A 144,179-nucleotide genomic window follows, 5' to 3' on the forward strand; every position below is an offset into this window, starting at 1 on the left:
TATCGCACGGACCATTGATGCGATATTGCTGTGATTTTCTCACGTTGCCATCGTGTCGCCCGTGTGGATGCAGCCAAAAATCTAGAGTTGAGCGAACATACTCTGCCGAGCTTGATGCTCGTTTGAGTATTAGCGTACTCGATGGTGCTCGTTACTCGAACGAGCATCAAGTCGTGTTCGACCCCGCCCCAGTTTTTGGCTCCTCCCTGCTGTGACGTGCCTGTTTTGGCTCCTCCCCGCCGCAGCACGCGTCATTGGCAAATTTTTTGTCGAGAGAGAGAGAGAACGAGAGACAGAGAGAACGAGAGAGAGAACGAACACCAACCAAGAAAAAAAAAATGCTCGGGACGCGGTGACCCACATACAAAAATGCTCGGGTCTCCCATTGTAGTTAATGGGGTTCGTTACTCGAGTAGAGCTCTCGAATTTTAGGAAACGCTCAACTCGAATAACACGGACCCGAGCATTTGGGTGCCCACTCATGTCATTATATGTTCACATCAGAAGTGGGCTAGGTGTTCTTTTAGTTTCATTTTCCGGCATGTATTTCCTTCATGTTTTACCTTTTTAAGCCCGGTTGCTTTCACGGAACAATACAACTTTTTGGAATATTCTTGCTAACAAAATGTATTTGAGTCCAAGTTGAAATAGATTCAGAGGAGTAGCTTACTAATCCGAATACAACTGCTTGAAACAGATAAATAACTCCTTAATATCTTAAGTTGATATGAACCTAGAAGCAGATTTGTCTCATCACTGAGGCAGTCACAGACGTCAACATCAAAAATGTTAATCCCCATCACAGAATAGACATTAGTTAAAATATCCAACTTTTATTAACGCTTTGCAATCCAATTTTGGATTCAGGGTTTCCTAGGGGGCTTTCTCTTTCTGCCACTATACAATGGCGCCATCTGCTGGCTAGAGCCAGTACTGCGGTATGGGGCATGCTGGCGAGGCCCCCGACAACAGAGCAGCCAGTAATATACAGTAAGAATACCCTGCCGGACGTCTTCCGACATCAGAGCTGTACAGCCTTCAATCAGAATGTCTTCAGACGTCAGACAGTGGATTGGAAAGGGTTAATAATCATTAAACATTACCAGGGCTAATACAGACAAACTCACACAAAACACCCATCAAACCAGGATGGAGAACCGGTTCCTGTTGGGAAAGGATGAGCCAGCAGTACTAAAGTGATCAGTTCTCACATCAGGTTTGCAGAGGGAATGATCTTTGGGACTTATTCACTGCCAATGAAAAACGAATGTCGCCAGTGGAGAACCCACAGAGAGGAGCAGCGGCAGTCTCCAGTAATAGATCGTCTCTGAGATGAGTGGGCTCACTTCGCAGTCCAGGACTATTAAAGCTTTCCAGAATTGACTAGTATGCATCAAAGGTCCAACAGATCAAAATAAAATTCCATGGCTCATATGCGGGACTAAGAATGTACAGGTCCGGGGTTAGGTGCCACAGATTAAATTAAAGCTCTAGGGTTCATATCAAAGGTTATTTGTTAATCCGGGTATACAGGCAGGTAGGAACTATTAGGGGTTGATCCAGGGAACAGTCTGACTGCCATTAGGGAGTCGGGAAGGAATTTTCCCCCCAAAAGGGCTAATTGGCTTCTGCTCTTGGGGTTTTTTGCCTTCCTCTGGATCAACAAAACAGGAGGCTAGACAGGCTGGACTAGATGGACATTGTCTTCATTCAGCCTTACGAACTATGTTACTCAGGTTAGTACTGACGGCTCATCCTTTTAGAAGCAGATTCATAGCTCATTAACCCTTTCCAATCCAATTTGTATCCTGGTTTTCCTAGGGGGCTTACTCTTTTTCTGCTGTTATACAACGGCGCTATCTGCTGGCTAAAGCCAGTACTGCATGAGGTGACATGTTGGATAGACTCCAACAGCAGAGAGGCTGGCAATATACAGTAAGAGAACCCCGACGGACGTCTTCCAACATTGGAGCTGTACAGCCTTAAATCATAATGTCTTAAGACGTCCAACAGTGGATTGGAAAGGGTTAACATAGTTGCAAGCACTAATTGTGAACAAGAAATAAAAAAAATAAAATAATAAAAATAAGTCGAATAAGGGACAATCATCAAGTAAAATCTCTTTTTTTTGTTTTTCTATCCCCACTTTAAAAAAAAAATTGTAACTTTTTTTATTTTACTAGTGACCTGAGGAACTTTTTTTGTTGCAGAACAAGTTGTATTTTTCAGCAGTACCATTTAGCATACCATATAATGTATTGAGAAACTTTTTAAAAATTCAAAGTGGGGTGAAATTCAAAAAGAAACATAGTTTGGGCATTTTTCTATGGAGGGTTGGTTTTGCTGTAAGGATGACATCTTGTTTTATTCTGTGGTTCTGTATCACCATGGTGATATTACATTTATATGGGATTTTTTATGTTTTCTCATACTGCCCAGGGGCGTAACTATAGAGGATTCAGGGGATGCGGTTGCACCCCGGCCCTGGACCCTTAGGGGGCCTATAAGGCCCATCTTCTGTATATAGCGAGCCTAGTAGTATGAATAAAGCATTTTGCATTGAGACCCCAAATCTTCAAGTTACGCCTCTGGTATGGGTACAGATGGAGGAAGGAGGGCCCAGCTGAACTTTTGCACCTGGGCCCCTGAGCCTTTAGTTACGCCCCTGATACTGCCCATAGACGTTTATGGAAAGAAAAGGGAGGTAGAAGGGAGTTTCTACAGAGTGAGAGAGAAACAGAAAGACACAGATGTGATGCTGCAGGTAGTAGTGTTTAGTGTCTCACAGCTACCGGATTCACATCTACACTGCTCGGTATTGCTGTATAATATCCAACATGATGCTGTTACTTCTCTGTGTGTTCTACAAAGGGTTAGGGAGCAGAGGCTGCTGTGTTCTTCTTATAGAAGACTTCATTGTGCTGTCGATCTTTCAAGGTTTCTTTGCTAAGAGATGCAGAAAAAAAATGAATTGGAGTCCGTTTCAGGTTTTTTTGTAGACATGGAAAACGGATGACATATAGAAGCAAAAACTACACTTAGATAAAAAAAAAGGTCAGTTTTTGTATGGATGTGACACTAACAAGTTTTATACGCTCATATGAATCTGGCCTCATGGGCATACTTTCTCTGCACATCAGTTGATAAATGCTTGTGCACAGGCCATCACTCTTTCTTAACCTGGGTATTAGTGTGTCTTGACGCCACCAGGAAGTTCTATTAAATAGTACTATTTATCTGAAGCAAGTATATTGGATGTGAGGTCCACGTCCGAACGCAGCTTTGCATCTAACGCCCGGTTACAGCTCTAGTGAGTATACTTATTTCTCCTATTGTGGAAGTGCCGCAACAACCTGCTTTTTACCAGGAAGTTCTGGTGGAGTCAAGATTGACAGGGGGTGACACCCCCTGTAGCTGATTGGCTGCAAAGCTCTGGTCCTGGCAGCCCAGTAACCTAATGCAGCAGCTGAAAGTAGTTTGAATGCATGGCGGCCTGTAGTTATGGGTCTTCGGGGCGGATGCTGCAGGCGAGGATTGCGGCAGCTGAAACCCCTTGTCCCTGGCGGCACCTTGCTCTTTGTTGAAGCACAGAGCGGGGTCGCAGGGGAGGATTGGCCCAGCCAATACCCCTTACCTGGTGTTGGACGACAAGGCGGCACCCCGCTCTGTCTAACAGCGCTTAGCGGAGTAGTCTCTAGTGAGGACACAGAGTGCCGTGAAGCGGGCCCCCCACATAACTGTACAATTGTGGTGCACAGCAGGAAGGACAGAGCGGCGGCCCTCTCCTAACTGAAATACACTGTCCACACACACAGCTGCAGGGAGCCGCCAGCGGCGCGCACGTGTCTCCCCCCGCACACTGCCTGAGAAGAGCGGGGAGCTTACAGCGCCGACTGACTGTTACAGGCTGCGGGCGCATAGACCTGCAGGAGAAGGACACCTTACAGCGCCATGCCAATGTCAGATAAAGAGCTTTGGTGCCGGGGGACAGGTGTTTCGCTGTGGAGGGGTGCTCAGTCACATAGCAGCCCTTTAGCACCTTCCAGGACCTTCTGCTCTTGACCTTATCAGAAGCTAGGGGTGTGAGAGGGGTGTTTTTTCTGTTACACCCCTAGCTTTCGGTGGCGTCAAGATACAATAATACCCTGAACCTGTGCATCAAGTTACTTGAATTAAGAAGTAACTTGAGTTCCAGGACTTTGTGTATACCCATTCTCTTTCACACAGACTGCTCCCCCACTTCCCCACTCTCTTTCACATGCACACTGCTCCTGGATGCAACCCCTCACTCTCCCACACAGACTGCTCTCCCATGCCACCTTTTTCTTTCTCTAAGAATGCTCCTTCTATATCACCTCTCTCTTACTCTCTCTCTTTCTCACACAGACAGTCAGTGCTCCCCTGTGGCACATCTCCCCACTGTATCCTACTTCCCTCCTACGGACTGCTCCCCACTTTATTCACCTTCTATCCTATGGACTACTCCCCACTCTCTCCCATGGACTGCTCTCCGCTGTATCCCACACTCTCTCCCTCCAGCAAACTGCTCCCCGCTTTATCCCTCTCTCTATCCAGCAGACTGCTCCCCGCTGTATCCCCCTCTCTCTCCCGCGGATTGCTCCCTGCTGTATCCCCCACTCTCTCCCGCGGACTGCTCCCCGCTGTATCCCCCACTCTCTCCCGCGGACTGCTCCCCGCTGTATCCCCCACTCTCTCCCGCGGACTGCTCCCCGCTGTATCCCCCACTCTCTCCCGCGGACTGCTCCCTATTGTATCCCTCTCTCTCTCCCGCGGACTGCTCCCCATTGTATCCACCCCCCCTCTCCCACGGACTGCTCCCTGCTGTATCCCCCTCTCTCCCACGGACTGCTCCCCGCCGTATCTCCCGCTCTCTCACGGACTGCTCCCCGCTGTATCCCTCTCTCTCTCTCCCACTGGCTGCTTCCCGCTGTATCCCTCTCTCTCTCCCACTGGCTGCTCCCTGCTGTATCCCCTTCTCTCCCACGGACTGCTCCCCGCTGTATCCCCCTCTCTCCCACGGACTGCTCCCCGCTGTATCCCCCTATCTCCCGCGGACTGCTTCCCGCTGTATCACTCTCTCTCTCTCCCACTGGCTGCTCCCTGCTGTATCCCCCTCTCTCCCATGGACTGCTCCCCGCTGTATCCCCCGCTCTCCCACGGACTGCTCCCCGCTGTATCCTTCTCTCTCCCACTGGCTGCTCCCCGCTGTATCCCCCTCTCTCCCACTGGCTGCTCCCCGCTGTATCCCCCTATCTCCCGCGGACTGCTTCCCGCTGTATCACTCTCTCTCTCCCACTGGCTGCTCCCTGCTGTATCCCCCTCTCTCCCACGAACTGCTCCCCGCTGTATCCCCCGCGGACTGCTCCCCGCTGTATCCCCCTCTCTCCCACGGACTGCTCCCCGCTGTATCCCCCGCTCTCCCACGGACTGCTCCTCGCTGTATCCTTCTCTCTCCCACTGGCTGCTCCCTGCTGTATCCCCCTCTCTCCCGCGGACTGCTCCCTGCTGTATCCCCCTCTCTCCCACGGACTGCTCCCCGCTGTATCCCCCGCGGACTGCTCCCCGCTGTATCCCCCTCTCTCCCACGGACTGCTCCCCGCTGTATCCCCCGCTCTCCCACGGACTGCTCCTCGCTGTATCCTTCTCTCTCCCACTGGCTGCTCCCTGCTGTATCCCCCTCTCTCCCATGAACTGCTCCCCGCTGTATCCCCCTATCTCCCACGGACTGCTCCCCGCTGTATCCCCTTCTCTCCCACTGGCTGCTCCCCGCTGTATCCCCCATCTCCCACGGACTGCTCTCTCTGCTTCGCCTCCGCTCACATCTCTCCCTTCCTTCCCCTATACTGAGCTGTATACGAAGTACGTCCCGCCCCCCCCCCGATCATGTGACCTGCTGCAAACCACTCTGCTCTACCTGTCATAATGGCCAGCGCTGGTATGGAGTATGCCTGAGGCTGCGGCGCTGGAGCTCGGGTCGCCCTCTAGCCCCTATGGATGCTATATGCCCGAGCAGTCCCCGGTGCATCTCTGCGGTGTGCAGAAGCTTCGTCGTGGTGTTGCTGCCCGGTAGGTGGGCGGCCGGCCCCGCAGCATGCTGACTCAGCAGACGTCCCGGCGCACTGAGATCCCCGCCGCAGACTCCACGGGTGAGTGCCGCCGCGGACAGCGCATTGCGCCCCGTGTCCTGTGTCTGTGGGAGGTGACGGGTGGTCGTACATAGGGTGACGTCAGCGGTGCCCGTCCGTGTGCAGGTGAGCGCTGGTGCCATCTGTGATGCCTGGCACTGGTGTACCTGTAATGTGCAGGAGTCCTGTACGTGCCATCACACTCCTCCGTGCAGAGTCCGCAGGGCACCTTGTTGGGGCACTTCAGGGGCTTGCACCACATCTGCACTATATCTATTCTCTTCTGTGAATTTGTGTTAAATCCGTCCACCTAAATGTTGGGTGGGACACCGGCGTCTCCATGTCGTTTTGCTGTTCCGACAACCCATAGAAATATAGAAAAACACTTAGTAAAAAAAAACCAAAAACATTCCGGCCTCGAGAAGAAGTTGTTGTGCTACAAAACTCGTCCCGCAGTTCCATCTCAGACAGATATGTAAATGATGAGAGTTGTAGTGATTAGATGGACGGTCTTGTCACCGGAGGTCCTAGCAGTGGTCCCCCCCTTGGCCTATAAGAGGCTCTCGGAGGCCCCTTGTGTGCAGTGACCTCTTCTTCCGCTTGTAGAGCTTGTTAGCCACTAGATGCCTCTACGACGCAGAGAAGAGATGTCACCTGTTACCAGAGGGGGGCGCATTATTGGGATGGGAGATGCTGGATGGTCGTATTGATGAATTGTCCCCCTCCGGCCTGACACCCACCATTGCTTCTGTTTGAACGATGAACCTGGATGCTACGGCGTGGAACCGGTCATCTTCAGTTACGGATCCAGGTTTAGTTTGGGCGCTGACAACAGCTGTGTGAGCGCCTCAATCCTGCCTTTGCTGTGGAGCGGCACACTGCCCCCTGCTGGTGTGATGGTCTAGGGGGCCATAGCATACAACAGTCAGTCCCCCCTAGTAGTGGTACGAGGGACAATGACAGCTCACGATATGTTCAGGACATCCTGCAGCCACATGTGTTCCTCTGATTCCAAGAGGCAGCAGGATAATGCTCGGCCGCACACACAAGGGGGTCACAGGAGCCCCCACAACATTGTCACACTTCCGTGGCTGACCGGTCGTCAGATTTATCACCAATAGAACATGTATGGGACCATCTGGGACGCCAACTTCACCAGTCTATGTGTACGATCCAGGGCAGTGATAGCGAACCTTTTAGAGACAGAGTGCCCAAACTGCAACCCAAAACCCACTTATTTATCGCAAAGTGCCAACACGTCAGGGGGCGGGGCTTATCACAACAAATGACTTAACCTCCGTCATTATAAAAAGGGTAGGGCTGCTTCAAAATAGACAGCCTGCAGATTTTGACTGCTTTTTCGATGCGGAAATGTCACAGAATTTGCCACGGACATTGCCGCTGAGGACATTCTGCAGCATTTCCACCATGTGTAAATATACCCCAGCGATAGCCGTGACTACCCCCCTCCCCCACTGTGGCCCCAGCGGTAATAGTGACCCCCCCCCCACCACAGCAGTCCTAGTGGTAATATTAACCCCCCCTGCCCCACAGCAGTCCCAGTGGTAATAGTGACCCCCCCCCCTGCCCCACAGCAGTCCCAGTGGTAGAAGTGACACCCTCCCCCCTGCCCCACAGCAGTCCCAGTGGTAATAGTGACCCCCCCCCCCCTGCCCCACAGCAGTCCCAGTGGTAATAGTGACCCCCCCCCCCCCCCGCCCCACAGCAGTCCCAGTGGTAGAAGTGACACCCTCCCCCCTGCCCCACAGCAGTCCCAGTGGTAATAGTGACCCCCCCCCCCCTGCCCCACAGCAGTCCCAGTGGTAATAGTGACCCCCCCCTGCCCCACAGCAGTCCCAGTGGTAATAGTGACCCCCCCCCTGCCCCACAGCAGTCCCAGTGGTAATAGTGACCCCCCCCCCTGCCCCACAGCAGTCCCAGTGGTAATAGTGACCCCCCCCCCTGCCCCACAGCAGTCCCAGTGGTAATAGTGACCCCCCCCCCCTGCCCCACAGCAGTCCCAGTGGTAATAGTGACCCCCCCCCCTGCCCCACAGCAGTCCCAGTGGTAATAGTGACCCCCCCCCCCTGCCCCACAGCAGTCCCAGTGGTAATAGTGACCCCCCCCCCCTACCCCACAGCAGTCCCAGTGGTAATAGTGACCCCCCCCCTACCCCACAGCAGTCCCAGTGGTAATAGTGACCCCCCCCCCTACCCCACAGCAGTCCCAGTGGTAATAGTGACCCCCCCCCCTACCCCACAGCAGTCCCAGTGGTAATAGTGACCCCCCCCCCTACCCCACAGCAGTCCCAGTGGTAATAGTGACCCCCCCCTACCCCACAGCAGTCCCAGTGGTAATAGTGACCCCCCCCCCTACCCCACACCAGTCCCAGTGGTAATAGTGACCCCCCCCTACCCCACACCAGTCCCAGTGGTAATAGTGACCCCCCCCCTACCCCACAGCAGTCCCAGTGGTAATAGTGACCCCCCCCCCACCCCACAGCAGTCCCAGTGGTAATAGTGACCCCCCACCCCACAGCAGTCTCAGTAGTAATAGTGACCCCCCCACCCCACAGCAGTCCCAGTGGTAATAGTGACCCCCCCACCCCCACCCCACAGCAGTCCCAGTGATAATAGTGACCCCCCCACCCCCACCCCACAGCAGTCCCAGTGGTAATAGTGACCCCCCCCCCCACAGCAGTCCCAGTGGTAATAGTGACCCCCCCCCCCCCCCCAGCAGTCCCAGTGGTAATATTGAACCCCTTCCCCCCAAGCTAGAGGTGGTACAACAGGGTGCTAGGGCCTCCATGCACGCCCATATCACATCTTGTATCCAAGCTAGAGGTGGTATAGCAGGGTACTAGAGCCTCCATGCCATCCCGTATCACATCTTGTATCCAAGCTAGAGGTGGTACAACAGGGTACTGGAGCCTCCATGCCCATCCGTATCACATTTTGTATTCAAGCTAGAGGTGGTACAGCAGGGTACTAGAGCCTCCATGCCCATCCGTATCACATGTTGTATTCAAGCTAGAGGCGGTACAATAGGGTACTAGAGCCTCCATGCCTGCCAGTATCCCATCTTGTATCCAAGCTAGAGGTGGTACAACAGGATACTAGAGCCTCCCTGCGATGTTTTCACTCGTGATGTTGCGAGAGAAAAAAATCGCGGCATCTTTTTTGCGATATCACACATTGCTTTCAATGGGGCTGGCAGCAGCGCTGGGCCCATTGAGGGCAATGGGAGAACTCTGTCCCAGCTGGGGAATCCCGTGGGTATGAAGGGATTCCCCGCAGTGATGCGAGGCTGTTTTCACGTGGTGGAATATGTGATATCCGTCAGTGAATTGTGGCCCGATATCACCCTCGCCCGTGTGAGACTAGCCCTAGGGTGCATTCACATGAACGATTTTTAAGGCGCGAGTTCCATTCGATTGCGAAATGGGTAGAACTCGCATGGGGAAAATAATCGCACCGAGATTGAGAAACTACATGTGCTAATTTTGGGTGATTCAGTTGAAGAATTGCGCATTATTCCCTATGGGAGAGAAAGAAGTGCACCGCACTGGTACGTAAAGTATGATTTTTCTATATTTACTGCTAGGTGATATACCCGCACGGCGCTATAAGCACTGGGATTGGTTATTGAAAAGTGGGCTTTCAAAAAGATTTTATGACTATCAGTCCTGGAATAGACAAAGGGGGCCACAAAAATGAGCTGAGCGCACACTCTTATGAAAGCTGTCCACAAGAAAATCTGTGTTGCCCATAGAGCAACCAATCACAGCGCAGCTTTCATTTTACCTCAGCAGGATAAGAAATGGCAACCAATCAACCAATTCAAAAATGCTGCTCGAAATCGCGGCAGAATGCATGTGCAAATCGCTAGAAGCTGCGTGAAAGACGACTGGAATACATCTTGAATTGTTTGAACGAATACCGGTTTATCTTCAGTGTCTTTAGTTAAAAGGCAAAGTTGTCTTAAGCAGATTTAGTCTTGCGAAACTTTGTTTGCAATGGGATCTGTGATTCACTCTCTTTTGAATAACTATATACTTTAACCCCCTCAATGCTACAGGGCATACAGTTGTGTGCTGCAGGTTTGGGATGTGCATAGAGGGGGTCGTGGGTTGATCCCGTTCCATACAATGTGTGGGCCGGCTGTTTCTTTCAGCTGACAACCGGCCGCAACAGCTCTGATGAGCCTCACCGCTCATCGGAGCACTGAACCCCTTTAATTGCCCCAATCGATGTTCAAGGGTTCTGCACTGCCCTCTGCGATAAGATCATGGGTTGCTGTACAGTTGCCATGGCAGTCGGGGGGGCCTTCTGAAAGGCCTCAGGGCTGCCATAACAGATTGCCTATCAAGCCATGCCTGTGGTGTGGATTCATAGATTGCCTGTCATCCTGCAGGAGTGATCAAAGCATCGCAAGTTGTTATCCCCTCTTTTTTTCTAAAAAGTTTAAAAAATTTTTTTTTTACTAATTCTTAAATAAAAGAAAAAGTAATAAAAGTAAAAAAAAACAACCTTTTTGCCATATTTATAATAAAATCTAAATAAGACAAAAACGCATATATGGTATTGCTGCGTCCGTAAAAGTCTGATCTAAGAAAACATTTAAAAAGCGATCAAAAAGTTGTAGGTTCTCCAAACTAGTAGTAACGGAAACTACAGGACATCCCACTCAAAATGAGCCCTCGCACAGCTACGTGTTATGGCTGGCCGGGCAGGTGGATAGGGGGTCCCTACGCCAGCCCTCTCCCGTGTCCCTACCTACTTGCCCCCCTGTCTAGGCCCCAGGGTGACAACGGGGTGACGGTCCTTGTGCTGCACTAGGGACAGGGACCCCAACAAAAGAGGGACAGGGAGCCCGGCAGGTGAGTACCGCGTAGCCGACAAGACATGAACCACTAAGCAACTAGAGAGAAGTCAGGAAACAGGTCAGGTCAAACCAGAAAGGCGCGTGCGCAGTACCGGAGGACAAACCAAAAACAGAGTCAGAGTAGAAGCCAAAGTCAGAACACAAGTTGTCAGGTCAATAATGCGGGTGTAGGCAGACGGAGTCAGAACCAAACAGTGGCAACCAGTGTCTGGCCCAGCCAGGTATATAAGCAGAACTCCCCGCCCAGAGGGGTGGGGAGAAGTCACATGAAACCAGAGTGAATCACAAGGTCGCCTCCCCCGGAGGCATGCACTGGCCAGAGCTCTGTGCGGCTGACCAGCGGACAGGTGTGCCCGCGCACAACACGGGGCGTGACGCCGACCGCCGCGACCAACCACCAGAGCGGGGGAACCCCGCAATGTCCGCCAGGCCGGACCCCGCAACTCCAGGACGAACGTTCCGCTTCACCTGGACACCGGCGCCCCTAGTGGTAACCCCATCTCTACACTATGTCGATGGAAAAATATCAGCAAGTTATGGCAGTCAGATGATGGCGGCAGAGAATAATTAAAAAAAATTACTGTATTTTCCGGCGTATAAGACTACTTTTTAACTTGATAAAGTCTTCTCCAAAGTCTGGGGTCGTCTTTTACGCCGGGAATACGCTGTAGAAAAAAAAAATTATACTCTCCTCCCGCGGCGCTGCTGCAGACGGTCACTCCCTCCTCTACGCCGACAGATCATTGCTTTCTGGAGGTGGGGTTTGAATGCCCCACCTTCAGAAAGCTAATGCCCTGATTGACTGACGCCGCGCTGAGTTACCCAATGAAAGCCGGCTCTGGGTTGACCAATCGCAGCCATTCAATGACCTTGCGCTGCGCCGTGGTTAATGCAGCGCTGGCTTTCATTGGCTGACGCCGCACTGAGTTAGCCAATCAGAGCATTAGCTTTTTGGAGGCGGAGCATTCAAGCCCTGCATCCAGAAAGCAATGCTCTGATTCCGCTTTTCTGATCTGTTCGGGGAGCAGTAAAGGGGAATCTCACCAGCTGAACAGTTCTGTCTCTGGATGGAACCGCACCAGGCGGACGCCATTAAATATAATGGGGTCCACCTAGCTGCCCGGTCTTTGGATGGAAGAGAAAGCCCTGAATGCCTTGCTTTTTCCTTTGGTACTTTCGGCTACATCTGTGATGGAGCCTCCGGCCGGACGTCCCGACACAGATGTTCGGTTTCTTTTTATTTTCATTCTCAGTTACAAAACAAAGTATCAAGAGACGCATTCATAGATACAGCAGGTTTATCAGTAGATGCAAACCACTGGTACGGCCGGGCTCACGCGAGCGCAACTTCACCGCCAGGTAGGCGGGGCAGGGAGTCAGTGAAGGTACACATCACTCTTGCAAATATTCATTGTATGTAATACATGCGCAAAATAGAACAGCAAACAGACGCACCGATTGGCTTAGGGCCCCTTCACATGGACAATTGCGCATGCCTCAACGTAACGTGTTTGCACTATGAACAAGGCTTTTTCTTTGCGGACTTTGGCATATTTTACTGTACTACTTGTGACCGCGGCAGACAAACCTGCTCAGATTAAATAGCCATTTAAATCGCATTTCGCAGTGTTTCGCGCATATCTTTGCATATTGTGCGCATAGTTGTGGATCCCCATTGACGTCTATGGGGATCTTTGGGGGAAGGTAGTACAGCCTGCATGTTTTTGCGCATCCGAAATGCACAGAAAGAATACACTTATGTGAACGATCCTATTGACATCATTGGGTTTTAAGCTCTGCGTATTGTATGCGCAAATTTTGTGTGCACTAAAAAAGTGTAATACTCCTCAATGACTTTGTTGGTCACTGACTTCAGTCTGACGGAGCATGCTCTTTACTTGCTAAAGAGAAAACTAAAATCGAAAAGACCCACAAATGCGCACCAACGAAAGCTTCTCGATGCAAGAAACCCAGCATTTGGTAAGTTTACGCCCTAGCAGGGTGGTAGTTGACGCAATAGGACGTAAACTTGCGTCCTGTGGGTGGTGCGGGCTCACTTCTGAGCAGGAGCCGACTGTGATTGTCAGCTGGCCTCCCTCTGGAACGGTGAGAACAGCGATCCTCACTTTTAACCCCTTACATGTTGCGATCTCATCTCGTCATGTAAAGGGCTCACATAGGAAACTGCAATGCATTATACAGGTCAACACATTTTTACTAAAGTCATGTTACTGAAATAAAATTAGTCGTTTCTTATCCATCTTTTTTTTTTTTTGCAGCCTGCAATAATTGTTTTCATCACAAAATGCATGCCAATAGCAATGGGCATCTGGTTAATACCTGTAACAAGTCAAGCCATAGACTATGTCTTAGATTTCTTTGCCTGTCTCTTGTACAGCTGTTCGGGAGCATCTCTGTGGCGTGTCCACCAGTAGTCGGCCAGCATGGTAGTGGAGTGTCTGGCGGCAGTCAGCCAGCGTGGTAGTGGCGTGTCCGGCGGCAGTCGGCCAGCGTGGTAGTGGCGTGTCCGGCGGTAGTCGGCCAGCGTGGTAGTGGCGTGTCCGGCGGTAGTAGGCCAGCGTGGTAGTGGCGCGTCCGGCGGTAGTCGGCCAGCGTGGTAGTGGCGCTTCCGGCGGTAGTCGGCCAGCGTGGTAGTGGCGCTTCCGGCGGTAGTCGGCCAGCGTGGTAGTGGCGCGTCCGGCGGTAGTCGGCCAGCGTGGTAGTGGCGCGTCCGGCGGTAGTCGGCCAGCGTGGTAGTGGCGCGTCCGGCGGTAGTCGGCCAGCGTGGTAGTGGCGCGTCCGGCGGTAGTCGGCCAGCGTGGTAGTGGCGCGTCCGGCGGTAGTCGGCCAGCGTGGTAGTGGCGCGTCCGGCGGTAGTCGGCCAGCGTGGTAGTGGCGCGTCCGGCGGTAGTCGGCCAGCGTGGTAGTGGCGCGTCTGGCGGTAGTCGGCCAGCGTGGTAGTGGACCATTTTCCCTGGTGTCTTTGTACCATTGTTGCGATATCTTGATGAAAGCGTTCGCCATGTTCATCACTAACCATACCACCGTTGTCTGGAAAGAAATTCAGATGGGAATGAAGGAAGTGGATCTTTAGAGACCTATTGCAGACAGGTCTCTGATACTGCATCAGCATGTCTTGTTCCTTGTAGTTTTCTGCCCTAACATTCTGGAGAAAGTTTGTAGACCATAGGCGAAAAGCATTCCATGCTTGTTTCATATCCCCTTGCAGCAAGTTGTTGAACCGGTCACCTTTGAAGAGCTCTCGAATCTGAGGACACACAAACTCCCTTTTTAATTTTTTCCCCGTTGAGTCGAGGGAATTTTTCATGAAGGTATTGGAAAGCTGGCAACGTCCGGTCCATGGCTTTCATGAAGTTCTTCATCAAACCTAGTTTGATGTGAAGCGGTGGTAGCAGGATTTTGTGAGCCTCGACCAGAGCTGGGTGCTGGATATTCTTCTCACCAACTGCAACACTTTGTCTGTGAGTCCATTCCTTGCACAAGTACTGTGTTTCACCAATGATAAGCCCTACCATTGAATGGCTTTCATTGGTTCATCGTGCGCCAGTTCTGATTGGTTCAAGAATACCGCCTCATCCAGTCACAGCAATCTTTTGCTGGAGGCGGCGTATTCGAACCCAATCTGCAGCAAAAGATGCTCTGTCGGCATTGAGGACTACACAGAAGATTGCTGGAGATCTGAACGGCACCTGCTAGGTAGGTATTAAGCCCCCACCCCCTTCCCGCCTGAAAATAAGACCCTGCCTCATTTTGCGCAAAAATTAATAGAAGACAGTGTCTTAGTTTGGGGGAAATACGGTAGTGCGATTCCCTTGCTCGGCTATTCCACTCACATAAGAAACCCATGTGTTTTGCATATCCCATGGAACTGGTCTCAATGTAGACGGAATGTTGGGATCGAGTATTCTCGACTTCTTTTGCTTTGTTATCCCACCAGAAAGACGAGGAACCAAGCAGAAGTAACAGTCATTTGTGTGGTTGCTTGGCTCTCTCCACAGCATGGGAACCCCAAACACCATTGATGGTCTTTTGCCATTCAACCACTGTGAAAGCTGTGTTGTACGTGTAGCACAGCATGTATGCGGGGCCCAAGGCTTGTCTTGGTCACCAATCTTGAATCCGAAGTAAAGGTGATATGCCTTCTTCACTTGAAAAGTGATTCTTTTTCTTCTGGTTGGCAAATGTCCCTTCCCCGCAAATATGGCAAAAATTGTCAACGGTATTAACGCACTTTCGAGGCATTAGGCCTCCCTCACACAGATGTTTTTGTACAGCGTTTAGTGCTGCCTTTTCAGCGCTGCGCTAAACATTGTACAGCGGTCCCATTCATTTCAATGAGGCTGTTAACACAAGTGTCAAAGCGTAGCTTTGACAGCGATACTTGTTCTATCTTTTGCCGTTTTTAGTGCTGCGTCGCGAATTGAAATGAATAGGCAGCGGTTTCGGAGCTTCTGAAAACTTGGCACAACATGCTATCACGTTTTTGGCAGCGCTAAACGCATGCACTAGCTGCACTAACTAAAAAAAATTAACAAAAATACCCAGCTAGCGCTGTTCTCCGGAGCTCCGGGCAAGCTACCGGGTATTTATCAAGCCAACAAAGCATCTATTGCTAGTGACTGGGATTGAAATGCCCACCTCACAGCGAGAGATTGCTCTGATTGGTTCAGGAGTGCCGACCCCACCAATCGGAGACGGCACTTGATGCACCAATCAAAACCATTCCATGAATGACTGTGATTGGTGCATCCAGCGCTGGCTGTGCTTGGCTGAGCCTGCTGACACTCAGTGGGCTCAGCCAATCGGAGCAATCTCTTCCAACCCCGTCACTAGCAAACGATCCTCTGTCGGCGATGGCAAGTGCCGTTAGCTCCGCAGAACAGCGGCAAGGACTCCGACAACGTCAGCTAGGTGAGTATAGATTTTTTTTTTTCCTGCAGCTGAGCTGAAAACGCAGCCAAAACGTTGTAAAAAAAAATGCATAACAACGCTGCTGAAACTGCAGAAAACGCAGTGTTGAAAAATGCTGCATTTCTGCAAACGCCTGTGTGAGGGAGGCCTTAGTGTTCTGTATTGTAACTAAATGGATAAAATATCAGTTTTATGTAACGGTAGCTTAAACTATATCCCACGAAGTCTGAAATATTTCACATGCTCAACCTTTCTGACTGGGCTTTATAGAGTACATTAGTGATTAGGTGTAGATATGTACACCGGTCCTGTGGGAGTTAACATGGTGAACTGGTTATGTTGGGGTTAGGTGTGAGGTAACGAGCTCAGAAGCAGTGACTGATCACATGATGGTGACATCACAGGTCCTGTAAGCACACGGCTGCTGTCTGGCTCAAACTGTAACGGTGCCTGTACACGGGCGTGATTTCACCGGCGGTAAACTGCCAGCGAATCACGCTCTGAGGCTTTCCATAGGACCGCTATGGAAAGCGCCGGCACACTGTCCACAAACAGAGAATCATTGCGGTCAGACAATCTGTCAGGTAGGGCTGAACGGCAGAGATTTGGCGGCCGTTCCTGCTCCTGGGCGGCAACGCCCGTGGACAGGTGGTCTAAGGATGATTTTTGCAGTCCTACTGAATTAATTTACATGGTGAAACACAGAAGATGAACTATATCAAATATCTTCAAAACGAGAGCTAATAAAAAATTGTCATGGTCATATTTGTGTTCAGCGCACCAAGATACTACAGATTAGGACCTTTTTAAGTCAGTAACAAGTTCGGTGTTGACCAGTGTATAGGCCCAAACGATGCCCTACACTCGTCCCCGCACATACTTGATCTCGTGCACCTGCATGGGAGCTAGTATCGCTGGGTCACAGCGAGGCGGCTGCAGGAGATTTCACTCCTCGCGCTCCCCCACCCCTCTCCATTGACTCAACCTAGCGTCCGTTCAGTACTGAACGTCTGGTATTTACACTGAAGATCAGCAATCAGCTCATTGTCCATGCTGCATAAACGATGGACGATGAGCTGATCGCTTAGTGAAGGCAGCAACCATTCAGTACTGAACGGCCGCTAGATTAAGTCAGTGGAGACCGGCGGGGGAGTGCGAGGAGTGAAATCTCCCTCAGCCTTCCCACCCCCCTGCTGGCCGCTATGTTAGCGAGCCAGCGATACTAGCTCCCGTGCAACAGCATAAGAGCGAGTATGCGGGGGCGAGTGTTTGGTATCGTTTGCCCAACATTTGCCCCGTCTAAATGTGCCTTATCATAGCAATCAGAGCTTTTATGGTTCAAGTCCCCTACAGGAACATAAAAAATGTAAACATTATGTGTTTAAAAAAAATAAAAAATACACAATTTGTAGCATCACTGCGTTTTTATTGTTAAATCAGGCCGCGTCAATAAGAAGTTTAAGAGGTGGCTCCAAAACTCTAACCTATCCTCTCTTCACAGGTTAGGGAATAAGTGTCTGATCAACAATGTGACTGCTGGGACCCCCCCCCCCCCCCACCTGTCATCAAAATGAAGGTCCCTTTTTTTCCCCTGCATGGATGCAGTGGCGTTGCTGCATTCATCTCCGTGGGACTCCTGGAAATAGTAGATTGTACTCCACTATCTCTGGCAATCCCATGGAGATGAATGCAGCAGCAGGGGGACAAGGGACCAGTATTAGTGTATCTTGACGCCACCAGAAGTGTGGGTGGTGACAAGATACACTCAGGTTGACAGCTCGGCCACTCCCCCCTCTCTGGTCCTGTAATTCAGTAAAGTGTGCTTACCAGGCGAGGGAACTTTGGCGGTACAGCACTTTCCCTGCCGGGCTACCTGCACTCGGCTGCGGTGGCGCAAGATAGTTGTCGCCCGCGTCCTGCCTCTACTGCTCTGTGGCTGTGGACTGTGAGCGGTGCGGGAGAGTAACGGAGCAGCGGCACACACCTTTCCCCACCGACCTGGCTGTACTGGCCTGTGGCGATGGACATTGAGGGAGCGGCGGCCGCATAGCACCTTTCTCGCCTCCCTCCCTGCACTCTGCATTGCTGACTGACACTGAGGAAGCGTCGGCGGCACAGCGCGTTCCACGACCACCTCAAAGTAGCTACCAGGGGGAGCCGCAGCTGAAGAGTACTCTGGCCGTGCTGCGGGAGCAGGGCAGAGCAGCTGTGACAACAGTGACAGCGCTCCTGGCTGCTTTGACCGCAGGGGGAGCAGCCGCTGGACTAGACTGTGCTGGATAGGGAGGGGGGCTGTCAGCTCTGAGGCATAGGTAAAGCACCATCCGACAATTTGTGGCAGGGATGGAGGGTTAGGGTGAGGGGTACGTGTAACAGTTAGCCTTATATTATATCTATAAAGCTTACTATTACACTTTGCCCTCATCCTAACCCTCCATCCCTCTCAGAAATCACTGCAGCTGCTGTTGGCGTTTAGTGGGCTGCCAGGACCTGCAGCCCATCAAGCTCTGCAGCCAATCATGTACAGGGGGCGTTACCCCACCCCCTGTCAATCTTGACTCCACCAGTTCTTCCTGGTGGCGTCAAGATACACTAATGCCCAAGGGACGACCTCAATGCACCTAATCTTTGGGGTCCTCTGCCATTTAGACACTTATCCCCATCCTGTGGATAGGGGGTAAGATATATAGATGGATATTTTTTTTTTTTTAAATAATCTTGGTATAAACCATTTAAAAGAAGGGATACCTAAATAGTCTACAAGGGAAAATTTGAGGTGCATTGTTTGCTTATACCCTTACATTTGCTGTGAATGAATATTTAATGTGATCATTGTCCCATGTCTTCTCCGGATCCACTGGCCACATATGGAATATATGTTGAGAACACAAGCCTCTAGTCTCATCTATATGAGAACGCTAACCCCCTTACAAGCTGTGACAAATGTTCATCGTGGAATGTAAAAGGTTCACAGAGGGAGGGCACTCCCTCCTGTGATGTCATCAGCCCTCCGCCATGTAATCGGGGTGGGCTGATATGTTGCCATGATAACTGAACACCAGACAGTGGCATACAGGTCTGCTTTGGCCTGTGATTGCTATGATAAGCGATCATGCATTGCAGTACAGAGGTAATGCAATGTATTGTCAGAACCACCATAGTATCTTTAGGTCCAAAATGAGCCGCATCACTAAGAGGTTAAACACTATGGAAACACGCGCACACACACTATTATTGCATGGTATGTATTAAATGGTTAATTAGGTTTCCATTAAAAACCTTGAACCATTTGACCATCTAGTATGTCGTACAGTATAATAGGAGCTCCACATGCAATTTTTTTCACATTTCATAATTAAATGAGGAAGGAGTTATCGGAGACCTTTCCAAAAATCTTAATGGGCAGGAATGGTATAAAAATGTTTTTTTTTTGTTTTTTTTTTTAGTTTTTTTTTTAATTAAGTCCTGAAAAACTCCTTTTAAATACTTTCATGTCAAATTAATTCGGCCATTTATCAATATATGGTAAGTTTAGACCTCTTTGACAGTCTGATCCTTCGGTGTCTTTATGCTGCGCTCCGTCTTGTAGAGGCTTTCGTCAGTACTGATGATTGTGCTGTCATTCTTGGAGGGAATAGATGATAGGAAACGCATCAGGCATGAAATTGTAGATGAAATGCCCGAGTTCATTCCAGGGGGATTAAGCTGCTCCATATTTATGTAATTATCACACTACAAAGAGACAAATGACATCTCACTTGGATGAAAGGTCAGACGGATACAATGGGCTCCTCTTGGAGTCTCTCTACGATGGGGAATGTCTCAAGAATATTGGAGGATAGGGTGGTGAGAAATATAGATCATCTAGAAAAGCCCATTTTTTTTTCCATTTTCTCACATGCCATTTACATAAAGTATTACTTTTCTACTAATTAGGCAGTTGGCTGCAATCAGACCTTTTCGACATACTATACATTTAGGATACTCTCATATTGCATGAGACAGTCGGTGTGGATTTGGCTTCAAACACTTCCAGCTAACATTGCCAGATGACGCTGCAGCCACTGCAGAGAAACTGTAGTGTTACATGGCCACCGTGGGTCTCAAGGGGTCTTCCTCTATGACATCTATATGCTTTTAATAGGGCATATAAATGGGGGTTGACTTCATGAGACAAGTGGAACTTGCTAGTATATATGAATATCCTACGAGCGAGCCCACTATGTCCCAGAATGGAAAGTAGCTCCGTAAGAGTGGCTCTCGTCTTGGTGGGCCTTCTGCTGTCCTGTAGTACTATATTCTTCCTGCAGCGGGTGCTGTAGGAAAAATGTCAGACTGGCTGCGACACCACCTGGCAGACATAGGGGTTGGGTCATTCCATGTCAGTTCAACCAACGCTCCCGGTCGACCATCTCAGATTTCAATGAAACTTTGCACAAAGATAGAACCTGACCCTAAACTAAGATAGCCAGAATATTAGGCTTCAAAGTGCTTTGGTTCATGAGCTACAGGTCTTAATCTAGGGGGTTGTCATGTGATTACAGCGCGCAACCTGAAAAAAGTGGCGATTTCAATCCATTGCCAAGCCAGTTCCAATGACTCTAGAGCAATGAAACTTCACACACTAGGAGAACTTTTGGTGCTGAATCCAGCTAAGCTCCTCAGACTGCCACTCTTATCATTCTGCCACCATTGCATGTCAAAGTAGCTGAAAAATTCTATCGCGCAAAATAAAACTCATATTTTAAGCAGTAATAACTCCTAATCAATGCAATCCAACTCAGCTCTGAATTTATCAATGTGTACTCCATAGAAATGGTTCTCATTATTCACATTATGGACCCAAAAGGATGCATAGCTCTTAAGATACAATGAGTCAAAAATGGCAAAAAACAGTTTTATGCAAATTTTTACCTTTTTTTTCAAAGGCAAAAATCGGAATGTACTCCATTTTTTTTATTTTTGCTCTATTTGAAAGATAATTTTTTTGCTCTACAAGATTTGATGTTTTTCATTTTGTTCCCAGACCTTCTAGATGGGAAATTTTTGTTTTGCGTTTTGTCATTAAGCTGCTTCATAGGATCTGTTGATCAGCCGGCATGCTACAGCTTGACATGGCATCCAGCAGTTGCGCTTCCTTTCTGCTCATTTTTCACTTCATCTTTGCTGGTGCGCAATCAGTCACTTGTAAACTATAGTTATTTAGTTCCTGGTCCTTATGCTTTGATTCCTCCACCCATCACCCCAACTGTTGAGTTTACATGCTCCCCTTACCACCCACCATGGATGATCTCCGAGGAACATCATAGCAGCCATTGTATCAGTCAGTCGTGATGCGCTACTATGGCAGGAACTTGACTACAGGCTCGATATGTGTCCAGTGACAAAGGGGTTCACATTGAACACCTCTGATGTGGAAAGCCTTTTTGATGTTGTGTAACAAAACTTTTTGAGTTTGCTTCCATTGATGTGAAATTTCTGTATCTGCCATTAAATGGGAGTTACAGGGGTTTTACATCAGGAAGATAATTTGTAACTCTGAATAAGTCTACCTACACACAGGTGAGCATGGTATCTGGCCGTGAAACTCCGGCCAATATTGTGCTCGACAGTGTGGGAGTTACCCACTGATGTGAGGCATTCCGATCCCGTTGCGCGGGTTTCATGTGCAATAGAGGATTGGAAGTGTTTCCCATTGATTTAAATGGAAAACCTCATATACAGATAGTCCCCTACTTGCGAATGTTCGAATGTTCGCATCTTGCGAAGTTCGTAAATCTGTCTTGCACAGTATGATGTAATGCTATAGCATTACATCATACTGTGCAGGCACCGGACAGGCTTCTATCAAGTGGGACACTGTTGGAAGCCTGCCTGGTCAGATCGCGGGACACTGTGTGGTTGCTAGGCAGCTGGGGGCCTTCAGAAAGGCCCTAGGGCTGCCTATAGGAACTCTGCATAGGCAGCCCTGGGGCCTTTCAGAAGGCCCCTGGCTGCCTAGCAACCACACAGCGTCCAATCGTGGGACACTGTATGGGCCCCCCGAAGTCGGGTGCCGGCCGTTCCTTACAGCCAGCACCCGGCGGCAGCAGTTCCAACGAGCCCCGCGCCGCTCGTCGGAACTGTTAATACTTTAAATACCGCTGTCAGCGGTATTTAAAGTGTTAACAGTTCCGACAAGCAGTGCGGCTCTTCGGAACTGCTGCCGCCGGGTGTCCGCTGTAAGAACAGCCAGCACCCGACGTTGTATGGAGCAGGATCCACCCGCGATCCCCTCCATACAACCATTTGTTCGGACATACGAGCAAATGTACTTGCGAACAGGTTCCTGGAATGGAACCTGTTCGCAAGTAGGGGACCATCTGTACGAGACATTAAAGGTTCAATTGAAATCAATGGGCGGTGTGTTCCGAGGAACGTAAAAAGATGGGACAATCTGTCTTTTTTTTTTTTTTTGCAAAAATCGCTTGATGTATATAAATCTATTCCAAACAATGCGGTTCGTATTCGTGTGTTTCTCAATGCACAAGTCTTGCGTGATTTTTCTCGGCGATGTAAAAGCGGTTTAAGGAATGAGGGTTGGCAGTGCTGTCTAGGTGACATCATTTTACATTAGCCTAGTGTGACATAACAAGTAGCGACATTTTGAGTGTAAAGCCCTTATCAGGCTTAGTAGCCATCGTGTCGAAGGATAAGTGGTGTATACATCATTCTATGTATCTGCCATAAGGGGTATCCACCTGGATGTGTGCACAAATATATACAGGAGACATACATTGAGGAGCGCAGCCTGATCCCTTCTTTCCGAAATAGATTTTTTTTTCTCTAGTTATCATATTTCTAAAAAAAAAAAATAATAATCTAAATAATAATTATATATTATATCTCAATTCGATAAACTGCTCATCTGTAGCCCCTGCCTCTGTCTGCCTGGTTCAAAAGGTCCTTTCATTGTGATGGATCATCCATCAGAGAGAAGGGGCGACTTCATAGAAAGAGCGTCGGTGATCAGCGGTCACCAATGTTGCTACTAAGTAACTGATGCACTAATAAGTGGATGTCCTGCTCCTCCGTTGTAGGTACCTCGCTGTTCTATTACCAATCGGTGACACCTTCAGGATTAAGCAGTGGTCATTTTGGATGTAAATATTAATTATATTCCTACCCTGATTTAACCGGCTCATCACATATATGCAAATATAGAGGTTGTTTTTCGGTGTTGTTGTAGCAAACTGAACTCCCCTCCGGGCCGAGGCTTCCCGCACCTGCTGCAACCTAATACATGTTCCAGGCGGCGGCGGGGCCAGGAAGCTCCCAGACAGCTGGAAATATCCGCGCGACATGACTGCACGCATCAACAGCTCAATGATGTTTTCACTTAAGTGGAGCTTTAATTGATCTCGCATTTCTGTGATAATCGTTACCGGATAAAAGATTGTTTTCTGCTTTTAAGGAATGGCTGCAAAATGATGCCGTGTTCAAACATACCCGCCACGCACTTAATTGATTGCTATCTACACTGCGGCCGCTTTCAAATAGCAGCACTTTGAGTATTTTGTATTCGTAAGTCAAGACCGAGAGCCGTAGATCTAGCAGTCACCGGTATGTGTGTCGGGGCCCCGAAGCACCAACGGTCAACTCGGCAGAATTTATGTGGATAAGAAATCTCGTCCACACGGGACGGCTAATCCGCTGCGGTAAATCCGGTTGAAGCTGCGGCCGCCGCAGCCGCGGTTTCAAAAGATGCAGCATGTCGATTTACTTTTTCTTTAAAATTTATTTTTGTCGCGGTCGCGCTCTCCTCTATGGAGCGCCGACCGCAACGGAAAAGCAAGCGGCCGGGCCGCTTCAAAGCCGCCGCAGCTTAAACCGCGGCGGTTCTCCCGGTGGAAATCTCGCGGTTTTTGCTGCGGCCAAACCGCGAGATTTACAACGGGAATCCGCCCTGTGTGAACCCAGCCTAAAACAGATTTCCGAATTATTATTATTTATTATTATTATTATTATATAGTTTTAAAAAATATGCTGTCCATGTAGAAAAACAATAAAACAAGCCGGCCTCTTCCAGCATGTAGACTGACTGCTCTCCTCTCTTCGTGTTGTAGCGGTTAGTCTACATGTTGCGAGTGGGGATAGGCCAGTGCGGTCGCGACTCGGAACTCAGTTCCAAATTCAAATTTCAGCAAATTTTTTTTTCAGCGTTTCAGAAGAACACATACATGGGGGCGATAGGCGTCCCGGTCAGTCCCGAGTTCACGCAGCCTGCGGCTTGATGGACGGGAACCTTATGATAGAGTCCCTCTAAAGGCACCGGCCACTTTAGGGTATCTAAAGAAAGCAACTAATATGTTTTTATTGCAGTTTGTGTCATTCTACTAAATTCTTGAAGCCGTGCCTCCAGGCTTCTTCAGGATTATTGCATGATGATGATGATTAATATGTAATTCTACTGCCAAAAAAATAAAACCAGGCTCAAGTCTTTAGGGGCGTAGAAAACTATTCGCATGAGGAGTATCCTCAAAGTAAATTATCTAGTCATTATGAGTTTGAAAAATTGTGTTTGGAATTTAATTTATTTCTACACAAATTTACACATTGTCCACACACAGTGGATGTCCAACGGGTCTGTGATGTGAGAAGTAAGATATGTATGGTAAGAGATGGCCAACGGGTCTGTGGCGTGAGACATCTCTTACCATACATATGTTACTTCTAACTGGTGTGTGATAGGAGAAGTAACATACATATGGTAAGAGATGTCCTACGGGTCTGTGATGGGAGAAGTAACATACGTATGGTAAGAGATGGCCAACGGGTCTGTGATGGGAGAAGTAACATACGTACGGTAAGAGACGTCCAACGGGTCTGTGGTAGGAGACGTAACATACGTATGGTAAGAGATGGCCAACGGGTCTGTGGTAGGAGAAGTAACATACGTATGGTAAGAGATGGCCAACGGGTCTTTGATGTGAGAAGTAACATACGTATGGTAAGAGATGGCCAACGGGTCTGTGATAGGAGAAGTAACATACGTATGGTAAGAGATGTCCAACAGGTCTGTGATAGGAGAAGTAACATACATATGGTAAGAGAGGTCCAATGGGTCTGTGATAGGAGACGTAACATACGTATGGTAAGAGATGTCCAACGGGTCTGTGATGGGAGAAGTAACATACGTACGGTGAGAGATGTCCAACAGGTCTGTGATGGTAGAAGTAACATACGTATGGTAAGATATGTCCAACGGGGCTGTGATAGGAGAAGTAACGCGTACGGTGAGAGATGTCCAACAGGTCTGTGATAGGAGAAGTAACACGTACGGTGAGAGATGTCCAACGGGTCTGTGATGGTAGAAGTAACATACGTATGGTAAGATATGTCCAATGGGTCTGTGATAGGAGAAGTAACATATGTGTATGGTAAGAGATGCCGCACAAGCCGCTCCATCCTCTCGAATGCATTATTGATAATTTTGAAGCCATTTGTTAGCCATAGGTCATGACTAGAGATGAGCAAGCACGCTCGGATAAGTCAGTTATTCGAGCAAGCCTCGCTCTTCTTGAGTAACTGCATTCTTGTCCGAGTGTGCTCAGGGTGGGGGTGGGTAGCAGGGGAGAGAGAGAGAGATCTCTCTCTCTCTCTCTTTGCCCGCTCACCCCCCGGATCCACCCCCGAGTATGCTCAGACAAGAATGCAGTTACTCGAGAAGAGCGAGGCTCGCTCGAGTAACTGATTTATCCGAGCGCGCTCGCTCATCTCTAGTCATGAAATTTCATGAAGACCTTTTTCGTATCTTTCTTTGCACCACAGTTTTTTTTGTTTTTTTAAATGTTCACCGTTTAATTTTTCACTTCTTCCATTTTTGATCAGTCTTAGTGAGTTTTATAACATCTCACACGACCTGATAGCATCCCGAAGTCCAGAGCTACACTAAAATACTTTTAGTACCTTAAGGTGCCGGCACTATTGCATCACATGATGACGTCATACTTAAGACAGACTCTTGTTGCTGGGTACATTGGTCCTTTTTACAATGAGAAATTGACCACTGTGGTTGTACTTGGTGTCCAGAAATGATTTTCATTTTACAACTTTCATCTGTTTGTAACGCTCACCGGCCTGAGTACGGTTCCGAAACCAAGATGTATTCTTCATCAAATCTATAAGGTCTTATGTCTATGGGGAAATTATATTTAGCAAATCCCCGCATGGAAAAAAAAAACGCAAATCCGCATCCCATAGGAAAGCATTGACCATCCGCAGTTAATTAAATAGCCACAGATGGTATTCTAAGTGATTTGCGTATTTCACGCGTGTGAAAAAAAACCAAAACTTGACATGCTCCATTTTAGTGCGGATCATGCATGCGGGAGCTCATAGAGCTTATATCTCAATTGATCTCCCGCATGAAAAAAAAGACAATTATAGGGCATCCGCAGCAGAAATCCGCGCAGGCCTAATTTTCCCCGGTGCCATGAGGCCTAAGGCTTCATCTCCACAGGGAAATTCGGGCCCGCGTGGATTTTCCGTGCAGAATCCCTCAGCGGGTCTCTCCTTTCCACCTCTGGGACACTCATCTATTAAAGCTTTATAGTGCATCCTGTCAAGCTGCTTTCACATCTGCATCGGGGGGTTCTGTTTTCTGCTCCTTTGGGGGAGCAGGAAAGGGGAATCCCCTAGCGGAACGGTTCTGTCTTATGATGGAGCTGAATAGCACCAAATGGACCCCGTTGACTATAATGGGTTTGGTTTTTGCTAAGCTGCCTGGCATTTCACCGGAAGAAAAAGCGCTATTTCGTATTTTGTGCCGGATTTGCGACGGAACCGTATGCTATCAAAATGGCTACGTATTGTCAGCTATTGGATATTATAGAATGTCAACAAATGCTCTAATCTTGCTGAAGTCAGACAGCTTGCACTTTAGACTGATGGGAAATTAATATTAATCACAGCACATCTAAAGGGTTTGCGTTGCAGAAATATTGTTCTAGCCTAGTAATTAGGTATATGCAGATTATTCTACTGGTGCCAAACGTTATGTGGCTGTGAAAGATAAAATGTATCACTCTTGTTACGTTTGCAGATTTTAGTGAATAATTAATATTTGAAACGTTTTTTCCATGCTTTACTGTAATGTACCAAATAACAAGTGGCAAACTGTAGGGCTACATGGCCCGGTAGTTGTAAAGCTACCCGGGAAGGGGGGTGGGGCGGTAGGGGGAATATCTACGGTGTATAGACGCACCCTTAGATGTAACTTGAAGCTCCCCCCCCAATACAAATTGATAACTGGACCTCCCGCCTACCATGTGCCACTTAGAATTCTTCACTACTTATAGCTACACCCTGAGCTGCATCCATAAAGACAATGGCTTAGAGTTCTGTTAGAAGGTCATAGTACATGGCATTTACAAGCTTCTGTCCACGTGTCCTTTAAAGGGCATGTACACCTTTTGAGTGCCATTATGCAGATATAATCTACATAATAGTTGAGTAACTTTTCTAGTTATTTGCTTTACTTCTTTTGCACTGATTCTATAGATTATACTACATTTCAGTGCTGAATTCACACTTCTGCTGGTTACTATTGGAAACAGTCAGCAAGCAGTCTGAACCACCTAATAGTCCAGTAATTGTCTCATGCCAGTCCTGAACATGTAAGATGATTTAAATTTCCAATATAGTAATATAAATAATACAGCCAATGCAGAACTCAGAGAGGCGTATAACATTACCTAAATAATTAGGGTATAGAGTGCCCTGATAAGCCATATGATGCCCCAATATGCAGGAGCTCTCAAAAGTGTGGAATTGCCGATGTAGAATGAAAACTATTTGGTAGACCGTGATCCAATTTTGCATACAAGCTGTGGGGCAAGGGCAAAACCTGTTAGGCCATGTGACCAACACGACGGCCATTTTGAATAAAACTTTAATTTTTCCATAACTTTTTTTTTTTGTAATTACGCTGATGTTAACTATGATTTTAATGTCATAATTCCCCTATAATAACAGAATGTTTTAAATGCTGCCCACTATTTTCAAGTGTTAACCCTATCCTTTCCAACCATTCATGATGAATTCTCACCAAAACGCAAGGTTGAATGTTGGCACAAGTTTCAACACTTCTGTGTTTTGAGATGAGCAGCTTTCTGTATCTTCTTGGAGTAAACAAGTACCTTAACACGACCCCACAAATCCAAAGGGGTCAAATCAGGAGAACGTGGCGGCCACTTCGACCAATCCACTTTTGGGGAAACTGCACATCAAGATAGTCTCTGACAGCATGTCTGTAATGAGGTGGGGTGCCATCTTGGAAGAATTCTGGAAATGTTCCATCCTCCTGATAGAGGAAGATGTTTCCTTCCTTGCTAACCAAGTTGCATAACCGTCTGCTCTTAATGTTCCCTCAATGTCGAAAGGGCTCACAATTCCCGTACCCCATACGCTACACCATACCATCACTTTAGGTGAAGCAACCATGTCAGATAGATCAGTCTAGTGAGGGTTTGTGTCTGAGCAGTATCGGTGATTCTACTTGTTGACCTCATTATTCACAAAGAAATCTGCTTCATCACTGAACATCACCTGACGGGGATAATAAACCATTGCTATGTTAGGATGCTATGTAACTATCCTGCAAATTCTGTCCGATGGTCTGGGCCGTCCTCCATCAGGTCTTACGGCATCTGCAGTTTTCAAGGATACCATTATTTAGACAAGATTCTATGTGTGGAGGCAGAGCTAACTCCACATTCTTGAAGTAAGAAACCAAGTTACTAAGTTTAAAGGTAAATAAAAAAAAATGTGGGGGGCGAGGGGGGAGGTAATATAGTGGGGTACCTAGGAACTGGAAAGAAGAAGATTGAAGAAGTAGAAAAAAAAATGCAAAACCATTTAAGCTCTATATGGGTGTCTCCACCCTTGAGTGTACAGAGGCGCTCTATGTGATTTATTGCCAAAATAAATACTGCATTAACCCTTTGCAATCCAATTTTGAATTCAGGGTTTCCTAGGGGGTTTTCTCTTTCTGCCATTATACAATGGTGCCATCTGCTGGCTAGAGCCAGTACTGCGGTATGGGACATGCTGGAGAGGCCCCCGACAAGAGCGGCCAGTAATCCACAGTAAGAATACCCTGCCGGGCGTCTTCCGATATCAGAATCTGTACAGCCTTCAATCAGAATGTCTTTAGACGTCAGACAGTGGGTTGGAAAGGGTTAAATGCCAGTGCCAGCTTATAACACATTCACAAAAACCAGACTGTAGTCCCGCGTGGATCTGAACTCCTAAGCATTATTGTTCCTGAGTGGTCAAAATGATGAATGGCCAGTGTAAAGGCAAGAGCCGATCAATGCTATAAGCACGTGTTACATGCAGTAAGTAATAGTTTTATCCATACACTGGTGTTCTAGCATTTACTTATCTCTCCCAGTCCTCTTGTGCTGGAAGCGCTTAGAATCCTCACAAATTACTTTCCAAATCTCTTTGGGCCAGTTGTACAGGAGTGCGATACGGGCATACTGTAATACAGATGAGCGTCCCGGACCGATCGCAGGTCTACTGATCTGAACTCCAAGCACCGTAGATCCCCAGGGCACACTGACTATTGTCTTGCTAGATAAATTGCTCAGTTTTTAGTAATTTACTATTTTATTATATTGCAGGCTCTTTTAATAGAAGAAGACGAAATTCCGTATTTGTTACGGTGACGCTTTTCCTGGTATCCATATTAATTTTAACGGTGGGTCTTGCTGCAACCACCAGAACTGAGAATGTGACTGTGGGAGGCTACTATCCGGGAGTAATAGTAAGTTCGAAATGTCTTACAATGAGGTTTATAGAATTGTAATGGATTGTAAGCTGATGACAAAATGTTGCTGCAATTCTGAAATGTTACATAGTGGAAGCTTCTATTCAATGTGTTCCTCTTTATCAGATCCCCATTCATTATGGGCAATCCCTGGCCTGGTATACGTTACATATAGATTTATTATTATTTTTTAATTTATCCCCCCCACTCTGAAAATTAAGCCCTAGCATAATGTTTTAGGATTTTCGGGGAGGCTTGAAATATAAGGTGTACCCCCAAAATAAGCTCTAGTTAATGAGTGTGTGTGTGTATAATATATGTATAATTTATTTAGACATGCATTAGGTGTGTCCCCACCCAGCAGGTGTAGATCCTTCCTGCTGCTCTCCGGAGCCCCGGTGTGGCTCCCACAATCCTCGGCCAACCACACAGATTCTCTTCCTGGTTACGGAATTCATTAATCCCACCTCCACAAAGTGATGGCTGTGATTGGTTCTTCGAGTGCTGCACTGATTTGGCTGAGCAGTGCTTAAAGAACCAAGCTCAGCCAATCCATAAACCCTGCCTCCACGAAGCGATGGCTGCCATTGGTTCCTCGAACGCTGCTCAGCTAATCACAACCATCGCTTTGTGGAGGCAGGATTTATGAATCCCGTAACTAAGAGGTGATCCTGTGTGGGGGCGGGCTAGGACTGCGGGAACTGTGCCAAGTTCTGGAGAGCAGTGGGAAGGACCTGGAACGAGCCTGCTGGGTAAGTAAAATAAGACATCCCCTGAAGATGAGCCCTAGCACATATTTTGGGGAAAATATTTAATATAGATAACCTGTCTGATTTTGGAGGAAACACTGTATTTGATTAAGACCAAAGGCACATGGCCATGTTTTTTGGGCTGTGTGCTGTCGACTGACTACACATAGCCGCATTATATTCCATCAGGCTATTCTCATGCATGCTTATCGCATGGACGGATTTTCCGCCTGAAACAAAATCGTGGTTTGTCCTATTCTAGTCTATTTTTATAGATATGAATAGGACACGCAATGTGCAGCGTTGGCCTGTACACAGACCGTGTCCATGTGCTGCTCAGTATGAGTTTCCCAGGCATGACTCTCAAATGGCCATGTGCTTTTGGCCTGACTCTCTCTGATTGAACAGTTATTTTGATTGCTTAAAATGGCTAGCTTGTTTTCTTTTTAAGTCTGTCATCAATAAAAAAAATTAAATGGACTACTCCAAAAACCAAATTCAGTCGGCACTCCCTTCAAATGAATTAAATGTGCCGGTGCCCATATTCTATGGCTACAACAATACAGGACGGGCAAAACCCATAGCACCAGCACTTAGTATCTGAAGTAAGTTTGCATAACTTTTATATTTGCTACATTTTGCAGCAGAATCAGACCTGGCGTCCCCTCACCCCTCTGGATCCGCTATGAGCGTGAGCGTCTTGGCCAGCTCGTATGCGCAGTGCAGTGACTCTATTTCCCGCTATACTTCCGTTGTGCTCACATCGCAGAATATCGTGGGACGGACAGCTTCCATTGACTGCAATAGAAGCCGTCCGTGCGATTTTACGCACAAATTAAAACTTGCTGTGATTTTCCCCAGCGAGCGGAAAATCGCAGTTCATTTCCGCTCATGGGCAGGGGAGAATCGTTTAACATGGCATGTCTATGGACTGACATTGCTGTGGAATTTGCGGCGGGTGTCTGACCGCAAATTCCGCAGCTAAAATCTGTCCGTGGGCATTGGGCCATAGACAGGGTAAAGTGTGTTTACATGACACAATAATCCGAAAAACCAAGAAAAGTAATTTCCATATACAGTAGTGTTATAGAGGAATCATCAAGTCCAATTAAGGTTGGGGCCAGGTGGCTAGTGACAGTTCGTTATACCCTTTAAAAGGGAGGTTGGGAAAGAAAAGGGAAAAGACATAGAAGGGGAGAAGGGAGAGGCAGGAGAAGAAAAATGGGGTCCTTCAACTGGACCTTTTTATGGCAGTGGACACCATAGTTCAGAATGGTTTCCTGTGTCTCTTCCCTCTTGCACATTTCCAAGTCTCATCAAGGTACCCCAGGCGACACGCGGAATTCCTGTAAATTTACAAACCAAATAAAATGGTTGGGAAGGTTCTTGACGCACATTTGGCCAAAGTATGTGAGCCTATTTATCACGTTTAGGCTGCCTTCACAAGGGCGTCAAAATTGTGCACGATTTGTGCATTGCAAGGAGAAGAAAAATAGGGTCCTTCAACTGGACCTTTTTATGGCAGTGGACACCATAGTTCAGAATGGTTTCCTGTGTCTCTTCCCTCTTGCACATTTCCAAGTCTCATCAAGGTACCCCAGGCGACACGCGGAATTCCTGTAAATTTACAAACCAAATAAAATGGTTGGGAAGGTTCTTGACGCACATTTGGCCAAAGTATGTGAGCCTATTTATCACGTTTAGGCTGCCTTCACAAGGGCGTCAAAATTGTGCACGATTTGTGCGCTGCAAGATGCACAAATATAAATCCCACTTTTTTGAATGCAGTCATACACCTGAGTGATGTTTTCTCGCATGGCACCGCTATGTGATGCTATGCAGGAAATGGCTTCTACCGTTGCAGCCATGGGGTAAGTGCTTTGTAAGTGCTGACTGAACTTGCTTTTTGTTGCGTTTGCGGAGCAGTAGCAGCCTCCATATCCCCCATCTATCCCAAAGAGTATATAGCTACATTTTTTTTTCATGTGATTGTACAATCAAAATTTTACAATTAGCCAATTGTACGTGTAAAACTGCCTTTTTTTCCCCCTTCAGCTTGGATTTGGATCCATACTTGGAATAATTGGATCCAATTTAATAGAGAATAAAAGGCAGATGGTAAGTATTAATACATTGTGAAATATTATGCAAAGATATTCTTAAAGTAGAATTAGAACTTCAAATTCCTCACTCAAGGTTTAACAATAGAGATGAGTGAGCACCAAAATACTCGGGTGCTCGTTACTCGAGCCGAGCTTTTTGTAATGCTCGAGAGCTCTTTTTGAGTAACGAACCCCATTGAAGTCAATGAGAGACTCGAGCATTTTTCAAGGTGACCCGTGCTCTGCATTGTCTTCAATGGAGCCGCGGCTGCTGCGGCAGGGAATTGAAGAATTGCTTTGCTGCATCTGTCACAGATGTGGCAGGTGCAGCAGGAAACTTTTTACTAGCGGGGATGAAAGAAACATCTGCCGCATGCGGCAGATGTGTTCTTTATTCCTGCGGGGGACATGGCAGCGGTGGACAGGTGAGTTTGTTTGTTTACACTAAAATGATTGTTTTTTAGGGAAGGGCTTATATGTAAAGCCCTTCCATGAAAAACAATTCAGGGGTGCCGGCAACTATTGTTTTCAATGATGGAGCCAGCAGCAGCTGCAGCTCCATTGAAAGCATGTGGGGAGGAGAGGGTGAAATTTTTTCGAGCACTGCGTGGTGCTCTGCTCGGGTAACAAGTACATCGAGCAGGCTAATGCTCGAACGAGCATGCTCGCTCAGCTTTATTTAACAACAAACCTAGGAGGACATCCCTTTTCATATAACTATCTCATAAGAAGATGGGGCTTAGCCTTTCCATCAAGATACTGGAATGTGACGCCACGTTCATCAGTCACATAGCCTGAGAGCAGCTCAGCTCCATTCTAGTGAATGTAATTGAGCTGCTATACCAGGTACATCCACTACGCTATGTTTGGCACTGTGTCTGTTATGCGTTAAAGCGACTGTGGCGCTAGGGTTCCATCAATCTGAAATAAGTTATCAATATCATGGTTTTAGAAAACTCCTATAAAGTGCAAAACAGCTTTTTACCTTGATAAACAAACCTGTTAATAGTGGTGGAAAAACACTTAAAAAATGACATACTCTCCTTAACCGATCCACCAGTGCTCCAGATCTGCTGGTGCCCACAGCTCCACTCTTCTTCACTTCCTGTTGCTTCGAGCCAGCGAACAGGGCTGTAACTTTCTACAGCCAATCGCCTTGCTTTGGACGGTGATTAGCTGCAGTGGTCACATTTCCCATAGTTGGAACGTCATCACTGCTGAAGCAAGAGGTTGACACCAGTGAGGGAATGGGCACTGGGTGATGACGTTCCCCTTGTTTTTGCACTATTCTTACATGGTTTGCAAAATTTGTAGCCCTTTTGGATAAACCCTTCGATGGAACAAATATTAGTGTTAGACAGCTTTAGGGTGTTTAGATTCTCTTTCCTTAGTTTATTTCATATAATTCTTCTGTTTTCCAGGTCTGTAATAGAGAGCCCCTCTGAATATGAAATTGAACGAGGGGCTGCTGATAAGTCTTTGGCTTTGTTTTCTTTTTCTGTTTCTATGGTAACGAATGTTACATCACATGAAAGCCTTACGTGTCTAATATAGGTTTTCAAAATGTTGTGTTTGTAGCTTATGGTAACCGTGATCTCGGGACGCAGGAAAACAAAATGGCGGAGTCTAAGGCGATATTCACAGCAAGTGAGAGCAGAGGAGTGATAAAATTCTTGTTTCTGCAAGGAAGGTCCGCGAAGGATATTCATGGTGATATGTGGCAGACATTGGGGAATCAATGCCCTTCGTATTCTACAGTTAAGAATTAGGTGGCCAAATTTAAAACGGGCCACTTCAGCACCAATGATGAGGAACGTCCTGGACGACCGAGAGAGGTTGTTGCTCCGGAGATCGCCGATGCTGTGCACAACCTCATACTGGAGAATGTGAGAATCTCAGCTAAAGTAATAGCAGACATCATGGGGACTTCTGGTGAACGTGTTTGTGTCATTATCCATGAACATTTGTACATGAAGAAGCTATCTGCAGAGTGGGTCCCCAAATGTTTGACAACAGATCAGAAAAGCATGCGAGTGAAAACTTCCCGGTCCATTTGTCAGCGTTTCCGGACTGATAAGAACTTCCTGGATGGACTGGTCACTATGGATGAGACCTGGATTTATTTGTATGACCCTGAAACCAAGGAGCAGTCAGAAGAGTGGAGGCACAGTGGTTCTCCTCACCCAAAGTAGTTTAGGGTGCAAAAATCAGCCACTAAGGCAATGGCGTCTGTGTTCTGGGATAAGGAGTGGGTGCTGCTAGTGGACTTCCTTCAAAATGGTTCCACCATCAATGCAAGGTATTACACTGAACTTTTGGACCAATTGAAGGCAGCTCTGAAGGCCAAAAGGCGCGGCAAGCTGTCCAAAGGAATCTTGTTCCTGCATGACAACGCCTCCGCTCACACTGCACAAGTGACTATAGCAAAACTGGTGGAGCTAGGCTTCCAGCTGTTTGACCACTCACCTTATTGACCAGATCTAGCTCCCTCCGACTATCATCTGTTTCCAAACCTGAAGAAACACCTCAAGGGTACCAAATTTCACACCATTTCTGATGCCATGGCTGCTGCGGATGACTGGTTTGAGGCACAACCGAAATCCTTCATTTTGCAAGGCTTACAGAACTTGGAATACCGATGTAAGAAGTGTGTTGGCATCAGTGGAGAGGATGTGGAATAAATGGAAAGTTTCATCTTCCTATCATTTCTTTCTGGGTAAAGCCAAAGACTTATCACCACCTCGTATATTCTGTCACCATTTATAGCATGCACTGTTGGTCCAGGACATAAAGAATACAATGTATCTGTTAGTAAATACAACTTATCACAACCTTTTACATCATTTATCTTGGACAATATAATGTTTCAGTGTAGCAGCCGGGGCAAGATATTTTTTTCATAATATAGAAATTACTGACCTTTATTTTTTTTAAGAATTTTGAGGAAATTTTGAAGCTGAGCAGGTGCCGAAGGATAATGGAATTGTCCTAGAATGGAGCTACGTGAGATCTTGTTTTTGCAGGAAGAGTTGTTTTTATTGGTTCCATTTTGAACTAAATGTGACTTTTGGATTGCCTTTTTTGGAAGGCGAGCAAAAGTAAAACAATTCTGGCAATACTTTTTAAAAATTATTTTTATGGTGTTCACCATGTAAGGTATGTTAATAAGATGCTCACCTTCTGGGTTGTTGAGAATGTGGTAATATCTATTAGGTGTTTTCTTTGTTTTTTGTTCTTTTTGAATGGATAAATGTAAAAAAAAGTCTTATGGTTAAATGCATATATATATATTTTTTTTTAAACTGGACTTTTTTTTTTTCTTGTAAAAAAACATGTTACGTTTTCTTTATTGACCTTTTTTTTTTTTTTTTTTTTTTTACACTTAGTTTTTTGGTCCCTCAAGAGGACTTGAAGTCGTGATCATTTGATCACTAGGATAGTAAACTGCATTACTTATTTAATTCATTCTACAATGCCTATGACCTTAAACTCTGCGGGAGGTGGGGTCTAATAGGCTGAGTTGCATGGCAGACGAAGAGGCCTTTGTCTGGCCTCCAGCTGTCATGGAAACCAATTGGTACCTTGCAATCGCGTTGCAGGGTGCCGATGGGTGACAGGAGCAGCCCTGTCCCCTGTCATCTGTTTACATGCTGCAGTTGCTTGTAGTATGTAAGGGTTTGAACTGCCAGGATCTGAGGTTTCTCAGTTCCAGGCAGTTACAGCAGGAGCCTGGCTGTCAGTCAACCAAGTCAGCGCCTTAAAAAGATGTATGTGCACATGTAAAGCCCACTAGTGACTGACGTAAAAAAAAAAGTGTATGGCTGATCGGTGCTTCACAAGTCATTCAGCTGAAAACCACATTGCAACACTGCCGCAGTTCCTGGTAAAAAGCATGCTCTTTTCAGTGCAACTACGGTACTACAGAAAAGCACTAAAAGCATTTTGCACAGGAGCGATCATCACTCAGTGAATGGAGGCAGAGCAGCCCGGAGATCGTTCCGGCCATCAACCTCTATTTAAAGTAAACAGGCAGTTGTTCATAGATAAGCGACTGCCTGTTCACACGGGCCGTTCGTTTGTTTTTCGCACCTGCACAATCCGAACGACAGTCGTTGGTTGTGCAGGCATTCACATTGAATGTTCTTGTTCAGAATCAGGCGAGAAGCTGAACGAATCATCCAGTGTAAAAGGGGCCCTTAGGATGTATGTGATGTGGGGATGCAGTGGCATGAACAGGGTCAGGCTTACAAAGGGGAACATAGAAGTGTTGTAAATGGAGTACAGTTAGAATAGGGAATATGTAGGCCGCCCTAATAAGATGTGTTTTTAGGGCACGCTTAAAATTGTGCGCATTGTGAATTAACCTGCTTGTCTGTGGGTAGTGCAATTTAAAGAAGTAGTGCAGCTTGGAAAAAAAATCTTGCAGACCGGAGTGGGAGGTTCAGGTTAAAGAGGAAATTTAGTCTAGGGTCCTTAGCAGAGCGGAGAACATGGATAGAGTGATCGATAGAGATGAGATATAAGGAGGTGCAGCACTGTGGAGAGCTTTATGGATGAGAGTGAGGAGTTAAAATGTAGTTTTATTATAGTGTTCGTCAAAAAGATTGGAACAACAGATGAAAAGACGTGTGACAAAAACCTCAGTTGGAGAGCAAGGGAAGGGGCAAACTGCAGTCTGAAAAGCATGTATTAAGTAATAACATGTATTATAACCAGGAATATTGAACTCACTTGTAGAAACAACCTTTGACTTGTGCAAAATCCTAGCTAGGTTTTCCACCAACAGGGATTCTTAATTATCAGTAGCGGTCCAAGCCTAGTATTGAAATGGCTAGGACAAGGCAGAGTGGCTTCTTGGCCACAGCTCTGACCCTACCATTCAACCTACCCCTCGTACCGTGGCTACCTTCCTGGCCTTGTGGTCTATGCCTGGAGTTTACTATTCTGACTTTAGCGTGGTTAATATTTTATATTAGAGCTGCGTTGTCTCATGACACATTCTCAATTATTCAAAATGATGTAGCGTTTTAAGAATGTGAATTAGCAGGAGAAATTTACATCTCAAGGAATATAATATATGGTGTATCTATATATTATCAGGATCTGTGTGAAGGGGTGCGGTTGGCATTGGGTGAAAACGTGTGTATCTGAGTAAAGAATTGGCTCAGAGATAGAAAGCAGAGGGTGGTAATAAATGGTTCGTACTCTGATTGGGCCACCGTCGCTAGCGGGGTGCCACAGGGTTCAGTATTAGGCCCCATTCTGTTAAATATATTTATCAATGACCTGATAGAGGGGCTGCACAGCAAAATATCGATATTTGCAGATGACACAAAATTATACAATATAATCAATGCAACGGAGGACAATGTACGGCTACAAACGTATCTAGAAAAGCTGGGGGCTTGGGTAGGAAAATGGCAAATGAAGTTTAATGTTGATTAAATGTAAGGTTATGCACATGGGCAGGAGAAACGGATGTCCCCAATATACACTAAATGGGGTACTGGTAGGGAAAAGTGAGATGGAAAAAGACCTGGGGATGCTAGTGGACTGTAGACTAAACTGGAGTAACCAATGCCAGTCAGCAGCTGCAAAGGCTAATGAAGTCTTACAGTGCATTAAAAGAGGTATAGGGGCGAGGGATGAGAACATTATCCTCCCACTATAGAAGGCACTTGTCAGGCCTCACATGGAATACTGCGTACAATTCTGGTCACCGGTGCTCAGGAAAGATGTTACAGTACTGGAGGGGGTTCAAAGAAGGGCAACTAAACTAATACATGGAATGACGGGACTGGAATACCCAGAGAGGCTATCCAAATTGGGATTATTTACCATGGAAAAAAGACGGTTAAGGGGCGATCAAATAACTATGTATAAATACATGAGGGGACAATACAAGGATCTCTCCCATGATCTGTTTATACCCAGGACTGCAATGGTATTGAGAGGGCATCCGCTACGTCCAGAAGAAAGCAGGTTTCATCGCCAACACAGAAAAGGGTTGTTTACTGTAAGAGCAGTTAGACTGTGGAACTCTCTGCCTGAGGATGTGGTGATGGCAAAATCCATAGAGGAGTTTAAGAGGGGACTTGATGTCTTTCTGGAGGGGAAGGATATTACAGGATATAAATCTTAGGTTAATTGTTAATCCGGGTATATAGGCAGGTAGGAACTATTAGAGGTTGATCCAGGGATTAGTCTGATTGCCATCAGGGAGTCGGGAAGGAATTTTCCCCCAAAAGGGCTAATTGGCTTCTGCCTCTTGGTTTTTTTTGCCTTCTTCTGGATCAACAACATAGGAGGATAAACAGGCTGGACTAGATGGACATTGTCTTCATTCGGCCTTACATACTATGTTACTACGACTCTTCACAGGGTTCACAGATTTAAAAGTCCAAACTAAACAATGGCAGCAAAGTTGTACCGGCACTTTTCAGCATATAATACATGCTACAAAACAGAAAATAAATCCTTGCCCTTCTGGGCTCTAGTTGAAGGAGTTCTCCGGAACATGAAAAAATAGGTGCACAAACTGGTGTTAAATGAAGAAATAAGCTATACTTATCTCCTACTGTGGCTCACTGTCCAGCCGAAGAGCCACGATCCTTGCCGTTCTGGTCTTGGAAGAAGTGCTCATGTGCATTCGTTGTGCTCAGCCAATCGCAGGCTTCAGTGGTTGAATATGGCTTTTATAAAGCTACAGGACTCAAGTCATCCAGCATTGAGTTTGCAACAACCAGCCATTGTACCTATCCGTTTAAGGAACACTGTTATAGGCTGCTTTCACATCTGCGGCAGGGGTTCCTTTTTGCTGCTCCGAAAAAAAGAATCCCCTGGCCAAATGGATCCATCGTATGACAACTGAAATGTGGCAAATGGACATCATTGACTATAATGGGGGCCATTCAATTTTCGCTCAACTGCCCAGCATTTCACCGGTAGAAAAAGCTCTGCATGCAGCACTATATCTTCCGGTATTTGTGCCGGATCTGCGATGGAACCTCCAAACGGATGTTCTGGCACAGATGTGAACCCGGCCTTATTAAATCAAAGCATTCTTTCGGTTTTATTGTGTATATTGTATCTTTGCCTGCTCTTGGCTTTATCTCGTTATGTCTTATTTTCTTGTATTTACAGCTTGTTGCATCGATAGTATTTATCAGTTTTGGCGTGATTGCGGCTTTCTGTTGCGCTATTGTGGATGGTGTGTTTGCTGCAAGACATCTCGTAAGTACAATTTTAAGTGACTTTCCTTTATTATATCAGTTTGGCATTGATGTGTTTCTAGTTGAACTGTAAATAATTAAAAAGGAAGAGAAGAATTATCATTAAGGACCCGCTGGTTTTCAGAGGCCGGCACAGAGTCTGTTCTCTTAGCTTTCATGTATGTAATGCAAAGGTAGACCAGGGGCGTAACGAGAAAAGGCTGGGCTCCGTAGCAAACTTTTGAATAGCATCCCTCTTACTCTCTAGCATGAACATTTCCTGATTGTATATGCGTATAGTACTTATAATTGGATAGTAATTTAAAAAACTTAAAAATATATATATAGTACTGTAGCAGCCATTATCCTGACAGACGCGGTGTGCTACACTATTGACATTGTGCGCCATTCCATTGCAATGCAATTAGAACGACGCGGCCTCTGTCATACCAGATTCTAGGGATGGTGACCCCTCTGTGCGACTGATCGTACCTTCCCTTCTTTGACCTATTGCTCTTTACACAGAGCAGTGCTGGCAAATGGCCGTAGATGTAGGAACCAAAGAACACCACTTGATCTATGGAACAAGCGATCAAAGAAGGACCGGTACAGCCACACATAGTCCTTGACATTATGGACCAACCGCAGTCGCTATGGCTGGTAGTTCTGCCTCCGCGGTAGACTCTGTACGTTGCTGTTTTACTAGAAGAAACTCCAACTTTTAACACAAAGTCCTTTCTAGTTCCAAACTTCAGCATTAATTGACTTCTCACTGTTTGCCTTATCTGATGCAGATCTTCAAATCCCATCTGCAGGGGGAAACTTATCAGCTGTACAGAAGAAAAGTGACATACAAAAGTTGCACATTTTTGGAGCCCGCCTCATTTGCATAAAAATTTGGCAACTTTTGGCTGTTTTGCACTTTTCTAGTCTTTTTTTAAAAGCGACCTGAAAAATGGGTAAGTTTTAGTGGGAGAGGGGGAAGAGACAGAAATTGGTGTAAAGTATAGCGCATAGGCTCATAGCCATAGACTTGTTTTTCTGGTGTGCGGACAGGCAATGGGGGCATCGCTTCATAATAAATATGTTGCGTCTTACAGTGTTGAATTTTGTATTAAGATTGGGTATGAATTGCTGGTGATGGGTGAGATGTTACTCAACTCCCCAATGCGGGCATGTAACGTCACTGAGATAACGGTCTTCATTGCGCAGTGCGGTGTCAGTGCAGGCGCATGGCGTCTCCTGACTAAACTGAAGGCATCTATCTTCCTTACGAGGGGCGTGCTTTCAAATACGGAGGGGAGAGAGAGAACTGCCTGATGTTAGGGAACTGACTGTTAAATGGTTCTGTAGTGATTTGCACACCGACCAGGAAGCCGAGAAAGTCTTGTGTTGTTTTTTTTTGTGATTTTTAAAGCTTGCAGGCATAGATTGCTAAACGGCTACTGTGGCTTTCATCTGTAGCCGACACATTCTATGTTGGGATTAGTTTCGTACCCTAAATATAGGTGACAGACCTCCTGTAATGAAATTCCATGAGCTGGAGGCTGGAATCTCTGACATACCGCTGTGCTATGGAAACCATTGACCCTCTGGCGCTTTCTGGTGTATTTCAGTTTTTCCCCCAGGATCTGATTTCTATAATGCCAAGGTGAATGATTATCCTCACAATCTGTTGTCTTGTGTGTCAGTGGGTGATGGCTTGAAAACATGGTCATTTTGTGATCCGTTTACCAATGTAGTATTGTTTACCAATGTATTTTGTACTTGACCACGCCAAGAACCAGGAAAGAAATATGAATCTGTTACAAAATGGAACACTGAAAAAGGACCCCTTTACAAATGGATGATGAGGGGCGCTAAAAGAGCACGTGGTCCATCTAGTCTACTCTTCAGTTTCCTTACTTCTTGTTTCCTTACTTCTACTTCTACTCGCCCATGGCTGCTGCACTATGCACCACTCTGGTACCCGATGTTACCACATGACATGCGCATGTGATTCAGGAGGGAACCAGAGTAGCGTGGGACACACCAGCCAGGAGGTGAGCATAAACTTTAAAAAAAATTTTTTTTCTTATTTTAATCATATAAGGGGCCATTAGAACTAGGTGGAGGCATATAAGTGGCCCTTCACAAAATAGACGTCAACTTACTAAAATATAATTTTATTATTAATCAATTAAAAGAATTTATAGAGCCAGAACAAAGTGCCTTGCCACTCAGTCACAAAAATTGTGTCTACTGTTAGTTTATTCCTTTCGTTGGGAAGTTGTCTTAAGGGGTCCAGAATTCCCCACATTTGTGGGCTATTTTAGCCCATGACCCAATCTCTTGACTTACTCCCAGACGTTATATGATTTCACCCATTGTTTTGTCTTCATAGACACAATTTTTGGGACCGTATGGCAAGGCACTTTTTGTTTGTTCTGGCCCTATAAATTCTTTTAATTGGTTGATTAATACTTTTAATTATTATAGGCTTTTAATACTCCTAGACTGTTTCTGCCCCTGTGAAGTAAGGCATATAAGTGGGCATTATTACTGAGTGGAGGAATAAGGGGGCATTACAACTGAGTGGGGGCGTTATTACTGAATATGAGAATATACACGACCATTATTACGGAACGTGGGCATAAGATGGCTTTATTACTGAGAAGAAAAAGGTGTTATTAGTACTGAGTGGGGGCATATAAGGGAGCATTATTACTGAGTAGAGGCATAAAGGTGTAGTATTACTGTGTGGGGGGTATATAAGGGTGCATTACTGAGGGGTAGCTTAAAGAAGCAATTATTACTAGGTGGGGACACTGTTTGCAGGGCACTAAAAGTAGCAGTTACTGTGTAGGGCCGAGAGGAGGCACAAAAAAGGGGGAACTGCACTCAAGATAAATTGCGCCGCTGGGAGAAGTTGTCATTGCTGCAAAATTTATGCAAATAAGAAAGCTGGAAAAATACCTCTACAGCGCCATCTATTGGATGGCAGCATTCCTTCAAATCAAAGTGACTTTATAACAAGTCTTATCAATGATTGGTAATAGGAATAGTGATTGACCTCGAAACAGTCTGTCTGTGGATGGTTTTCTGGCTTGGTTTCCTCGGTCTATAAAAAGGCTCTCCAGAGGGTACTTGTGTGTAGTGGACCTTTTTTTTCTTATAGACCACTAGACATGCCCCTATGAAACAATCCAGGAGATTTCGCCCAGTTAACAGACTTTAAGAGGGGTCACATTATTGGAATGCGAGAAGCTGGATGGTCGTAACAAATTGCCCACCACATAGGCCATTTTGACCAGACTATTAAGAGGTGTTGGGACCAATAGATGCATGGAGCATGCACCTAAAGTGACCAGGCTCAGGATGCCCTTAACAGACTACCAGTAGAGTTGATCGTCTGACAAGTTTGAGCAGCGCCACCTATTTGGTTGTCCACCATCTATAGACAGATGGCACCATCCTTATAGGTCCCTGTGTCTCTGAGAACAATTTATAGATGCTTGGCTAAAGGACATCTGGTCTCACGGCGCCCATTACATATACGGCCTTTAACACCCACCCACTGTCTTCTCCGTTTGCATTGATGTCGTGAAAGATGAAACTGGACTGCTACGGAGTGGAAATGGTTTATCTGCAGCAACAAATCCAAGTTTAGTTTTGGCATGAACAATAGTAGTGTTAGTGTCTGGAGACCCAGGGGTGAGTTCCTCAATCCTGCCCTTGCTGTGGAGCAGCACACTGCCCCCTGTTGGTGTGATGGTCTATAGGGGCCATCTCCTACAACTGTCGGTCACCCCTAGAAATGGTACGAGGGACAATAACAACTTAATGATATATTTAGGATATCCTGCAGCCACATGTGTTCCTCTCATGGCGGCTTCCAAGAGGCTTCCAGCAGGATAATGCTGGACCGCGCACACACAAGGGTGTCACAGGAATGCCTCTACCATATTGCCACACTTCTATGGCTGCCCGGCCGCCAGATTTATCGCCAATAGAACATGTATGGGACCGTCTGGAATGCCAGCTTTGACAGCCTATGAGTTTGCACGATCTAGAGGCTCTGTTACAACAAATGGGGACTAATGTGCCACAGGATAGCATATGGAATTGTATGCCTCAGTGTCTGACTGTATCACATTTTACATCTAAGCTAGATGCGGCCCGACAGGGTACTAGAGCTTCCCTTCAAGTGTCAAGTTTTTCGCAAATTTTTTTTCTTTTTTTTTGACAATGAGTATATTATTGTGTGAGGTACTAGGGGTGGCATTACTATTTTCTGGAGCACTATAGATAGGAAGATTTTGTAGAGGTGTGTAAAACAAAGGCAATTGAGAAGCCAAAGTTGTCTGTACGTCATTCTGCAGAGACAAGCTGTAACTGGGAGAAGTTGTCATGTAGTATGGGTCAGATGGAAAAGAAAAAGGAAGGTGAACGACTCCAGTCAGAAAGGACATCATCTGTGATCGCAGGAGGTAACTGTACTGTAATTACTAATATGGTCTGCAGAGCGTCTGCGTACAGCTGGTATCTATCGCTATATGGTCACCTGTATGGGTGTAATATAGGTCTTTTTATACAAGTTTTTTTCAGTAACAGTATAGCTGTATCGTGATCACGATCTGGTTGTCTAATTTGGTGGTTTTGATAATGCCGATCCTTGTAGAGGTCTTTATTCAGTAACATTGTGGCCATATGTGGTGGTAATATGTGATCCTGGTGTGGTGGTATTTTTTGGCCCTTTTTATAGTGTTACTGTTATTGTTAATGTTCGTCTTAGTGTAGTGGGTTTTTTTCAGTGTCATTATGGAAGCAATATATATGATGTTCATCTATGGTATGTGATATTATTTTGAAGTCAGCTCTGGGTTGACAGATCAGTTAGCTTAGCTATTTGTTCCTAAGCCTGTAGGAGTAATGGCACACATTGGCTTACTTTCAAAGCGCAACGTGGCAAGAATATGTGTCCTTGCTTGAACATTTTTACATGGGTTAGGCAAATGTCCATGCTCAGGGTTAAGGGGGTTGCGCCCAGCCTTTTTTAATGGTGTTCTCCATTCAAAATACTATCTATGATCTATCCTCTGGATAAGTCCTCAATAGTTGATTGGTTGGGGTTCACCACTATAGACCTCAGCTGATCGGGCACCTGCTGTCAGCAATTGATTTTAATGATTGCTGCACCTGCAGTTCCAAGTGCCAGCCGCTGCATGAGTCAGAGCAGCAGCTTCCTCTCCAACCCCTGTGTATCCTGGCACTGACAGCGGGCACCAGATCTGCTGATCGGTCAGCGTCTTGAGCGGCAGACCTCAGCCAATCAGCTATTGATCTATCCTGAGTAGGATGGGTCATAAATATTACTTTGCATGGGAAGCCCATTTAAGTTTTATTTATATATATATATATATATATATATATATATATATATATATATATATATATATATATATATATATATACTTTCCGCCTCTGAAGACACCTAACCAAATGTCCAAAAGGGATTATTCTTGATATTTAGCATCAGTTGGGCTTACTTTTTGATGATTATGGTAAGAAGAACCAGCTGCTGAAAAATTGTAAGGGCCCTTTTAAACGGGGCAACTGGTTGGGCGCAGATGCCCCACAGTCCGTCACAGTGATGATCGTTCTTGTAAGTGGGCAGTCGTTGAGCATTGAGTTGAACGATACGAGATTGAATTGTCATTCGTCTTTCAGTCAGGGCATGTATTCAGACTGAATGGCAATTGTTCAGATGCCCGCTGAACGATTTATCGACCCGTGTAAAAGGGCTCTAAGGAACAATGGGTGAAACCAACCTAAGACATTAAAGGGTTTGTCCCGCGCCGAAACGGGTTTTTTTTTTTTCAAACCCCCCCCCCCCCCCCCCGTTCGGCGCGAGACAACCCCGATGCAGGGACCTAAAGAAAGCTTACCGGAGCGCTTACCTGAATCCCCGCGCTCCGGTGACTTCTATACTTACCGGTGAAGATGGCCGCCGGGATCCTCTTCCTCCGTGGACCGCAGCTCTTCTGTGCGGTCCATTGCCGATTCCAGCCTCCTGATTGGCTGGATTCGGCACGTGACGGGGCGGAGCTACACGGAGCCGGCATCCTGCACGAGAGGCTCCATTGAAGAAAGCAGAAGACCCGGACTGCGCAAGCGCGGCTAATTTGGCCGTCAGAGGCCGAAAATTAGTCCGAAACCATGGAGACGAGGACGCCAGCAACGGAGCAGGTAAGTATAAAACTTTTTATAACTTCTGTATGGCTCATAATTAATGCACAATGTACATTACAAAGTGCATTAATATGGCCATACAGAAGTGTATAGACCCACTTGCTGCCGCGGGACAACCCCTTTAATGCTGTCATCAACAATCAAAGCGGTTTTTATGATTAGTTCTGGCTTCCTGATTTTAGTGCTATGAACAAGACTACTTAGGCCGGCTTCACATGGGTGTATTTGCACACACATTACACAGAGAATAGAACACACTGATTTCATTGGGTTCCCGTTCACATTTCCACATTTTGTGTGCACGTCTGTCATGCAAAAGAAAAATAAAATAGATATGTCCTATTTTTCTGTGTATTTTATTAAAGTCAATGTGAGGGCAAAAAGTACAGTAAAATACCCCGATGTGTGTCCAAAAAAAGCCTAGTTTATTCTATAAAAACGCAGCGCTCAGGTGCACGCAAATACGTATATGCCTGTGTGAAGCCAGAGGGAGACCATGTAGCGTGACCGGCCACATGAAGCTAAAACCTTGTACACTTGTGGTAAGGAGTGGCCGCACGCGGGTTGGCATGGCTTCCATCAAGCCACAGCATGTGGTTTTATCCCTATGTCTATGGTCCGCTTATGATTAATTATACCACTTATCTTTAATGAAAGGTCATTAATTAATCAGATGGAGCCCTATGAAAGGGGCTATGGCCCCTTATGATGATGGTGTTACCTGCAAGATAGTGCGGCCACTTGCCACCGTGAACGGGCAATGTTTTGGCTCATGGGGTTACCGCATCCCGTGGGCGTACCATTTAAAAATTTTCTTAACTTCTATATGGCTGTTGACTTTACTAATTTGTGCAACAGAAAGCGGTAGAATGGAGGCAGGATGCCATGGAATTAATTAGTAATTCTACTTTTAAAGGATCTCAGACCAGTCTATGCAGGCAAATGCCGATACTTTACGTCTGCGGGAGATGATCACGCTACTGACACGACAGAGGTAAGATCACATGACTTCCTCTTCATATACTATGTTATATCGCGGTAAGATCACATGACTTCCTCTTCATATACTATGTTATATCGCGGTAAGATCACATGACTTCCTCTTCATATACTATGTTATATCGCGGTAAGATCACATGACTTCCTCTTCATATACTATGTTATATCGCGGTAAGATCACAGGACTTCCTCTTCATATACTATGTTATATCGCGGTAAGATCACAGGACTTCCTCTTCATATACTATGTTATATCGCGGTAAGATCACAGGACTTCCTCTTCATCTACTATGTTATATCGCGGTAAGATCACAGGACTTCCTCTTCATATACTATGTTATATCGCGGTAAGATCACAGGACTTCCTCTTCATATACTATGTTATATCGCGGTAAGATCACAGGACTTCCTCTTCATATACTATGTTATATCGCGGTAAGATCACAGGACTTCCTCTTCATATACTATGTTATATCGCGGTAAGATCACAGGACTTCCTCTTCATATACTATGTTTTATCGAGGTAAGATCACATGACTTCCTCTTCATATACTATGTTATAGCTGAAGAACTTACTGATAGAAGCTGTGTTACCTATCGGTGTCTTCTCCAGGTTACTTGTCAGATCCCGGCTCGCGGCTTCTGTGCTTTGAAGATTAAGAGCAACACGTGTTATTGTTGTGAGCTGTATAACTGTGGAAGGTGAGTGAGAACGCCAAATGGTTGTCATTAAATAATTATAATTACCGTCTTAAACGGAGACCACTTAGCACTAGACCAGGCAGAACTTACCACAGAGGTGCACGTTGTATGATAGATTTGGTAAATCCTACTAGAAATGTTAGACCCTGTCCCCCTCCTTTATGCCTCCTCTTAGTTTGTTACTTTAGACTGATATTCGCTGCCAAAATGTTGGTGCATTTTTAAGCCTGACTTACTTTTTACGCCTCAGTAGAGAAGATCTAAAACGCGTAGTCTGATGCAAGGTATGTACACTGTTTTTTTAATGTAAATTGAGCCAGAATTGAGGTCCATTGAGTTTAGTAAATCTTACCCAATATAAGCAATGGGGGGAATTTATTAAAACTGATGTTTTAAACGTTGGTCTACATAGGAGTGCAGCGGTAAAGAGATCTATACTAGCTGGAGGAGGTTTATAATTTATGCCAGTTTTTGATGCAAATTATCCTTATTGCAACAGGACGTAAACTTATGTCCTGTGCATGGAGTGGGCCCAGAAGGGAGCCTGCACCATCCCGTAGCAGGAGCCAGCTGTGACTGATAGATGGCCTCCTGCTGCAACAGTGGGGATCGATGAGAACATTGATCCCCGCTCTTAATCCCTTACATGCTGTGATCAATATAGATTGCGGCATGTAAAGGGTTGACAGAGAGCGTGCTCCCGCTATTACGTTGAATGCTCTGCAATGTAATCGTGGAGGGCTGGACACCATAAGCTGTTTTAACTGCTTCTGTCTTCTTTCTTGCAGGCTACATAGTGCTCAATGAGCGCTATGTAGTGAAGTGTAACTTCTATTCGACCTGATCATGTGACCACGGTGCCATGGCAGAGCTGCAGGGTCTTAGTCATTAGCAAAGCTGATCAGGGTCTGCTATTGTCACTACTAGGGGATGTTTTTCCCTGTAACTGGGGCTCCTTTAAATGCTCCAGTCAAGGTGTTAAAGATTGTTTATGAAATTAAAATAAATACCGTATATACTTGAGTATTAGCCGACCCGAGTATAAGCCGAGTCAATAAGTTTTACCACAAAAAAATGGTAAAACTTACTAACTCGAGTATAAGCCGAGCTATACTCGAGTATATTCTAGGTTTTTAAAAAAATCCAATACTCCCCTCCCAGCCTGCGTCTGTGTCCCCGGCACGATGGTCTCCCGGCAGTGCGGCAAGCTGCTTGAGAATTTTCAAATTGTCATCTCCCTGCTCGGCTTTGAATTCCCCGTCAGCGCTGTGTAAGTAAGCCCTGTGATTGGATTGAGCACCAGCCAATCACAACTGGCGCTCGATAAACCAAATCACAGTCATTCAGTGATGTCATTTACTGTATGGCTGTGAATAATCGCGCGCCGGCGGTGATTTGGCTGGAATTTAATCTAATCCCAGCGCTTACTTAACCCTTTCCAATCCACTGTCTGACGTCTGAAGACATTATGATTTAAGGCTGCACAGCTCCGGTGTTGGAAAACGTTCATCGGGGTTCTCTTACTGTATGTTGCCAGCCTCTCTGCTATCGGAGCCTATCCAACGTGTCACCTCATGCAGTACTGGCTTTAGCCAGCAGATAGCGCCGTTGTATAACAGCAGAAAAAGAGTAAGTCCCTTGGAAAATCAGGATGCAAATTGGATTGGAAAGGGTTAAACAGCTCTGACAGCGGGGGAATTCAAAGCGGAGGAGGGAGATGACAGCGGAGAGAATTCTCAAGCTGCTTGCCGCACCGCTGGAGAGACCATCGCGCTGGGGACACACCGGCTGGGAGGTGAGTATTGTGTTTTTTGTTTTTTTTAACCTCCCTCGAGTATAAGCCGAGGGGGGCTTTTTCAGCATAAAAAATGTGCTAAAAAACTAGGCTTATACTCTAGTATATATGGTATATTAAATTACATATATTATATCTGACTAACCCCCAGAGGTCTTATATGATGTCATGGGGACATAGAGGTTACAAAAGTAAGTAAGAAAAAAAAAAACAGAATATAAATAAAAATATATATTAAAGAAAACTACCCACTGCCAACGGCAACCAAACCCGTTGCCAAATCCACCATGTAATCTGACAGGATGCAAACTATATAGCAAAACAAAATAAGGAAGCCATTTCTGTATTTTAGCTTAGCATAAATATACTAATTTTAAAAATAAACTATAAATCACTTTTTTATAGCTTTTTGCCTGTAATAAAACTGAAAAACAGAAAAAAAAACAAGGAAAAAGAAGATATTAAATAGCCCTATATGTCACTGGGAAAAAACAAGTGCATCAAAAATAATTTTGGCACCTGGGAACATAAAAACACCACATGGGTAAAATCCCTAAAGCGTCTGGGCCTTTTTGGAACGAAACACCCTGATCCTTAAGGACTTAAAGACCATAACCTGATCCCCCGGGACCCAAGAAGGTAGCCTGAAAATAATGCAATAACCAAATAGTGTGATTTAGTCTCTTTCTATTCGCAGGGCTGGGATTTCAGGTCTGTACTATGAATACACTGACGTTAAGAGCTGCCAAGATGTTATACATCTGTACCACTTACTCTGGTCGGTAACTATACTGAATATTGTGGGTCTGTTCCTGGGGATTATTACTGCTGCAATACTTGGTGGATTCAAAGACATGGTGAGCAGAAGTCATTTCCATTTTTCTTGCATTTGTTTCTTAATACTTGGTAGTCAGTTCAGTATTCTAGTATTGGTCTCCTACAGTAACCCTACCTTGATTTTTTTTTGGGGGGGGGGGGGGAGGCTTGAAATATAAGCCCTACTCTGAAAATAAGTCCTAGCTGCATTACATAAAAAAAGAGAATACATTACGTAGTAGGCTTGGTCCCGCCCCCCACTGCTTTCCAGAGCTCCGGCGCGCTTCTTTCAGCCCACAGAAGATCACTTCCTAGTGAAGGGATTCATAATCCCACCTCCACAATGCAATGGCTCTGATTGGCTGATCAGCGCTCAAGAGCCAATCAATGCAGCGTTTGATAAACCAATGCGATGACTGATTGGTTCGAGCACTGCATTGATTGGCTAAGCAGCAGGCGAAGAACCAATCACAGTCATCTCATTGTGGAGGTGGGATTTATGAATTGGCCAATCAATGCCGCGGCTCAGTGCGTCGGAGTTCCGGAGAGCAGCGGGAGGGACCTGGACTGAGCCTGCTAGGTAAGTATAATAAGACCTAGCGCCTCTTTTGGGGCAATACTTAATAACGACAGGGTCTTATTTTTGGGGAAAGACAGTACATTAGTATAAAGTTTTTCCATGTTTTTTTTACAGAATCCTACTATTCCTGCCATTAGTTGTATTGTGGAGACCCCACGTCCTACTGTACAATACAACACAAGACCTCCAGTGCCGTCCTATAATACCTACTATCACAGCACTCCACATCTGCCACCCTACACTGCCTATGACTTACAGGTATGGAAATATAATATTGATACAATGATATTGAGATTTTCACTTAATGACAGGCAGATTGTAAATGGCATTTTCTGCGACTCATTAATGGCCTGTCAGCAGAGGAGATCATAAATAGTGGATTGACAAGGGTCTGTTGCCAGGGACTTCCACCAATCAGCTTGGTCTGTGTGCTTGTGCACTGAGATGATTTCTGCAGGAAGTTGACAGCTCCGGTCTCACTATAGTGGCCAGGCTTGGAATTGCAAGCATTGAAGTGAATGCGAGCTTGGCCTGCAATACCAAGCCTGGCCACTACTGTGGGAATGGAGTTGTCTACTTGCATAAATGTCTAATGTCCTTTATTTCTTGTGCAACGTGTGTTTTTTGAATTATAGCGGCTTTGCTTCTATAACAGCAAGAATGACATAACCTTAAAACCACTGTCAGGTGCAGTGAATAACCTTTATTATTTTGTTAGTGGTGCCTGTCAGTGCGGTACAGGGTATATATCTGTGCTCTAGGCAGACAAGCGCCCAACAGTTGTCCCAGCGATGATCGCTCCTGTGCTTTTACACAAGAGTAATCATTGCTCAGCGAATGGAGGCGGAGATTGTTCCGACCCGCCCACTTCTGTTCACAGTAAACGGGCAGTCGTTAATAAATGAATGTCTGCCTGTTTCCACAAGCTGATCGTCGTTAGATTTTTATGGCTGCATGATCCGAATGATGAAGAATTATCGTTCGTCATTCAGTTGCTGGCGGCATTTACACTCAACAATAGTTATTCAGAATCCCGCTGTGCAGCAAAAATCAAAATAATAATCGTTCCATGTAAAAGGGCCCGTACCTGCAAATAGAGATTCAAACACCTTTGAAAAGCCACAGATTACCTTGACATTTATTGCGCCTTTAATACTGGCACCCAGACTGAACCCTCAAATTAATACAAGCCCCTAGATGAGACCCCAAGATTAATACACTTGCTTAGACCGGACCCCAAAATGAATGCAGCCCCTTTTTAATACACATCTTGTATTTCCTTTCCTCTAGCCCCCTCTCACTGTGCCACCGCCTGTCATTCTCATTCTGATTTTGCAGGAAATGGACAGCTTCATTCTCGCTACAGTGGCCAGACTTGGTATTGCAGGCTCTGAAGTGAATGAGAACTTGATCTTCAATACCAACCCTGGCCAATGCTGTAGGAATGGAGTTGTCTGCTTCCTGCATAAATCATCTCATTGTATGAACACACAGACCCATCAAACAGCTGATCGTGGGGGTCCCAGGTGGCAGACCCCCATCAATATATTATTGATGGCCTATCCTGCTGATGGGCCAATCAGTAGGTTGCAACTGGACAACCCCTTTAAACCAAGTCTCTTCTGATGTCAGCCATAATGGCTAATGAGCACTTTCCACCTAATGGAAGCACTCACTGGTATAATCACTGAATAATAGGCGCTACAGAAATTAAAGGGGTTGTTACCAGAATTACAAGTTATCTCCTATCTACAATATAGGGGATAACTTGCTGATCAGTGGGGGGTCGAACATGGAAGTGTAATAGCCACGTCAGCTCCCATTGGGAGTGAAGCCCGCTATGGCACTTCCAATTCGGTCCCAGATGATTATGTCTGGCCTTGCTGCGCTGACAGTGGGCCGGAGGATTCGCTGGTCACTGGGTATCCCAAGCAGCAGATCCCTGGCGATTAACTATTGATGCCCTATCCTGAGTATCAATACTTTTTGCCTAGAAAACCCTTTTTAAGTGAATTGTACCAAAAAGTCTCCACTTAAAGGGGTTGTCCCGCGAAACAAAGTGGGTCTATACACTTCTGTATGGCCATATTAATGCACTTTGTAATGTACATTGTGCATTAATTATGAGCCATACAGAAGTTATCAGAAATTTTTCACTTACCTGCTCCGTTGCTAGCGTCCTCGTTTCCATGGAGCCGTCTAATTTTCAGCGTCTAATCGCCAGATTAGACGCGCTTGCGCAGTCCGGGTCTTCTTCTTTTCTGAATGGGGCCGCTCGTGCCGGAGAGCGACTCCTTGTAGCTCCGCCCCGTCACGTGCCGATTCCAGCCAATTAGGAGGCTGGAATCGGCAATGGACCGCACAGAAGCCCTGCGGTCCACCGAGGGAGAAGATCCCGGCGGCCATCTTCAGCAGGTAAGTAAGAAGTCACCGGAGCGCGGGGATTCAGGTAAGCGCTGTCCGGTGTTCTTGTTTAACCCCTGCATCGGGGTTGTCTCGCGCCGAACAGGGGGCTGTTGAAAAAAAAAAAAAAACGTTTCGGCGGGGGACAACCCCTTTAATGCTCTCCAATAAAGTGATATATAAAATAATTTTAAAAAAATTATTTTGTTTACTCTCTTTTCTCTCACAAACTCACTCAGTGAGAAGAGAAAAATAAATGGCACTAATCCTATGTGATACACCTTGGTAAAATTAAATACAGCAGAGATCCATGTGACCAGGAACCAATGACAGTGAGCCCTGGTGGTTGCTATGTGCTAACTGCTGCCAAAGGCAGCTTAGCACATGTGCCCACCTTTTTGCCACAGGCATGCTGATTACCGGAGGGGGTGGTAGGGTTAGTGGGAAGAAGACAATCGGGAGGGGGAGTTAGGGGGAACAACATAGTCCTGGGGGCCCCTGGTACTGTGTTTTATTTCCTCTCACCATTATCAATTGAATAGCTGAAGGCAAGGAGCTTATTACACTCCTCGGCCCTGCAAATTTATTCTGATGCAGCGCCATAAAAAAGATGGCTCATCAGAATATGATTATCAGTAAACGGTTGTTTCGGCGTTCTCATTCCTCATTACTACGCAGTATGGTACTGGTTGGCTGGGTGAGATGCCTTTGACACAACTCTTTGGTTGGGTACTGCTTCTTCTTGAGAAGAGCAAATTATTATAAGTTAAGATGCATAAAGCATAAGCCACTTTTAATTTTACCACCTCACACAAAGTTATGCCTTGCACATCTTTCTTATTGTCCCCTTCAAGTCATGGCCCTTTAAAAGGATATTTCGATTCTGCATATTTATGGCCAAAGACGTCTGTTAGGTTTCGGTCTCGCCTTAGGGACATGCGCCTCTCTCCAAAATGGAACTGTGTTGTTAGGCCGATTTTATGAAATTCCACTCAAAACAGAGAGCCTTCCACCTCTGGAGGCTTCCTTACCAGATGGGATCGGACGGGTGGCTGTGTGTAGTCTCTGCGGTATAAAAGATGTTTGACTGCAAGAGTATATTAACTGGGAAAAGTAATATAAACTGTCAAGTTTTAGGACTAGTGACCAGAAATTGACTGCAGGTCTACCATACCTGTAACACGACAGATGATATCAATCTACTGTTACAGAATTGGCAGAGTATACGAGGCGGTGCTGATAAGTATTGAGCCTTACCCACAAATATTGAGCTGGGAAGCTGAACCTGCCACACTATTCTACATATTCCCAAGGATGTCAATGCACTTGTGACTTCTCTTCTGCAGCTTTTTTAGTCCCTGAAATAGAATTCTTCCGACTGCTGGTCAAACCACTCATCTGCAGCACTAGTTGCATCCAAAGCATTCCCAAACCGTTGTCCCTTAAGGTGTTTTTTGAGATTGACTACCATCTGTTCCTCAGACGGAGCCTGGTGGGGCGACTAGGGTGGATGGGGCATCAGTTGAAAGCCTAAGGAGGTCATTTTTGCAATACTGGTACCTGCAGTGTGTGACGGGGCATTGTCATGCAACAGAATGACACTTTTTTCGCTTTCCTCAACGTTTTTCCTTAATATATTGTCTCAGCTTTGTCAATAATGAATAGTAATATGTTGCATTGATGGTTGAACTCTTTGGGAGCAGAACTCTCTTATCTCAAAAAATGGTTGCCCTTTGCTTCTGCGCTGACTTTTGCACACAGAACTTCTTTGGCCTGGGGGAACCGCTATGCCTCCATTCCTTAGACTGTTCGTTTGTCTCTGGTTACTGGTGATGAGACATGGATCTACAGTTATGATCCAGTTTGTTCAGGAAATCCGACTCATTTCTTGCAAAATGCTCCAAAACAGCCACTGGTGTCCCCATACGCCTCCTCTTCTCCTGTTTGATTGTCAAACGTTTTGGGTTCCACTTGGCTGTAAGCTTTCTCATTCCCAAGTGGTTGTGGATAATGGCACCAACTGTCTCACGTGCTATCCCTAGATATGTAACAATACTTTTGGCTGATATTAGGCGGTCCTCCATGATCCTGTCATGGATGGCTTTCACATTTGAGGGCACGGAGACTGAGACAGGCCTTCTACTGGGTTTCTCACTGTCAACCCCGAAATGGCTAGTTTTAAAACTTCTGGGAAAGGCTCAAAACTTATCAACACCCCCTCGTAGAGGTTTGCAGCACATTTGGCTACAATTTATATTGTAAAGGCTTCCCAAAATGATTGCAAATGGTTGCAAAAATGCATTATGTAATATCTTTTCACTAGTGGTACACTTTAACAATAAAAGACTTGTAATGACCATTCTATATGCATTTGTTCTGCAGCATTCCACTGTCTTCCCGGCTTCTACACCCTCTGGCTTATCAGATGATCCTAACTCCACCTCACAGTCTGGTCCCAGTTTCATGTGGCCATCCAATCCTCCCCCTCGCTACTCTCCACCTTATTTTCCACCGGATGAAAAGCCTCCACCTTACACACCATGATCCTCCTGGCACAGATCTTCGTCTCTTCCTACAAAATATAGGCCAAAAGCCCGCCAAATAATAGGTTTTATATATTTACGGAATACCTGTAAAGATATCCGTGTGGAATGAATGACTGTAAATTATATGTGTACATGTGTGCAAGATGCCCCAGGTGCAACATGGACTTTTTAACTTCTGCCAAATGGAAAATGCACATTGTCCGCTTTATATGGATGTGCTGAAATCGGGGGAAAAAAAATAATTTAACGGTGCATTAATTGTAGGACTAGCCTCTGTGCTTCATTTGTTGTACAAGTGTATACTTTTTTGTTACTGTGTGTAGTGATTCACAGATTTTTTTTTTTCCCCCCCCATGGCCACTGTGTGAAACTGCAATGCCTGGGCAATCTCACCGCTGCAACTTGTCTTTGGCTCATGCTTCCTCCTTTTCAATCAAAGCACCAGCAAAAGCAAGAGACACTGGAGATATGAGATTGTCTATCGAAGCTCTAGTGGCTCAATAGGAGTTTAAAAACGTATCGATGAGAAGGCCTTTGAGTAGTTGACTTGTAAACTACCAGTTAATGTAAACTTGACACAGAAGATACTGTTTACATCCAAATCCAGGGATTCTACCATGTATGGGACTGAGAAATAACTGGGAAGTCTCATTTTATCACGCAACATCGGTGCCTCTTAATTGTATTATAAGTTTGTGAAGATATCACTATGTAACATAAAATAAAGTCTGATGTGCAACAATGCTGTGATTACCGCCAATATCCTTTTTTGGGGGTATTTTTTTTTTACGTCAGTCAACTTTATAAGCACTGTACTTATTGACAAAATCATTGTAAAATCAAGTGTAGGTAGTTTCCTATTCCAGTTGTGTCCAACTCTTGGACACTCTGTAGTTTGGGCCTCATCAAGCTTCTCTAGTCCTTTACTTCAACTCACAAGTGTAATAGGCTACACATTCAACTTTGATTTGGTCATAAATCCATTTAGAAGATTGTTCGAGAGAAAGGGACTGGAGACCGAGCCATTAAAGAGTCAGTCCAACCGATTTGCTGAGAACCCTGCTGTTCCTTCGGAAGGGGTCCATCTACGGATGCTTTCATTGGAGTATACATCAGGGCATAATCGGACTGTGCAGCTAGATCTGGCTCTGTAATATTGGTGCATTGATCCAACCAGTGTTCTTGGCCTTCCTCTTAGACTTGAGAAAGCTGAGCATTAGAGATGAGCGAGCACCCAAATGCTCGGGTCCGCGTTATTCGAGTCGAGCTTTTCGTAAAATTCGAGAGCTCTACTCAAGTAACGAACCCCATTGACTACAATGGGACAATGGGAGACCCGAGCATTTTTGTATGTTGGATGCCGGGTGCCAAGCTTTTTTTTTTTTTTTCTTGGTTCGTGTGTTCTCTCTCCTTCTCTCTCTCCCTCAGCCAAAAAGTTTGCCATTGACGCTCGCGCTAGGGGCCAAAAACTGGGGCGGGGTCGAACATTGCGTGATGCTCATTCGAGTAACGAGCACCATCGCGTACGCTAAGACTTGAACAAGCATCAAGCTCGGCAGAGTACGTCTGCTCAACTCTACTGAGCATAAATTTTGCCTGGACCTACTGCCTGTAGTGTGCAAGTGCAGTATTGTCTCGTCTCGAAATATGGATGGAAAAATTGACTGACGTTGCGTGTAGTGTTTGCCAGTGCAAATTTCCTCCATGTGATTTTGCATAATGGGTAAGGAGAAGGAAGAGGCACATCAAAGGCAATATGGGGCTTGTAGTAAATTGCCTTTCTCTGATTCTTTTCCTGTTCCATGTGGCGCTGGGGTGGAAGAAGGAGCTGGGAGTAAAGGTACATCTGCTAAACTTTATACATCACAAACCGTTTCTGTGACCATTTCTCTATCTCTGGTTTGACAGGACCAATTCCTCATAAAGCCATTTCTCCTAAAACATCCCAATCTATTTGGTTTCTATGAGGAGGTAAGTTCTAGACTGGACCGGGGAGAGTTATTGGATCTCGTATTTCTATTTTTTTTCCAAAGCATTTGATGCTGTGTCGCATAAAAGGTTGGTATATAAAATGAGAATGCTTGCCCTGGGCAAGAATGTGGGTAAGTAACTAGTTAGTGATAAGTGGTTATTAATGGTGCATACTGATTAGGTCATTGTTACTAGCTGAGTACTATAGGGGGCAGTATTGGGCTCTATTAATACATTTAACCTCGTCGAGGGATTGTATAATGATGAAATATCAATTACTTGACATAGTTTTGTATCATCTGCAAATATTAACACTAGAGAAAAGAATGTGGTTAGAAATGGATCTGGAGGAGTTGGGGGCAGAAAAGTGGCAAATGCCGGTTAACACTGATAAATGTAAGGTTCTTCACATGGGCAGAGGAAACGCTTGTCACCATTACACAGTAAGGCCTTAGACGGGCGTTTTTAGCCGCGATTTGCGCATGCGCATGCGTCCGGCGATTTTATAAAACCATTGCTTTGCAATGGTATCGGACACATGAGCGCTTTTTATGCGCTCGTCCGATAAATTATAGAACAAAAAATCGCAGATCGCACCTATCTGCGATCTGCGATTCCTGTTCTCTTCTCTATATGTGCTCAATGGGGCCGGCGGCAGCAGCGCCGACCCCATTGAGAACATATAGAAGACAAATCATTCTTCTCTGCCACAGCTGTAACAGCTGTGGCAGAGAAGAACGATGTTTGCCCATTGAATTCAATGGAGCCGGCAATACAGCTGCTCCATTGAAAGCAATGGGCTGCCGGCGTGCGCGGGGTTAATTGTCGGGAAGGGCTTAAATATATAAGCCCTTCCCTTCAATTCATCCTAAAATGTGTTAAAATAAAAAAAAATTGGATACTCACCTTTCCGCTGCAGCCGGAGTCCAGCCGTGGCCGCTGTCAGTTCTCCTGAACTGCTTCTCGGCACTATTCAGCCGGCGGGGCTTTAAAATCCCCTCCTGCTGAATGATCTGCCTCTGATTGGTCACAGCCCTGACCAATCAGAGGCAGGTTTCACTCACACACCCATTCATGAATTCATGAATGGGTGAGTGACTGCTGCCTCTCAGCGCTGAGCCAATCAGGGGCAGGTCTGACTCACATCCATTCATGAATGGGTGTGAGTGAGACATGCCTCTGATTGGCTCAGCGCTGAGCCAATCAGGGGGCAGGTCTGACTCACACCCCCTTCACACCCACAGCAGGACGGCCGCGCGGAACTCCGGCTGCCGGGAGCAGGTATGTATGTATATGTATGTATGTATGTGTGTGTGTAATATATATATATATATATATATATACTAGCGTACCCGTCGCGCGTTGCTGCGAAGACAGACATACATACATACTTCGTTTTTATATATCTAGATGACGGCAGCAGTGACCACTGAGGTTTTGTAGGCCGCTGCTTCCCCCTTGCAGGCTGAATAAAATAGCCGTTGTGTGAGAATCGCTGGGGGAGGGGGGGAGACATTCTTACTGCTGGGAGAATTGCTGGGGGGGGAGGGGGAGACATTCTTACTGCTGGGAGAATTGCTGGGGGGGGAGGGGGAGACATTCTTACTGCTGGGAGAATTGCTGGGGGGGGAGGGGGAGACATTCTTACTGCTGGGAGAATTGCTGGGGGGGGATGGGAGACATTCTGACTGCTGGGAGAATCGCTGGGGGGGGATCGGAGACATTCTGACTGCTGGGAGAATCACTGGGGGGGGATGGGAGACATTCTGACTGCTGGGAGAATCGCTGGGGGGGGGTGGGAGACATTCTGACTGCTGGGAGAATCGCTGGCGGGGGAGCGGAGGCATGACTGCTGGGAGAATCGTTGGGGGGAGGGGGGGCATGGTGACTGCCAAGAAAATCTCTGTGGGGGAAGAGGGGCATGATGACTGCCAGGAGAACCGCTGGGGGGGAGCCATTATGACTGCTGGGGGAACCACTTGGGGGGAGGGGGGCATTATTATTGCTGGCGGACAGCTGGGGGTGGCATTGTGACTGCTGGTGGACCACTGGGGGGGGGGGTATTATGACTGCTGGGGGAACCGCTGGGGGGGGGGGGCGGGCATTTTTACTGCTGGGGGACCGCTGGGGTATGTCACTCTTATTACTAATGGGGGGAGTGTCACTATTATTACTGCTGTGGGATGTCACTATTATCGCTGGGGTGAAGGTGTCACTATTACCGCTGGGGTATGTGTACATGTGGCAGAAATGGGCAGGGCTCTTTCAGAATAGACCGGGTGCAGATTTTGACTGCTTTTTAGATGCGGAAATGCTGCAGAATTTTCCAAAGAAATCTCCGCTGAGGACATTCTGCAGTATTTCCGCGTCCAAAAAGCAGTCAGAATCTGCACCCGGTCTATTCTGAAACAGCCTTGTCCTTTTTAGAACGACGGGGGTAAAATCATACGTTGTGATAAGCCCCGCCCCCTGACGTGTTGGTGCGATACATAAGTGGGTTTTGGGTTGTAGTTTGGGCACTCGGTCCCTAAAAGGTTCGCCATCACTGGCCTAGTACATGTTTGCCCACTTCCAACTCCAATGGAGACTGACTGTAAATGGCTGGCGTGCTCTAGTATTTATGGTTTCAAGCTGTACGTGTCATTGCATACAGTCTATCTATCTATCAGGGTTATTGCATACAGTCTATCTATCTATCTATCTATCTATCTATCAGGGTTATTGCATACAGTCTATCTATTTATCTATCTATCTATGACATCAGGAAATGAGAGAATTAGATTTTGTAGGCCGCTGCTTCCCCCTTGCGGGCTGAATAAAATAGCCGTTGGGTGGAACATACAATTTATCCGGCTGCTGTGGCTTCTTAGGAAGATATCCTAGTACTTGTTTACCCACTTCCAACTCCAATGGTAATTGGCTGGCGTGCTCTAGTGGTTCCAAGCTGTACGTGTCATAATAGAGCCTTAATGACATCACAGTGCAGCTTTATAGAACATGTTGGGGCATGTTCAAGGGCGTCCGATGTTGATGACATCAGTGATGACATCACAATAGCAGGTGGCTTACTTATTCGATCTACGTGGGGGGGGGCGTAACTTTCGACGACGCTCGCGCGCCATTTATCGTAGGATATTTGTACTATGCCTATAATCTTCCCAGGAGTGTACTTAACAACTTCCCAAAGTTTCATGGCGATCGGATGAATGGTGTAGTAGCGCATAAAGGACAAACAGACACGCAGACACGCAGACACGCACGCAGACAGACATACATTCAATTTTATATATATATATATATATATATATATATATATATATATATATATATATATATATATATATATATAAATTTTATTTTTACACATTTTAGGATGCATTGCAGGGAAGAGCTTATATATTTAAGCCCTTCCCGACAATTCATCCCGGGCTCGCCCGCAGCGCATTGCTTTAAATGGAGCGGGCTCTATTGCCGTCTCCATTGAATGCAATGCGCTGGACAGCTCCAGCCCATTTCTAATGAAACGCGGCTAGGAGCAGATTTTCGGGCGATTTGCGGGCGACTTGCGCGCACCGGTCACGCGATTTGCGGATGCGCATCCGTCATGCGATCCGCAAATCGCGCGAAAAAACGCCCGTCTGACTAAGGCCTAAATGGGAAACACTGACATGGAAAAGGAATTGGGGGGATTTTAATTAACTGTAAGCTTAAAGGGGTTGTCCCGCGGCAGCAAGTGGGTCTATACACTTCTGTATGGCCATAATAATGCACTTTGTAATATACATTGTGCATTAATTATGAGCCATACAGAAGTTATAAAAAGTTTTATACTTACCTGCTCCGTTGCTAGCGTCCTCGTTACCATGGAGCCGACTAATTTTTGCCCTCCGATGGCCAAATTAGCCGCGCTTGCGCAGTCCAGGTCTTCTCCTGTTCTCTATGGGGCTCCGTGTAGCTCCGTGTAGCTCCGCCCCGTCACGTGCCGATTCCAGCCAATCAGGAGGCTGGAATCGGCAATGGACCGCACAGAAGAGCTGCGGTCCACGGAGGAAGAGGATCCCGGCGGCCATCTTCACCGGTAAGTATAGAAGTCACCGGAGCGCGGGGATTAAGGTAAGCGCTCCGGTAAGCTTTCTTTAGGTCCCTGCATCGGGGTTGTCTCGCGCCGAACGGGGGGGGTTGAAAAAAAAAAAAAACGTTTTGGCGCGGGACAACCCCTTTAACTGGAGCAACCAGTGTCAGGCAGCTGCTGCCAAGGAAAATAGGATCATGGGGTGCAACAAAAGAGGTCTAGGGGCACAGGACGAGAACATTGTTTTTCCTCTCTACAAGTCACTGGTCAGACCACACATGGAATATTTGTGGACAGTTTTGGGCATCGGTATTCAAGAAGGACATATCAGAGTTTGAGCGGGCATAAAAGTGGGCAATTAAGTTAATAAATGGAATTGGCGGACTACAATACCCAGAGAGGTTATCAAAATTGGGGTTATTTGGTATAGAAAAAAGACGGCTGATGGGTGACCTAATAACTATGTATAAATATATCGGGGGGATAATACAGAGATCTCTCTTTATTATACTCAGTATTGTAACAAGGGGCGCCCTCTATGTCTAGAGGAAAGAAGGTTTCTATTATAATGTCTTAGTTTTATGCCAATAAGGAAGATTGAAAAATCCCTCTGCCCTCCACCTATTGGATGGCAGCATTCCTTCAAATCAGTCTTATGTCCTCACCATGCGAGAAACGGGTAGAGCTACATGCATATGAAATCTGAGGTATTGTAGGGGGCATACAAAAGCAGAAACAAAAATTGTACAGATGTAAAAGGTAAGTACAGTTTGGGGTTTTTTTGGGGGGGGCGGGGCGTCTAAAGAACTTAGAGCCCTTCATTATGGAGTCAGAAGTTATGGCAATTAAACAAGTAGCCAAAAATAAAAAACACCAGGCATAGATAACATACTGGCAGAGCTATTGCTGCCAGTACCACTGAAAACCATCACAGCGCTGTGCCAGGCAGTATGGGCATCGACACAATGGCCACAGGACTGGAAAAGATCTGTCTTCATCCCTCTACCAAAGAAAGGTTACTCCATGTGAGTCAATTGAGGCAGGATCTCCAAAATTTAAGGGAACCGGTCACTAATATGGAAGACAAGGTCTCTGCGCTGGACGACACTGTGTCTCCAATGTCAGCTACTGTATGAGAATTCACACAAAAAGTGGAATTCTGGAAGCAAAAGGCGGATAATTTGGAAAATAATAACATTTGTGTTGTGGGCCTACCAGAACGCACTGAGGGGCAGAGGCCTGAGAAGTTTATGGAACGTTGGCTGCACAAACTTTTCTCAGATGCTTCCTATCACAAGTCTTTGTGGTTAAATGAGCTCATAGTGCCCATGAAACCACCTATACCGAGTGCTCCTCCTAGACCCCCTGCTTGCAAGATTGCTCAACTCCCACGATAGTGATGTGATCCTACAAGCTGCCAGGAAAGGAGGCTCTCTTCGGTATGACAATGCTGCAATATCCATTTTCCCGGACTTCTCAGCGAATCTTCAAAGACAGAGAGCATCTTTCTTCGGGATTAAAAGGCAAATCGGGGACCTCCAGCTGCCATAATCCATAGTACACCCGGCGCACCTGCAAGTGGTGGATGGCGACCGCACTCGCTTCTCCTTTCCATCTGAAGCTAAGGCATGGCTGCCCACTAAACGTCAACTAGAGAGACTGTAAAGTATACTTAACCATTCTCCTTTATCAGGCACTGGTACTTCTTTGTGATGTGTGGACATGCACCCAAATCGCCCTGACGCACCCCAGACACTCTTAAGCTTAATTACTTATCTTATCTTTGAATCTGTGACAGTCAGATCAGGATATATTTTCATCGTTTACAGATGACTATGTTCTCTTCTCCTGGGGGCTGTTGTTCTCTCTCTTTCTCTTCTCCCTCCCCTGCTGGTGCCGAAAATTGTTACTTACTAGAGATGAGCGAGCCTGCTCGGATAAGGCAGTTACTCGAGCGAGGCTCGCTCGAGTAACTGCCTTATCCGAGCAGGCTCGCTCATCTCTATTACTTAAACATTCTAGGGGGCCCCCTTAGACAATATTTTACAGTTTAGCTTTGCTCTTTATTCTTGTAACATTTAATACATATTACCTCAGGTATAGCTAAATTTAAGCTATACTAAGTAGGTTTTCCCAAATATTGAATTGCCACATACAGCGTCTTTAGAATACCTGTAATTTTTACTGTTCTATAATGGTAAATTAGTTTTCAGCTTGGAACATATTGAGTTAGTGTCACTAAATTGCATATGTCAAATGTTTTATACCTACTTTAAGGATATATAGAGATATTGCTATATTGTAACATTGTAACTATGTCATTGGGAGCTATGATGATCCTACCCTGCCTCTCCTTAAATACACCCCCATATGCCTGAGATAGCTTTTGTGTCCTGGAATGTCGGGGGTATGGGATCAGCCAGGAAAAGGTCTGAGTTATTTATTTTTTTTCTTCCTTCCTCTGATGCACTTATGGAGACCTCAGGTGGTATGTTTGCAGGAGACCCACCTTATTCTGTAAACATTTTATCGAAGAATTGGGTCCAATGGTCCGCTCACTCCTACCACACGTCATACTCTAGGGGTGTCTCCCTGCTAGTAGGAAGGTCTATTAGATAGGAGGTAGAACAGTAAAAACGGATCCAGAGGACAGACTTATTTTTTGTGCATGCTAAAATTAATGACCCTTATGTCGTCCTCTGTTACAATACTCCACCACCTGGATCAACGGCTCTACTGGCTGATGGCATTGCGTTTACTGCATTCTTGCCAAAAGCGTCAATCATCTGCATGAGGGGTATGAACGTGATAATGGACCCTTCGCTAGATAGATTTGGGGGGCAATGGAGGGAGGGAGATATGGGTATGACCTGGCTGGCTTTGATGACTTCGATAACAGGGTGGCTGGAGATGTGGCGCATATTTCACCCACGACAAGAATTTTCCTGCCATGCTGCCCACAATCACTCCCTTAACCATATTGATTATATATATTTGGATCTCCTTCCTGAAGATTAGGGAGAATTTATTGCTAATCCTTCGAGGGAGGGGGGGGGGGGGGAGGAGATTTGGAGACTCCCTTATTAAGTGGGCCTCTATACTATATAGATCTCCAGTGGCCATGGTCATGGTGAATGGCCTGGCCTCTACCTCCTTTCCACCACGCAAGGGCACCTACCAGAAACAGAAGCAGAGGATATGTAAGATTAAAACTGAAAGTGAAAAAATGTGCCTCTACTTGAATTTAAAGAAGACTAAGATTATTACAACTGGAAAAAAAGGCCAAATTCAAACCAAAATTGACAATGAGGTCATAGAACGCGTGTGAGACTATCTTCCTTGGCTCAAAAAGTGACCAGTCTGGAGAATCTATGCCAGAGATCAAACGAAGGATAACATTGGGTTAAAGTGCACTGCTAAACATGGGCAAAATCTGGAAAAGTAGTGTTATTCCCATAGCAACTAAACGCAGGATAGTGCAAACCACCGGTTTCCCCATAGCTAAGTATGGATGTGAAAGCTGGACTGTGAAAAAAGCGGATAGAAGGATTGATGCGTCTGAGCTGTGGGGCTGGTGAAAGCTGCTGCGTATGTCCTGGACGGCGAGAGTAACACACAGAGAAGTCCTGAATCATAAGAAATGATCTATCACTGGAGGTCAAGAAGCCTGGGTCAGGCTCACATTATTTGGCCATGTAATGGAAGCAGAGTTGCTAGAAAAATCTGTAATGCTTGGACAGATCAGTGGCAAAAGAAGACCTGGCCACCAAAGGACATGATGGCTGATACTGGCATGGATATCACACAGCTGAAAGAAGCAGTGTAAAACCGAAAAACATGAAGGGAGCTCGGCTTCAGGGTCGCTGAGGGTCGTGAATGACTAAATGGCTAACAACAAAACCCACGAGGCCGTTCTACACAGAAGCGAAAATAGATAAATCAGTCAGCGTAAAGCCGGCCAGCGATCAGGTGAAGGATAAATAGTTAGCTTTTCATTCATTTTACGTAAGGCATAATAAACATCATTGCCCCGTTCACTAATCATTTGGTTTAAATACGGATTGTTCAGTCATTCTAATTTAGTGAATGTGAATGACTAAAAGCTTTCTCGTACGAGCCTACAGTGTATCTGCCTGTATAATCAGGCTGCACCAGCGAACTCTGTGATATTGTTCCTTTGTTCAAATGATAAACCGCTTGGTGTAAAAGGACCCACCTCGTGAGGAGCCCACAGTTCTTGATCAGGCTCAGCAAGCCTCCTAAGCACTTTACTTTCCGCATGATAGCCTTGCTGTCCCAGAAAGTGATGCTTCTATCGCAGCAGAGATGATCTGTCACAAAGCACTTCATCTATAAAGGCATTCTGCGGAGATCAGCACTGCGGGTTACAAATCTGAAAAAGCCTCTTATTTTCTTATTATGACACAAGTCAAGGTAGGAACTTGGGAAGATTTTGTTACTGGAGGAATGATGGCTATGAGCATCTTTTTTTTTTTTTATGGAGGGCTTAATAACTAAAGTATATTCTGTTACTTTAAAAACACTTGGTGGTGCTTAAAAAAAAAACATTTAATAGTAAATTTGCAACCACCCATTACTTCCTTTAAAAATATTTAATTCTAGGTATACAGTACTGTTAAGAAAATTGTAGATCAATATATCAGTTAATTGTTTTTCTATTTGATTGTAGACTAGAAAGATTTAGCATGATGCTAATATAAGTAGTGAAGGGGTTAAACGAAACCTGTTCTATACCACGGATAAAGACAGAAAATAAGACAGTTTCTCAGACTGCCTCCCTTGCATTCCTTTTTTACTGAATTCATAACGGTTTCATTGTATGTTATAGTTACACCTTCAAAGGTGCATCTTATGTTAAACATTTTAGTTGTACCCTATCATGTATTCTTATTAACCCCTTCCCGCTCCATGACGTACCGGTACATCATAGAGCGGCGGGGTATGTATGAAGAGAGGTTGCGTGGCAACCTCTCTTCATACAGTGCGGGCGTCAGCTGTTTATAACAGCTGACACCCGCGGGCAATAGCCGCGATTGGCCGATCGCGGCTACTAACCATTTAAATGCTGCTGTCAATTCTGACAGCGGCATTTAAATCCCCCGAACGATGTTCGGGGGTCCCACACGCCCCCCCCCCCCCCCGCGGTGAGATCAGGGGAGCCGTGCAGGTGTCATGGCAGCCGGGGGCCTAATGAAAGGCCCGAGGGCTGCCTTACCAGACTGCCTATCAAGCCATCCCCGTGGGGTGGCTTGATAGACTGCCTGTCAAAAAGCAGTATGATGTAATGCTGTAGCATTACGTCATACTGCAGGAGCGATCAAAGCATCGCATGTTAAAGTCCCCCAAGGGGACTTCAAAGTAATGTAAAAAAAAAAAATCAATAAAGTTTTTTTTTTTAATTGTAAAAAAAAAAAAAAGTTGTAAAAGTTTAAATCACCCCCCTTTTGCCATATATATTATTAAAAAATCAAAATCATACAATAAAAATATGTATTTGGTATCGCCGCGTCCGTAAAAGTCTGAACTATCAAAGTAGTGCATTATTTTTCCCACACGGTGAAAAACTTTTTTAGTTACCCTGTCTCCCAGAAAAAACACAATAAAAAGTGAGCAAAAAGTCGTATGTTTTCCAAATTGGTACTATCAGAAACTACAGAACATCCCACAAAAAATGAGCCCTTGCTCAACTACGTCGACGCAAAAATAAAAAAGTTATTGCGCGCATAAAATGACGTCAGAAAATAATTGAAAAAAATTAAATGTCTGCGAAAAAAAAAACGATACAAGTTTGGTATCGTAGTAATCATACCGACCTATAGAATAAAGTTACCATGTCGCTTTTGTTGCCGTTTGTGTGCCGTAGAAACAAGATGCACTAAAAGATGGCGAAATATCGGGTTTTTTTTTTCATTTTACTCCCCTTAGAATTTTTTAAAAGTTTTTTAGTACATTATATGGTACTTTAAATAGCACCATTGAAAAATACAACTCGTCCTGCAAAAAACAAGCCCTCATATAGTGACGTAGATGGATAAATAAAGGAGTTACGATTTTTTTAAAGGGGGAGGAAAAAACGAAAATGGAAAAAGAAAAAGGGGCCGCGTCATTAAGGGGTTAATCTTGGGGGTATGTACTTTTCCTGTGATGTCATTTATGGTATATAAACCACATACACCTCAGAATAAATTAGAAATCATTTGATACCGCAACAAAGCTGGTGTGATTTGTATTTCTTCTGAGCTCAGACTTCTACACGAGATCTAGGATGGTCTTCTCCGTGGTAAACACAAATTCTCCTTACAAGTACGTATATGCTGGAGCAGCTGTGTTCAGAGCAAGTCTACATGGCTGAATGCATTTTGGCCTAGAATACTGTGTGGAAGAAAGAACTAGAGTGTTGTCTGTTTAGTTAAAGACAATCTCCAGTGGAAATACAACTATTGATCATAGCACCCTGATCAGATTGGTAACATAGTTCAGAGTTTGATAACCAATCCCATGATGCCTTAACACATAATTACATGACCAGATACAGAGTTTGTGGGTCCGTATGAGAGGGGCTGCAAAACTTGTAATATGATCCTACAGCAAGTCTCTGTGCCCTCAGCGGTTTGCCGGTATTGCCGTGGAGATGTGGCCTTATCGTTTGTTGTTCAGTTGTTGGCCATGTTTACAATGAACAATTATCGTTCATTTTCGCTTGTTTGAACGATAAAACTGCAACACAATTTTTGTAGCAGATAGTTCGCTTACAGTAACTTCAGTGCGCTAAATTCACATATGATATCTGATTTTTCTGCCACGTGGTTTTTCAGTTATGGGGAATAATGTAATCCAATTACCGGTGTACTTTATTTTTTGGAAATCTGCCTATACAGTTAATCCAGTTGGCTTGCCATTAACCTTGCCTAATAAAAAGAACCAAAGTGATTATGCAATTATTTCGCAATCGCTGTTACACACTGCATGCTGACTGAACACTATAAGGGTAGGTTTATGTAACATATAGGGTATGTTTCCATGTGGTAATTAATGAACTGTGTTTTTACATGTCATTGGTTAAACTGCGACTATTTTTAAAAATTTAATAAGCATATGGCTGAGCGGTGCGGATGTCTGAACAACGCAGACAATCTCTGCAGACAGTTCACAGCAAAGACACAGCGGAGGAAAAGAACATCCTTGGTAAAGTGGGCCTATCACAAGTATTTCAGAATAAAGCTTCTTGACCAAGATAATAAGTGGCACCACACAACATCTGTGTGTCATGTAACACTCACCTCACACGGGCTGAAAGGCAAGAGTAGAACGCCATTCGTCATGCCGATGGTATGGCGAGAACAAAGAGACCACCATACTGACTGTTATTTCTGCATGACAAATACCAAAGGTTTCTCCAGTAAAGAGAAAGATAACATTCTGTATCCAGATATACCTTCTGCAATAAAACCTGTGCCTCATGACGCCAGATTACCTGTTCCTGATGCAATGGCAGGGTTGCGATTGGCCTCTGGCTGAGCAGCATCCCTGGGACTACTATGGTGGTCACTGTTATTACTCTGGCCAATATAGGGGAGACTATGGGAGACAGTACTGCTGCCAATATAGGGAACACTTACTACTAAGGCCACTATTACTATTGTGGCTCATTCCCGTAGATGTAAGCACATTTCTGTCGTGCAAATGCAATATGTATTTGCACGACCAAAAATCGCTTATGCCCGCGTTTTTCACCTGCTCTGGCGTGTTTTTAAGTGCACAAATACACTGCATATTTGCGCATGCAAAAAAGAATGTAGGCAGGATCATTGAAATGGTGCTCAAATAAGCAGGTTTCCTCTGTACTCACTGCGTATTTGTGCCCGCCTATTCACTTCAATGGCTAATTGCAGTGTGTAATACGCCCCAACAAGGTCATGCTGCATATTTTTTCACGCGATTGTACAGCATGCCAATAAAATGCGCTCATGTGAACGAAATGCATTGAAATCAATGGGTTCTATTCACTGCATATTCCGCACACAAGACATGTCAGTCATTGAAGACCGTTACAAAGGGAAGTACAATCCGAATATGAGGGGCGACTTTTGCTGGTTCTTACAGAGGGAAAGTAATGTTTCTTACAGGATGATAAGATCCAAGCTTCATTTCCACCAAAAACAGTGGAATAGTAATATTACGGTACATCCAAACTGCTATCTTAAATAAAGGAAATGGTTCGTAACCTGAAGACAGGAATTAGGTCCTACCTGTTAATTCCCTTTCTTGAAGTCATAGTGACAGCATACACCTGGAGGTTGTCCGCTGGACACCTGTTGGGACAGGAAGCGGAAAAAACACAAAAGGCAACTCCCACCACCGGCTTACCAGTGTGTACCAAATGACTACAGTGACCCGGCTCTTGCTCAACCAATACTTTTTTATACAGAAATCATAATACAGTACGTTACTTCACGTAAACATAACTCAAGGGGAGGGAAAAGCCCCTATGCAGTCAGGATGACTTCAAGAAAGGGAATTAACAGGTAGGACCTAATTCCTGTCTTCCCCTCGTCATCCTGACAGCATACACCTGGAGAAGTGCCAACAATCTGAGGGCTTTTTTTAGGGGGGGGGGACCACCGGTTGTAGAACCTTACGCCCAAAGGCCATATCATGGCTGGCCTCTAAGTCCAGGCGGTAGTGTTTGGTGAATGTGTGGGTATTCGACCATGTGGCGGCCCTGCAGATTTGGTCGGTTGTCGCCTGGGCTCTTTCCGCCCAGGAACAGGCGACCGCCCTGGTGGAATGGGCTTTAACGTTGCCCGGGAGGGAAATCCCTTGGGATTGGTATGCGTCTTCTATAGCCCTTCTGACCCATCGCGCTAAGGAGTCTTTAGTAGCGGCCCCTCCTCTGCGCGGATCCCGAAATTGAACAAAAAGGTTGTTAGACTTTCTGAAGGAATGCGTGACCTCCAAGTATTTCAAGACTGCCCGCCTCACTTCTAAGTTATGGAACCTCTGTTCCGTGGTGTTACGGGGTTCCTGGCAGAAGGAGGGAAGGACTATGCGCTGTTCCCTATGAAAGTCCGTGAGGACTTTAGGCTGAAAAAAAGGGGTCAGGTTTGAACTCTATTTTGTCTGGGAAGACGGTCATATACGGAGTCCTGATGGAGAGGGACTGGATCTCCCCAATCTGTCTAGCGGATGTGATGGCGACTAGGAAGGCTACTTTATAGGAAAGAACCCTGACTGATAGCTCCTCCAGGGGCTCAAAGGGGTGTGCACAAAATGCCTGTAAAACTGGGTTAAGGTCCCAGGGGGGCATGGTTTCCCTCACAAAGGGGTGAAGTCTGACTGCCCCTTTGAGATATTTTCTAATTAGTCTATGGTCACCCAAGGGGGAGTCAAAGAAGGATCCAAGGGTGGCTACCTGGACCATAACGGTACTAGGTCTTAGCCCCATGTCCAACCCATCCTGTAGGAACTCTAATATCTGGTTAATGTTAGGTTGTTGTAGGTCATGGATACTATGACCCAACCACCTAGAAAAGGTATCTCAAACCCTAGCGTAGATCTCTCTAGTGGATTTTTTGAGGCTCTCGCATAAAGTAGTTACTACCCTTCCAGATAGACCCTGGCTCAGGTATTTTACCTGCTCAGTTTCCAGGCCGCCAGCCTGAACTTTCGGACCCCTGGGCATATCAGAGGACCTTGCTGCAGGAGGTCTTCTCTCTGTGGAAGATGTAGAGGGTCCTGGGTCGAGAGAGCGGCCAGGAGCGGAAACCAGGGTCTTTTGGGCCAGAATCAGAATGGAGCCACTAGGATGACAGAGCCTGGGGACCCCTGAATCTTCCTCAGGACCAGTGGGATTAGGGGTATGGGTGGGAAGGCATAAGCGAGATCCCAATCCCAGGACTGGGACAGAGCGTCCGTTCCCAGGGAACCCCCGTCTGCTCCCCTGGAGAAAAACCGGGGACATTTGGCATTCTCCTGTGAGGTGAACAAGTCCACCTGCGGTGTCCCCCACTTTTCTATAATCAGCCGAAATGCATTCGGGTGTAGAGTCCATTCCCCTGGATCTATCTTCCTGCAGCTGAGGAGATCCGCCATAACATTTTCTGGGCCCCTTACGTGGAAGGCTGTGACCGAAAATGTCCGCTGTTCTATCCATCCAAGAATTTTCGCCGCTAGGTCTTGGAGTCGGGGATTCCGCTGGATCCTGGTGACGAATGAGGGACACAGTTGTCACATTATCTGAAAAAATTTTTATGTGTCTACCTCTGACCTCTGCCTCGAAGCCACGAACAGCCTTCCAGACAGCACAAAGTTCTTTATAGTTGGAGGACTGAATAGCCTCCTCCCGATTCCAGCCCCCTTGGATGTAATAACGACCTAAGTGGGCTCCCCAGCCAGTTGCACTCGCATCGGTAAAAATGGATACTGGGGATGCGGGGTACCAAACTGTGGCCCTGGCAAGGTTGGTAGTGGACATCCACCACTCCAAAGATCTCTTGATCTTGGGGGCAAGGAGAACTAGCTGGTCCAGGGAAGCCGGCGACTTATCCCAGTTACTCAGGATGAAGTCCTGGAGGGTTCTGCAGTGAAATTGTGCCCAAGGGACTACCCCAATGCAGGATGTCATGATGCCAAGGACCCTCATGCCTCTCCTAATGGAGACTCTAGTGGAGAGACAGAGTGCCCGACACTCATCCAGGATCGCCTTCTGCCTCTCCAAGGGGAGGGACGAGCACTGGTGGTGAGAGTCCAGGATAACCCCCAGGAATTTTTTCTTTTGTTCGGGAAGGAGACTAGACTTAACCGTGTTGACAATCCAGCCCAACGATTCGAACAAGTGGAGAGTGAGATCGATATAGGACCGGAGCTCTGTAGCTGATCCTGCTATGATCAGGAAATCATCTAGGTACGGGACGATCAACACTTTGTTTGTCCTTAGTGCCGCCACCATCTCCAACACTAACTTGGAAAATACCCAAGGTGCGGAAGAAATCCCCAACGGCAGGCACGTAAACTGGAAGTGTGAGACTGATCCATCAACCACCAGAGCAAACCGCAGAAACTGCTGGAAATCTGGGTGGATGGGGACATGATAGTAGGCGTCCTTTAAGTCCACGGTGGCCATGACACTACCTGGCGAGATTAAGGGGATCGCTGACCGCACCGATTCCATTTTAAATCTTTTGTACGAGATAGACCTGTTCAGAAATTTCTAATTAATAATGGTTCTATAAGACCCGTTGGGCTTTTTAACGAGGAACAGGGGAGAGTAGCAACCCCTGAACTGCTCTTCTGTGGGAACCCGAATGATGGCCCCTAATGATAACAGCTCCTGCACCCCCAGCTAGAGGGCCTGAGCAGACGAGGGCGACTGGCAGGGGGTGACCACAAACCTCCGAGGAGGGGAGGAGGAAAATTTGATTTTGTAGCCCTCCGGAACCAGGCATAGGGCCCAGGGATTGGAGGTCACCTCCTTCCACTTGAGGGCGAACCCCATCAGCCTACCCCCGACCTGTAGGGTTCCTAAGGGCAGTACCTCACCCTTTCCGCCCTTGGGGAAGGACCAGCGTCCGGTCTTCCCTTTTCCCTTGTATGTCCTGGAGGGAATAAAGGATGAAGGGTAGGAGGAGGAAGGCCGCCTGAAGGACTTCTCTGTGGATAGCCCCTGGCTCTTGTCCGATGCTTTTTCCAAAAAGGTATCCAGAGAAGGCCCGAAGATCCTATGTCCTTGGAAAGGCAGGGCGCAGAGCCTGTACTTTGACGTGCTATCGCCCGCCCAGGCCTTAACCCTGACGGCTCTCCTGGCTGTGTTGGAGAGAACCGCTGAACGGGCTCCGAACCTCACAGACTCCATGGATGCATCCGCTAGAAATCCGGTTGCTTGTTGGAGGAGGGGTAGGCAGCTGGAAATGTCTTCCCCGGATCCCCTCTGGGCGACCAGCGACTGGAGCTGGTCCAGCCAAACTGTCATGGACCTTGCCACCGAAGTGGCCGTGATATTAGCTTTAATGGTCAGGGCTGCGATCTCCCAGGCTTTTTTCATTGCCGAATCCACCTTGGCGTCCAGTGGATCCCACAACTGTGAGACGTCAAAGGGGAGGGCCGCTTTTTTCGAAACCCTGGCCACGGCCAGGTCCACCTTGGGGGTGGTTTCCAGGAAGTCAACGTCATCTGATGCCAAGACCATAGGGTCCCTGAATTCCTCTGACAGGAAGAATTTCTGCTCCGCCTGCTTCCATTCGGTCAGAATTAGCTGCTTCAGAATGTCATTAACCGGGAATGTGTGTTTAGGTTGAGGTTGAAGACCCCGAAACAGACTATTCTGGAAAGATGGCTGCTGCGGCACCTCTTTCTCCTCTCTGACCACCTTCGCCGTACAATCAGTACACAGCGGCTTTGCATGGCCCTCCTCTAGCCGCCGTAAGCAGACCGGACATTTACGTATCCGTTTTTTGGCCTCTCTACTCTTTTGCGCATCTCTGTCCTAAGAAACGGAGACAGCAAAAAGACAAACCTCCAGCACCTTAATATCCCCCCCCCCCGGCAAAACCCACATAAGGTCTATATACAGGTAGACCGCTCTCAGTGTCTTTGCCTGGCTGACATCTTGTGTTTAAGGTGCAGACAGGTGACAGGCAGAGGAAATCCAGCCTTTTAAATTTCTGAATTTGGCGCCAACATGCCCCGAGTGAGGCTCTGCCCCCCATGTGACGCGGCAGCGCTGACGTCATGCTGCCACACCAGACCTGGGGGGTACGCCGCACACACTCTGGGACGCACGCCAGGAAGTGGCACATACCGCTCTGTCGTCCCTGCAGCACCGCGCGCCCAGCTGTCCGGACCCTGGGACTGGAGTCCCGGCGCTCCCAAGCCCCTCCTGCTGCCTGGCATTAACCTATCCCCGTCCACCGCGGATGGGACCTCTAGAGGATACGCCGTACCTTCCGCCCTGATGGGCCTGCTGGATCCCGGAGGGAAGCGCCGCACACCTCAGGCTGCCCTCTGCTCTGCCGTTCTCCGGTACTGGGGGTCATTCCACCAGCCACCCTCTGGGCAGCGCACTGGGGGAGGGTTCCTCAGAGGAAGTTATACTGCAGAGTCTCACCCGCGCAGACCCTGTCAGCCCAACAGAGAGGCGTCCCCCCAGGGCGGACAGGCTGCTTGGAGTTTTCTTTTCTTCGTTATCCTCCGGCATACACCTGGAGGCTCCGCTTGGACTGTCCTGTAGGGACAGGAAGACACTGGTGAACCGGTGGTGGGAGTTGCCTTTTGTGTTTTTTCCGCTTCCTGTCCCAACAGGTGTCCAGCAGAAAACCTCCAGGTGTATGCTGTCAGGATGACGAGGGGAAAGTGAGACGTGCTGCTATTTTTCTATTTTACCAGTGGAATCAGGTTCTAATTTCACAGAAACATAAATTACTTTCTGTTATGAACAGTTTTTAAAAATTTGTTGCAGTGTAATCAGTCTGTGTAATAAGGGCCTTCACTCAAAGTGTCACTAGAGCCTGACTCACACACTCCTTATACAACAGCCAGTGTGGTGCCTCTGATCTGCAATTTCTTAAAGGTAGAGTGGGAGTCTGGAGTGTCCCCAACTGAACAGAGTAATGGTGAAACATGTGAACCACCGCTCCATTTTAGTAGCACTACTGGAGCACCAGTACGATACCCTCCTGAGCCACGTCTAGAGGCCTCTCACTAGCCCAGCCAGAAGCCTGCCGCACACTGATGAGGGGCAATCACCCCGAAACAGCTGTCTGTGCATAGTTATTCTGGCTTTGCCTCACAATACCCAGTCATTGCTATAAGGCTTGTTAAAAAAATCCGACATTGACTTGCAGGAATGCTGCCTTCCAATAGGTGGCGCTGCAGATGTAGTGTTCCATCTTCCCATTTGCATATTTTCCTGTAGAGCATGCATGGCCTTATAAGTCTCCTCACTCACCTCCCAGGTGCTCTCCTTAAGGAGAAACGATACCTTTCCCTATCCTCGGCTTTTTCAGGTACTCCCGCTGAAATTAATGGGAACGTTCATCCCCCCATTTATTTGTTGATACTCAAAACCCCCATTCCACGTAGGTTCCAGCAGTCAGAGCCTCAACAGTCAATTAGTTATCCTTTATGCTGTGGATAACTAAATTTCATGGGACAATCCTTTATATGGAACAGATTTTTCTTTAAAGTGTTTCATTTTCAAATATGAGGTACCAAATATCAGACTGTATATCTAGGGCAGAATATGCTCTGAGATACAGCAAGTTTTTTTTACAGTACACAGCCAATTCTGCCACTATGATATCTGGCTGTGTGTCTGTATTATTGGTTTTATGTATATTATAGAGTTTACTTGTTAAATGGCAGAAATTCATTCTATAGAAGGTTTGGATGATATGAATTGAACGAACATTGTTTCATGTCTAATACGCATTTTTTTAATAGAGATTGTATCGTAATTACAAGTCTCCCCCCCCTCCCCCCATAGACAGGATAAGGGATAGATAACCTGCTGGGCAGTGAGGGTCTATCCACCCAGACCTCTACTGATCTCAAGAACTGGACTTGCGTGTCCATCTCTCCTGTCATGGGAGGGGTTTCTCCTCCCTATGCAGTGATGTCACAGTTAATAGAGCACTGGCCAAGAATACGCGATCACTGCACTATTCATTTCAATGGGGCTCACGGAAGTAGCCGAGTACCGCCCACTTGAGTATCTCCGCTGTCTCATTGAAAGTGAATGGAGCGCTAATGGGACCAGTGCTCCATTCAGTCTCCTGCAGGCAGTGCAGTAAGGAAGAGGAGGGACAAGGAACCCCCATTCTGGAGATCGGTGGAGGGTCTTTCCTGACAATAGGGGATAACTTGCAATTGTGGTACAACACCTCTAACTCTAACTTATATTATGTCCACATGCTGAATGATGAGCCGTTTCCAATGAAATCATGTTACGCAAGTCAGATTGAAAAATGTTTATTGGTTTGCCATAGAAAGCTCTAAAGGCTCAAGTATTGGTTAGTGAAAAGTAGCACACGACTTAAAAAAAAAACAAAAAACAAAAAAAACCTTAAGGAAAAGCTGTACAAGTAGAATATATACAACATGACTGGTACCAAATAAAACCATTTTGGAATAAGATAATTGAAGAATATACAACCCAATTTCCTAAAGACAAAAACAGGCATTCCATTACAAGCAGTGACAACAGAATACAGTAATGTTGACACCGTTTTCGTTCTGTACAAACAAGACTGGAATGCTATCTGAAAAGCAATATCGCGAGGGCTCCGAAAATAAAGACTACCTTGAACTTCAAATTGAAAACTATAGCCTCGAAATACAAGAGACACCAAGCGACTATAGGGGGGGGGGGGGAAATAATTTTGTGCCAAGATTAACGGACTTGTAGCGGCTTTTCTTGCTTGCAGTTGAGTAACTTTAGACAGCGCAAGTCTTAAGTATTTGTTCAATAAGTGCAATGGTCTAAATAAATACTGCAATTAAGGGTTGCATAATTTAATAGCATGCGGTTTCTCCAGGAACTCTCAAAATGTCTTATTATTCATAGTATCTATATCAAGGTAACCTTTCCATACGGCACAGACCAATATTTTGTTACACGAGCACCAAATAGGACATGTCAGTTTGAGTCTTTTTTCAGTCTCTCTTTTAATCTGGACCATCGCTACACTTCCTATCACGTCTACTGGTTTTAAAGCTGTAAACTCTTTAACCATTTCCACATTAAAAATTACACAAAGCGAATTACTGAGTCGTTAAGAAAACAAACAAACAAAAAAATGACAAGGGTCCAAACTGATCAGATATTTATGGCATACCCTTTTCCAAATGCCATACATACATGGGATGGGAACACCTCGTTACTGGGCCTAAAGTCATAAAAGATGGCACTCAAACCAATATCACTTAGTTTATATCTTTTGGTCTACAGGCTGATAAAACAGGAGTCACTATGGTAATCTAGTCCAAGACTATGGTGCTTCTGCAGTGGTGGGGGTATGTTGGTACCAGCTTGCCCCGAACTTGTCCTTGGTTTGAAGCCTACCACCTCCTCATCTGTCCAATCCTCCATGCACATCATCTATGTCTATTCTCTCTGCAGGTGATAATGGCAGAATTGTAGTATGATAAAAACTCCATGGTCCAGAGATTTGGGCAACTCAATTAACATATCCTAGTAAACATATACACATACCGTAAATCGCTTAAAAAGTTGTTATAACTGCAACTCTGTGATTGTAAGTTTTAGCTTTACTTTCTTCTGTCATACTACTTGGTCTAGCTCTTCCACTTTTCTATTAAAAGGCATTTAAATACAGCTGTTATCCTGCATTTTAGCTTATTATATATACAAATACCTGCACCTATTCTTTGTACAATGTTAAGTATCCACAATGGTATAATGACACATAAAACAACTCTCACTAGTTTTACCAAGTCTTCATTAAAAAAAGCCCATATTCATTTGCCTACTTGTACTATGCTAACTACAACAAGCCCAGTTCAGATCACTTATATCAAGCAAGTAGGTAGGAATGCTCAACTACTTTAGACGTGTTTTTGCAAGAATGGGAGACCCACATTGCACAGCAGGGAAAAGTACATACATATACCTAGACTAAAAGTAAACTCGATGTAAAATATCCAGTAACCAATCAAGTCTACAGTAAGAAGAAAATCAAAAAATAATGTAGAAAAATAATTTATGTCCTGTCAAATCCAGTGGCATTTCTCTAAACTAGGAATAGGTCCAATATGAGAAGGCATCTTAGAACAACAAGGTAGAAAATAACGGCTTCACAGAAAATGTATTTCCATCTGTCTTATGCCGGCGCATTCTAAGAACTAGGTCTGCATGTCCAAATGTATAGGGCTACCCTACGGTAGCATGAAGAGCTGACTAATGCACGGAACAATCTCCTGTTACTGCAGTGTCCTTGGCCACAATTTTACCATAATCCTATGTCGAAATCAGTAAAAGGGCTATAATGACTTACACTTAAAAATGCTGCAACCCAAAAAGACAATGAAGTGGCTTTTAACCCTTTTCAATCCAATTTGTATTCCGCCTTTTCTAGGGGGCTTACTCTTTTTCTGCCATTATACAATGACGCTATATGCTGGCTAAAGCCAGTACTGCATGAGGTGACACGTTGGATAGGCTCCGACAGCAGAGAGGCTGGCGACATACAGTAAGAGAACCCCAACGGACGTCTTCCAACATCGGAGCTGTACAGCCTTAAATCATGTCGTCAGACAGTGGATTCGAAAGGGTTAATGCAACTGAAAAAAAATGACTGAAAAGTTGTACGCGGAAGGAAATTTCTATAGAATCACGTGCAATTTTTTTTTTGCATCAGTGGTATTAGAAATTGTATGACGTGTTTATGAAAATCACATTTGGCTTTAAAATGAACATGGAATACCACTAGAGGGGAAATGTAAGACGAGGATTCGGAAAAAAACCCCAAAAACGTAGCATGTTCAAAAAATTTAATAAAAAAACGTGACTTATGTAAAGCTGCAGCCCATTCTGGTAGTCACCTTTTTTTTTGCAATGCCATCGGAACTAGTTGCTCTGTAACTGTAGTGCGATTCATTGCATTTCCGCCAACATAAGAAATCTAACGAACTGCAATCATGATGTAGCCCTACACCAAGCAGCGAGTTCTTTTCTTCCCCAACTATGTGCTGAGCTTCATCTTTTATACCTTGATGCTTGTGCACATACGGGAGCACCCTTAGTAACTGCATGCACAGGAACTTGCATTTCGGTCAAGGTGATTTTAAAAGAATTCGGCAGTACCTGCTAACGTGCCAGGTATTATTTTCAGAACATACCACCTAATCAAACACAAGGTATATCTCCTTACAGTAACTGTGACACGATTACACTTCTGGGGGATGGCATTTTAGAGAACTTTTTGAATCCTCTTTGTAACTTTTAAAATTGAAACCATGTGTCTATCCGGTCCAACATCTAAGTGGCAAAATGTTTCCTACAAACAAGTTACTAAAAAGTCTTAAATCTATCAAGTGCCTTCCTCTTTACAGGAACTATTTTTTTTTTTGGTTTTGCATTTCTGTTTTTTGCAAAATGTAACTTGTTGCATGTGTTAAGTTATCTTCCTTGTGACTCTACTTCAACTTTTAAACTTGTGGAAGACCTTAAGATTCCGGCTCCTTCACGTCATTAGAACACTCAGCTTTGCTGTAACATTTTTAGCTTACCTCCCTTGACACTGCCAAACAATGACCAACATGAAATTTTCCTCACTGTAAAGTGCAAACATGCCTGAAGTTTTGGGAAGCAGGTCTGTCTAACTCACTGGAACAACTTCAGTGAAATGTAAAACACACATCTTTATTTTTTTGTTATTACAAAAAAGTACTGTGCCTAATCAATTCCTATACAATCATTGCCAAAACCGACTTGGGTCAAGAGTCTCTGCAATTCTCGAACCGTTGGCCAACTAGACAGAATGCTGAGAAGATGCCCTCACATACTAGTTGTAACTGATAAGAAAAGACTAAAACTATGCCGTTTCGTCAGCTATATTAAAATGATGTATTTTAAGATTTGAAAAAAACAAAAAAAATTAAACAATCCTGACAGCAGTTCACCTGAAGATCATTATACTCCGTGTTCTTATTAACACTGAACTTAAAATGTTAATAGGATTAATAAGATTCTGGTATAACAAACTCAAATTCATTACTGCCTTCCGCAGTAGTTGGTTTAAACATGGTCTGGTTGGACTGCTGAATGAAGATATCGTCCCAATTTACAGGTTTTGGCCCATCGGAAGAATGGTTCTCTGCAGATGCCGGTTCGGATTTGTCTGGGTCAATGTCATACACGATTCCACCATCATTAATAACAGGGACAGCGTTGGAGCTTTCAGTTATGTAAGCATACTGCCTAATCTGTAATGTCTTGCATGGATTTAGACGGTAAAGCTTTGAATCTCCGGCAGGGTCCATGCTGTGAACAGATCGAATGTGTGAAGCCATGACTTGGTAATTAATAAACGAACTACCGCAAGTCAAGCACTGATATCTTCTTTCACCTGTATGGTGAATTTCATGCTTTGTACGATATTCTGCGAGAGGAAAGACTCTCTCGCAGTAACGGCACGGATATTTCTTTTCCCAAGAGTGAACGTTAAAATGTCTTCGTAAACTTGTCAAACAGACATAAGATCGTTTGCATACAATGCAGATATAATAGACTCTTCCGTCGACGATGAGCTCGTAGTGATCATCGTGTTTTAGTTTCATTCGCTTACGATTCTGAAACTCATCGTCGTCCTCCAGCTTGGCCAACCCTTCTTCAGGATCTTCCTTGATGGGGATAACTATGTCATAGGTGTCCTCGCCAATGTTTGCGTACACTTTGCACCCCGTTGACAAGCCCTCTATTTCTGACGCTGTGTCCAATGTAATGATTTTCTTACCATCCATGATGCGTCGAGGCTCAGAAGAGTCCTTGCTAGTTCCGGAAACAACATCAGCGATCTTAATTTTGAATTCTCCTGGTTTTGAGGATGATCCGGGGCTGAAGGTAACCACCTGCTTTTTTTGTACGCCATCAAAAGACACGTTTTTATGGGTTATTGTAGGCTGTTCCAAAGATACCGCCGAAGACACGGGAGATGTTGAAATGCTGTTTCCATCTAATATCAGTTCTGTTTTGGGCTGAATAATACCAATTGGCTGTAGTTTTGGCAAGTTTTGATTTGCGTCAGGGGGTGCTGTTGTAACAGTAGAAGGGGTATTTTGGGAAGGTGGGACCGGAAGAACAGTAGTAACCGATGCAGGTTGTGTAACAGGAGGGACAGCAGAACCATTTGCAGGAGGATTTTGAGGAGCAACGGTTGAATTTGTATTACTCGGTGCAGAACCCATGTTTTTTAAAGGGGGTTGGGGTTGGGTCTGAGATTTAGTGTTTTGATTAGGCTGCTGAGGTGGAGTAGGTGGTGTAGCTTGTTTTGAAACAGCATCTTGGTCATTAGGTGTAGGAATTGGCGTTTGCACAGGTTCTTTTTTTTCTGGCGTCACTGGTTTGGCTTGTACAGTCTCTGAACAAAAAATCACATCATCATCATCGTCATCATCGGACTCGTCCTCTATCAAATTTGTTTCTGAATCGGATTCTTTATTGAATGATACGGAGTATGCTTGTCTGATGACTGGAATCCCCGACTCGCCCATAGCTTTAGCTGCATTTTTTGTTGATTCCCACAGTTTTGCATCAGAATTAGACTGACCTTCATTAGGACCATCCTTAACTGTTCCAGACATACTCTTCACTTGTGATAGAGGTATTCCAAGCTCTGCTATAAAAGGAACTCCTAGCAATTTTCCAGATTTTATCAGTTCTTCCAGCATGTCACATTTCACACGGACAATTTTAGCGCTGTAAATATAGTTAAGAATTTCTGCAAAAATTTCAGCTCGGATGAAATTCAATTCCACTACTGGTCCAGCAACAATGAAGAGTTGGTGGAAATAAGTGCTACAGGCAGAAAGAATATTTTTGTGAGCTCTGAATTTACGGTCTTCAACGATTACTGTGACGTCACAATACAAGCCCTGCAGTCGCTGGTCATTTAGAGCTTGCAATAAGCTGCCGGAGTACTGGGTGTCGGTTGCTGTAATCAATTTTTTGGAATCCATGTCTGCAAATAAATATAAAAAGACACATCAGTGTGTGACCAGATCACCATCACGCCTACTACCCTAGATCTAAAAATCACCTACAGACTGCTGTTTTACTAATTTAATAAAGAACACAAGCAACACATACCAAAATCCCAATAAACAAAAGGTCATAAACAAAGCACTGGGGCCTGGGCTCAATATAAGCATTTTTGTAGCAAGACTGCTTCAACATTTATAATCATGCAACTTGCAAGCCTTTCTTAGGTCGCGTTCACACAACCATATTACAGGTACATTTTTGCACCCATATTATGACAGAATGTCCCAGCCTGACCGTGAGTCTACCGACCCAAACTCACAGTATCAGAGACAACGCGGTGTGTCAGTAGATCCGCAGCTGGGTAGAAAAACTAGACCCATATATGGGTGCAAAAACTCACCTGTAATAAGCTTGTCTGAAAGTTGCCTTACTGACATTTGGAACAAGACTCTTAACAATTCTTAGAAATGTAATATGATGAAAAGTTGGCATGTAGCCCAGTACTTACTAGTACTTAGGCCCAACGTCCATGTGCGTGGCCCCCGCACAGGAGATCAGTGCATCTTGCTGCCCATAGGGATACATTGGCATCCGTAGGGCAGCTAAAAGCATGCGGATGGGAATTCTTTCCGGCATGCAGGTCGCATGAATGGGAAGAAATCGCACCACGCTCCATTTCCCTGCGGGCCTCCCGTACGGATGGCTCCGATTGAAGCCCTCCGATTCCGCGGCACAGCCGCAGCTGTTTTTGTGCTGTGCCGCGGATACGCAGGAGAGCAGGAGTTTTATTTAAAAAAAAAAAGTTCCAGCCTGCACGTCGGAGAGGTAAGAAAAATGTCTTTTCCCTCTGCATGGCCGCAGGCACGCACGGATTCCACTGCAGGATTCAGCAGTGATATCTGTGAGTGCAAGTGGACATGAGGCCTTTGTAGTAACTAATGATGATCAACTCAATTTTTTGTGTATTCTCAGGGCCCTGTTAGTTGATTCAAATATCAACATCCTTTTACTCCTAACGGATGCAACAATTTTTCTTTTAGTCTTTTCATTGTCTCATTCCAAAAGCCAAAGCTTTTTTTCATTGATACCATGCTATGTGCTTTTGAACACTTGTACTTTTTCAGGATGAGTTGCACTTTTTAATGCCACCATTTAGCGGTATATATACAAGGTTACTGCAAAAGAATAAGAATTTTAACGTTAAATAGGATCAAAACCCTTAAAGCGGTAGACAAGCAATCTGCATAGTAGCAGAGTTAGGCCGCCTGCAGACGAGCGGGTCGGATCCGGCAGCGAGAATTCTCGCCGCGGGACCCGACCCGAGAGCCTGCAGGGACGAGCGCGTACTCACCCGCGCCTGGCGGCCCCGGCTCTTTCATGTGCCGGCTGCGGCGCAGCCGGCGCATGCGCAGACCGGAGCCAGCGGGCGGGTGAGTGCGTGCCCCGCACAAAAATAGGACCTGTCGCGGTTTGTTTGCCGCGCGAGATTTCGCGCGGCCAAACCGCGGCCGTCTGCATAGGAGTGCGTATTGTAATGCACTCCTATGCAAACTTTCAGTGGCGGAAATCCCGCCGCGGGATTTCCGCCCGTGTGCAGGCGGCCTTAGGATGAAGTTATTTGTGACAGCAGCGGCTCGTGTCCCCGTGAAGCAAGACATTTCAGAACATTGGTGGTTTATGTATAGAGAAACAAACATTCTGGGAAAGCCCCTGTAGAATAGGAACAAGTGAAACGTATTTATGAAAAGGCCGACAGAAACATTTGTAAGGCCGGTCTCACACAACAAGATTTGAATTGTGGAATCCACGATTGTTACCCATGCGGATGATCGGCAGTATTCCGCATTCATTCAAAAAATAGAATATTCGCATGTCTGCTCACATGAGTAGACAGCAATTATGATTTCCGCTTGTAGAATTTAGATCGCAGCATGTTCTATTTTCTTGCGGAGTCGCACGGACGGCTCGCATTGCAGTCAATGGAAGCCATCTGACCCGCTGCCCATCCGCAATAGACATTGTGCATAGGTCGCGGGTACCCGCGTCATCACCCAACGAAGGTGCGGGAAAACCAGTGATTGGAAAACAAAATGACTGTACTGCGCATGTCAGACGGCGAGCGTCCGGGTTCATCCGCAATATAGATTTAAAGAGGTACGTGTGGACGCCAGGGCTGGATTCCGCTGCAGGCTTCCTCATGTGGAATCCCACACGTCCGTGTAAGACTGGCCTAACTAAGGATCCTTTTACACCGAGCGACTCTCGCTGGATCGCAGGCATAAAAGTCAAATGATGATCGGCCCTTGTATAAGGAGTGGATCATCTATGAGCGAAAGCCTGTTTACTGTGAATGGAGGCAGGCGGCTGGAGTGCTCCACCTCTTTTCACTGAGCGATCCTCGCTCCTGGGTGACAGCACAGAAGCGATTATCTCTGGGATGATTGTCGGGTAATTTCATACGAAATTAAAGACGTATGCTAAACAAACATGTACGCATTTTGGCTATATCAATACTACTTTGGCTTCTATAAAACGTTTATAGTGTCTACTCTATTATAGTAACCCTGTATGAGGCTGGTTTCCCATCTGTGTCAGAACCTCCGGCTGGAGGTTCCATCGTAGATCGGGTTGCAAATTCCTGGAAGAAAGAGCGCTGTATGCAGCATTTTGACTTCTGCCCAAACGCCGGCCAGTCTGGTCTGGCAGCAGGGATTCCGCTTTCCTGCTCCCCGAACGGAAAAGGAAAGCGGAATTCCCAGGGCAGGTGTAACAGCAGCCTAACTTGACTTCTCTCAAATGGTTTTGCATGGGGATAGAATGAAAAAAAATAAAAGCAAAAACAAATTTCACCATTGTTTTTTTTTTTTGGGGGGGGGGGGGGGGGATTTGTACAGTGTTCACCACGAGGTATAAATATTCTAATAATTTGATTACTTTTGACTCCTGTTTTGGGGATGTGAGATTAAAGCCCCATTCACACTGATAAATGATCGCTCAAATGATAGTCTGAGTGACCGTTTTGAACTATCATCTTTGCATACTTTATAGTAGCCAAGAAGCTTCTATAGAATATGCAAGAGGAGCGGGACACCGCCGCGGCCGCTAATGGAAGACTACTGCTGTTTTGCATTAAAAAAAAAAAAAATAACAGCTGTATTCTTCTCCGCTCTGACTGCTAGTAACCCGCTGTGAATTCAGCGATCAGCGACTCGTGCACGAAAACTGCTGGATGTCCCTGCATTTAGACAGAATGAGAATCGCTCAAAAGACGGCTTTGAGCAATTTTTGAGCAATTCTTATTGTGTCTAAAAGGGCCTTTATAGAGAATGGCAGATTTGGCTTCCCCCCCCCCCCCCCCTTAATGTAGTCAATAGAAAAGGGCCCAAAGTAGAGTACCCCATTTTGACATCCAAATGACTTAATACCGTGTTTCCCTGAAAATAGGTCCTACCCTGATAGGAAGACCTATCGAGTTTTCAAAGGAGGCTTGACATATAAGGCATAGGACCTAGCTAAATTGCCCCCCACCCCCCCCAAATAAATCAATACTCACCTGGTCCACGGCATCCCGAAGCCTCCTGATGGTCTCCGGCGGTGGTGCTGCTGTAAACTTCGTCCTCGGCTCACAGCTGAGCTTCTGCTGGTGACAGGGATTTGAATACCCCGCCTCCAGCAAAGCGAGCGCTGTGATTGGCTAGTTGAGGGCCAGCAGCCAATCACAGCCAGCGCTCGATGAGCCAATCACAGCCATTCAGTGATGTCATTCACTGATACCAAACAGCAATTTTTTTTGCTGTAGTACTTGTATTTTTTTTTAAAGATATTGTTTTTTTAAAATTATTTTCTGCCGCCATCTTCTCTGCGCAATAGCTTTTTTATTTTTCCGTCAACATAGTTATTTGAGGGCTCATTTTTTGCGGGACGTCCTGTAGTTTGTGTTGGTACCATTTTGGAATACGACTTTTGATCGCTTTTTATTACATTTTTTCTTAGACATGGGGTGACCAAAAAAGTGCATTTCTGCCGTTCTTTTGTTTTTTTCTGACAACGTTCACTGTGCAGGGTAAATAATGCGTTACTTTGATAGGGACACATCAATAAAAAAATATGTATTTTTGTTTTATTATTTAGATTCTTTCATTACAAATATGACAAAAGGTTGTTTTTTTAATTACCTTTTATTTACTTGTTAACAATTAGTAAAACTGTATTGTTGTTATTTCTACTTTCTTATTTTTTTATGTCCGCATAGGGGACAACAACCTGCGATGCTTTGATCGCTCCAGCAGTATGATGTAATGCCGTAGCCTTACATCAGACTGCTATCTGACAGGCAATCTATCACAAGCCACCTCTCGAGCATGGCTTGAAAGGCATTCTGCCGGGATAGCCCTGGGGTCTTTCAGAAGGCCCCCAGCTGCCATGACGCCCACACGGTTCCCTGAGATCTCATCGTGGGGTGGGGACCGTATGGGACCCTTGACCATCGTTTGGGGGATCTAAATGCCGCTGTCAGAATTGACAGTAGCATTTAAAAGGTTAACAGCCCCAATCAACCACGTGGCTCATCGCAGCTGTTGCCGCCAGGTGTCGGTTGTGACGGCACCCGGGATGTATGAAGAGAGGTAGCCCCGTGATCTTTTTTCATACATAGACCGCCGATACAGGCCGTCAAAAGGCATATCGGCGGTTGTTAAGGGGTTAACAAAAAGATTCTTCCGTAGGCTACCTGTACAAGATACAGCTGCAGATGACTGCGTTCCACAAGGACTGCAGCTTGGATTGCTCATCAGCAGGATATACAGTCATGAGACGACGCGTCACCCGCTGCTGCACGCACTTTATGAACAGGTCAGGGCTTATTCACACCAACGCCACAAAACTCACACGTTAGGAAATACATTCTGTTGAATGGATTTATTCACACACGATTTTTTCCTCGCAGCACGTTTTATACTTGGACACTCCCCCCGATTACAAGCGAGCGCTGTGCGATTTTTGCCTTTGAAAACAATAGACAGCGGTCGCTAACTTTTCACGCCCAACGATGCAAATTTTAAGCAAAAGCGCATTGCCTCATGGAGCAAATCGCACGTTTACAGAACGCGAAGGTAGCCTAGGAGAGAAAAAAATGTCTCTTCTTTTTTTTTGCTGTGCTACTTCTTTTCCCCCAAAAACATTCTTTTTTTTTTTTTTAAGTATTTTCTGCCGCTATCTTCTTTTATTTTTCCGTCAACATAGTTGTGTGAGATCATTTTTGGCGGGACATCCTGCAGTTTGCGTTAGAATACATAAGACTTTTTGATTGCTTTTTAGTGCAAAAGCTCATTTCTGACATTCTTTTTTTCTTTTTTGGACGACATTCATTGTGCGGGGTAAATAATATTTTTCTTTGATAGATCAGACTTTTATGGATGCAGTGATACCATATATCTATTTGTTTTATAATTTAGATTCTTTTATTGTAAATATGGCAAAAGGGCTTTTTAAAAAAAAAAAAAACTATTACTTTTTCCCCCCAACAATTAGTAAAACTTTATTGTTCTCGTTTTTACTCTTCTTTTTAGTCCCCACAGGGGACCACAACTTGCGATGCCTTGATTGCTCCTGCAGTATGATGTAATGCCATACCATTACATCATACTGCTATCGGGCGGGCAGGCTGTCTGTCAAGCCACTCCACGGGGATAGCTTGATAGGCATTCTGCGAAGACAGCCCCGGGGCCTTCCAGAAGGCCCCCGGCTGCCATGACACCTGCGTGGCCCCCTGTGATCTCTTCACTGGGGGCTATATTGTACCCTTGAACATCGTTTGGGGGATTTAAATGTTGCCGTCAGAAGTGACAGCGGCATTTAAAGGGTTAACAGATCCACTCAGCTCCCCAGTCTACGCTATTCCAGCTGCCGACTCTTGTAGTATCTCTGCAAGTACAGGATTAGTCAATTGTCACTTAATGTCAACTTCAGTGTAAGACAGAATTAGAAGAGAGTCCTTAATTATGAAAGAAAATCAACACCCAGCCTGTCGGGTTACATCGCGATGCTAATATAGTGATAAAATGACAACACCGAACCTTCGGGAGGAAACAAGACAACGCCAACTAAGATAGTGGCGACTATATCTTGTTCTTTATTTGATGACTGCGCAAAAGTAAACCACACTTCATCACTTCAGGTTGCAAATACATTACCTGAATATCAGCTGATGGACTAATGTGCACGGCCCCCCCCTATAGGCTTCAATAGAAGCCCGCGGGAGACCCGCATGAAAATGGAGCATGGTCGAGATTTTTTCATGCTCCATTTTTTTAAAAATCACTTTTATTGACCATCCGCGGGTATTTATCTACCCGCGGGTCGTCAATGCATCCCTATGGGGTGCGGATCCGCGCGCGGGAGAAGAGTTAAAATCCGCTGCGGATTTTAATTCTTCTTTTGCCCGTGGACATGAGGCCTTAGGCCTCATGTCCACGGGGAAAATCAGATCCGCTGCAGATTCTACATGTAGAATCTGCAGCGGGTCCCTCCTGCCCCGCGGACATGAGCGCTGAAAATAGAAATTTAAAAGCATTTACCTTTCCGTAGCGGGCGGCGAAGATCAGCTGTTCCTCACGGCCGGATCTTCATTTTCGGCCGGCGGATGAATTCCTGACGCCGGCGGCACGTCGCCGGCGTGCCGCGCGCATGCGCCGGGCACATCCGCCGAGCCGAAGCAAGGGAGATGCGGCCGTGAGGAAGAGCAGAGCTTCGCGGCCCGCTGCGGGTGAGTAAATGCTTTTAATTCCTATTTTAGGTCTCCCGCGGATCCGGACGGCTTCCATAGGCTTCAATAGAAGCCCGCGGGAGCCGTCCCCGCGGGAGACCCGCATGAAAATGGAGCATGGTCCAGATTTTTTCATGCTCCATTTTTTTTTAAATGCCTTTTATTGACGATCCGCGGGTATTTATCTACCCGCGGGTGGTCAATGCATCCCTATGGGATGCGGATCCGCGCGCGGGAGATCCGCTGCGGATTTTAAATCACATTTTGCCCGTGGACATGAGCCCTTAAGGTTTGATGAATCTGCCCCTATATATATTGAGCTGTAAGATGCCTCTACAGGGCATAATAAGCATTACTGGGTGGGGTTGTGCACTACATAGGGGGGCGGTGATGACTGAGGAGCACACCCCTGCTTTTTGTTTGTACATAACTTTGAAGTTCATTCCATTATTTTACAGAAGGCTGCCTGTTCACGGGCGTTGCCTGGGAGCAGGAACCAGAGGACGGATCTCCTGCATGGGAGCAGGAGCCAGAGGACGGATCTCCATGGCGAGCCTATCTGACAGATAGGCTCACCGCGGCACTTCGCAGCATGCTGGGAATTGCTCCGATTCTCCGCTCGTGGACAGGGGACATAGCTCGCTGCTATGGAAAGCGTGCACTGCATTCCCCATGGCCAGATTATTACTCCATTCACAGCTATTCCTTACTATGTGCCGATGATGAGCATTGTCCCATATCATTCTGATTTGCATATATTCAGGAACTGCATGCAACACCCTGATGTAGAAAAATGTATTCTATTAAAAAGGTTGTCGGAGTTAAGGGAACCCGCCAGCGGATCCTCTAGGACTCAAAGTAACAAATCAGTAGTTGGGTTACTTTTAGACGAGCCGATTCTCGTTTGAACGAGCCGTATGACGTCACCGCTACTTGCTCTTGTGCAGCCCGTTTAGCCAAGCAGATTCATCGTTGGCTTGTTCAAACGAGAATCATTCCGTCATTCTCAGTCTCTTATACAGCGAATGTGAATGAGCGCTGTTTAACCCGAACGATAAACGAGCTGACGATGGGTTTTATGCCTGAAAAAAAATGAACGCCAAACGAAAAGCGAACGATTCTTGTTCATCATTCGCTCACGCTTAGAGAATTATTTTTCACTCATTTGAACGATAATCGGTTCATCTAAGAGCTCCTTTATGGTCCACTAACACAGGACGAGCTATTGGGCAAACGATGCCGACACTCGTCCCAGTGATGCTCGCTCATGTGGTTACGCAGGAGCGAGTATCGCTGACATTGCTCACAAAGCTGCCGGCACGAAGGCAGAGCAGCCGGAGAGCGCTCCCCCCTTCATCAGTGTAAGCGGACAGTCATTCAGAAGTGAATGACTATTTACACTGACCGGCGCGTCGTTGACTTTTCTGCATGCAGAAACTGAATGAATGAGCAATTCTCATTCAGTCCCAGCATGCGTTTACACGGGGCGATTATCAGTCAGATTCCCACTGGAATCGGAACTATTCTGAACAATAATGGCCCCGTGTAAAACAGACGTTACTCACCTCTCTCCCTGTCCTTCCTCCTCCGCCGCCGGCTCCGGTCTCCCTGTGACATCACCTTGTAGTTAAAGCCCGTCTACAAACAGGCTGCAGCTGTCAGTGACAGCGCTCAGTGATCATGGCCGATCGCTGTCATGGACTGCTGCAGCAGGGACGTCCCTGCAGGCTGTAAACAAAGACCGCGTACATCGGCGGAAGGGGACGAGAGGGAGAAGGTGAAGAACTGCTGGGACCAGGTAAGAGGGGGTTCCTTAACTCGGACAACCCCTGTAAGTTCAGACATGCACTATTATTTCCATTGGCACACGGCGGGTGAGAATGGTGCCCGATGCAACCCGCTGACTATACGATGCACAGTATTTTCCCAGACAAAATAGTGCGGCACGGCAAAGAGCGGGCGACGCGGATGGGAACAAAGCCTACCAAGAATAATAGAGGAAAGTTTGGAGGTGGGTGCGGGAAGAGGAAAAAAAATTTTTTAGGCAATCTGTCCCAGTTTCTTCCCTAAATCCCCCCCCTGTGCTGCGAGCGTCACACTATGCTGTCACCCAACGCTGCCTCCTCCTCGCCCCCGAAGATGGATGATGCCAGCCATAGGTATATGGTCCCATCCGCTCATTAGGGAGGGCTGCGTCTCATTAGCTATGGACACATGTGGTTGGAATGAAGAGAACCAACACCCCTGCCGGATCCGGGATGTCGGCCGTCCTTCCTCCTCAGCCTGCAGTTATTATGCGCTGGCCTCCGTGCCACATGCTCCCCCCTCTCAGGAACGGCCCGGGGGGCCAACATTGCAGCGCTTATCCCTTTCATCCAGGGCCTTGTGTTGTCTGATTTCACGCGGCACATCAGAAGCTTAGAAAGGCCCTTCTAGAGGGAGGGAGAAGCCTTCAAGAAAAGCGTACAAACCAAGGATAGCGGTTAAGTGTAAACGCGGCCGGCGAGTGAACGATAAATCCTTCGCTTTCCGTTCATTTTATGCAACATAAAAACCATCGCCGCTCATCGGTCGTTTAAATCGTCGCTCTCACGAAGGCTACATTCACACGGACGAGATTTAGGCGCGCATTACGGCCGCGTGACGCGGGGAATGGAGTCGATTGAAGAAAACGGATTTTCATTGGTGTGTAGATCCTGTGAGACATAGATCGCAGCATGCTCTATTTCTCGTATATCGCACGGCGTGGACTCCTGTATGTAACGCTGTCTATACACGATGCGCTGCGTACGGCTGGCGACTCGTATGCAAACCTGCTACGAAACAGCGCGGGGAGATAAGCTCGTGTGTGAGGCACCCGCTGCCATGCGCCGTGTCTGCCGGCTCACACAGGCCGGTAATACGCCGCAGTTTCCGTTTACGGACGTGTGAATGAGCCCCGAGGCGCTCAGCAAAGTTTTTTTCCCGCAGAGACGAGGCGTTTTTCGCGCAAAAAATCCTTGCATGGCTTCTCTGACATTCGCACCCTCCGGCGCTGGCAGTACGCGCGTCAGACGATCGGAAGCGGTCACCATTGTTTTCAATGGCAAGCCTCACACGGCGTACAACGCGTATGACCGCCCCCTTGAAAGCGATGCGTTCCGGGGGCCACGAAAAATACAAGACGTGCCTTTTTTAAGCTCGCAGCATCGCCGATCTGTATAACGCGATTCAGAAGAAGGGCGTTCAGATTTGCGCAAGTTTTGTTCGTCTCGCACCCGTGTGCTTGTAGCCGTAGACGGCGAACGACTGAACGATTTCTCATTTGAACGGGCGACGGACGCCATTGTTCGCTCATTCAACAAATCGGTTTGTCTAAATGGTCCCTTCGTGCGTCTTCACGCGGCCGTATTTGGGCGCGCTACATGAATAAAGAATAGCGCCCGTCGGACTCACATTTCCATATTTCGGCCAAACACACAAAACCCCCCCCCCCAACATATTCTATATTTTATGCGTATTTGCGGACAACGGTCCCCAACATTAGCGCCTGCAATACACCGGTATAGACGTGAAACGCCGCGCAATTGTGAAACTCATTAAGACCAATCAGCCATGATAAGTCGCTGCGTCTTTATTTGCCGCGCGCAAAAAACTACAGTAAGACACGCCGATGCGTGCGCAAAAGAAAAAACGTATCGCTCATACCGCAAAAACACGGCGCCCGTCTGCGCACAACTCCGCCGCTGTGAGGTTCGTCCGGCGGCCCCTCGGAGGATGCAGCAGGACAGGCGGTGGTCCCTCAGGGAGGATGCGGAGGCTGCAGGGCAGGCGGTGGTCCCTTGGGAACAATGCAGGACCCCCACCACCTCTTTGTATCTGCATCCCCACATGTGCTCCTCCAATGGGATCGTACAGGACCGTCGGCCGATCTCCTCCGCCCCCCTCTGCACACTCCCACCGGCCTCCATGCTGCTTCCACCAGCGGCCTACCTGCCAGCCCACCCCCCGGCCTGGGAGGCCTCGGCGTCCGCCGACAGCACCCCCGGCCCCTCACCTCACACCAGCAGGACAACATGGCGGCAACGGCCCTCACAAAGGAGAAAAGACCGGGAGGCTGCTGAGGCGCCTAGGCCCGAGCCTCCCCTCCTTGCCCGCCGGCCCCGTGAGCAGCCTCCGGTCCCCGCCGTGGGGCACCGCTATACTGGCAGGCGCGGCCGCCCGTGTGGGGCATTACCTGGTGTCCCGGGGCCGCCCGGTGCCTCGGCTTCCGCAGACAACGAATGAACAGGCTCCTCCCGCAGCCACCGAACACCAGCGCTATACCGCGCTCTGACCTGCAGAGGGCACCCGAGCGCCCCACTGCCCGAACCAAGCGTTCGGAAAACATCGTCAATTTCCGTCACCAGACAAAGTCTCGCGAGATTTTTGTTTTCCCCTCATTGATGTAGCGCGCTGGTTTTCACGCGCACACAAAAAGAATTGTTCTTATCAGGTCCTAGGAATCCCGATAAGAACAGTAAAAGGCGCCGAGGCCGCCCTGCCGTGAATATAACCGGCTCTAGTCACTCAATAGCAGGTCATAACGGCGCCGTGGGGCGCTGACGCCACGTTACTGGATGAAATAAAAGAAATCTCTCTTTGTTCTACCTCACAATGCAGCGCTGATAGCCGCGCGCGCCCCCTAGTGTTCAGTAGCTTCACTAGCAGTTTTGCTGAGTGTATACGCACGTGTGTGTTTTGGCGCAGCTGGCCACGGTTCCACCTGTGTTTCGTGACTTACATAATCTTATTGTAACCATTATTGTATTGGCTTCGTACATGTGGTGGCCAGCGGCGTAGCGAAAGGCCCATGCGCTCCCTTTTCCAGCGCAATTATGCAGTGTTTTGCGCATCTTCTTGTGTATTGCGCACATATTTGCGCCCCCCCCTCCCCATTGACTTCTACAGGGACCTTTGCTGCACAAATACGCAGGAAAACAAAATACGCGCATGTGAACGAACCCATTGAAATCAACGCATATTGTGCATGCAAATATGTCTACTTAAAGCCGGCCGTAGAGTCTTAAAATATTAGGGGGCACAAGTCCTAAAATGTATGTTTTGTCGCCCCCAACCACATGGCAAATTCTGCACATGTAGGCCTTAGTCAGACGGGCGTTTTGTTGCGCGATTTGCGCATGCGCATGCGTCCGGCGATTTTATAAAACCATTGCTTTGCAATGGTATCGGACACATGAGCGCTTTTTATGCGCTTGTCCGATAAATTATAGAACAGAAATCGCAGATCGCACCTATCTGCGATCTGCGATTCCTGTTCTCTTCTGTATATGCGCTCAATGGGGCCGGCAGCAGCGCCGACCCCATTGAGAACATATAGAAGACAAATCATTCTTCTCTGCCACAGCTGTAACAGCTGTGGCAGAGAAGAACGATGTTTGCCCATTGAATTCAATGGAGCCGGCAATACAGCCGATCCATTGAAAGCAATGGGCTGCCGGCGTGCGCGGGGTGAATTGTCGGGAAGGGCTTAAATATATAAGCCCTTACCTGCAATTCATCCTAAAATGTGTTAAAATAAAAAAAAATTGGATACTCACCTTTCCGCTGCAGCCGGAGGCCAGCCGCGGCCGCTGTCAGTTCTCCTGAACTGCTTCTCGGTACTATCAGCCGGCGGGGCTTTAAAATCCCCGCCTGCTGAATGATCTGCCTCTGATTGGTCACAGCCCTGACCAATCAGAGGCAGGTTTCACTCACACACCCATTCATGAATTCATGAATGGGTGAGTGACTGCTGCCTCTCAGCGCTGAGCCAATCAGGGGCAGGTCTGACTCACACCCCCTTCACACCCACTGCAGGACGGCCGCGCGGAGCTCCGGCTGCCGGGAGAAGGTGAGTATATATATATTTTTTATTTTTACACATTTTAGGATGAATTGCAGGGAAGGGCTTATATATTTAAGCCCTTCCCGACAATTCATCCCGGGCTCGCCCGCAGCGCATTGCTTTAAATGGAGCCGGCTCTATTGCCGTCTCCATTGAATGCAATGCGCTGGACAGCTCCGGCCCGTTTCTAATGAAACGCGGCTAGGAGCAGATTTTCGGGCGATTTGCGCGCACCGGTCACGCGATTTGCGGATGCGCATCCGTCATGCGATCCGCAAATCGCGTGAAAAAACGCCCGTGTGACTAAGGCCGTATATCTATTTCTATAACCTTAAAACCTATAACCTCGCCCTCCAACAGGCCAAACAAGTTTATTTCACCTCCCTTGTCTCCTCACTATCCCACAACCCCAAACGACTCTTTGACACCTTCCACTCCCTCCTCAGCCCCAAAGAACAGGCCGCTGTGATGGATCTGAGTGCTGGAGAACTAGCCGCCTATTTCAAAGAAAGAATCGACAACATCCGAAAAGAAATCTTCGAAAACTGCACTCACTTTCTATGTTAGAACCAATGACAGAGGAAGAAGTCTCCAGTCTGCTCCCCGCTGCTCGCCCCAGTACCTGCGCTAGCGACCCTCTCACCTCCTTCAGTCATTCTTTCCAGCTGTCATTACCCGCCTTACCACCATCTGCAACCTCTCCCAAACCTCTGGCACCTTCCCCTCCTCATTCAAACACTCCATCATATCCCCTCTGCTAAAGAAACCGACCCTTGACCTGACCGCTGCTGCCAACTGCAGACCCGTCTCAAACTTCCCCTTCATCTCCAAATTATCAAAACGCCTGGTCTACTTCCACCTCACACGCTTTTTTTTCTGACAACTCACTTCTCGACCCCCTCCAGTCTGGTTTCTGCCCTCTACATTCAGCCGAAACTGCCCTCACAAAAATATCAAATGACCTGATGATGGCAAAGTCGAGAGGTGACTACTCCCTACTAATCCTCCTTGACCTCTCTGCTGCATTTGACACTATCGACCATAAGTTCCCCAGTATGCTCCGCTCTATTGGTCTAAAGGACATTGCTCTGTCCTGGTTTTCCTCCTATTTCTCTGACCGCTCTTTCAGTGTCTCCTTTGCTGGCTCTATCTCTGCTCCACTTCCCCTCACTGTCGGAGTTGCCCAGGGCTCGGTCCTTGGTCCCCTTCTCTTCTCTATCTACACAGCCCCAATTGGACAAATGATCTGCAAATTCGACCTCCGATGCCATCTCTACGCTGACAACACCCAACTATACACCTCTTCCCGTGAGATCTCTGAACCATTCCTCCAAAATATCACCGACTGTCTGTCTGCTGTCTCTAATACTGTGCCCTCCCTTTTTCTCAAACGTAACTTCTTTAAAACTGACCTTCTCGTCTTTCCACCTTCCAACCGACCTCCCCTCAACATCTCCATTCCAGTGTCTGGCACCATCATAGCCCTCAGACAGACCGCTCGCTGCCTTGGGGTCACACTGGACTCTGACCTCTCCTTTACCCCCCCACATCCAATCTCTGGCCAGAACATGTCACATGCACCTCTAAAATATTGCTAAAATACGTCCGTTCCTCACCACGTACACGCTAAAGACACTCGTGGTCGCTCTCATCCACTCCCGACTCGACTACTGCAACTCATTATGCATTGGCCTTCCCCACACCAGACTCTCCCCTCTCCAATCCATACTAAGCGCGGCAGCTAGGCTCATTATTCTATCCAGCCAGTTTACAGACGCCTCTGCACTATGCTAACCACTGCATTGGCTGTCCATCCACTGCAGAACAAAAGTTAAACTCCACACCCCCACAAACAAAGCTCTTCACCATACATCACTTTCCACCTGTCTGTACATCACCCAGCCCGCACATTCCGATCCGCTAACACACTCAGACTAAACACCCCTCTAATCCGAACCTCACATGCTTGCCTACAGGACTTCACCAGAGCAGCACCTATCCTCTGGAACGCTCTACCCCAAGGCATCCAGACAATTCCCGATGCAGGAACCTTCAGACACGCCTTAAAAACGCACCTCTTCAGGGAGGCATACCGAATCTCCTGACCTAGTTCCCCACTCCTCCCTATGGCTCCCCACACCTTCCAGCCTACTTATTGCATACAACCTCTACTCCTGCACCTCCTTACCATGCCATTTGCTTCCTAATAACTGATTTCCACATGTAATTCCAATACTGCCTGTGTTCCCCCATGCCTCATCCCCCCATCTTTGTACCTTCTGTATCACCCCAACCCCATTAACTTCAAACTAATTGTATATCACATGTAATTGTTGTATTGTCTGTGTTCTCCCATGCTTGAAAGCGCTGCGGAATAAGTTGGCGCAATACAAATAAAGATTATTATTAAAGATAGATAAAGATTAGGGTAATAGTTGCAGACACACCATTATGGCACACACAGTGTTAGCGCAAATGATAATGATGTCCTCCATGATGTGTCTGTCGACGGCGACAACCTAGCTTCTGGTGTGCATTCGAATGTGTGATGCAAAACCGAACTTGGTCTTAAAGGTCCGGTCACAGGTGGCACAGTATAGTAGTCCACTAGATTTGTAGGTGTAATTATAGGAGGGCTTTGAGCAAGTTTTCCGAATTTGGCATTTGGCGTCAAGTTCTTCAAGACAGGATTATTCACTGGTTGATATGTTTTCAGGCAGCCAAATTAAGTGTAAGGGTAGTTCCACTCGGGCGATAAAATCGGGCAATGCGAGAGTGAGTAAAAACGTAGAATTATGAAACCAATGATTTTCAATGGTTTGCTTCACATTTGCGATGTTTTCACGCATGTGATGTTGCGAGAAAAAAAAAATTTGCAACATGTCCTATCTTTCTGCATTTTTTTTTCTTATCTCCCATGTTTCCCTATGAAGCCTTCTTTTTATTACATCACAAAGCTCAAACTTATGATTTTAATGCGATGCTATGTGTTTTTAACATTAGAAAGTCCTATTGACTTTTGCGCTAAAAATCACGGCAAAATCGTGTGAAAGTAGCCTAAATATTCGAGCTGGAGGAAGCTTACAAATCACGCACAGCATTGAATGTGATAGGAAATCGTCTGATTTATTAGTTAATCTGCAGAGATATTTATACGAAGACATTTGAAACGAGGCTAGAAGACGCCTCACTTGTAATAATTATAATTTATTCTAATTTATTTGTTATCATTGGTTATTAAAAACTCAACAAGTGCCCCACGTTGGGGTGACGTCTCTTTAGAGGCAGGACTTCTACCAGGCCGATTGAAGCTGTTTCTCATGAGACCTGAGTAAATGGCCTTGGAAAACGGCATTGGATTTCTGTGATAGAAGCAATCATAATATCTGAATATGTGTTAAAGGAAAGACAGAGAAATAGAGAGGAAGAGCAAGTCACAAGATAAGACGGAGGATAGAAAATATTATAGCTTCTGTTACAAATCCCCTCTTTTGCAACTGTTTCTTCATGTTACATAGCCCTCACAGTTAGGCCAAATGCTCACAGCACGTCCAGATCCCAGCTGCGGAATCCAGCCCTTACCGAGGCGGATGACCCTGTGCACCTGTTGTCTTCTTCGCCGATGTCCATGCGGACCTGTCTTCATCTGGCTTCTCTGCAGTACAGATGTTCCGAAGAGCTCGCCGTTGGACATGTGCAGTACAGATTTTTTTTTAAACTCCTGCTTTTCCAGTGGAATCCACGGCCCATCTGCAATTGGCCTTGGAAGCATCCATACAGGAACCGCAGGAAAATGAAGCATGATGCGATTTTTCAGCCGTGAGTGGAAACTGCAATTGGTTTACGCTCGTGTGTATGAAGAATCATTTTTCCATAGAATGCTATGGAGCGTTATTGCTGCGGAACCCGATGGTGGACGCCCATTCCGGATTCCACAGTAAAAATCCGCCCATTTGCATAGGATCTTAGCATGATTTCCATTCTCATCCCAGAAACTTGAGCTAACCACTAAGGAACGTGTTGCCTTATCAAACTTCTAGGAAGATGGACGGTCCTAAGAATTATCCATACTCCTCCTGATTACACCTGCGTAGCGTGGCCCCAGCCCGTCCCTAAGAGCTCTATTCTAACCCTGGGTCTGAGGGTAGGAGACTCATGTATTATGTGTACTGGGATGAGGAAAAATGATGTAACCATTTACCTTAGTCTGGGTTGGAGTTCCTTTAATAACATGAGTTGCGAACCTGTGTGTTTGTGGACCTGTGAACCAATTATTATATAAAACCCATTAGATTAGGTATTCTCTTAATGCAACAGTGAAGGAGTATACAAGTTACTACTACACTGCAAAGTATACCGAAAAGTAGATGAAGCCAAGATGCACTGACCCAAGACCCGGAAAGCCAATCAAAACATCCCTGGTCCTTATTTTGTGTGAGTGTTTGTACTAACTTTTTGATATCTTGAAAATTATTAATTTGTTTTATGAATAGATTCTGAATTATCAGTTAGATTGAAAAAACACATACCTTCAACTTTCTCACATCCAGGATTGAATATCATAAATTGTGGCTCTGTTCTGTAGAGCCGCTTTTTGAGTACCTTTTACATCTAACAGTAATAAGTCAAGAGCCTGTGAGGTAGCGTTAAGGGCCCTTGCCTTATCACATGCTGTACCATTTATTACCCTACCGTTAGTTATTGCTAGTCCCCAAACCCCCACTATTGATTCTCCCAGAACTATTACTTCAGTATTACTCAACAGTGTGGGTGGTCTCTCACAGGTTTCATCTAGCTAACAGGATTCCCTTTTTGCGCTAAATTGTAGTCAGGTATTTGATGCATGAGAATACTTAAGTGTGACAAGGTACAAAACATACTAGCATATGCCACTATTGGGCAGCGGTAAAGTAATCTAGCACTATTGTGTATTGATTAGTAACAGCAATCAATTGTTTGAATTGCATTAGTTCAATTAACCAGTCCCAATACTGTGAAAATTTGATAATCTAGACAGTCCGTAGCTTTCACTAACTAATCCCCCATTCATAGTATGAGTAGGCAAATAAACTATCCTGTTAAGCATGCCCATAGACATTATATGAGGCTTACCATGTGGCCTCAGCCAATTATCCGCAGCTCTCTTGAATAGTGTGTGTTCAGGAATTACTGTTTATGACAGACCATTAAGCGGTAACACAAAGATGGCATGGCTACTATCGTGTGTGATCTAGGATGCCAGACAACTGTCATCCAAAGCTCAGGACATCCTTCAATCTGGCCCCATTTTCTACCATGTTATGTTGACCAACACATTGTACACGTTTATTAGGTAACCCATTATTTGTGACTTCCACACATCACATTGTGTCCAGGAGGTATAAAAGCCTATAATGGCATTTTCTTGGGCAAATGAGATTGCATGATGATCCCCAATCCATGAGCAATTAAAAACCAACTAGCGATCACCAAACCATGCTCCAACTGTTACTGGTGTTTTTGTGACAACACAGGGGTACCAAGAATTTAATTAAACCATGACTTGATCTCCTCCACAGTGAGGGATATAGCCACAAAGGTCATAGAGGGTGCTGTAGGGGCATGAGTACACATTCAAGAAGTATTCAGTATCATCAAGTTTTCTGTATCATCAAATGCTGCAAGAAGTACTTCATTTTTTAACAAACTGATCGTTCCAATTATCTTTCAACACATTATTGAGTACGGCAGCACATACCAATAGAGATGAGTCTTTTTTTACTGGTTCAGGAGGGAGAGCTCTCTTGCAGCGACTAGTGTGTCACAGTAACATAGCATGTAAGGCCAAAAAAAGGCACATGTCCATCCACCTTAGACTATTTCCCCTTCCCCTGTGTTAATCCAGAGGAAAGCAAAATAGCCGACTCCTGTGGTATCCCACTAATAATGGTTACCCAATCAGAATATGTACCATTTATAACCACCCTCTGCTTTCTATCACTGACCAGTTACTTACCCACTTACACACATTTTCGCCCAGACCAAGTGTTCTCGCCAAACTTTTATGTGGCACAGCATCAAATGCTTTGGAAAAGTCCAGATACACAAGATCCAGTGACTCTCCGCAGTCTGGTCTAGAATTTAGCTCCTCGTAGAAGCTGAGCAGGTTTGTGTGACGGGAGCGATCTCTCACAAACCTATGCTGAAACAGAGTTATACAGCTATTTTCCTTGAGGTACTCCAGGATAGGAGGGTGACCAAGGTCAGACGCCGACCGAAACGCGTCCTTGTTTTTATCAATAATGCTGTGACACTATTAATAAAGGTGAAGTTTTTTTCATACCTCTGAAAGTGAATTATTTTCTTGGACATGATGACATCTCTTAGAAACCCCTCAAACATTTTATACACAATAGAAGTAAGACTTAGCGACCTGTCATTTTCAGGTTCCCTTTTTGGCGCTTTTTTTAATAGCAGCACCACATTGGCTATGTGCCAATCCAGTGGAACAGACTTTGTCACTATAGAGTTTTTAAATATAAGAAACAAGAGTCTATCTATCACATTACCTAATTCCCTTAGAACCTGGGGGTGTATGCCATCGGGACTTGGTGATTTCTCTATATTGTAATCTTTGTAAGACGGCTATGCATTTCTTGCTGGGTTAAAGGGGTTGTCCCGCGATAGCAAGTGGGGTTAAGCACTTCTGTATGGCCATATTAATGCACTTTGTAATATACATCGTGCATTAAAGGAGATGTCCCGAGGCAGCAAGTGGGTCTATACACTTCTGTATGGCCATAATAATGCACTTTGTAATGTACATTGTGCATTAATTATGAGCCATACAGAAGTTATAAAAAGTTTTATACTTACCTGCTCCGTTGCTAGCGTCCTCGTCTCCATGGTGCCGACTAATTTTCGCCCTCCGATGGCCAAATTAGCCGCGCTTGCGCAGTCCGGGTCTTCTGCTTTCTTCTATGGAGCCGCTCGTGCCAGAGAGCGGCTCCGTGTAGCTCCGCCCCGTCACGTGCCGATTCCAGCCAATCAGGAGGCTGGAATCGGCAGTGGACCGCACAGAAGAGCTGCGGTCCACGAAGGTAGAAGATCCCGGCGGCCATCTTCAGCGGTAAGTATTGAAGTCACCGGACCGCCGGGATTCAGGTAAGCGCTGTGCGGGTGGTTTTTTTAACCCCTGCATCGGGGTTGTCTCGCGCCGAACGGGGGGGGGGGGGTTTAAAAAAAAAAAAAACCCGTTTCGGCGCGGGACATCTCCTTTAAATATTGGCCATACAGAAGTTATACACTTACCCCCTCAGGTGCTGGCGTCCCCGTCTCCATGGCGCCGACCAAAGCCGCCTTCTCCCTGGATTAGACGCGCTTGCGCTGAAGGGGCCGCTCCGGCGTGCTCGCGCCGCACAGGTCTTCTGCGCATGCGGGATACAGCTGAAACAATAATCGTTATGTCTAAATGGGCCTTTACACTGGTGACATTTATGTTTCAAAGAGTTTTATTTTATTTGAACATATAGTTGGCAACACTCTGCCGCAAAGACCCCACGCAGGGGGTTATAATCAGTTCTCAGTAGTGGAGTGCAGAGATTCCATTTTTCCGTCAGGTATAAATCATTAGAACTAATATAACGAAATGGAAAGGGTGGGGAAGGAGGTTATGGGAGGTAGGATGGTCTTGGGAAACTGGAGAGAAAAGGTAAAAGGTAAGGGGGAAGGGGTGAAAGGAAGAAAAAGAGAAACAATATACAGGGTAGAATTTCCAATTGTACACTTAGAAACAAGAGAATCTCACCGTACATCACCCAAAAAGAAGGGAACCGATCTCGTTATTTCCCACTCATGTTCGTGATTTAGGCCTCATGTCCACGGGCAAAAGAAGAATTAAAATCCGCAGCGGATTTTAACTCTTCTCCTGCCCGCAGATCCGCATCCCATAGGGATGCATTGACCACCCGCGGGTAGATAAATACCCGCGGATGGTCAATAAAAGTGATTTAAAAAAAAATTGAGCATGAAAAAATCTGGACCATGCTCCATTTTCGTGCGGGTCTCCCGCGGGGACGGCTCCCGCGGGCTTCTATTGAAGCCTATGGAAGCCGTCCGGATCCGGAGACAAAATTCGGAATTTACTCACCCGCTCCGGTTCTTCCCTTCGCCGCGGCTCCATCTTCTCTCCGTCGCGGCCTTTTTTTTTTTTCTTTGGGCTGGCGCATGCGTGGGGCTCGTCACCGACGTGCCCTGTGCATCCGCCGGGCCGAAGAAAGAAGATCCAGCCGCGACGCAGAGAAGATGACGCCGCGGCAAAGGGAAGATCCGAAGCGTGCGAGAGGTGAGTTTATTCTTATTTTTATGCCTCATGTCCGCGGGGCAGGAGGGACCCGCTACGGATTCTCCATGGAGAATCCGTAGAGGGCCTGATTTTCCCCGTGGACATGAGGCCTTAGGTTGTCTGCCGTTAGTGAGTGTGGAGTTGCTCTGGAGCTATTCTAAATTGTTTTCTAATTATTTTAAGTAATTTTTGGGGCATGTCTCATTTGTTATCTGCTTGGTACGTTAGTATAGACTATCCAGGGATCCCAGATCTTTTCAAATTGTTGGATTTTGTCTTGGCGTATAGCCACGAGTTTTTCTTTTAAGAGGGTTTTATTGATGCGGGATGTCAGGAGTTCAAACGGAAGCGTTAGTTTGCGCCACTGTTGTGCTATCGAGATTCGTGCTGCCATTGTGATGTATTGCAATAGCTTAAAGGGGGCGTTCCTGGTGGTTTATTTCCTAGCAATATGACAAAGGGGTCAGGTCTGATGCTCGTTCCAGTCACAGAGTTTATAAGGTGAGAAACCTTTCTCCAAAAAGCTTGAGCCACTGGACATGACCACCAAATGTGAAGTTGAGAGCCTACATCATTGCATCCCCGAAAGCATAGGTTAGAGGTTTCTGGGTAGATCGCGTTCAATCTCTTTGGTACATGATAAGTTCTGTGTAGGACTTTTATGGACGTCTCTGTCATAGAGACTTGCCAGCTATTTTTGCTTCTGGTCTCGCAACAGTGGTGTCATCGCTCTAGTGATAGGGAGGAGTGAAAGTCTGTCTCCCACTGTAGCATGAATTGGAGGTGAACAAGGCCGTAAGGCTGAAACGCGTTCTTCGCTGTTTGTGTGCCTCATTGTTTTAAGCATGTGTTGAAATAAAGTAAAGAATATACTCTAAGATTCCAGACTTCCCTGCATCTACTGTTATTCATTTAAAGAGACCACCGGACCGAGTGGCACATGGAATGTGAGTATAACATCTTTACGATCAAGAACAGATGGATCAACGGGCAAGAGTAAAGGTGAGACGCTTCATGCTATATGCTATTGTGAAAGACTAGTGTATTTGTAAGCTTGATTCCCAGATATGGTAGGTAATGGCATTGTATTTTAAATTGGAATTTGGTTTCGATTAGTTTTTGTGTGTTTAACGGGGTATTGCAGTGGAGGATTTCTGATTTTGTTTGATTGATTTTAAGTCCGGAGATGAGGCTGAATTTTTAAAAAAGCTCCATCAGGTTGGGTAGAGATGTTAGTGGGGTGGTTAGAGTTAGTAGCAGGTCGTCTGCAAATAGACTAAGCTTGTTGTTAGTGGTCCCTACCTGTAGTCCGGTGATGTTAGAGTTTTCTCGAATGGCAATTGCAAATGGTTTCATTGCCAGCGTGAATAAGGCTGGAGAGAGTGGGCATCCTTGGCAGGTGCCTCTATGTATCTGTATTGGGGATGGCTGGGTCGATGGGATCTTTAGATATGCTGTAGGCTTGGAGTAGAGGGCTGAAATTTATTTTTAGGACTGGACCAGTAAATCCTATTTTATTTAGGACTGATTGGAGGTAGGGCCATGAAAGGGAGTTGAAGGCTTTTTCTATGTCTAATGTTAATACTGACATGGGGTTTAAGTGTTGTTTGCGATGTTTATGAGGTTGAGAATTTTTCTTACATTATCGGGGGCTTGCCTTCCTGGAATGAAGCCCACCTGGTCCCGATGTATTACTGAAGGGAGTAGTCTGTTAACCCTATTGGCTAAATCGCATACACCAAGCAGACAGCATGTAGTTCGTAAGGGTGGCATTGATCTTATTGGGAAATACGTTGCGGCCATTAGGTCGCTACAGGTGCAACTTAAAATCTCATCCAGCTCTACTGTTGCTAAATGATAGGATGTGCCGTTCATGCACTCCCGGGACGTCTAAAAGTAATATCAACGGGGTAGGGATGGTTATGGCATCCTAGGTGGGCACCCAACAGCGGTTATATATCACAGTTCTCGGTGAGCTCTACTATGCTCGGGATCATCACTGTGAAGTTCCTTGTGAGGATGGGGGACGGGGTCTCTGGCGTCTTCTTTTCAAAAGTCTTGCGGGGCGTTGGGATAATGGAGGTTGCTGTCCTGGGGTTGTGACGTCATCGATTGGTATGTTTGCAGCTTGGAGTGTTTCTTGTCCCTCTGATAGAGTGTGGATGATGTGCTCCTGGCCTTCGATTTTGAAGGATAGCATGAATGGAAAACCCCAGCGGTAGCGTATTTGTGCTTTTTGTAGTGCTAGGGTGATGGGGCGCAGTCGTCTTCTGCGCTCAAGGGTAGATGGGGCAAAGTCGGCGAATATCTGCACTCCATGGTCTGTGCCTGGGAGTGGGATACATTTCTTGCTGCCGCTAGGATCATATCTCGTGCTTCCGCGTAATGGATTATGTCCCTGGGTTGGTTTGGGTTACGTGGTTTGCTGAGGGCTCTGTGAATGTGGTCCATTCTGAATAGATTTGGGTCTGCTTGTGGCAGGAGGGCTTGAAATATATTTAACACTGTTTCTTTAAGTGATAAAAAGCGTTCTGGTAGTCCTCTAATGCGTAAATTTGCTCTTCTTGACCTATTTTCAAGGTCTTCAAGCTTAAGCTCTAGATGTTCAATTTTTTCTTGGTTCTCTTTAATGTGGTTTCTGTCGAGATCTATTGCTTCTATAATTTCGTCGGTTCTGTTTTCAATCTCATCTACTCGTTGGCCCAGCTAGTGCGTTTGTTTTGAGAATTCGGATATTGCTTCTTGTAGTTCTTTTTTAAATAGTTGTTGGATGTTCTCGTACAGGTCTTTAATGTCCAGGTTAGTGGGGCTGGTACTGGCTTGAGATGGGTTTGGTGAGGTTGGGGCCTTGCTTTGAGAAGTGGCCGGTTGGTCTGGTTCTTGGTCTTCCATGTCTGAGCTTGGTTGGAAGCAAAGGATTTTCGGGATTCTTTGAGATAGATTATGGAGTGAAGCGGGTTTGGAGTATTTCCCGTATTTTCGCATAGTGGGCTGGTTGTGGTAGTAGAGATGATTAGGTCGCTAGGTAACAGTTGAGTTGCGGTTTAGAGATATCACATGCCACCAGTCGGTCGGGGGTCAATACAGTGGCATTGAACCTCCGAAGATGCATCTGCTGGAGAGTTGCGCTGGTGGATTTACTGTTTAGGGTGGGTGGGGGTTAGTGGCTGCCTATGTTTGCAGGTGGAGTAGTTGCTGAGGTGGTTAGGAGGGCCGAGGGACACCTCCCGTGAAAAAATTAGGGCTCAAAGTCCCTGAAAAGCTGTGTCGCTATAGTCTTTATGACTGTTGAGGATCTATGGCTGCTTTTGGAGGGGTCTGGTTAGCAGCGTCTGTGACCCTGCGGTGCGGTGTGGACGGTGGTTAATCTTATGGGAGTTGTCCGGTGAGGAGCCAGGTCAACAGCTTTGCTGTGTCTCTCACTCGACCGCAGCTTGGTAGTGTAGTCTCTGGGGTGGGTGAGGGAGGCGGCGATTGAGGTAACACTCACTGCGGCACTTGATGTCTTCTGGGCTCCCTCCTTGGCAAGAGGTGGTGTGGGGATGCCCTTCTCCTGCTCCCCGCGGTCAGCGGTGCTGACAGTCGGAGCCTCGGAGGCAACGGAGGCTTCCGACACTGTTGGGGAGTTTGCGGCTTGCCTCCGCTGTGGGGGATCTCACTGCTCCTCTCCTGGGTGGCTTCTCAATAGGAGCTTGTTGCTGTCCGGGTTGCCGCGGTCCTCTGTTCTTCCGGGTTCCCCTCCCCCCCTGCTGCAGCGCGGCTCTCTCTCCTCTCCTCCGGCGCTTCCTTCCTGCTCCCTCCAGAGTCGGTGGCGAGTCACGGTCGTCCCGCGTCTGAGGGCAGGTCCCCCTCCTCCTGGTCCCGTCTGGGCAATTCTCCGCTGCCCTCTCTGCCAGTCTTCTAGACAGCCGGCACCTCACAGTCCTGGTCGCGGCTGCCGCTGCCCAGGTAGGTCGCCGGTCTTCCTGGCCTCTAATGAGCCGTGAGAGGGCTCAAGTTGTGCCTCTCTGTTTGAGGGTTTGGGTGCCGGTGCTTTCAGGCACTTTCGGGCCGGATTTAGGTTCTTGTAGCCGTTTTTTGTGTGGTCTTAGCAGGGGAGAGCCGGTGCTAGGCCACGCCCGCACTGGTGACATTTAGTGGAAAGTTTACATTATCACTCTGCATCTCATCTGAGATTTCATTTTCCTCTGTGAATATAATAAAGAAAATCACTTTTATTGCATTTTTTGGGAGGCAAAATGAAAAAAATAGGCATTTTGCCTCAGTTTTTTAGTTTTTTTTTAACGCTTTTTGCTGTGCAGAATAAAAAGTTCACTTTATTGTATGCGTCATTGCGGATACGATGATACCAAATATGTGGGATTTCAATTTTTAATTTTTTTATGCAAATATGGGAAAAAGCACAAAAAAAGGTTTTTTCTACATTATATTTATCGTTTTTTTTTTTACACTTTTTATGTCTTTGTAGGGGACTTGTACTATAGCAGTTTTGATTGCTATAAGGCATTGCAGGATCAATTCTTCAGGAACCCAAACCTCTCCTTCCTACACCAACTCTGGAGCCACTTATTTACCTCCCTAATCTCCTGCTGCCTTTCTGGTGTGACATATGGTACAAGTAGTATTTCAGAAAATACTACTTTGGAGGTCCTTGCCCTAAGCTTACATCCTGGTTCTATGAAATCGTTTTTAAGGACATTCCACCTACCTCTAACTATTTCATTGATGCCAATGTATACCATGATTGCTGGATCCTCACAAGCCCATCTCAGTAATCTGTCAACCCAATCCGTGATGTGTTGAACTCGAGCGCCAGGAAGAAACACGCTGTTTGACAGTCCTGGTCTTTGTGAAAAATTGCCCTGTCTGTTCCCTAATAATTGAGTCTCCCACTACCAGGAGTGCTCCTATTCCCCTTCTTACTGGAGCAGACATCCCTCTATCAGTCAGAGGCCATGTAATGCTGCAGCAGTGCTAATCCTGTAATGACATCCCCCTAATCTGCCAACGTTACAAACTTGTTTGGGTGTGCCAGTGCAGGACCAGCAGCCGTGTATCTCTTCCCTCTACGCCTCCTTCTGTCACCCAGCTATCTGTCTGCTCATCTTGCTCTCCCATGCTACCATCCACATCAACCACAGAGAGTGTCTGCTCAGTGTGCAGCAAACTCCTTTCCATGTTGCTCAGTGTTACAAGCTGCTCATTTAGATCCAGAATCTGGGTTTCCAAATATGTCACATCTTGTACAACAGGTTCTGGGTGTGGTCACACTGTGCTAACCAACCAAACCTGGCTTTTAGACCAGACCTGAGATGGGTAACTTGCCCTTATCTAAGCAGGAAGATGGGAAGAACCCTGCCTATAAGCAGGGTAGGCGTCCTGATAAGAACGGCCACACGCTGGAACCTTGGGCCTGATAGGAAACAGGGACAGAGTACACAAAGCACAGAACAGGACTGACTACCACAGAAACAGGAGGAATGCACAGACTGGACAGAAATGGACAAATGAACGCAGGCTAAAGCATAAGGCAAAGAACATACAAAATAAGCAGATACCATCTCCAAGACACAACAGTCTTAACCCTTTCCAATCCAATATGCATCCTGGTTTTCCTAGGGGGCTTACTCTTTTTCTGCCATAATACAACACCGCTATATTCTGGCTAAAGCCAGTACTGCATAAGGTGACAAGTTGGATAGGCTCCAACAGCAGAGAGGCCATCAATATACAGTAAGAGAACCCCGACGGATGTCTTCCAGCATCGGAGGTGTAAAGCCTTAAATCATAATGTCTTCAGAGGTCAGACAGTGGATTGGAAAGGGTTAAGACAGCTGACCTATATGTGCTGGGTGTCTGCAGCAAATACACATCAATTCTGAGGCAAAAAGGGAGGGTCCCCAGCTCTCTTAAATAGTAGGGTAATTGCTATTTAAGCTGCAGCTGGCCTGTAACCACTGAGAGAGGTTAACTCCCTCATTGCTGGTAGAAAATAGAACAAATAGTAAAATTAAACAGAAGAAGCAGAGCAATGCCCACATCTGCTCGTAATAGCAAGAGAGGGCAGACACAGGTATCAGAACTAACAATAACAATATCTCCACCCTTACGCTCCCTCCTCCTCTTGAATCTATAAGCTCTGGATTCATCTCCTGCGGCTATGGATTTATTAATATCAGAAATGGTGTACTCAGAGAATGGAGTATGATCTTGCAGAAGCTCAATGCAACTATTTTTTTATAGTAGATCCCTTCTGGAGAGAGTTCATGGCTTGTCATTGAGAACTCGAATAGCTAGTCTTGCAACGTCCACCTGAAGACAGAGAACCTCGTCTGGAACCGAACCATCCATGTCTCCACTCTTCACAGCAGTTAGGGACAGGTGGAGCTATTCAGTTGCTTGGGAGGAGTAACATCATCAGATCGTTGCTTCCTATTAGGTGGGTGAAGAGGAGACAAAACATTGTCATGACTGACCAAGGATCTCTGCATCACCTTTGCAGGATACTGTAGCGACGAAGACCTCTCTGGTTGACCCTGGAGGTTATGAGGCACTGAGGAGTGACAAACAGGTGGTATTGGAAACAGGCACTTAGAATGGCAGGATAACCCCCAATGTAGCACCCTCCCAGAGCCCCAATCCAAGGTGAGATCATGCAGACAAAGCCAGGGCAGACATAGCAACAGGGCACTTGTGGATCTCAGAAGAACCAGCAAGGAAATTTTCTCTGAGTGGAGAGGACCTACTTTCAGATCCAGTGGCTCTGTGACAAACTGGATGGTCTCGGAAAGGATATCTCCACTCACAGTTGTCACCGCTAGAGGTCTCTCCAGTTGTCAGGTAGGAATCTGGTAGTGGTTGACCAAGGCCTGCTGAACCTGAATCCGGACTGGCTGACAGAGGGAACTGCGTACCGGAGAGGGACAATGACACAGGTAAATACAAACCTGAATAGGACTGGTTTATACCTAGAGTAGTAACTTCTACTGACTCTAGGCTCAATAATTTTCCTGATTTATGAGGACAGGTACTGACATGGTGACCCAGAGCTCCACAGTACATACACAGCTTTTTAGAGCGTCTGTGCATGCGCTCCACCTCAGTAAGTTTGAGCCGATCAACATGCATGGGCTCAGGGTCATTAGACAAAAAGGTAGTAGGTGGGACAAAAAGCAGTCTCAGGTACTTGGGTGGCAGGCGGATCGACTTCTCCTAGGTAGCCTCCTTGGTCCTCTCCTGCAACCGGAGATCAATTCTGTAAGTCATGCATTGTTACTTCAATGGCTGTCTCTTGTTCAGGGTTCAAGGGGTACTGAAGCGTGCAAGACCTTGGTCAGCTTGACCAAGACAGGTGGGACTGGAAGCTTCCCAATATCTGTCTTGCTAGTTGTGGTGCAAATATAATTGGCTATTTGTAGCCCTCCATCTTGTATCTATACAGCCATGAATGTTCAATGTATAAATTATAAGCATTGGAGTATTATAGACCTGCTGAAACCAAGTTAATATCTGGACATAGTATCACCATTGTCTTGTAATTCTACCACCATTGTCTATAGAGTCTTGTGATCTATTGTCTAATTAATCATTCAAATCTATCATCAATGTCTTAAAGCACATTTACACGGAGCGATGATCGCAAAAAAAAAAAACAGAAAAAAAAAAACGCTAAAAGGCGATCATTTTAGCGATAATCGTTGCATCTAAATGCACGCCCATCGTGCACTTTTCGGCGCACCGCTAGCTGATCGTTAAATTAATTTTAAGTTATCCTAAAAATCGTCATTCAGCCTTATCAGCAGTTCTCGGCGGGTAGTACTGATAGCATTGTTTCCCGCTAGTGAACAAAGGATCTAAATGCAGATAATAACCCGTGGGCTATTAACTGCTTTCAGCTAAAGCTTCATTTGCACACTTAATTGCTCTTAAGTAGCTACTTCATAGTTTATGCAAAATGATCGCTCAAAGCTGTCACTCAAACTGTTGTTTGAGCGATCATCAGGCCGTGTAAATGGGCCTTTAAGACTGAACCGGGGCCTTATGTATACCTGGAGCTTAGTGCTGCCATTGTTTTAAGAATCAGTCTTGTTTGTCTTATCTGGTTAATGGTCACTTCAGATTGTGACTTTTTCAAACACACAACTCTATGCATTGATACTTGCAATGCAAATATTCAAGCAATAGATCATACTAGTATAAAGCCAGGAGAGGGTTTTGTAGAGTTAGAAGCATTTTGGACCTGTGATGGGGAATGCCCTCTCTCAGTGTAGTTCCCAAGATGCCCCCCTGTTCTCTGATTTTTCGCTGTTGCTTCTCAGGCTGATGCACAAAGCAGATAAAGTATACCTTAGGCTCTTGGTGATATAAGTATTGATGTAACTGTTGTTTAAGAATTGTTTACAAAACGTATATGTAATATCACCTATTTTTATGTAAATTTGTTTTATCATAATCATTTAGTTATTGGTATTAATAAACTGTGTTGTATCAACCCACTTGTCCTTCTTTAAAGCCGTATCTGAACTTAATGTTTTCCAGTTGACAAAACACTAATCGCTCATAGCATCTGTGGTACCTGAGTAAGCTGGGCTATATCTGCAGGGGACGTGGACTTGTTAGCTTTTTCCAAGATATAAGCTTTTAACAAGCAAATTAACTGTACATCAACCTTGTTCTCTCAGATTCATTCGATTGCTACTGTAGCCATTATCCACTCTTTCTTGAACCAATCTTATCCCAGGACAATATATGTTTCGACACAAGGGTATATACTCTCTCCTAGTAGTTACCAAGTTCCATGGCTTTTGTAAATAAAAACAGTCTGGTGTAACATGTAATTTAGGGCTTCTGCACACTGGTGAGAGCAATATCGAGTCGTGATTCATGGCCCGATATCGCCCTCACCATCCTTCTGAAAATCTCTGGATGTGAGGTGTTTTCACAAGGAAACAGTCTCGCATCCCTGTAGGGTTCCCTTCATCCCCAGAGGAGATTGCGATGTTCTCCCATTGTTTTCATGGCAATATCACAAAAAGAAAGGAGATGCTACGATTTTTTTTTCATGCAGCATTGCAGGAATGAAAACATCGCAAATGAGAATGAATCTATTGAAAATCATTGGTTTCATAATCATGCACATTCACAGGGTCAGGACAATAACACTCAAATATTTCCTTTTGTTACAGGATCACACTACACACACACTCTGGACACCAGCTCATCATTTACATACAGATTTTTTACCCAAAAACATACCAACTGTTGGATTCTTTGACACGGATCTCAGAGTATGACAGGAGTGCCCTCTTCGACCAGTCAAGAGGGACAATCACAAACTCAGGGAGGACAGATAATTTTGTAAGAAATAAGGTTTCTTACCTTTTGTTCCCAGAGAAGAGAAAATCACTGAATTCTTTGCAGGGATCTAGAGTGAAATTTCAGGCATGCCCCCACGTTGGGGCGCCAAATTTGTTAGCGCAAATATTCATTAGTTGGTATGTTTTCAGCCAAATTAAGTGTTAATCTTCGAGCTCTATTAAGCTTACAAATCACATACAGCATTGAATGTGATAGGAAGTCATCTGATTTATTAGTTAATCCACAGAGATATTTTTACAAAGATATTTGAAAAGAAGCTAGAAGATGCCTCATTTGCAGTAATTATAATTTATTCATTATCATTGTTTATTCAAAACTCAACAAGTGCCCCACGTTGGGGTGACATCTCTTTAGAAGCAGGACTTCTTTCAAACCAATTGCAGCTGTTTTTCATGAGACCTACGTAAATGACCTTGAAAACGGCCTTGCATTCATGTGATAGAAACAATTATAATATCTGAATATGTGCTACAGAAAAGACAGAGAAATAGAGAAAAAGAGCAAGTTACAAGACAAGATGGAGGATAGAAAATACTATAGCTTCTCTCACAACTGTACTGTACATTACACTGTACTGTGTCTTTGGTTGAAAAAAAACAACAAATATGCAGTATATATTACACAGCAACTTAACTCTAGTATAGCGCTAAATAATGCAGTCACATATAATAGTCCAATACCAGCTCTACACAGTGATAGCAATTACAGTGCAGTTACCTCCAGTGATCACAAGTGGAGTCTCCTCTGATTAGTGTCATTTCCTACTCTTTTCTATCTAGGTGAAGTCCACCATAAAGGCGTATTGTAGTCACCATTCACCTGTGCATACTCTCCCTAACATGCTACAACCTCTGATCCTTCTCACTTAACTCCCATAGTAGTATTGCATCCTTTCGTGCCCCAAGAAGTAGTAGTACCCAAACAAAGTAACACAGAGCCCCCTCTGTGTTGCCACAAAGCATTACACCCACTCTGTGCTCTTCGAGGTCTACAGTCTCACTTCTCACAAACCAGGGCTGACCCTAGGGTAGGGATCACCCTGTGAGGAACGCTCTGTTACTGTTCTCCACAAACCAAATATTCATTTTTTTATCTACAATTGTGGATATTTTAATGAAATGTTATGGCTGAATTTTTACAGTGTTTTAAGGTAGGTTCACACTTAGTTGAAAGTAGTGTGGACATTCCACAGCAGAAAATCTGCATCAAAATCTGCACTGCTGGTGCAGATTCATGGCTGACGTCACTAATTTTATTGAAACGTCGAAGTCAGTTGCGCACATGCAATTTTTTAAGCAGAAATTATGTAATTTTGGTGCAGATTTTCCGCAGCAGGAAATTGACACCATTTTCTGCTACATGGGAATATACCCTAACTGTGGCAATGTGTGGGATGATCAAAAGCTGCACCGCAAAACTACATGCATTTTTTTCCTTTAACCCTTTAGTGATATTGCCTATTTTGGACCTAAGGACACAATTTTTGAAGATTTTCATCTCCACTTTGCAAAAACTGGCCTCCATACAGTGCTGCTGTAGTGACCTGGACTGCCACTACAGGATAAAAGTACTTTACTTGCAAGTTAAGAGCAACTGTTCTAACTTCCAGTTCATTTAATAAAGTGTAGTTAGGCTGGATTTTGTCAGGGGACCAGGGAAAGCAGAAGTTGGGGGTTCCTGCAACGTAGCCCGCAACCCCTGACCCTGCCTACTTGTCTCTCTGGGCTAGGCCCCAGTGCGGCAACTGGGCGACGGTCCTGTTTTGAGCTTGGAAGAATGACTCAGGACACCATAGTCCCTGGACACAGAGAATGAGGATACAGACAGACAATCAACCAGAGCGTAGTACCAAGGGAAACAACAAACCAGTCCAGGAGCAAGCTAAAGGTCCAAAGCACAGAAGTCAGTCAAGGAAGCACAGTACAGGCAAGGGAAGCATGGACTATTTTTTTAATATCTTTTTCACTGACTTTTTTTTCCGTTTTTTAGTTTTATTGGGGGTAAAATGCTAAAAAAAATGATTTTTTTTAACATTTATAGTTTTTAAAAAAAATTATTTTTATATTTACACTAAAATAAAGTATGGAAATGGGTTCCTCTATTTATTTCGGACGTTTTGATATATAGTATGTATGGTTTTGGTTTATAGGGCGCATACGGCGACGGTTTTTGTTGGCGTCTGCTTTGTGTTATTCTCTTTCTTATGTATGTATTGTTGTTTTATTCTGTTGTTTTGTTTTACTTATTTATGTAATTGTGTTTTTTACTATCTATGTCCCCCATGACGTCATATAAGACCTCTGGGGGACACTCACTTTTTTTTTTTTTTAAACTTTATTTGACATTTTCCCACTGTAGCTGGGCAGTCCATAGGACCCTCAGTTACAGGGGAAAGCAACCCCTGTGGTAACATTAGTCACCTGCAGAGCTGCCAGGGTCTAAGTCTGACCCTCCAGCTCTGCATAGCAGGGAATCCCGGGAGGTCACATGATCCCCCCCCCCCCCCCCCCCCCCGAGGCTCCCGTAGTGAAAGAACTTCTTACTTTCACTTTGCCCCGACAGTGCTCATTGAGCACTGTACATCGGGGAAGCAGAAGGCAGGAAGGGTTAAAAACCCCTCCTGCCTTCTGCTCCGGGTTATCAGCTGTCACTAGCAGCTGATAACCCGTTCCTGCCTCTGACTGATTGCAGAGACAGGAGACTTAGAGCACCGCGGTATTTTTACGATCGGTGGTCCTCAAAGCCCAGCACCAGCCGCCGTATATATACAGTGGCTGGTCCTTAATGGGTTAACGGGGTATTGCAGTGGAGGATTTCTGATTTTGTTTGATTGATTTTAAGTCTGGAGATGAGGCTGAATTTTTTTTAAAAGCTCCATCAGGTTGGGTAGAGATGTTAGTGGGTTGGTTAGAGTTAGTAGTAGGTCGTCTGCAAATAGACTAAGCTTGTTGTTGGTGGTCCCTACCTGTAGTCCGGTGATGTTAGAGTTTTCTCGAATGGCAATTGCCAATGGTTCCATTGCCAGCGTGAATAATGCTGGAGAGAGTGGGCATCCTTGGTGGGTGCCTCTATGTATCTGTATTGGGGATGGCTGGGTCGATGGGATCTTTAGATATGCTGTAGGCTTGGAGTAGAGGGCTGAAATTATTTGTAGGACTGGACCAGTAAATCCTATTTTATTTAGGACTGATTGGAGGTAGGGCCATGAAAGGGAGTTGAAGGCTTTTTCTATGTCTAATGTTAATACTGACATGGGGGTCTTAGTGTTGTTTGCGATGTTTATGAGGTTGGGAATTTTTCTTACATTACCGGGGGCTTGCCTTCCTGGAATGAAGCCCACCTGGTCCCGATGTATTACTGAAGGGGGTAGTCTGTTAACCCTATTGGCTAAATCGCATACACCAAGCAGACAGCATCTAGTTCGTAAGGGTGGCATTGATCTTATTGGGAAATACGTTGCGGCCATTAGGTCGCTACAGGTGCAACTTAAAATCTCATTCAGCTCTACTGTTGCTAAATGATAGGATGTGCCGTTCATGCACTCTCGAGACGTCTAAAAGTAATTTCAACGGGGTAGGGATGGTTATGGCATCCTAGGTGGGCACCCAACAGCGGTTATATATCACAGTTCTTGGTGAGCTCTACTATGCTCGGGATCGTCACTGTGAAGTTCCTTGTGAGGATGGGGGATGGGGTCTCTGGCGTCTTCTTTCCAAAAGTCTTGCGGGGCGTTGGGATAATGGAGGTTGCTGTCCTGGGGTTGTGACGTCATCGATTGATATGTTTGCAGCTTGGAGTGTTTCTTGTCCCTCTGATAGAGTGTGGATGATGTGCTCCTGGCCTTCGATTTTGAAGGATAGCATGAATGGAAAACCCCAGCGGTAGCGTATTTGTGCTTTTTGTAGTGCTAGGGTGATGGGGCGCAGTCGTCTTCTGCGCTCAAGGGTAGACGGGGCAAAGTCGGCGAATATCTGCACTCCTTGGTCTGTGCCTGGGAGTGGGATACATTTCTTGCTGCCGCTAGGATCATATCTCGAGCTTCCGCGTAATGGAGTTTTAGGATTATGTCCCTGGGTTGGTTTGGGTTACATGGTTTGCTGAGGGCTCTGTGAATGCGGTCCATTCTGAATAGATTTGGGGCTGCTTGTGGCAGGAGGGCTTGAAATATATTTAACACTGTTTCTTTAAGTGATAAAAATCGTTCTGGTAGTCCTCTAATGCGTAAATTTGCTCTTCTTGACCTGTTTTCAAGGTCTTCAAGCTTAAGCTCTAGATGTTCAATTTTTTCTTGGTTCTCTTTAATGTGGTTTCTGTCGAGATCTATTGCTTCTATAATTTCGTCGGTTTTGTTTTCAATCTCATCTACTCGTTGGCCCAGCTAGTGCGTTTGTTTTGAGAATTCGGATATTGATTCTTGTAGTTCTTTTTTAAATAGTTGTTGGATGTTCTCGTACAGGTCTTTAATGTCCAGGTTAGTGGGGCTGGTACTGGCTTGAGATGGGTTTGGTGAGGTTGGGACCTTGCTTTGAGAAGTGGCCGGTTGGTCTGGTTCTTGGTCTTCCATGTCTGAGCTTGATTGGAAGCAAAGGATTTTTGGGATTGTTTGAGATAGATTATGGAGTGAAGCGGGTTTGGAGTATTTCCCGTATTTTGGCATAGTGGGCTGGTTGTGGTAGTAGAGATGATTAGGTCGCTAGGTAACAGTTGAGTTGCGGTTTAGAGATATCACATGCCACCAGTCAGTCGGGGGTCAATACAGTGGCATTGAACCTCCGAAGATGCATCTGCTGGAGAGTTGCGCTGGTGGATTTACTGTTTGGGGGGGGGGGTTAGTGGCCGCCTATGTTTGCAGATGGAGTAGTTGCTGAGGTGGTTAGGGGGCCGAGGGACACCTCCCGTGAAAAAATTAGGGCTCAAAGTCCCTCAAAAGCTGTGTCGCAATAGTCTTTATGACCGTTGAGGATCTATGGCTGCTTTTGGAGGGGTCTGGTTAGCAGCGTCTGTGACCCTGCGGTGCGGTGTGGACGGTGGTTAATCTTATGGGAGTTGTCCGGTGAGGAGCCAGGTCAACAGCTTTGCTGTGTCTCTCACTTGACCGCAGCTTGGTAGTGTAGTCTCTGGGGTGGGTGAGGGGGGGGGGGGGGGATTGAGGTAACACTCACTGCGGCACTTGATGTCTTCTGGGCTCCCTCCTTGGCAAGAGGTGGTGTGGGGATGCCCTTCTCCTGCTCCCCGCGGTCAGCGGTGCTGACAGTCGGAGCCTCGGGGGCAACGGAGGCTTCCGACACTGTTGGGGAGTTTGCGGCTTGCCTCCGCTGTGGGGGATCTCACTGCTCCTCTCCTGGGCGGCTTCTCAATAGGAGCTTGTTGCTGTCTGGGTTGCCGCGGTCCTCTGTTCTTCCGGGTTCCCCTACCCCCCTGCTGCAGCGCGGCTCTCTCTCCTCTCCTCCGGCGCTTCCTTCCCGCTCCCTCCAGAGTCGGTGGCGAGTCCTGGTCGTCCCGCGTCTGAGGGCAGGTCCCCCTCCTCCTGGTCCCGTCTGGTCAATTCTCCGCTGCCCTCTCTGCCAGTCTTCTAGACAGCCGGCACTTCACAGTCCTGGTCGCGGCTGCCGCTGCCCAGATAGGTCGCCAGTCTTCCTGGCCTCTAATGAGCCGTGAGAGGGCTCAAATTGTGCCTCTCTGTTTGAGGGTTCGGGTGCCGGTGCTTTCAGGCACTTTCGGGACGGATTTAGGTTCTTGTAGCCGTTATTTGTGTGGTCTTAGCAGGGGAGAGCCGGTGCGTGCGTCTTCTCCTGCTCCCTGCTAGGCCACACCCGCACTGGTGACATTTAGTGGAAAGTTTACATTATCACTCTGCATCTCATCTGAGATTTCATTTTCCTCTGTGAATATAATAAAGAAAATCACTTTTATTGCATTTTTTGGGAGGCAAAATGAAAAAAATAGGCATTTTGCCTCAGTTTTTTAGGTTTTTTTTAACGCTTTTTGCTGTGCAGAATAAAAAGTTCACTGTATTGTATGCGTCATTGCGGATACGATACCAAATATGTGGGATTTCAATTTTTAATTTTTTATGCAAATATGGGAAAAAGCACAAAAAAAAGTTTTTTTTACATTATATTTATCGTTTGTTTTTGTTTTTTTACACTTTTTATGTCTTTGTAGGGGACTTGTACTATAGCAGCTTTGATTGCTATGATAAGGCATTGCAGGATCAATTCTTCAGGAACCCAAACCTCTCCTTCCTACACCAACTCTGGAGCCACTTATTTACCTCCCTAATCTCCTGCTGCCTTTCTGGTGTGACATATGGTACAAGTAGTATTTCAGAAAATACTACTTTGGAGGTCATTGCCCTAAGCTTACATCCTGGTTTCATGAAATCGTTTTTAAGGACATTCCACCTACCTCTAACTATTCCATTGATGCCAATGTATACCATGATTGCTGGATCCTCACAAGTCCATCTCAGTAATCTGTCAACCCAATCTGCGATGTGTTGAACTCGAGCGCCAGGAAGAAACACACTGTTTGACAGTCCTGGTCTTTGTGAAAAATTGCCCTGTCTGTTCCCTAATAATTGAGTCTCCCACTACCGGGAGTGCTCCTATTCCCCTTCTTACTGGAGCAGACATCCCTCTATCAGTCAGAGGCCATGTAATGCTGCAGCAGTGCTAATCCTGTAATGACATCCCCCTTATCTGCCAACTTTACAAACTTGTTGGGGTGTGCCAGTGCAGGACCAGCCGCTGTGGATCTCTTCCCTCTACGCCTTCTGTCACCCAGCTATCTGTCTGCTCATCTTGCTCTCCCATGCTACCATCCACATCAACCCCAGAGAGTGTCTGCTCAGTGAGCAGCAAATTCCTTTCCATGTTGCTCAGTGTTACAAGCTGCTCATTTAGATCCAGAATCTGGGTTTCCAAATGTGTCACATCTCGTACAACAGTATGCACCCTCGAACGGCTGTGTTATGGTTCTGGGTGTGGTCACACTGTGCTAACCAACCAAACCTGGCTTTTAGACCAGACCTGGTAAGGCTGACAGCTGACCCCAGTGGTCAGAGGTACCAAAGGAGGGAACACTGAGATGGGTAACTTGCCCTTATCTAAGCAGGAAGATGGGAAGAACCCTGCCTATAAGCAGGGTAGGCGTCATGATAAGAACGGCCACACGCTGGAACCTTGGGCCTGATAGGAAACAGGGACAGAGTACACAAAGCACAGAACAGGACTGACTACCACAGAAACAGGAGGAATGCACAGACTGGACAGAAATGGACAAATGAACGCAGGCTAAAGCATAAGGCAAAGAACATACAAAATAAGCAGATACCATCTCCAAGACACAACAGTCTTAACCCTTTCCAATCCAATATGCATCCTGGTTTTCCTAGGGGGCTTACTCTTTTTCTGCCATAATACAACACCGCTATATTCTGGCTAAAGCCAGTACTGCATAAGGTGACAAGTTGGATAGGCTCCAACAGCAGAGAGGCCATCAATATACAGTAAGAGAACCCCGACGGATGTCTTCCAGCATCGGAGGTGTAAAGCCTTAAATCATAATGTCTTCAGAGGTCAGACAGTGGATTGGAAAGGGTTAAGACAGCTGACCTATATGTGCTGGGTGTCTGCAGCAAATACACATCAATTCTGAGGCAAAAAGGGAGGGTCCCCAGCTCTCTTAAATAGTAGGGTAATTGCTATTTAAGCTGCAGCTGGCCTGTAACCACTGAGAGAGGTTAACTCCCTCATTGCTGGTAGAAAATAGAACAAATAGTAAAATTAAACAGAAGAAGCAGAGCATTGCCTACATCTGCTCGTAATAGCAAGAGAGGGCAGACACAGATATCAGAACTAACAATATCTCCACTCTTACGCTCCCTCCTCTTCTTGAATCTATAAGCTCTGGATTCATCTCCTGCGTCTATGGATTTATTAATATCAGAAATGGTGTACTCAGAGAATGGAGTATGATCTTGCAGAAGCTCAATGCAACTATTTTTTATAGTAGATCCATTCTGGAGAGAGTTCATGGCTTGTCATTGAGAACTCGAATAGCTAGTCTTGCAACGTCCACCTGAAGACAGAGAACCTCGTCTGGAACCGAACCATCCATGTCTCCACTCTTGACAGCAGTTAGGGACAGGTGGAGCTATTCAGTTGCTTGGGAGGAGTAACATCATCAGATCGTTGCTTTCTATTGGGTGGGTGAAGAGGAGACAAAACATTGTCATGACTGACCAAGGATCTGTGCATCACCTTTGCAGGATACTGTAGCGATGAAGACCTCTCTGGTTGACCCTGGAGGTTATGAGGCACTGAGGAGAGACAAACAGGTGGTATTGGAAACAGGCACTTAGAATGGCAGGATAACCCCCAATGTAGCACGCTCCCAGAGCCCCAATCCAAGGTGAGATCATGCAGACAAAGCCAGGGCAGACATAGCAACAGGGCACTTGTGGATCTCAGAAGAACCAGCAAGGAAATTTTCTCTGAGTGGAGAGGACCTACTTTCAGATCCAGTGGCTCTGTGACAAACTGGATGGTCTCGGAAAGGGTATCTCCACTCACAGTTGTCACCGCTAGAGGTCTCTCCAGCTGTCAGGTAGGAATCTGGTAGTGGTTGACCAAGGCCTGATGCACGAAACTCCCTGCTGAACCTGAATCCGGACTGGCCCCCAGAGGGAACTGCGTACCGGAGAGGGACAATAACACAGGTAAATACAAACCTGAATAGGACTGGTTTATACCTAGAGTAGTAACTCCTACTGACCCTAGGCTCAATAATTTTCCTGATTTATGAGGACAGGTACTGACATGGTGACCCAGAGCTCCACAGTACATACACAGCTTTTTAGAGCGTCTGTGCATGCGCTCCACCTCAGTAAGTTTGAGCCGATCAACATGCATGGGCTCAGGGTCATTAGACAAAAAGGTAGTAGGTGGGACAAAAAGCAGTCTCTGGTACTTGGGTGGCAGGCGGATTGACTTCTTCTCCTAGGTAGCCTCCTTGGTCCTCTCCTGCAACCGGAGATCAATTCTGTAAGTCATGCATTGTTACTTCAATGGCTGTCTCTTGTTCAGGGTTCAAGGGGTACTGAGGCGTGCAAGACCTTGGTCAGCTTGACCAAGACAGGTGGGACTGGAAGCTTCCCAATATCTGTCTTGCTAGTTGTGGTGCAAATATAATTGGCTATTTGTAGCCCTCCATCTTGTATCTATACAGCCATGAATGTTCAATGTATAAATTATAAGCATTGGAGTATTATAGACCTGCTGAAACCAAGTTAATATCTGGACATAGTATCACCATTGTCTTGTAATTCTACCACCATTGTCTATAGAGTCTTGTGATCTATTGTCTAATTAATCATTCAAATCTATCATCAATGTCTTAAAGCACATTTACACGGAGCGATGATCGCAAAAAAAAAAAAAAACAGAAAAAAAAACGCTAAAAGGCGATCATTTTAGCGATAATCGTTGCATCTAAATGCACGCCCATCGTGCACTTTTCGGCGCACCGCTAGCTGATCGTTAAATTAATTTTAAGTTATCCTAAAAATCGTCATTCAGCCTTATCAGTAGTTCTCGGCGGGTAGTACTGATAGCATTGCTTCCCGCTAGTGAACAAAGGATCTAAATGCAGATAATAACCCGTGGGCTATTAACTGCTTTCAGCTAAAGCTTCATTTGCACACTTAATTGCTCTTAAGTTGCTGAGTAGCTACTTCATAGTTTATGCAAAATGATCGCTCAAGCTGTCACTCAAACTGTTGTTTGAGCGATCATCAGGCCGTGTAAATGGGCCTTTAAGACTGAACCGGGGCCTTATGTATACCTGGAGCTTAGTGCTGCCATTGTTTTAAGAATCAGTCTTGTTTGTCTGATCTGGTTAATGGTCACTTCAGATTGTGACTTTTTCAAACACAAAACTCTATGCATTGATACTTGCAATACAAATATTCAAGCAATAGATCATACTAGTATAAAGCCAGGAGAGGGTTTTGTAGAGTTAGAAGCATTTTGGACCTGTGATGGGGAATGCCCTCTCTCAGTGTAGTTCCCAAGATGCCCCCCTGTTCTCTGATTTTTCGCCGTTGCTTCTCAGGCTGATGCACAAAGCAGATAAAGTATACCTTAGGCTCTTGGTGATGTAAGTATTGATGTAACTGTTGTTTAAGAATTGTTTACAAAACGTATATGTAATATCACCAATTTTTATGTAAATTTGTTTTATCATAATCATTTATTCATTGGTATTAATAAACTGTGTTGTATCAACCCACTTGTCCTTCTTTAAAGCCGTATCCGAACTTATTGTTTTCCAGTTGACAAAACACTAATCGCTCATAGCATCTGTGGTACCTGAGTAAGCTGGGCTATATCTGCAGGGGACGTGGACTTGTTAGCTTTTTCCAAGATATAAGCTTTAAACAAGCAAATTAACTGTACATCAACCTTGTTCTCTCAGATTCATTCGATTGCTACTGTAGCCATTATCCACTCTTTCTTGAACCAATCTTATCCCAGGACAATATATGTTTTGACACAAGGGTATATACTCTCTCCTAGTAGTTACCAAGTTCCATGGTTTTTTTTAAATAAAAACAGTCTGGTGTAACATGTAAATTAGGGCTTCTGCACACTGGTGAGAGCAATATCGGGTCGTGATTCATGGCCCGATATCGCCCTCACCATCCTTCTGAAAATCTCTGGATGTGAGGTGTTTTCACATGGAAACAGTCTCGCATCCCTGTAGGGTTCCCTTCATCCCCAGAGGAGATTGCGATGTTCTCCCATTGTTTTCATGGCAATATCACAAAAAGAAAGGAGATGCTACGATTTTTTTTTCATGCAGCATTGCAGGAATGAAAACATCGCAAATGAGAATGAATCCATTGAAAATCATTGGTTTCATAATCATGCACATTCACAGGGTCAGGACAATAACACTCAAATATTTCCTTTTGTTACAGGATCACACTACACACACACTCTGGACACCAGCTCATCATTTACATACAGATTTTTTACCCAAAAACATACCAACTGTTGGATTCTTTGACACGGATCTCAGAGTATGACAGGAGTGCCCTCTTCGACCAGTCAAGAGGGACAATCACAAACTCAGGGAGGACAGATAATTTTGTAAGAAATAAGGTTTCTTACCTTTTGTTCCCAGACAAGAGAAAATCACTGAATTCTTTGCAGGGATCTAGAGTGAAATTTCAGGCATGCCCCCACGTTGGGGCGCCAAATTTGTTAGCGCAAATATTCATTAGTTGGTATGTTTTCAGCCAAATTAAGTGTTAATCTTCGAGCTCTATTAAGCTTACAAATCACATACAGCATTGAATGTGATAGGAAGTCATCTGATTTATTCGTTAATCCACAGAGATATTTTTACAAAGCTATTTGAAAAGAAGCTAGAAGATGCCTCATTTGCAGTAATTATAATTAATTCATTATCATTGTTTATTCAAAACTCAACAAGTGCCCCACGTTGGGGTGACGTCTCTTTAGAAGCAGGACTTCTTTCAAACCAATTGCAGTTGTTTTTCATGAGACCTACGTAAATGACCTTGAACACGGCCTTGCATTCATGTGATAGAAACAATTATAATATCTGAATATCTGCTACAGAAAAGACAGAGAAATAGAGAAAAAGAGCAAGTTACAAGACAAGATGGAGGATAGAAAATACTATAGCTTCTCTCGCAACTGTACTGTACATTACACTGTACTGTGTCTTTGGTTGAAAAAAAAACAACAAATATGCAGTATATATTACACAGCAACTTAACTCTAGTATAGCGCTAAATAATGCAGTCACATATAATAGTCCAATACCAGCTCTACACAGTGATAGCAATTACAGTGCAGTTACCTCCAGTGATCACAAGTGGAGTCTCCTCTGATTAGTGTCATTTCCTACTCTTTTCTATCTAGGTGAAGTCCACCATAAAGGCGTATTGTAGTCACCATTCACCTGTGCATACTCTCCCTAACATGCTACAACCTCTAATCCTTCTCACTTAACTCCCATAGTAGTATTGCATCCTTTCGTGCCCCAAGAAGTAGTAGTACCCAAACAAAGTAACACAGAGCCCCCTCTGTGTTGCCACAAAGCATTACACCCACTCTGTGCTCTTCGAGGTCTACAGTCTCACTTCTCACAAACCAGGGCTGACCCTAGGGTAGGGATCACCCTGTGAGGAATGCTCTGTTACTGTTCTCCACAAACCAAACATTCATTTTTTTATCTATAATTGTGGATATTTTAATCAAATGTTATGGCTGAATTTTTACAGTGTTTTAAGGTAGGTTCACACTTAGTTGAAAGTAGTGTGGACATTCCACAGCAGAAAATCTGCATCAAAATCTGCACTGCTGGTGCAGATTCATGGCTGACGTCACTAATTTTATTGAAACGTCGAAGTCAGTTGCGCACATGCAATTTTTGATGCAGAAATTATGTAATTTTGGTGCAGATTATCCGCAGCAGAAAATTGACACCATTTTCTGCTACATGGGAATATACCCTAACTGTGGCAATGTGCGGGATGATCAAAAGCTGCGCCGCAAAACTACATGCATTTTTTTCCTTTAACCCTTTAGTGATATGGCCTATTTTGGACCTAAGGACACAATTTTTGAAGATTTTCATCTCCACTTTGCAAAAACTGGCCTCCATACAGTGCTGCTGTAGTGACCTGGACTGCCACTACAGGATAAAAGTACTTTACTTGCAAGTTAAGAGCAACTGTTCTAATTACCAGTTCATTTAATAAAGTGTAGTTAGGCTGGATTTTGTCAGGGGACCAGGGAAAGCAGAAGTCGGGGGTTCCTGCAACGTAGCCCGCAACCCCTGACGCTGCCTACTTGTCTCTCTGGGCTAGGCCCCAGTGCGGCAACTGGGCGACGGTCCTGTTATGAGCTTGGAAGAATGACGCAGGACACCATAGTCCCTGGACACAGAGAATGAGGATACAGACAGACAATCAACCAGAGCGTAGTACCAAGGGAAACAACAAACCAGTCCAGGAGCAAGCCAAAGGTCCAAAGCACAGAAGTCAGTCCAAGAAGCGCAGTACAGGCAAGTGAAGCATGGAGTCAGGTCTGGGGAAAAGCCGAGGTCAATACCACTATCAGTCAGAAATAGCAGGGAAATGCTGATGGGTGACAGGAAGCTCAGAGATCCTGCCCCAGCAGCTGATTGGGGCGGAGAGTCAGACAGCAGCAGCAGTAACAACAGAGTGCTGGGAGAACCGTCCCCAGCACTAGCAGAACAAACTAAGACAAAGGAGGTGCAGTCGGCTGTCATAGCAACAGGAACGTGGCACCAGGCAGCAGCCGCCACGTCCCGAGCACCCCCGTGGCGTATAGGAGCCGCGCGGCCAGGAGTAGTACCCAGTGCTGGGGTTTCCCTGCGCCGCACACCACCCGCAGGAACGAAAGTACTGACAGTGTGGGCACGGCTACCGCGAGAGCCACCAACCCTGACAGAATTCATTTAATAAAAAGAGACAGTCATGAAACTAAAGAGTTAAGGATGTTGAGTCACCGTCGTAAATCAGTTAGTTAGCAGAGCTGTCACAGGAGTGGAGAAAAGGTGGGGGTTTCGGTTCATTTTGTATTGCACACTTAGAAATTGATAACAGTGTTAAAAGACGGAACTAAAAGGGAGCGGGCAGTATAGAGTAAGGCAGGGTAGAAGTCACTCGGAGAGAGAGGAGCCAAGATGGGCCGGAGGAAGCTGACAGCCAGGTCAAAACCCAGCTTTTTCCTTCTCCTCTGTTCAGCAGTAATTAGAGACACATTATGTAAACTTTTAATAAATCCTGTGTGTAGCAGCTCATAAATCACCTGGCAGAGGGAGCGAGAGCGTTAGTTTTTCCAAACCTGATGTCAGTTCAAGCCAGCGCTGTTTCCTACTGGACGACAACTTCAGACAAGAAGTAGAAGAATCTTCATACAAGTTTGTGAGTACTCAAGAAACCTTGAGAACGGTGTTTCAGGAATGACAAAACTGTTAGTTTGGTTTCTAAAGGTATTTTCTTGTCCATTCTCTCTTTCTAGCTCTTCCTTAGCTCAGATGCTGCCCCTTAAAGTTTGTTTATCTGTGTATAAAGCAAGTTGTATATGCAATTTCTAGAGCGTAAGAATAATGCAGACAACCACAAGCCTGAAAGTAAATGGTGTGCCTGTCATTTACCTACATATGTGTTTTAGTCTTATTTCGCTATCAAGCGCTCTTAATTCAGGAACTGGCGTCACGATCACCTAATTCCATTAGTCGTCCAGATCCTGTTGTATACCTTCAACGGTATATACTCACCGAGGGAACTACTAGATATAAAATAAAATATAACCTTTATTTGAAATAAAATTAAAATATAACAACAGCGTGATCACTCTCTATTAATTATGTGCCCATCAAAACGGCACCATCAAACAATCAAATAGCTTGGATAAATATTGTGTCTTGGATATTAGAATGTATAGATCCAGTAGTCGGGTTATACAACCGTATTGGTGTCTCATAAATTCACAGTGTTGTGACCACTGGATATATATACCCACATTAGGTGTATTAAAGGGGTTGTCCCGCGCCGAAACGTTTTTTTTTTTTTCAACCCCCCCCCGTTCGGCGCGAGACAACCCCGATGCAGGGACCTAAAGAAAGCTTACCGGAGCGCTTACCTTAATCCCCGCGCTCCGGTGACTTCTATACTTACCGGTGAAGATGGCCGCCGGGATCCTCTTCCTCCGTGGACCGCAGCTCTTCTGTGCAGTCCATTGCCGATTCCAGCCTCCTGATTGGCTGGAATCGGCACGTGACGGGGCGGAGCTACACTGAGCTACACGGAGCCCCATAGAGAACAGGAGAAGACCTGGACTGCGCAAGCGCGGCTAATTTGGCCATCGGAGGGCGAAAATTAGTCGGCTCCATGGGAACGAAGACGCTAGCAACGGAGCAGGTAAGTATAAAACTTTTTATAACTTCTGTATGGCTCATAATTAATGCACAATGTACATTACAAAGTGCATTATTATGGCCATACAGAAGTGTATAGACCCACTTGCTGCCGCGGGACAACCCCTTTAAGCCGCATGAAATTGTAAGGGCACCCCCCTAAAGAAAAATCTTTTACACGGGTCGGTGACCACAGAGTCAATAATACAAAATGACTCTTATGTAATGCGACAAAATGTCACTGCAAATGACTGGGCATAAGCACCATATTAATAATGGTAGCAGCTTTGTCACTATATCACTTGTATGACAGTAAGATGGTGATAATAGTGATCACTATCACTAGTGTATTGAAGCGTTGATAATTGCATCAATCATATCACCACCAAGTATTGCGGCTACCCTAATAACGGGATTTCTTTGCCAATTATCCAAGGCACCGTCTTACTGTCATACAAGTGATATAGTGACAGGCCTCTTCCCGCTTGTCGCCCGTTGCACTGCATGTCATAAATGCCGACAAGCTGTCCTAAAACTCATATGTCTAGAGGAGTCCAGCCCCACTTCCAAATAGCTGTTGATGGCTCTGCAGCCCCAGGCTGACACGTTGCTGACCCTGCACAATCTGAAGCAAGGCAAATGTGTGACAAAGAAGCCATCCTGCTGGCAGCCTTTTGCCTCGTCAATCCCACGCCCGTACCTAGCCTGGCCCTTGTGATGAATCTGGTATTGGAGCGCCTCCTAAACAATTACCGAGGTTTACATCCAGTGTTGGAAAAGGCCAGGAAACTGTGTTCGCACATTCGGTATTCACATTCAGCTGCCTCTCGTCTGGGGGAGCAGACGAGCAGCAAGGTTGGACTATCACCCAACTGCCTCATATATACACGTACCCATACGCGATGGCATGGGAAATATAAACAAAAAAAGAAACAGGTGTACTGTGCATGACAGCGTGGGTGAGTATGCAGTTATGCGCACTTACAATTTGACCGTCATACGTGGCAGTATGCAGGGTCACGGCCGGCTCCACAGCTGTAAAAATGCTGTAAAATGCTGCAGGCCTCCCGCAGCGTTTTACGCTAATGGCCGTGGGAGCCCGGCCTAAAGAAGAAAAAAAAGAAGGTTTCTTAAATACACCTGATTTACACGTTTCATTTTTCTGTGTAGTTACGTGTCCATGGTCTACATATAAGTCAGTAGGATGAGCGCAAATGCGCACGCTATACTCAGGGAAATGCGTGAAACACTGCGGAATTCCACAGGAAAAAGAACCCATCTGTAATTCAGCAGAAGAATTAGTGATTTCAATTCGCCTCTTTGTGTCCTGCATGCAAATCAGCATGTCCTGTTAGCAGAAAAGGTTCAGTAAAATATGCCGATATATGCGCAAAAAAGCCTAGATTGTAGCACAAAAATGTTGTGCTGAGGTGTGTGGAATTACGCATACGCTTGTGTAAAGATGGCCTTAGCTGGTGAGGACTAACGGGATCCGTCGCCCCCATTCTCAACAGCAAACGGAACTAGGCAGGGTTGCCCGCTGTCTCCGATGCTTTTTGCCCTGGTGTCTCCTGGTGCTTTTTAGGCCGCCTGCACACGAGCGTTCCGGATTCCGCTAGCGGATTTTCACGCGCGTATGGTACCTAAATGTGCTTGCGGATAGGTGCGGATGCGTGAAAAATCACGCGCGGATATACGCGGATGTGTTGCGGAAAAAAACGCGCAGAAAAACCAGCAGCTGCCCCTTATTGTAAACCCAACCCCTAGAGAACTGCCCATTCCTTGGAAAACAGCTTAAAAACCAACACCCAGACTCCGTTTTGTCCCTCTTGCTTGTGCGAGCACCGTTAAATTATTCTGGCAACATGCTTTCACCCGGTGAGCAGATGTCTTTGTGGGCATGGTTGATCCATGTAACTTTTTTCAGGCGCTTCTCCAGCGTGACTTTATTTCAGTCACTGCAAAAAAATTCACAAGAGGAATTCATTACTACAGATTTTGCATTCTTACATCCTGCATTGACAAGAAATACTACCTATCTCCCTCTACAAATTTGCCTGTGAAGCTCTGTGCTGTGTGTTGGGACGCCTCCTACCATGCCTACTTCCTGTAGTCACAGCAACCAGTGACTCCATCCGCAGCTGCGCTGCGGATGTACTGCGTGAAAAAACGCACCCATTCACTTGTATTGGAGGCTTCACGCGCAGAATCCGACCCAAATTAGAACAGGTCGCAGATTTTTTCACACGCGTGAAAAAACGCGATAGAAATCCGTCCGTCTGGGGACAACTGCGGATCCTCATAGGAGTATATTGGCTGCGGTCTGGGGCGGACAATGTGCCTAAAATAACGCGCTGGAAATTCCGTTCGTGTGCAGGCACCCTTACCCTACTTTTAATCCTCAGACAGCATTTCCTCCATTGACATGATCACATTCAATTTCTGCATCCACTCACGGGTAGTGGGTGTTGTGGAGTGTTCCAATATCTGGGGATGACATCACGTGCCGCGGTTAGGAAATGGCATAAGATATCTTTCTTTATTGACGAGATAGATCCGGATAGGATGAAGAGCAAGGCAAGGGGACGCTGTAATCGGTCGTCTGGTGACTGTTGTGTAGGTGCAGAACTCTACGTTCCAGAATGGTCTCAGTGAAGGACAGCATGGTTCCAGTGCTCAAGCCGTGTCTCCAGCAATTTGGTGTAGTTGATGGATAGATACGATGTAGCAGTACCCTGACATCGATACCATCTTGTTGAAAGCTTAAAATTCTTTTCCTTTGCTTTTATATGTTTCTTTTATTCCAATAAAAATGCCAACAGTGACAATATAAATTGCACTACTGCTATATTGACTATGTATATAAATGTGAGTTTCTTAGCACACATTTTGATTAAATTGTAAGAGCCTATCATCCCAGCAAGGCAACCTCTTTAGAAGTAAGCCGCTTTCATTCCACATCAAAATCTGCTTGGGGCCGGGCAGATTTTGGTATGGAATTTTCTGCAGCTTACGGGGTGGAATGCAGAAAAATTCCGCCCAAGTGAAAGGGCCCTTACAGCAACAGCAGTTCATTTCACTGGGCTTTATATCAATCCATACTAAATGCGGCAGCTAGGCTCATTTTTCTATCCAGATGTTTCTCAGATGCCTCTGTACTATGCCAGTCACTGCATTGGCTGGCTATCCACTACAGAACTAAATTTAAACTCCTCACCCACAAAGCTCTCCATGGCACCCATACATCACTTCACTTCTGTCCGTACACCACCCAGGCATCCGCTAACACACTCAGACTAAACTTCTCTCTAATACGCACCTCACATGCTCGCCTTCAGGACTTTACCAGAGCAGCACCGATCCTCTGGAACGCTCTACCCTAAGGCATCCAGACAGTCCCCGATGCACAATATTTCAGATGTGCCTTAAAAACGCACCTCGTCAGGGAGGCATACTGAATCTTCTGACCTAGTCCCCCTGCCCCTCCCTATGGCTCCCCACACCTTTCACACTGCCTTTCGCATACGACCACTACCCCTGCACCTTCTTACCGCCTGCACCCTGTTTGCTTCCTAACAGGGATTTCCACATGTAATTCGCGTGCTGCCTGTGTTACCCATGCCTCATCTCCCCCCCCCCTTGTACCTCCTGTATCACCCCCAACCCTTCGATTCAAAGTGATTGTATACCACATGTAATTGTTGCATTGTCTGTGTTCTCTCATGCATGAAAGTGCTGCGGAATAAGTTGGTGCTATACAAATAAAGATTATTATTATATACTGTCTAAGGAATCCTTCACATCTGTGTAAAGGATTTCCATTTGGATTTTGTCTGTTTGTTCCAGTTTGGGAGTGGCGAAACAGAAATCCAACAAAATTAAGCATTCTCCTTTTTTCTCCATTGATTTCCATGGGTTTTCAAAAAAAATGAATGCTTTCAGCTTGATTCTTTTGTGCTATGGTTTGTATTATGGTTTCCTTTTATAAACAGAACAAATTGCGCAATCTGAGCCATTTGTACCATTAAAAAAATGAGCCATTAGTGCATAAACCAGGTAAAATTATTATTTTTTGACTATTCAAACTCTGCGCTATGGCACGCGAGTTTGAAAAAAAGCAAAAAGATAGGTCCTGCCTTTTTTTCCCCCCATGTAGAAAAACTACGTGCGAAACAGATAGGACAAGTCCTGTCTTTTCTCTCCCATAGTATTAACGCAAGAGAATTCCGATAGTGAAAACAAAAACATTGAAATTTTGTGGTTTTGTTTCATCCCGTTTTTCAGCCATGATTTTCAGGGCCGCAAAATGGTACAAAAAATGCCCATCTGTTTAAGCCCTTATTCTCCAGGTCACCTTTTTTTTTTTGCTGATGGAACTGTGTGAGGGCTTGTTTTTTTGCAAGATGAGCTGTAGTTTTCTTTGGTACTATTTTTTTGGATACATAAAATTTTTGGATCACCTTTTATTCACATTTAGCAAGATAAACAAAAACATCAATTCTGGAATTGTTTTTAATTTTTTATAAGGTTCACTATGTGGGATCAATTTTTCGCTCCAAATATTGGATGGAAAAATCACCCATATGCAAGTAGGCTTACGCAGAGTGACACCCTCAATGGGTAACACCCAGTTGGCAGTTTGTTCATAAATTTGTTATTGTTGTTAGCCATTTAGTTGGTCACGATCCTCAGTGACCCTAAAGGTGAGCTCCCTCAATGTTTTTAGGTTTTGCCCTGCTTCTTTTAGTTGTGTGATATCCATGCCAGTATCTTTGACAGTATCAGCCACCATGTCCTTTGGCGGCCGGGTCTTCTTTTGCCACTGATCTGTCCAAGCATTATAGATTTTTCTAGCGACTCTGCTTGCATTACATGGCCAAAATCCGTGAGTCTGAGCCCAGCCATCTTGCTCTCTAGTGATATATCAGTTCTTATATGATTCAGGACTAGAGATGAGCGAATGTGCTCGTTTAGAGCAATTACTCGAACAAGCATCTCTTTTTTCGAGTCACTGCCTACTCGGGCGAAAAGATTCGGGGGGGGGGGGCGCTAGGGTGTAGTGGGGGGGGGGGGGTAACAGGGGGGAGCTCTCTTTCTCTCTCCCTCTCTCCCCCCCGCTTCCCCGCAACCCCCCACTCACCCCCGGCGCCCCCGAATCTTTTCGCCCGATTAGGCAGTTACTTGAAAAAAGCGATACTCGTTCAAGTAATTGCTCTAAACGAGCACGTTCGCTCATCACTATTCAGGACATCTCTGTGTGTTACTTTCGTCGTCCAGGGTATACGCAGCAGCTTTCACCAGCCCCACAGCTCAAACGCATCAATCCTCCTCCTATCAGCTTTTTTCGCAGTCCAGCTTTCACATCCATACTTAGCTATGGGGAAACCGGTGGTTTGCACTATCCTGCATTTAGTTACTATACCGATATCCCTACTTTCGCAGATTTTGTCCATGTTTAGCATCGCACTTCGCCACAATGCTATCCTACGTTTTATCTCTGGCATAGATTCTCCATCCTGGTCAATTTTTGAGCCAAGGAGGATGAAGTCTCGCACGCATTCTATGACCTTATTGTCAATTTTTATTTGAATTTGGCCATTTTTTGCAGCTGTCATAATTTTAGTCTTCTTTTAATTCGGGTAGAGGTCCATTTTTTTCATTTTCAGTTTTAATCTTACATATCAGCTACTTCAGACCGGCTTCTGTTTCTGCAAGTAGAGTTGGGTCATCCGCATAATGCAGATTGTTGATGTTTCTGCCACCCATTTTCACCCTGATTTCCAATCTATAAATTTACAGGAGTAATGACAGAAGAACAATACAGAGTTGCTCCAGGATTGTCATTTCATGAAGAATGTAAGTATTCACTGAAACAGATATGTCAGAAATAGAGACAGGTCTGTTATTACCATCTGAGATTTTTAGGGCAAATTCCTAGGATACATCATGAAAGTCTGATAGATGTGAGTCTCACCTCTGGGACTTGCATCCATCTCTAATTCTGGCCCCACTGACTCCCAGCCCAACTGAATGTGATGATTGCAGATAGCTAGGACTAGAGATGAGCGAGTGCACTCGTCCGAGCTTGATGCTCGTTCAAGTATTAGGGTGTTCGAGATGCTCGTTACTCGAGACGAGCACCACGCGGCACTCGACTCCATTACATTTCCTTCCCTGAGAAATTTGCGCCCTTTTCTGGCCAATAGAAACACAGGGAAGGCATTACAACTTCCTCCTGTGATGTTCCAGCCCTATCCCACCCCCCTGCAGTGAGTGGCTGGCGAGATCAAGTGACCCCTGAGTATTTAAATCTGCCCCGCCCGCGGCGCGCCACAGACACACACTGGGAGAGATCAGGGAAAGTGCTGCTGCTGCTGCTGCTATAGGGACAGTGTTAGCGTCTTCAAGAACAACAACGGTCCTTCTTAGGGCCACAGCTCACCTAGTGCATTACTGTTGTGGCTGCTGTGAGCAGTTTTGCACAATTTTTTTTTTTTTATGTATATCGGGCGTGCAGGCTGTAGCGTTCTCAGGCTGCAGTCTGTACTTCAGTATAGGGGCACTTTTGGTCAGGCAGGGACAGTGGTAGTGTAGAATCCTGTCTACAAGTACCCCAACGGTTCTTCTTAGGGCAACCTGCGACCGTGTGCATTTAACTCCGTGGTTGCTGGGAGTTGTAGTACCTGTAGTGGGTGCTGTGATCACTTTTGCACCAATTTTTTTTTAATGTATATCGGGCGTGCAGGCTGTAGCGTTCTCAGGCTGCAGTCTGTACTTCAGTATAGGGGCAGTATTGGTCAGGCAGGGACAGTGGTAGTGTAGAATCCTGTCTACAAGTACCCCAACGGTTCTTCTTAGGGCAATCTGCGACCGTGTGCATTTAACTCCGTGGTTGCTGAGAGTTGTAGTACCTCTGCAGTGCACAGCCTAGCCTGTGTGCAGCCTTCATTTATAAATATTTTTCTGTCCGCACTTAACGTAGCGTCACTGCAGTGTGCCTCTAAGTGCACGCCAAGAAACCACACATTTTCTACAACGCTCTGTTATACGTGTGCTGTCTCAGACTTCACGGTCTGCCCGACGCCCATAGATTGAAAGTGCAATACACACTGCCTAGCCTCAGCCTGCATTGCAGAGTAAAATAAGGAGATTAAAAAAAAAAATTCCTTTTTACGGCTAATGGTTACCCAGTGCATGTGCCTGCACGTTACTGTTGCTGGGGCCTGTCTATACTCCTACTACTGAAATCGTACCAATACTATGCTCTCCCTACACTGCTGCCAGGGAAATGTGAATCTGCTGCTTTGTCCCTACTGCTTCTACGTTACTGTTGCTGGGGCCCGACTATACTCCTACTACTGAAATCTTACCAATACTATGCTCTCCCTAGACTGCTGCCAGGGAAATGTGAATCTGCTGCTTTGCCCATACTGCTTCTACGTTACTGTTACTGGGGTCTGTCTATACTGATACTACTGAAATGTTACTGGGGTCTGTGTATACTGCTGCAAATAAAAAGTTAGGGGGGTCTGTCCTCACTGCTGCCAATGAAATGTTACAGGGGTTTGTGCATACTCTTACCGCTGAAATGTTACTAATTCTCGGCTCAGCCTATACTGCTGCTACTGCAATGTTACAGGGTAGTGGAAACGGAGGCTTCCCAAAGACATGATGGTGGCGAGGCCACGCTACTAGGTTCCACAGGCGCGACAACTTTTCAGCGACGCGGTCACTGGGAAGGTGCATATAACCACGGACACGGGGACAGGACACGTACTGCCTCAAAAACTTTCCCGTCCTCCTCCTCCAACAATGAAAACATTCTTGGCCGAAGCCCACCTGCATTTAATCTGACGTTAGCTCTGCTGTCCAGGGCACTGCAATGGGATATATTTATGTACCGCCGGTGGCTTCCTGGGACCCACCCATGCTGTCGGTCCACACGGAGTTGTAACTGCATGTGTCTACTTATAAAGAACCCCAGTCTGACTGGGGCATGCAGTGTGGGCTGAAGCCAAACTGCATTAAATCTGACGTTACCTCAGCTGTGATGGGCACTGCAATGGGATATATTTATGTACCGCTGGTGGGTTCCAGGGAGCCACCCATGCTGTGGGTACACACGGAATTCCCATTGCGGAGTTGTACCTGCCTGTGACTATTTTAAAAAACCCCGGTCTGACTGGGGCATGCAGTGTGGGCCGAAGCCCACCTGTATTTAATCTGACGTTAGCTCTACTATCTATGGCACTGCATTGGGACAAACTACAGGAGCAATACAGCGCTAATGAGACGTGCACAGCTACGCTAGCATAGGAGTCCGCTGTAGGCCCGCGATTGCTGAGGGTTTGTGCACAGGCCTATGTCCTGGGTGCAGTGAAAGTCCGCTTCCTGCCTAGGATTGCTGAAGCTGTGGGCCGAGGCCTATGTCGTGGGCGTGGTGCAAGTCTGCCATGTTTGGCCGCTCAGATCAATTTTTTGTTCATGTCTTGGGCTTCCTAGGGCCCCCCTATGCTGTTGGTGCAAACTTAGTTCCCATCGCGGTCTTTGACCTGTCTGGCACAAAGACACTGACTGACTTGGGTAGAGGGCAGAGCGCAGACGACTGTCCCCTTGCAGTGTGGATTGAGCTATGCGACACCTTGACAGAATGAATAGTGTGTGGCACATGGATTCTCCATTGCTATGCCCACGTTTGCAGCTCCTGACAGAGGTGGCACAGGATTGGATTTCTCATTGCTTCTGTACAGCATTGTGGGCTATCGCCCTGCCCCTTTTAAAGAGGGTCGCTGCCTGGCCCTGCCAAACCTCTGCAGTGTGTGCCTCCGGTTCCTCCTCATGGCTGACGCACTTATAAATAGACATGAGGGTGGTGTGGCTGTCAGGCTAGCGTGTGGCATGAGGGCAGCTGAAGGCTGCGCAGGGACACTATGGTGTGCGCTGTGGACACTGAGTCGTGTGGGGGGTTGGGCAGCATGTAACCCAGGAGAAGAGGCAGCGGTGTGTCCCGCAGGCAGTGCTTGTGCTTTGTTGCAGGTAGTGTGGTGCTTAGCTAAGGTGTGCCTTGCTAATGAGGGTTTGTCCGAACTAAAAATTGGTAGGGGGGGGGGCCCACTCTTGCCGCTATTGTGGCTGAATAGTGGGACCTGGGAACCTGAGATGCAGCCCAACATGTAGCCCCTCGCCTGCCCTATCCGTTTCTGTGTAGTTTCTATCACTTTCTTGGGTTTTGCAGATTTTCACCAATGAAAACCTTAGCGGAGCATGGCTGATATACAAAAATGCTCGAGTCGCCCATTGACTTCAATGGGGTTCGTTACTTGAAACAAACCCTCAAGCATCGCGGAAAGTTTGACTCGAGCACCGAACACCCGAGCATTTTGGTGCTCGCTCATCTCTAGCTAGGACATATGGAAACTGCCCTTTGGACCTCTCTTAGTTCTGGGAGTTCTGGAAACAGTGTAGCACAGCTGTAGTACTTGCATGTGCCATGAAAGTCTTAGATGGAAATACTCTTTTAGGGCTTCTTCACTTGGGCGTATGTGCAGCTTCGCTGGCCGCTATGGAGCATAGTTGCGCATGAGCGAGGTAAAAAATCTTTTTTTTTACCTTTCAAACTCTGTGTGAGGTAGAATGAAAAAGCAAGAAGCTAGGTCCTGCCCTGTTTTTCTCACATGTAGTATTAACGGGCGAGAATATTGCTAGTGAAAGCTAAACCATTGAAATTGATGTTTTTTTCGGCCCGTTGTCACGGCCACATAACGGAATGAAATCACACCTATCTGTTTAATCCCTTAAAGTGTGACAAATTCTACAAAGCTGCTTTAATTTTCACATCCACTAGATGGCAGCATAAACTAACTAGTCACTAGATGAATAAAATGGATAAACTATGGAAACAAAAGATGTGCAGTCTTAAGATAAAAAGTCAGTTTTCTTGCGGCAATATTGGAGATCAGCGGTCCTGATGCTGCTCTATTTTCTGAGCGCTACACATGTGATTAGCCATGGGCAATCTAACTACATGCACAACACACTTAAGAGCTGATATGCGAATGACCCCTCAGGCTTAACTCTTATAAACTCGCCTGCTTCCTCATTTTTTAAGATTTGCTTCATTGAGTTCAGAGTTTTTTTTCTCAATGGCAAAATAGACAAATCAAATCAAAGCTCACTTTAGTCTGAAATCAGGCTCAGATTGACAAGCTGCCCAAAAGGAATGATTTTCAGATGGGCCACCCTGTAATACTCTGCAAGCGTGGTGCAGCATAATCACCAGCGCCGCACTCTACTATGGCCCCCTGCAGGCACTCACTCTGAAGAGGCCTGTGTCATCCGCATGTGATGTGGAATCTGCTTGGCTCTCTGAGGGCAAAAACAGATGGGCGCACGTGCTAAGACGCTCGCCACTGCAGTTTTTTTTGACTATTCAAACTCTGCGCTATTCTATGCGAGTTTGAAAAAAAAAAAACCTGCCCTATCTTCCTCGCACGTAATATTTATGCGCGAGAATACCGATAGTAGAAACAAAACCATTGAAATTAATGGTTTCGTTTCGTCCCGTTATGCGACAGTGATTTTCACAGCCGCATAACAGGACCAAATCACCCCCATCTGTTTAAGCTTTCAGGCTGCTCTCACATAGCCGGCTTTTTACAGCACGGCGTTTCAAACACTCCCATTGATTTCAATGGGTCTCGCAGGCTAGCGTTCAAAATGCTGCGATTTTCGAGTGCTATCTGCTCTGTTTTCGTGCATTTTAGTGCTTTTTAACACACCTCATCACTCTCACATAGGCGTTAGCAAAACGCCGTATTTGAAATTGCGAATTTTCCAGTGATTCTGACTGGTGTTTGGAACGCACTGTACAGCAGTCAACATCGTTTTTCAACGCACCCCATTATTGTGATGGGGGATGAGGTGTGTTAAAAAGCGCTTAAACGCACAAAAATAGAGCAGAGAGTTTTGAACGCGATCAAAGCATTGCAAGTTCATGTCTCCTAATGGGACTAAAAAACCTGTAAAAATTAGTTTAAAAAAGTTTTCTTAAATATTAAAAATATAAAAAGTTATAAAAGTTAAAAAAAAAACGCTTTTGCTATATTTAGAATAAAAAAATCTAAATAATAAAACAAAAATACATATTGGTATTGTTGCGTCCGTAAAAGCCAGATCTATCAATGTAATGCATTATTTACCCCGTACAATGAATGTCTTCAGGAAAAAAGAATAAAAAACACCAGAATTGCGCTTTTTTTCGGTCACCCTGTCTCCAAGAAAAAATGTAGTAAAAAGCGATCAAAAAGTCGACTGTACTCCAAAATGGTACCAGTAGAAACTACAGGATGTCCCGCAAAAAACAAGTCCTCAGATATCTACGTCGATGGTTAAATAAAAGAGTTATTGATTTTTTTAAAAGGGGAGAGGAAAAAACGAAATTGGGGAAAAAAGGTCAGTGTACTTAAGGGGTTAAAGAGTCTCTATCAGCTACCGTAGTTTTCAGCCCTATAAGCTAGGTGTAGAATGGGAGGATGGCCTATGTAGAGCGGTAAAAGCATTTAGCAGCGGGTTTGAGTGCTCACAACGGGGAGGTAAGTATAATATGTATATCTCCGGACTCAGCATGTCAGCTACTTAGAGCCACATGCTTAGCTCATAGGGCTCAAAGCGACTGGCAGATTCGCCGTACTATAGAAATGCTATTTACAAAGGCCCATCCAAACTTCTGTACATTGGAAGATCAGCAGCCTTTTTCTAGAAATAGGGTAAATGCATATGGGCGGAAATTCTGCAGCGAGGGAGTTTTACTGCAAAATTTCCGCCCATGCAAGCTGCTATGAAAACACGCGAAGTAAACAAATTGCGGCACAGAAACGTCAAGGCTGATGTGCCGGCTTTGCTCTGCGCATGTCCTGGCTGAGCAGCAGTCACATAACAGAGCGGAGGAGACACCGGAGGAGGTGAGCTGCAAGTCATTGCAGCGGCACGGCTTTCATCCCACTGCGAGCATTCTCGCAGCGAGATCTGACCCGGCCGTCTGCATGAGGCCATAGGGTCATCTTTTTCTCTTTCATGTAATGATGCTTCTATTATTACATACATAAAAACAAAACTTATGCGTAAGATTATAAGCAATTAATAAAACAATTAACAATAATAATACATTTCATGTCTACAAAAAGATATCCTATGATGATCTAGAAACTAGCTGCCGGCTTGAGTGGCCAAAACAGGGAGAAACATCTACTTAGAGAAAAGTGTTATTAAAAATGGCCCATCCAGGCTTCCGTACATTTGAATACCAGCAGCCATTTTGTATAAGGCTTTATGTGGGTAGCAATTTTTTTGTTTGATGTAATATTTTTGATCAAACAACGTGTTTTTTTGAACAATTTTTTAATTATAATTTTAGAATACTTCTATATTAATTATTTGTTGTATTAACATATGATGAATAAGACATCATCTTAAGTCCTCTTCCAACACTGTTTCTGTAGATGTATTAGAGCATTCTGATGGGATCTGTTGTTCTACATGGGTTTTCAGCAGCAATGCTGCACAGGTAGTGTTGATTGTGCTGGCTGGGTGTGGATTTTCCAGCCAGCGAATCCCCAAGGTCTGCTGCTCATATATACTAGCTCCTCTGCTAGAGGCTGCTGGGCTTTACCCTGTTTGTTCAGTATGTTCAGTGTGAACTGTGTTATATTCCTGTGTGTCTGGCAGCCTTCAGTATGTTCAGTGTGAACAGTGTCATGTTCCTGTGTGTCTATGCATGTGGCCAGACATGTGGTCTCAGCGGGCATGTTCAGTGTGTGTTTTGATTTGATCAGTGTCATGTTCCTGTGTGTCTGTGTAGTTTGCTTTTTGTGTAGTGTGAACTGTGTCCTGCTGTGGATCCTTCCTCATCTAGAATGCAGACAGGTCCCTAGGTTACAGCGCTGGGTTGTCCCTGTCAGGAAGATCATCCCGCATGCAGACAGATTACCTGGGGTTAGTTGTCTCATTAGAATAGGGACCCGCGAAACAATGCGGACCCATGAAGTGGGCTCGCGGGCTTAAGTATCTTGGCCAAAATATGAACGAATACCTCGTGCATCCTATAGTTATTCCATCTAGCTAGGTGTGGCAGTTATGGAGGTGAGTGTTTTGTCAGTGTTTGATTTATGTCTGTTTCTCAGTTATGTCCACGAGTACGAATCCGTTTTGCAGTTCTGCGTTTCCGTCTGAGTTCGCCTTTCAGTGCGTATGAAGTTGGTTTTGCAGTTCTGCTGTTCGGTCTGAGTTCGCCAGTTCGTGGTCGTGTTTGTCGTAACAAGATGTGACCCTTGGCCTGCCAGGAGAGGAAATTTAAATGGAGTACAATATGAATTGTGACAGTTTGTGCTGTTGTCATGTCACCTGAGGACAAATCTAGTACATCTACATAAGGCATTATGGTGTGTTTTGATGCTAATGAAGTAAACCATTGCCGACTGTTTTGTTTGTACGTGCACCAGAGAGAGCGACGTTCTAACCACAGTGTTTACACCTATTGGAAGGTTGCTACCCTACGAGTCAATACCCAACCTTTTAACACACCTTGCAACATGACTAGTAATGTGAGTCAAACCAGGACATCAACGTACCTACAAGCTTTTACGTTTCTCATCAGTGCCCAGTAGGGTTTGGATGGTTGGCTGTGAGGCCATCAATGTGATTGTGTGTGCGTTGTTGAAAGAACCACAAGGGTGTAGAGAGTAATGTAATTGTCCTTGGGAAAAAGCTATGCAGATGAGTGATGGAATAATGGAAATAATCTTGGTCCAGCAGCTGCAGGTTCATAAAATCAAAGTTTTATTAACCCTTTCCAATCCAATGTCATCATCATTTCCCTCCACAGCTCCGATGTCGGGACAGGTCCGACACTGCAGTGCAGGAGTGCATCTGCACCCGATCATCAGACACATCGGGTGCAGATGCACTCCTGCACTGATCCTCATCAAGCACCCCCGAGGAGAAGGCAGAAAGGGTTTTTAACCCTTTCTGCCTTCTCCTTTACACATTACATAGCGCTCAATTAGCGCTATGTAATGCACAGAGATTCTGGCCGGCGATCATGTGACCGCCGTTGTGACCTGACCCCCAGCGGTCACATGAACGCCGAGCCGGAAGCCTGCACCGTGGGGGAACCTTTTTACCTGTCTGGCGTCTTCCGCATTCTCCCTTCTGCCTCCCGGCCCGGCGATCATGTGACTGCTGGGTGCCACCTGACCCCAGCGGTCACATGATCGCTGAGTCGGGAGGTAGAAGGGAGAATGCGGAAGATGCCGGATAGGTAAACAGGTCCCCCCACAGTGCAGTGAGCACCTACACCCTCCCGGACTCTGTCAGTTCAGGAGGGTGCAGGGAAAATGTATTTTTTCTCATCCATTCTCCCCAGCTCCAATTTATTTGGAGCTGGGGAGAGTGGTTAAGAAAAAATAAATGGATTGGAAAGGGTTAAGAACAGGTAACATCTAACATAGAAACCAAGTTGCATGAAACAAAAATACTTATGCTTTTCAGACACATGCTATGTCTTTAGTCATATTCTAACCTAATCTTGCCATTGTGGGACATGTCAGTATGTATGGCATTTCCTATTAATATATGGTGAAAAAAAATTTGGCGAATATCCTTTGCCTCCTTAAGGACTAGGCTGTTTTGGTCCTAAAGGACCAGACAGTTTTTAGGGATTTTATGCATGTGGTGGTTTTACTGCCCTATTTTTTTTTTCTTCAGCTACTATTTTTTTTCCCCATGACATATAGGGCTATTCTTCTATATATTTTTTCACAGATTTTTTTTTCTGTGTTTTAGTTTTATTAGGGGTAAAAAAAAAAAATCAATGATAGCCATGCCTGCAGTTACAAGCGCCGGCCACTACATGGGAGGTCGGCGCAGAAACTTTTGCTCCAACCTTGTTATTGCGGCGCTAACAGCATTTGCCTGCACAGCTGATCAGTCGGGGTCCCGAGCGGTGGTCCCCAGCCAATCAACTATTGATGACCTATCTTATGGATAGGTCATCAATAGTATTTGCATGAAAACCCCTTTAATGTGGGAAAAAAATTATCTGTTTTTTTTCTGTTTTACTTCAATTTCACCCCTCCAAAACCTGAGCAGAGAGACAGAAACCCTGAACTGACCCTAACACAGGTGTGAATGCAGCCTTACTATGCTCTCAGTATAGTTGAGGCAAAGGTATTCCAGCTACGCGTCTGTCAAATGAACACTGTTTTGGCATACATCAGGCTAATGATAGACAGACATAATATAGCCTATACTCCGGCTGTGCAGGCAAAATGTACAATTTGCAGTCTGACACAATTCATTATTATAGGATTGCAAGTAGAATTCCTCTATGAACTTGGTACACAAAAGAAACAATAAAATGAGAAATTCTGCATTACTACATCTCTGTGATCCGCCATAATGTCACAACCACAATGCTAGCTTTCTAGCTGCCATTCAAAGCAACCTTTCACGTAGCTATAATTCTTGTTGCTAGTGAAACATGCTCTTATTCATACAGCATACTTAAAGAAAAAAGAAAGAATTGATGCAGCCATTCTCAGTTATTACTGTTTTCCCCCAAAATAAGACCTAAAATAAGAATAAAATCAAGCTACACAAGATCCAGTTGTAGTGACCAAGTACTTCATCCTGGTCCCCTCCATACATGTCATACATGTATGTCCTATGTTGATGCACTGTGCAACACTGTCTTGTAATTTCCAGTATGTGTGTTGCATAGCTGCAGCACTTGAGAGGTTAATGTTTACTAAAATCCAAAGCCTGCGTGTAAATATATCAAGTCTGTCATGTCACGTGGTATGAGAGAGTTTATAAAAGTGAGTGAGTGAAAGTGGGAAAAGAGTCTATGCCTTCAGGAGTTTGGTGGTGCAAGACGTCTGGGCACATGAGGGCACCTTTGGCCCTTGTGTGCGGAAGCATGGAAGAAAAGGAGAGATTCATATTTTGTATGTGATCGGATGCTAATGGAGTGAGCCCCAAGGAGAGAGAGAGAGAGCACCAGTAAGTTTGACTTTGTTCATGCAAGGCCCAGTGCAAAGGTACTATCTGAGTAAGTCTTTTTCCAATGCGGCCGTCTTAAGTCTGGATCACCGTGTAGAGGTACACTCTTTGTCTGTCAC

At 45.7% G+C, this 144,179-nt stretch overlaps 2 protein-coding genes across 2 annotated transcripts; one reads left to right on the forward strand and one right to left on the reverse strand.

Annotated features, from left to right (window-relative positions):
- The first annotated feature begins 5,913 nt into the window (after positions 1–5,913).
- Positions 5,914–56,651, forward strand: TMEM255A (transmembrane protein 255A). Its single transcript, XM_066581686.1, has 9 exons — positions 5,914–6,167; positions 29,630–29,772; positions 32,580–32,642; positions 39,770–39,859; positions 46,985–47,062; positions 47,681–47,769; positions 50,262–50,421; positions 51,075–51,218; positions 55,746–56,651. Exons 1-9 carry the CDS (start codon positions 6,113–6,115, stop codon positions 55,905–55,907), a joined length of 984 nt encoding a protein of 327 aa, XP_066437783.1. The 5' UTR covers positions 5,914–6,112; the 3' UTR covers positions 55,908–56,651.
- A 20,270-nt stretch (positions 56,652–76,921) lies between these two features.
- Positions 76,922–93,756, reverse strand: ZBTB33 (zinc finger and BTB domain containing 33). Its single transcript, XM_066581687.1, has 2 exons — positions 93,669–93,756; positions 76,922–82,666 (listed from the first exon to the last, which is right to left on the reverse strand). Exon 2 carries the CDS (start codon positions 82,662–82,664, stop codon positions 80,667–80,669), a length of 1,998 nt encoding a protein of 665 aa, XP_066437784.1. The 5' UTR covers positions 82,665–82,666; positions 93,669–93,756; the 3' UTR covers positions 76,922–80,666.
- Positions 93,757–144,179: the final 50,423 nt, after the last annotated feature.

This window comes from Eleutherodactylus coqui, chromosome 10, assembly GCF_035609145.1.
Source record: "Eleutherodactylus coqui strain aEleCoq1 chromosome 10, aEleCoq1.hap1, whole genome shotgun sequence".
Taxonomy (NCBI): Eukaryota; Metazoa; Chordata; class Amphibia; order Anura; family Eleutherodactylidae; genus Eleutherodactylus; species Eleutherodactylus coqui.

Coding starts and splice junctions, on each gene's coding strand:
- TMEM255A (XM_066581686.1), top strand. CDS start 6,113: ATGCTGACTCAGCAGACGTCCCGGCGCACTGAGATCCCCGCCGCAGAC. Junction 6,168..29,629: donor CCCCGCCGCAGACTCCACGG/GTGAGTGCCGCC, acceptor ATTATATTGCAG/GCTCTTTTAATAGAAGAAGA. Junction 51,219..55,745: donor ACACTGCCTATGACTTACAG/GTATGGAAATAT, acceptor TTTGTTCTGCAG/CATTCCACTGTCTTCCCGGC.
- ZBTB33 (XM_066581687.1), bottom strand. CDS start 82,664: ATGGATTCCAAAAAATTGATTACAGCAACCGACACCCAGTACTCCGGC.